The sequence below is a fragment of the Acanthopagrus latus genome, chromosome 11, assembly GCF_904848185.1.
Source record: "Acanthopagrus latus isolate v.2019 chromosome 11, fAcaLat1.1, whole genome shotgun sequence".
NCBI classification, from domain to species: domain Eukaryota; kingdom Metazoa; phylum Chordata; class Actinopteri; order Spariformes; family Sparidae; genus Acanthopagrus; species Acanthopagrus latus.
The window spans coordinates 8,518,679-8,637,781 of NC_051049.1; the positions used below are offsets into that span (position 1 = coordinate 8,518,679).

Consider the following 119,103-nt stretch of genomic DNA (forward strand, 5'->3'; position numbering starts at 1 on the left):
TGACTGTATAAACTAATATCAAACTGCTGTTATATTCTTATATTATACTGTTATATATTGTATATTATGGCATTGTGCAGATTCGGCAGTTATTGGAGTTTTTAGTTTCAACACAGTCAGCAGCATTGAATGTAAAACCTACCGACGTCCAAAGGTCCCCACAGATGATTTTAGAGGCTTTCTCAGCTCCTTTCTTATTTTGGGGTAAATGAGGACTATATACTCCAACTGCATGGCATTCCTATAAGGTGGAGCTGTAATAAAAGAGAGCCATGCACTTGATCCTGCACTTTGACTTTTAATTATTACATCAATCTCACATCAGTGACCTCATTTGAGGTGTTTTCTTATCACAAGTCTCCATTACATAGGGTTAAGGTCATGACATACATTAGTGTAAGCAGAAAATATAAAAGCATCATACATATGTTGCCCAAAGTACTGCACCACAAATCACCATTTTCATTATTTGTAGCCGACAAATGTCATTTTTCAGATTTTCTGAGCACCATACAAGGCAAGAGACAGAGCAGGTAGTGGAATGATTGTGATATACTCTGAAAATAGAGCCTACAGAGATGTCAGAGACATATTCTTGCAATTATAATCCCAAGACTATTCAGTGAAAAACAGCAATACATATTTGGAGATTGCACAAGCATGAACGAACAAACAGAGAATAGAAGAATGTAGATTAAGAGCTATTCAATAACTAGTATGATCTAAGAAATAAGGGTCCTCGTTTTCACACAATGTGATATGTTGAATAACAATTTATGCCATAATGTAATATCAGTTGGTTTTTGGAGCCAGCATGAGGAGGCACAAGTAACTCGAATGTATAAAGTTCACTTCAGGAGTTGGGATAGTACAGTATACATATAGTAAGTGCTATATGGTAAATCTGTTATAAATGCAGTTACAGCTGAAATGAAGCAAAGCTGATTAGCACATCACTGTCCAGGCAGGAAGACTTTTATCTTGTCCAACAGTGCAGTGGGATCTTGCAGGAAGGCAGGAAGGCTGTTCCTGTTAACGTAGGCAGCCAAGCCCACAGCAGCGGTCGACAGCATCAGAGGCCACATTAATGATCTCTTGCATTTGGGCTCATCACAGGGCCTGGTCTGCATGGGGCGAGCCATTCTCTCCCACTGGGTGAGGATGGCCTGACGGGCTCCGGCCCACTTTCCCGGCCCTCTGAGACGGAACTGGTATGGCGTGCAGGGACCAAGCATCACATTCAGTCCCAGCCTGGGATCAGTCAGCAGCATTCCCAGGATGTTTGGTCGAACTCCCACCAGCTTTGCTATCTCATCCATGTAGCTTACATAGTCAACCTGGATGGTGTGTCTCTGACTGGGGACATACCTGAAAAAGAGATCTGAGTTGAACATTGTGGATATGAAGATTTGTTTCTTTTCAGTACAGTTCAGTGCAGTACCTTGCTGCCATTGCTTGCTGCTTGCATTGGACATCTTTTTGCATGGCAGCCACGGAGGGAAGCTTGATGCAGCCTGTTTGGGAGGTGACAACGTAACACAGTGCTTTAGTCCCTTAAACGTAACATACATCTATAACTGGGCAGAGTGAAACCTGTCTTACCTTTAAAGACCCGTGTGGCCCATCTGGCCTGCATTTCAGAGATGGGCATAATGGCCCCCAGTGGCTGCACTAGACCAATGATGGCCAGAGTGGGGCGGTCCAGCTCAGGAGGAAACACATACTTGTACAGAGAGGCTTTGTTCTCAGATGCTGAGACCACATGTGAGGCCAGGAAAGGAAAGGAAAACCTGTAACCTGTGGCAAACACCTGCAAGACAGGAGACTCATCTCAGTGACACACTACTGACCAACAAGACTATGACAGTGAAAGGACAGAAATCAGCGTGTCTACAAAAATAACGTACCACCAGGTCAACATCCTCCACCACACTTCCATCATCAAACTCCACACTGGACCCCTGAAATCTGCGGATGTTGGGTTTCACCTGAACAGTTCCAGACAGGATGCGGTTGGGAAGCTCGTCGTTCACTGTGGGATGTTGGCTGAACAACCTGAGATTTATATTCACACCGTTTAGTTACGTTTCCGTTTAATTATTACTCCTACTCAGGTGCATGCCTAGATGCCTAGACTAGAGCTGAGAGCTGGAGTCTGCTCTCTGCAGGGCAAAAATACACCCTAGCTCTTTTGTGCAATCAGTGCTGTAGCTTCAACTGTTAAAAAGACAAATACAAAAAAATACCAGATACAAATACAGTACCTGTGCTTTGGCTTAAGATTGTACAGAGTGTGATCGAATCTTTGGTTGAGGTGTCTCTCTCCCACACCACAGAAAAAACTAAAGGGAAGGATTGTCCTCAGAAAATCCGTCACCCTGTTAAAAATCAAATCGAGGGGCAGCCCGTTGTCCCCGACGCGGTTCAGAATCCAGGCTCCCCTTCGAGTGCTCAAGTAGAGCTGGGAAGAGAACAGATCATACCAGCATGTTAGAACATCTTTAATCATTAGTTTCATCACATTTTTATCAACTCTTTGTAAACCCATATTGATTTCATTCTAATTTTGACACAGTCCGATTGTCTGACTGTGTTTATTTAATCTTCTGGATGCTACTGTAAATCTGCTGTCACAAAGTACACTTTCTGTATATGACACATATATTACTATATGTAACTACTTATCCAAACCTGCTTGGTGACTCTGCTGAGCTCCACAGCGATGTCCCCTCCAGAGTTTCCTATTCCAATCACTATAGCCTTTTTATTCCTCCACTCCTCAGGAGTCTTGTAGTCTCGGCTGTGGAAGTACTTTCCCGTGAAAGTGTCAATGCCTGAAAAAAACCAAAACAGAACTTGACAATGTGCCGCCCTGCTCTTACTGGAATATGGCTTTAATCTTTATTTGAAATAGACATTACAGCCTTGACGTAAAAGCATAATTCAAGCAAAGGTTGCGGACGTTATACTGACACGTTATTCCCTGTTGTTACTGCTGCTTTCTGAGGAGAGTGTTACATAACATTGGGCAGGGTTGCTGGAACAGGCTCGTTCATACTGTGTCAAAGGTTGATTCTGTGTATTTAGACTTTATCAGTAGTCCTGCAGAAACATCACATCAATCAAAGGTTAAACTGTTCAGTGAGTGAAATTTTATAAATATCTGGGGATGATTATAGACTCAAAACTCACATTTGAAACTAACTGTGAGGCTGTGTGTAAAAAAGGGCATCAGCATCTGTTCTGTTTGCGGGAACTGATTCGCTACCACACTGACAAATCCATCATGACCTTCTTTTACCATACTTTTATTGAATCAGTTTTATTATTTACACTAGCAGCCTGGTTTGGGAAGAAAACTCACTTAACCAAATAGTAAAGTGGTCCAGCAGGCTGACTGGTGAGCCACAGCTCAACCTGGAGACCTTGTACACAGAACAGCTACAGCGAATAGAATACAAATAGACACAAAAACAGCTTCGTCCCTGCAGCCATTACACTGAGGAATAAGTAATAGCTATATTTTGCACAAGTGATTCATTAATTATTGCTGCTTTTACTTATTAACTCATTGCTGTATTCATTTTATTTTACTTATCTATTTATATGTTACCCATTATGCATGTTTTTTACAACCTAAATATTTTTTATTGATTCATTTTGTATATTTTCTTCATACTATTAGTAGTTCAGTTCAATTTCACAATCTTAGAATGATCTGGACCTGTAAGAACTACCTCTGGGTACTAATAGAGTAACTTGATCTTGAACTACAACTTGGACTTACTGTATATTTTATATTTTCTCACTGTACATTTTATTGTATATATTTCCAGACTGTCTACTTTAATATTTTATTTATGTCTTTATCTTTATCTCTTGTCTCCATTCACGCTGTATTTCTATTTCTACTTTGCACGGAGCACCTGTAACAAAAACAATCTCCCCCCGGGGATCAATAAAGTATTCTGATTCTGATTCTGAACTTGTTCATACTGTGTCAAAGGTTGATTCTATGTATTTAAACATTATCAGTAGTACCTGGGAAGTCCTGCAGTGGCATGTTGGGGTGGCAGTGATGTCCAATACAGATCATCACGGCATCAAAAATGTGTTTCTCCTTTTTGCCATCCTTGTTCTCTGTCTCAACATCCCACTGGCCTGAGTGAGAAAAATCTGATCTCTGCTTCATCTGCAAGACTTTGGTCTGAACAACAGAGACAGAAACAGATAGCAGTTTGCTGATAAGAGTACAACAGCTGAGGTGAGGAGAACAATCTATTATTGAACAGAACAACATTTTAAATTAAACTAAGGTGAGAATGTTGCATCTTCAGGCTCAGAAATACGTCGCAGGCAGGGAGTTAGCGAAACACCTCTTACATTGAAGCGTATGTACTTGATGAGCTGGAAGTGGTCGGCGTACATTCGGAAGTAGTCCATGATGAGGGAGTTGTGCATGAAGTTGGGGAAATGTGCAGGAATGGGGAAGTCGCTGAAACACATCATCTCCTTGGATGTGTTGATGATGACGGAGTGGTAGATGCTGGCCCTGTCTGGCTCTGGATTCTCCTGCAAGAAGAGCCAGGAGGTGAGAAAATAATCAACCCTAAATCTCAAAAAAGAAATAAATAAATAAAAAGCCTAGCCTGCACACGGTGTGACCCACCTTAAACCTCCACAGACCACCAATGTCATCGCTGCTTTCGAAGCAGACCGGCTCCAGCCCCTCATCCAGACAGCACTTGATACAGGCCAGACCTGAACTACCTCCTCCAACTATTGCCACTCGACGAGTCATACTTCAGCTCTGTGGGGGGAGGAAACAGATCACTCTGATTTGATGTGTCTTAACAAGACGATGACCATCTCAGGAAGTGCTGGCATGCAGCAAAAAAAGGGAGATCATTCTGTCTCTAGTTTAGTTTTGAGTGGTGGTTTGGACATTTCTCTACATGTTTGATCTGAGCCACACTCACAAAGCACCATCAAGGTTCAGCACGAGTTAGTATATAGCTAAACATACTGTAGCCATATATGAGTGTAACGTCAAAGATGCGCTCCTGAAGTGACGCAATACGGCCTACATGTCATATCAATATCGTTACGTCACTTGCCAGCCACAACCTCTGTAACAGGTTGACTTTAATCTTGAAATGTCAAGTTCAATGTCGACATTTCGACTTTTTTTCAAAAAGTCCATGATGAAAAAAATAAATAAATAAAAGAAACTTCCTCCTCTATTTTTTTTTTTTTTTTTTAGTTCTCCCTGGCCGCAATATTCTTCAGTACCTCATCACTACGAGATATTGTCGAATAATCAATGCGCATCTGAGCTCTTGTTCGCCTGGAAGTTATAGTTCAGGGTTCCTGGGCAGCGCCTACGTTTTTAAGTAAAGTGCTCCAACAACCGAACCTGCTGTCGCAACCAAACTTGTTGTCCACAATCGCTTTTCCTACATTTTACATACATGGACTCCATGCAGGCGTTAACAGCAACTTCCAAGTTCAACAGGCATGCATTTCGCGGACATTTTTTGTATTATTTTCTCTCACCTTGACTCACGCAAATGTCACGCTCGAGTTTCCTGCACATGTACTGTATTTTTCTTACCTTTCGCGATATGCAGAAGGAGAAGACGAAGTTTTTCCGGAGCGGGTCACCGTGCAGCTCAGCAGCAGTGGGCGGGCGGACTGACAGTGAGTCGGGATTGTGTAAATCTATCAGTTAACACTGTCCTAAAGTGACCCTTAACTCACTGCATGGTCACAGAGAACTGCCCGGTGCAAAAGCAAACAGGAAACGCCCCCACAGCATGGAGCATTCAACGCTCAGGGATGGAGATCATTTACAATTAATAAACCAACTCTTGACTTTATTTTGAAATCCAGTCCATGGAGACAGCGTTAAAGACTTCCCACCAGTGACCAGACAAATGACATATTATTACATTTTTATCAGAAGAGAAAGAGCTTCATCAACTGTTTTTTTTTTTTCAACTCTAAACAAACTAAATAAAAATAAATACTCTTTGTTTTCATGACCGAATAAACACACTGACCTTAAAAGGACAACACAAGTTCATGCTGTTTTATTTTGTGTATATGTGGCGGACCCTGCCACCCTTCCAGCTTCAGGAGACATTATTTTGCTCTGAGAACAGCTTGTTCAGTCAGTTATGGGAAAGTAAATGTTGTGGATAATAACATTTGCTTTGAAGTTCTTTCCAAAATTACATAGTATCCCTTTAAAAGTACAAGAATCAGAAGTTTTCTATTTCCTAACAAGCTATTATGAAGTATTAAAAAGCTAAATAGAAACAGGAAGTTATGATAGAGGTCAGCACAATCCAATTTAAAAGACATTTCAAGCCCATTCGTGGTTTACTGGTGTAAAGGGTTAGGGAGCTTACAGTGTATCTGCTCTGACCCTGTGTCTCCATCTGCTGGTTAAAAAGTGAAAAGATTAATAACAGTCTTTAAGTTCAGTTTATGTATAAGTTGATAAATGAGGACGTTTCTCATCCCCCAGGCCATAGGTCCTCTCTGACAATTGAAATGATGCAGCATAATGAAACCCTGTCTTATTTTTAATCTTTATATTCAATAGTTTGATCAAGCAATGGAGGAATAATGGTTTTGAGCTCCTTTTTATGGTGTTGTATCAGGCTGTGTATTTATAGTTTGTCACAGCATACGGTAACATTGACAAATTTTAGTCAAGTTTGTGGAACCCTCATCTTTTAGCTTGGCGAAGAAAGTAACATTATTGTAAAATGGAGACAACAACAGTCTCAACTAGTTTGTCTTTGTGCACTCGAGCCATTTTGTCTAAACTCGTCTGCACTCACATGGAAGTCTTGGTACAGACATCAGGTGTATCAGGTACGATTACAATAACAGCAACAGGGAAGGCTCAAAGGTATTTTATCACATATGCTGTCATGCACTGCTGGAGGACAGTTTGATCATGCAGGATAATGTCAGATGTACTGCAGTGAACATTACAAAGTGGTATGTGCAGGCCTGAGTGAGTGTCAAGAAAAGGTATGAGAGACAGCAGGAAGCAAAGGCATTCAGTATGTTGAGAACACTGCACAGACTTTACCAAAATGTTTATTTATAAAATCCATTTCTAATAGTCCAATTTCTAATAGTCTAATTTCAGATAGGTACAGTCTAAAACATACATCATGCTGACAAATAGAATGTGCTGAGGTGTGCTCCTTTACTGCTTCTCCCATCATCATGTTGTCACTAATGTATATAATCAAGCTGCTCACTGAGGAGATCTGAGCAGTGACTGCAGGGATAACAAAGAGGGGAGAGGGTGTTTATTGTAGCAGAAGCAGCACAGCACGGCTGCACCTGAGACCATTACTACGATGCTCCATCTAGACAAAGGTCTTCTCTCTGGTTCTGGTACCACTCTGGTCCTGAAAGGCTGAAGCACCCGCTCCCACTGAGTGAGGATGGCCTGACGGGCTCCGGCCCACTTGCCGGGCCCAGTCAGACGGTACTGATAAGGAGTGCAGGGACCCGTTAAAACCTGCAGTGCCAGTCTGGCGTCCGTCAGGAAGAGCCATGGTATGTTAGGTCGAACCCCGACCTGCTCTGCCACAGAGTCCAGGTAAGGGATGTAGTCCACCTGGATGGGGTTACGATCATTGCAGGCAAACCTGACAAGAGAAGCAAACAGAACACAACCGTGTACCAGCGTTTAAGAATAATGGTTAGTTGCAGCCTGAGTGGAGTTTACACACGTTAACAGCTCTGCAATTGAGCTCTTACCGCTGATGCATGATTACTGTGTCTTTCTCAAGTTCCTTTATCATGGTCTCTTCTGAAGGGAGGGTCGCCAAGCCTGCAGGATAAAAAGAAGTCTGTCAACTTAAAATGTACAGAAAAAAACATATTTCTAACAGTTACCTTAACCCTAATGTTCTGTTTCTCTGTAACAGCTCAAAAAACACAATTCATATAGTTTTATATGCTTGTTAGTTCATGACTCTTACAATTGTAGAATTCTAAATACAATTTTCACATTTTACATTTGAACTATTATGCCTTTTGTTTTGTTTTTTCTTTGTGTCAGTGTTTTTTATAGGTTGATTTGTAAAAGGTATTAAAGTTAAAAAGGCCAAAGTCTGCACCAACAGAACCTCCTGTCTCCCACAGAAAAACACTGCTCCTGAAACGCCTCGTTAGTAGTCCCACCTTTGATTGTGTGACTTTGCGACATCTTATTTTGTCACTATGGCTGAGCAGACCAGTTTTAAGCATAGCAGTGGGGCCCATCATGTGCCCTTAGTATGTCTGTGAATAACAAAAATGACAATGCCTGTGTGTGCATACATGAGAGCATAAAATTGTTTCATGTTTGTACTGAATGACTGTAGTTATTTGTTTCAATAAAGGCATTTTGAATCTTTTATTGGACACTACCTTGCTTTCCATTGCAGCATTTATTGGTCACATCCTTGGTCTGCTGCTTTCACTTAATCATTACATTTAGCTTATTAATTTATCTCGTTCTGTAAATGTACATTGACGGCAAACAAATTCAACAGTGAGAGCCCTAGGTATTAAACTATGAACTAAGATTCAAGTTTACCTTTAAATACTCTTGTAGCCCAGCGGGCCTGCATCTCTGCCAGGGGGTTGACGGCCCCAAAGCCATGAATGAAGCCCACCACCGCCAGCGTAGGCTTGGTCAGTGCAGGAGGGAACACGTGTTTGTAGAGACGCAGCCTGTAACCACATTTAGCCTGCAGAGCTGAGGGCAGGAAGGGGAAGCTGTAGTTGTACCCTGTAGCAAACACCACAACATCCACCTGCACAGCACACAAAGGTTAAAGATTAGATGACTGCAAACATTTAGTTACATTGTGATGACCTATCCATGATGAATAGTGTGTGCAGAAAGAAAAAAAGGAGTCCTAAAATGGATGTTGCCATATTTTATTACATGACAGAAAAATGTTGATCCGCACTCTAAGAGTAGCACTAATACACACCTTCTCTATAACGCTCCCATCGACAAACACCACACTGGACCCACGGAACTCCTTCACATTTGGTTTCATCTGAACACGACCTGAGATGATTCGATTTGGCAGGTCGTCATTCACGAGAGGAATCTGTGCAAAAAAACTGCAAAAAGGACAACAGAGCTGTTAGAAACACTGTCTCAGAGGCACAGAAACACTCTCAGTGCACACTTACAATAACTTAGTAACTACAAAGACATGGCTAATATGTGAAGAGACTCTGTGTGAAGAGTCTGCACACGGAGACTGAAAATCAAGCAATATTTTCTGCCATGTTGCATATAGACTTTTTAACACCTTCCTCTGCCACCACCTGCAGGACAAACTACACATCTCAACCCCGCCAATGAGGCTCCACACATTATAAAGTCCTCAGTATGTTGCACATTCTGCCTTACTCATATTGTTGGATGTCATGATCATTGCAATCTGAGGCACTACTAGATAAGATTTAGACTTTTAAGTCACAATCACTGAGATGAATACTGTCCACGCAATGATGTAAAGATGCTTCTCTAAATGATCTTGTTACCCATGTTTTGGTTTCAGGCCATATAGTTTGTGGTCAAATGCTTTGTTAAGGTTCTTCTCCAACATCATGTTGCTCCAAGAGGGGAAGAGCCTCCCTATCATCAGATCCATCCGAGAAGTCCCAATGAGGTCAGCTGGGATCCCGCCCTGTCCTACACGGCTGACAACCCACGCTCCGCTCCTGCTGCTGAGGTACACCTGCAGGTCCGATCAGAGCAGAGAGGGTTAAGAATCAAGTGCTTCTGCTTTAAGATCACACTGAACACAGCTGAAGGCAGCAGATTTTTTAATATCAAGCAACACTGAAAGTACAGACATGTAGTTTAGTCGCGTACCTTCTCAGCAACTCTACTGATCTCCACAGCAATATCACCTCCAGAGTTCCCAATCCCAACCACCACCACTCGTTTCCCCTGCAGACCCTCAGAGTTGCGGTAATGCCAGCTGTGGAAATATCTGCCTTCAAAGCTCTCTATACCTGAGGAAGGAGAAATTAAAGAATAATCAGTCAGTCATTGTGCTTGAGTTAGGGAACCTGGACATTCTGTATCACCTTTGTAAGTATTAATTTTCTTTATTCTTCAATAGATCTTTGAAATACCTGTTTAGTTATGTTGTAAGACCTATATTTAATCAGAAGATCTCACTGTTGCAGGACAGTCCTGACCCTTATTTCTTTGTGGGGCCAGTGAAAAAAGGACAAAAATGTGTCTGGTACCTGGGAAGTCTTTGAGAGGCAGGTGAGGCTGGGTGAAGTGTCCGGTACAGACTATCACTGCATCAAAAACACGAGTCTCCCTCTGACCGTCACTGCTCTCCGTCTCCACCTCCCACTGGCCTGTTGATGCAAAATCCAGGGTCTGCCTCACACTGACCACGGTAGTCTGACACACACACACACGTACACACAAATAATGCTGAATATCGTCCATTGTTATTGACATTTATCTGTCACATTCATTGGTAATACTGTTCGTTCCCCTGCTGCATGTATAAACAGTAACACAGTTTGTAATGTACAGTGGCAGATTCAGGATGTTTGAGGGGCAACAAAAACAGAAAGGGCACCTCCTATACCCCCACTGGCAGAAAGTATATTTATAGTGAATAGACGGACACTGACCTGGAGCTGTATGTGCTGCAGCAGTTTGAAGGCCTCAGCATAGAGGCGCATGTACAGCAGCACTTCAGAGTGATGCATGTTGTTGGGGAGCTCAGCCGGTGGAGGGAAGTCACTGAAGGCCATCATCTCTTTGGAGCTGTTGATGACCACCGACTGATAGATGTTGGTGCGTCCAGGCTCGGGCTCCTCCTAGAGAAGGACAAGATAAAGACAGACAGTGACAGGCAGTTTTCTTTGATTATTTTATTATTTATTTCACTTTGCTACTGTGTCTGCACTAAAGTGTCACAACTAATAAATGATAATACTGGTGCCACATCAGGAATAGTATCACACATCTCCTGGGTGCTTTTGTAAAAAAAAAAAAAAAAATCATCCCTCACCTTGAATCTCCATAGACCTCCAATGTCATGGCTGCTCTCAAAGCAGGTGGGCTCCAGACCTTCAGCCAAACAGGCCTTAATGCTGGTCAGTCCAGAAATCCCTGCACCGATCACTGCCACCTTCTGAACCATCCTGGAGAGGCTGTCAGTCTGACAACAGAGGGGACTGTGGTCTGATATAGAGGCTGGAACTGGAGGTAAAAGATTAAATGTGTGTTGTTTTGTCGTGTGATGTGATGCGACTGCCTTTCACACCCATTGTTTGAAAGTCATTGATTTGCATGTAAATGATGGCTCTTCAGTGCTTGAATCAATCAAGGATAATTATATTAATTTAGATTTGAGACATATGAGCACTTAACTTCTACAATTCCATCCACGCCCCTTTTTTCAGAACCTAATGTGGAGTGAAATAAAGTTCTACAGACAGGGGAGGTTTTGCACAGCTATAAATAATTACAGCAATTTCCAAAGTGCATTGCATTATTATTATCAACCCCTCCCCTTGATAAGTCAAAATGTTTTAGTGAAATAGTTCTGTAAACACTGGATCATCTGGGAGCAACAAGGAAATGAAAGTGCTCTCATGCTGGCAGAGCTATCGAGATCCAGATTAACAAGTGTTATTCAGGAAGGGAAATTAAAAGTGCGGGAGTTGAACTTTGAAATCACTGTTCTTTCAACTTCTGGGTTTGAGTGGAAGTTGCAGTTTTTAATCAGAAAAGTTTGTTTTAATGACAAAGTGATAATTCTGTTGTCATGAGTCATGTTTCCTGCATCAAAACATGAAATATGGATATGAATACAGATTCAGTCAGATCCTGTCTCAGCGTTGTTCATCTTCATTTCATTACATACAGTACAATCCTGTTTGGATTAGTACCTAGTTCGTAGGTGTGTAGCTGTACATGTAAAGTAGCAAGCAGCTAAATTAGTCAGATAAACGTTGTAAAATAAAAAAGAATAATATTTCACTCAGTAGTTAAGAAAATGGCATGAAAAGAAAAAGTACAAGTATCTCAAATTTGTACTTGAGTATTGTACTTAAGCAAATGTAAGTCACATCTCACCACAGTCTGTCTCACTAACAGAGGAACATGCAGAGAAACACACCCTTCAAGTGCCAGCTACAAAAAAAAAGAACATTAAATTGAATCAGCCTTACCTCTTTTTCACGGGCAGAGATGAGCAATGGACTAAAACACCAGCACTCCAACACTCTTTAAACAGGTTTTAACACTCAGCCAGGCCCGATTGATCATTAATCCACTGTGAGTCCTCAAAACTGGTGAGGAGATAAATAACCATGATCGATCGATCTATCTATCTATCTATCTATCTATCTATCTATCTATCTATCTATCTATCTATCTATCTATCTATCTATCTAAATGAATTTACACTCTTTACTTATATGACTGAAAAAACTGAATAAACAAACTGACGTTAAAGGAAAATATTATTTCACTCTTTATATTACTTTATATCACTGTTTATATTTGGCGGACCCTGCCACCTGTCTAGCTTCAAACAGAGCTTGTTCATTCACTTACATAGTTCTGACTTTGCATTTTTACCTCATTAACATACTTTTTTTTTTTTTTGTAGATCAAAATCATTACCAAATCGAACAAGTTTGAATTTCTTCCCCAAAACAGTGTCTCTGTTGCTCTGCAAGCCTTCCCTAGTTTTTTAGGGAAAGGTTTTTATTTTAGCCAGTTTCATTGGCTTGATTCTTCAGATTATCACATGATTGTACCATGTCATCTTTAGAGAAAAAACTACTGACTCTGACTACAATGACATTCAATGAGAGCCCCATATGATGCAGTGAGTCACAAAGCTCACAAAGTTTTTTCAAGTCAAACTTAAGCTTGATCCTAAAGCTGCCAACAGGTGGAGTCATTGATCAATGATCCAGCTAGGAGATATTATGTTTCCATTCCACTCGGTCCAAAAAGCCTTTCCCCCACAGAGCATCATGAAAGTCCATGATGAGGGAGTTGTGCATGTAGTTGAGGAAGTGTGCAGGAATGGGGAAGTCGCTGAAACACATCATCTCCTTGGATGTGTTGATGATGACGGAGTGGTAGATGCTGGCCCTGTCTGGCTCTGGATTCTCCTGCAAGAACAGCCAGGAGGTGAGAAAATAATCATTGTGATGTGATGGTGTGACCCACCTTAAACCTCCACAGACCACCAATGTCATCGCTGCTTTTGAAGCAGATGGGCTCCAGCCCCTCATCCAGAAAGCACTTGATACAGGCCAGACCTGAACTACCTCCTCCTACTATTGCCACTCGACGAGTCATACTTCAGCTCTGTGAGGTCACTGATCACTGACCAGATCACTGACACACTTAATGTGTCTTAACAACACATGATGATGGAGTTGCACATCTCAGGAAGTGTTGGCATGCAGCGAAAAAAGGGTGATCATTCTGTCTCTAGTTTAGTTTTAACTGGTGGTTTGGACATTTCTCTGAATGTTTGATCTGAGCCACACTCACAAAGCACAATCAAAGTTCAGCGCGAGTTAATTAGTAGCTCAAGTGCGTATTAAAGGACACATAATGTAGCCATTTATGGTGATAGCAAAGGTATGTTCGCACCATTCTTGTAACGGAACAATCACAATTGTTTGCAGATTATATTGTTATCAGGGAATGACATTTATGTGATCACAGGTTATATTATTGTTTACAGTGATATTATGTGTTTGTATGTCTAATATCCTTGATTAGGACTATATTTGGAAACTAGACTAGTTAGTCTAGTTATTAACACGATTCACGGATGGCATATGTATGAAATAAAGAATTGATCTCAATTGCGATTATCCTTATGACTGTCCATTATTTTACCTGCTCTGTGTCCTAGATTATAACCAATCCAGTCATTTTTACCTGTTTGAAGTACCTTCAAAGGTCCAATACAACTCATAAAAGGAAGTATTTCACCTGCCAAAAAGTGATTACAGCTTCTATCTTGTGACTGAAAGATAAAAAATATATATGTATATATTCAGGTTTTATGACATTTTTGTATGGTTTCCATTTCAAACTATGTGCTTCAATCTGAGGACACAATTGTTTCTCTCTGTATATATATATTTATTCAACAGCACCAACGTCATGCCCTGCATGCATGCAGTGCATCACGTGCATGCGTGCACTGCAGCAGCCTATAGGTTAATTGATTAATTCTGTCTAATTCTGTGCAGGTCTCCCGGTCAAAACCTGTCAATGTAGAGTTTCCTTGGAGAAAGCTTTTTTCATGATGGCTCCAACTCTGTTTGAGAAGATATTTTGAATGAGGTTGTTGCATGGTTTTATTATTAATTGGTTTGTCTGCAACTCCCCCTTACCTCACTTGATTGGTTGATGACCTGTACCTGGAGAGCTGCCTCTGCATGTTACAGGCACTGGCAACCACCTATTGGGCTTCAGTGAATGGCACAAAGGACCAATGGCGTGGGCCGACAGGAGGGACCAAGCACCTGGCAGAAAAGTTAAAAGATGAGGAGACTGGTGCAGAACAGCAGAGAGAAGAAATGGAGGAAGAAGAAAAAGAAGGGAACGATGCAGAAGCGTGATGAGATCTGTAGACCAAAGATGTCAGTGAACCAAGTGGAAAAGAAGATAAAGCGTTGTGCAGCACCAGGACAGTGGTGTACCAGCTTAACACCTTTTCTGCTACATGGGACTGCAGGTTTTTAGACTCTTTAATATGGATTTTAATGATTCTTTGGGACTCTTTTAATCTGGATTCTTATATTTTTGGTGCCATTTCCACTGTAATTTTGAACAGAAATTTGAACAGTTTTTACTCTCAACTCTTTCCCCTTTACATTACAAAGACTTCATACACAGGGACACTGACGAGGGGATCAGGTGAGGTGAGTGAGCACTGAGGAGGGAAAAGGACAGGTGAGCTAATGAAGGGGGAAGAACACATGGGGGAAACTGAAAAGAAAACGTTAAGACATACCTTTACTATTACCATGGACTTAAAGTTATTTGTATGTGTATTTATGACTATTAGACATGTATGAACTGGGTGAAACAGCTTTAACAGGCTGCGCCCACTCCCATGGACGGAAATCAGTTTCTGACTGACAATCACTTTTTTTGCACCACATCAAAGCAGGTTTCTGTGCAGCTCAGCAGCAGTGGGCAGGCGGACTGGCAATGACTGGGATTGTGTAACTGCTTAAGTTAATACTGTCTTAAAGTGACCCTTGATTCACTGCATGGCCACAGAGAACAGCCTGGTGGAAAAGCAAACATGCAACGCCCACAGAATGACTTACTGCATGCAGCATTTAACACTCCGGGACGAGCGCTTCCTCCGATCCTTCATCCCCACAGCAATCACACTGTTTGACTCAAGCACTGCCTGAACAATCACTTTCCACTCACTTTATTTTTATTTTTTGGAAATATCCTATTTATTTTCTATTTAACTTCATGCATTTTTGATTCTTTTTCCTTGTACTTGTTACAACACTCGAGACGCAATAAGTGAATTTCCCCGTTGTGGGACAAATAAAGCCAGTCTAATCTGATGAGTGCCAGTTGCAGCAATCCTGCACTGTGCTTAAACCAGCTGCATCACATCTGCAATGATACTGGACACTTTAAATTAAACTTCCTCTCACAGTGAACTATCAATCTCGAATGTGCAGCCATTTGGCTGTAACTGAATATCACAGCAGCATTTTATCCATTTGTCTGTACATATACAATATTAACATTTCTCTACAAAGTAAAACTGTAAAGCATCTGTTTTGACAATTACACGTCTATCATATATTAAAGGTGCACTTTGTAGTTAGGGGAAATACACTTTAATCAGAAGAGAAAGATCTTGATCCTGACTTTTTTTTTTAATGTCTAAACTAAATTACCAAACTCTTTATTTTCACAACTGAATAACCTAAACTGACCTGTTTTTGTGCACTCGAGCCATTTTGTCTAAACTCGTCTGTACTCACGTGGAAGTCTTGGTACAGAAATCAGGAGTGGCTCAACAGGTATGATTACAATAACAGCAACAGGGAAGGCTCAAAGGTATTTTATCACACATGCTGTCATGCACAGCTGGAGGACAGTTTTATCATGCAGAACTACATCAAATGTACTGCAGTGAACATTACAAAGTGGTATGTGCAGGCCTGAGTGAGTGTCAAGAAAAGGTATGAGAGACAGCAGGAAGCAAAGGCATTCAGTATGTTGAGAACACTGCACAGACTTTGACTAAATGTTTATTTTGAAATCCAGTTTTCATTCAGATCAGGTTCAGTCTAAAACATACATCATGCTGACAAATAGAATGTGCTGAGGTGTGCTCCTTTACTGCTTCTTCCATCATCATGTTGTCACTAATGTATATAATCAAGCTGCTCACTGAGGAGATCTGAGCAGTGACTGCAGGGATAACAAAGAGGGGAGAGGGTGTTTATTGTAGCAGAAGCAGCACAGCAGGGCTGCACCTGAGACCATTACTACGATGCTCCATCTAGACAAAGGTCTTCTCTCTGGTTCTGGTACCACTCTGGTCCTGAAAGGCTGAAGCACCCGCTCCCACTGAGTGAGGATGGCCTGACGGGCTCCGGCCCACTTGCCGGGCCCAGTCAGACGGTACTGATAAGGAGTGCAGGGACCCGTTATAAGCTGCAGTGCCAGTCTGGGGTCCGTCAGTAAGAGCCATGGTATGTTAGGTCGAACCCCGACCTGCTCTGCCAGAGAGTCCAGGTAAGGGATGTAGTCCACCTGGATGGGGTTAAGCTCAGTGCAGGCAAACCTGACAAGATAAGCAAACAAAACACAACTGTTTACCATCGTCTGAAAATAATGGTTGGTTGCAGCCTGAGTGACGTGGATCATTAGTGATCTTCACCGTGGCTCTTGCACACTTCAACAGCCCTGCAACTGAGCTCTTACTTCTGATGCATGATTTCTGTGTCTTTCTCAAGTTCCTTTATCATGGTCTCTTCTGAAGGGAGGGTCGCCAAGCCTGCAGGATAAGAAAATGTAAGAAAAAACATTTTTAGCCGTTATCTTAACCACAATGTTCTGTTTCCCTTTACCAGCTTTATGTAATTCACATCGTTTTAGCTGCTTGTTAGTTCATGACTCTTACCACTTGTAGAATTATGAATACACAGTTGACATTTTAAAATGCCTATTATGCTTTAGTTTTTTTTCCTTCGTTTCAATGTTTTATATATAAAAGGTCTCGAAAGTTAAAAAGACCAAAGTCTGCACCAACAGAAGCTCCTCTCTCCCACAGAAAACACTGCTCCTGAAACGCCTCGTCAGTAGTCTCACTTATAAGTGTGTGACTTTACGACATCTCAATACGCTGCTATGGCCGAGTAGTCCAGAGACACAGTGAGTGGTGCTGGTGTTTCAGACTGGAGGATTACAGTGCTGCAGCACTGGACAGAAAGGGAGAACTGGTGTGTTTTTTTTGAGCATCAAACCATTTAAACCTGTTCATTGTTGTCTCCTTTTAACATGATCAAAAGTCTGCTGCAGAATATGACTCATTACTCCTGTTTGGGATCTCGGTTGTAAAACATGGTTAAAGGTGTTAGGCCCATCATGTGCCCTTAGTGTGTCTGGTAATAACAAAAATGAAAATAGATTCTGTTTGTGCATACATGAGAGGTTAAAAATTGTTTTGGTGTTCAAGTTTACCTTTAAATACTCTTGTAGCCCAGCGGGCCTGCATCTCGGACAGAGGGTTGACGGCCCCAAAGCCGCGGATGAAGCCCACCACTGCCAGCGTAGGCTTGGTCAGTGCAGGAGGGAACACGTGCTTGTAGAGACGCAGCCTGTAACCACATTTAGCCTGCAGAGCTGAGGGCAGGAAGGGGAAGCTGTAGTTGTACCCTGTAGCAAACACCACAACATCCACCTGCACAGCACACAAAGGTTAAAGATTAGATGACTGCAAACATTTAGTTACATTGTGATTATTTGTCCATGATGAATAGTGTGTGCAGAAAGCAAAAAAGGAGTCCTAAAATGGATGTTGCCATATTTTATTACATGACAGAAAAATGTTGATCCTCACTCTAAGAGTAGCACTAATACACACCTTCTCTATAACGCTCCCATCGACAAACACCGCACTGGACCCACGGAACTCCTTCACATTTGGTTTCATCTGAACACGACCTGAGATGATTCGATTTGGCAGGTCGTCATTCACGAGAGGCATCTGTGCAAAAAAACTGCAAAAAGGACAACAGAGCTGTTATGGACAGTGTCTCAGAAACACACTCAGTGCACAGTTACAGTAACTACAAAGAAATGCCTAATATTTGAAGAGACTCTTAAGTGGTAAAATTGGCGAAAATGGATACACGAAAAAAAAAAGGTCTGCACACTGATTTAAAATCAAGCAATATTCTCTGCATAAGCCATGTTGTATTTAGAATTTAACACTTTCCTCTGCCGCCACCTGCAGGACAAACTTTAATTTTCAACCCAAAGTCCTCAGTATGTTGCACATTCTACCTTACTCATATTATTGGATGTCATGATCATTGCAATCTGAGGCACTACTAGATAAGATTTAGACTTTTAAGTCACAAACACTGAGATGAATACTGTCCACGCAATGATGTAAAGATGCTTCTCTAAATGATCTTGTTACCCATGTTTTGGTTTCAGGCCATATAGTTTGTGGTCAAATGCTTTGTTAAGTTTCTTCTCCAGCATCGTGTTGCTCCACGAGGGGAAGAGCCTCTCCATGAACAGATTCATCCGAGAAGTCCCAATGAGGTCAGATGGGATCCCGCCCTGTCCTACACGGCTGACAACCCACGCTCCACTCCTGCTGCTGAGGTACACCTGCAGGTCCGATCAGAGCAGAGAGGGTTAAGAATCAAGTGCTTCTGCTTTAGGATCACACTGAACACAGCTGAAGGCAGCAGATTTTTTAATATCAAGCAGCACTGAAAGTACAGACATGTAGTTTAGTCGCGTACCTTCTCAGCAACTCTACTGATCTCCACAGCAATATCACCTCCAGAGTTCCCAATCCCAACCACCACCACTCGTTTCCCCTGCAGACCCTCAGAGTTGCGGTAATGCCAGCTGTGGAAATATCTGCCTTCAAAGCTCTCTATACCTGAGGAAGGAGAAATTAAAGAATAATCAGTCAGTCATTGTGCTGAATTGAGTCAGGGAACCTGCACATTCTGTATCACCTTTGCAAGTATTAATTTTCTTTATTCTTTAATATGTTGGTGGTTCATTATATTTACATAGAAAGTTGCTGTCTCTTTGAAATATCTGTATAGTTACGTTTTCAGACTAAACAGCAACCTGTATTTGATAAGGAGATCTCATTGAGATCTGTCGCATGACAGTTCCTGAAGCTTATTTCATTTTGAAGCCAATGAAAAAAAGAACAAAAATTGTTTCTGGTACCTGGGAAGTCTTTGAGAGGCATGTGAGGATGGGTGAAGTGTCCGGTACAGACTATCACTGCATCAAAAACACGAGTCTCCCTCTGACCGTCACTGCTCTCCGTCTCCACCTCCCACTGGCCTGTTGATGCAAAATCCAGGGTCTGCCTCACACTGACCACGGTAGTCTGACATACACACACACACACACACACACACACACACACACACACACACACACACACACACACACACACACACACACACACACACACACACACACACACACACACACACACACAATAGTGCTGAATATCCTCAGGATGATTGAGGGGAAACAAAAATAGAAAAGGCACCAGCTGTATGTGGGAGGGCATCAGCTTCCAGAAAGTATGTTTATAACGAAGAGATGACAATGATAATGCTTTGTTCACTGGAAAGGCAACCCTGTAGGACACTTTATCCTGTTTTATCTACCATCAAGACATCAAGGAGCGTTTTTTTCCCCCCAACATGGGTGCACCCTCAGTGTACTTGTAGGCAGTTATGTGGATGATGGGATGATGCTGTGATACGCATGTAAACATTTAAACACCAAAACATTAATTACAGAAAACACTGATTAATTAGTCATGTACATTTTCTTTAAGTTTGGGTGACACCGTCCTCAAAAGCAACCAGAGACATTGGTACATTCAAATAAATAAGTACAGGACTCAAATTTAATGTCAATACTGTTAACCAGAATACCGTTATATCTACCTTGCAGAGTTGCATCACTTTGGGCAGTTTATAATTGTGGTGAATGTAGGTAGAGACCTGTTTGGGCTTATTGTTACCTCTTCAATTAAACCCTCACCTGGAGATGTATGTGCTGCAGCAGATTGAAGGCCTCAGCATAGAGGCGCATGTACAGCAGCACTTCAGAGTGATGCATGTTGTTGGGGAGCTCAGCTGGTGGAGGGAAGTCACTGAAGGCCATGATCTCTTTGGAGCTGTTGATGACCACCGACTGATAGATGTTGGTACGTCCAGGCTCGGGCTCCTCCTAGAGAAGGACAAGATAAAGACAGACAGTTTTATTTGTTTCACTTTGCTACTGTGTGTGCAATAAAGTGTCACAACTAATAAATGATAATATTGGGTGTGTTTGTAAAAAAAGCATCATCCCTCACCTTCAGTCTCCATAGACCTCCAATGTCATGGCTGCTCTCGAAGCAGATGGGCTCCAGACCTTCATCCAAACAGGCCTTGATGCTGGTCAGTCCAGAAATCCCTGCACCGATCACTGCCACCTTCTGAACCATCCTGGAGACAAACAGTTGGGGACTCAACAGCTGGTCTGATATAGAGGCTGGAACTGGAGCAAGAAGAGATGAAATGTGTGTGTGTTGTTTAGTTGTGTGATGTGATGCATTTTAAACTTGACTGTGTGACCATCACACCCATTGTTTGTAAGTCATTGATTTGCATGTAAATGATGGCTTTTCAATGCTTGAATCAATCAAGGATAATTATATTAATTTTGATTTGAGACACATGAGAACTTAACGTCTACAATTCCATCCACACTCTTTTTCTGAAGCTAATGTGGAGCAAAATACAGTTTTAGAGACCTTTTTGCAGGAGAGGTTTTGCACAGCTGTAAAGCATACCAGCAATTCTTAAAGTGCATTGCATTAATTAATAACCATCAACCCCTCCGGAGCTTTCACTGCTAATGATAAGTAGAAATGTCTTCAGTGAATTAAGTCTGTAATCTCTGGATCATCTGGTAACAATAAGGGAAGTGCTCTCATGCTGGCAGAGCTATTGAGATTCAAGATTCAAGATTCAAGAAAACTTTATTTATCCCGAGGGAAATTGTCGTGCAACAGTAGTAAAACAAAGTGGGAAAGGAATACAAAAGTAATAAATAATAGTAAAGTAATAGATCCAGGTTAAGCGAGAGTTATTCAGGAAGGGAAATTAAGTACAGGAATTGAACTTTAAATATTGTTCTTGCAACTTCTGGGTTTGAGTGGAAGTTAATTTAAAAAATAACCAGCAAAAGTCTGTGTAATGACCGAGTGATATTTATTGTAAATCAAGTTGCCTGTATCAGCAAAAAGTACTACGGTAAAAAATCTGTGTGGCTCGGTCCTCAATTGAGCCTCAACTCTACTTAACAGGTGTGTGCCCGCTCAAGAGACCTACTCTCTTAAAGTGACAGTAACATAAGATGACTCTCCTAACGGGAACCTTAAAATACTGTTTTCCTATACAAAAACATCATTCTTACCTAAACATGAATTAAAGCAAATGAATTTAGCTGTCCTTTTAATTCCATTGGAAATAATTGATTAAATTGAATAACAAGTTAATTATAAATATGCAAAAGTCAGCTAAATTCATTTGCTTTAATTCATGTTTAGGTAAGAATGATGTTTTGTATAGGAAAACAGTATATTAATCTTTCCGTTAGAGTCATCTTATGTTACTGTCACTTTAAGAGAGTAGGTCTCTTGAGCGGCCCGCACACGTGTTAAGTGGAATTGAGGCTCAATTGAGGACTGAACCACAAAGACTTCTTACAGTAGTACTTTTTGCTGATTAGGAAAGCTTAATTTTGATCACTCCTGTAATAAGACACTGCAAAACCTTGGAATAAATATCTTTAGTTTTAACTTTTCGGAGTCCTGAGGACGTTTTTTCCTGCACAAGTCAAGGTAACACTGTTGAGGAGCTTCAACTGCCACCATGGATATAACTACTGATCTTCATATCACTATATACAGTACAAAACCTAATTTGTATGTGAGCGGGGAGGGAATGACAGAGTCTTTAGGGAGAAGAAACCCACCTGAGTTTTAGCTGGTTGCTCAGCTGAGGTGGAAACAGGCAAAAATTGTGGTCAGGAACAGGAGGCGAAGATCTTTACCAGGGCAGAGACAAGGCAGGAAAGTCAGGACAAAGTTGGGTCCAAGCCGGGAAATCCGTTTGAGGAAAAAAGCTGGAAAGTCTGTCATGAAGGCAAAGAAAAAACTTGCACTGAATGAGTGACCCATTGGGGTCTTTATATAGGCTCATTGGAGCTGAGTGTCCAGTTGAGGCAAGTCAGGCAACAAGGTGGGTGTGGCTGGCTGGCTGGCTGGTAGGAGCAGAGATTAGGTGAGGTGAGTGGAAAAGTACTGGAGTTGCAGACTGTGACAGAAATACCAAAATGAAATGCATGTATTATATATTAACATGGATTTATGCAATAAAGAATACTGAAAAGTTTGGTTTCTTCAACACAGAAAAGTGAAGACTCACATGGCTTCATTTGCATAAATATCTGGAAACTAGATTTTACACCAGCTTTTATGAAGCCAAACACAAGCATGTGATCACTGATGGTTTCTGTGTTAAAACAGCACTAAAGAGGCCACCAAATGGTGCTGTTTCCCCAGCGTACTCACACTGTCTCTGGACCTGTGGTCTCCTCTAACAGATTCACTTCCTTAGGAGCATTTTCTTCAAAGTTAACCAACCTACACTGAGTTTTTAAGCCAAATCATAATGAGAAAAAGACAAGAGTTTGTTCCATTATAAAAAGTTTGTTTTCTACAGTTGTGTTACAGTCCACTCTTCACTCCTTCACTCCACATGAGTACGGTCAGACTGCTGGTTGGTTGATTACAGCTTTGATTTGGTGCTTAGTATGGAGGAATTTGTAATTTCCTCATTGTAGCTATATTTAACATTTTTGCGTGTTCAGTTGCCTTAATAAACTGATTAACTGGTCGATGGAGGGAAACAGAATGAAACTCAAGTCTTGAGCAACTCAAGATGAAGATTTTGATCATGTTCCCAGCACATGGTGCAACATACAGGACTACAGTATCAAAAAGTGATAGAACTATAGCATTTGGAGTGAATAAGGATGACTTCAGTTTTCTTGGACTTAAATTGCAGGAACGCCAGAGATTTTGATAGTCCAGCCATGTTGGTTGAACACTAAACATTTACAATTAGATTTACAGAATGTGAGCGGAAAGAAGGAAGAGAGGCAGTGTTTGATGAAGAAAAAGCAGCACAATATTGCTGCACCTGAGAAATAAACTATGAAGCTCTCATGAAGCACCCACTCCCATCCACCCGGCCCATTCAGATGGTACTGATAAGGTGTACAGGGAGTCCAGGTAAGGGATGTAGTCCACCTGGATCGGGGTGCGTTCTGAGCAGGCATATCTAAGAGACAAGAGATGCAAAAAGATGGACAGGGGAGTTTTAAAAGTTTCCATATGCCACTTTCAAGAGTCAGTGCTTTATACTGTAGCTATTATGTTTAAAGAGGCATCTTTTGAGAAATGTTTGTGATTGATTGTCTCAGCTCGTTCTTTCTTGCATCCTCTCGGGGTTCATTCCTTATTTCTCAAATTTAAATCTTATGGCTCCAGTATCTGACGAATGAGTTGATGTGGAGCATTGAACCCAATTTCTCAGAAACTTACTGATGTTACATGATTGTTCCCCCACAGTTATCTGGTAGGGGGCTTTTAGGGTATGTTGCAATGTATGACGTAGACACCATTTTACTGGAATGTAGGAAATTAATTTTAAAAAATCGATGTCATGACAAATTTAACATATTATTACATTTTATGGATGTTTTGTGTCTTACCTTTGATGCATGATTGCTGTGTCCTTCTCAATTTTGCATTCGAGCATTGTTTCCTCTGAGGGTAAATGATTTAAATCTTGGGATTTAAACACACACAGCTTTACTTTCTCCAATGTAGTTTCTCACCACCTGACCTCCCCCACCCACTCACTCGCTGGCCTAACATTACCTTAATCATCCCAATTTTACAACTTCTACAAATACTCCACCAAGTTGTCTAGTGTGCATCTGCCCTAGCTTTCTAGCTGTCTTTGATTCTGACTGCCTGTTTTCTGGTTCGATGAGTTTGCATCTTCCTCATGATCTACTGCTTTCGACCCTCATCATTCTTTCAATCAAATCTCCAAAGAACTTCTAATCTCCTCTGACTGCCTCTGTGTCACCATGTTTCAAGTCTGTTCTGAGCCACAGTGTGTACCTATATGGTAATTTAAGCACTATGCCACCTCCGTTCTGGACTGTATAAACTCCAACATCAAGAGTGTTGCCACTCTCAAACGGATCACCACAGTCCCTAATCAGAAGCCATGGATGAACAAAAAGGTCAGACTCCTGCTGAAAGCATGTGACACTGCCTTCAGATCAGGCGAACTTCATGTGGCCTCCGGATTAACTCAAGAACAATGCGTAGAGAACTTCATGGAATGGGTTTCCATGGCCAAGCAGCTGCATCCAAGCCATACATCAGCAAGTGCAATGCAAAGTGTCGGATGCAGTGGTGTAAAGCACTCTGCCACTGGACTCTAGAGCAGTGGAGACGTGTTCTCTGGAGTGATGAATCATGCTTCTCCATCTGGCAATCTGATGGATGAGTCTGGGTTTGGCGGTTGCCAGGAAAACAGTACTTGTCTGACTGCATTGTACCAGGGATAAAGTTTGGTGGAGGGAGGATTATGGTGTGGGGTTGTTTTTCAGGAGCTTGGATTGGCCCCTCAGTTCCAGTGAAAGGAACTCTGAATGCTTCAGCATACCAAGAAATGTTGGACAATTCCATCCTTCCAACTTTGTGGGTACAGTTTGGGGACGACTCCTTCCTGTTCCAACATGACTGTGCACCATTGCACAAAGCAAGGCCCATAACGACATGGATGAGAGAGTCTGGTGTGTATGAACTTGACTGGCCTGCACAGAGTCCTGACCTCAACCCGATAGAGCCTTTGGGATGAATTAGAGTGGAGACTGAGAGCCAGGCCTTCCCATCCAACATCAGTGTGTGACCTCACAAATGTGATTCTGGAAGAATGGCCAAGAATTCCCATGAAGAGTTGAAGCTGTTATAGCTGCAAAGGGTGGACCAAATATTAAACCCTACGGATTAAGCATGGGATTTTACTTAAGTTCATATGCGAGTCAAGCCTTAGCGAATACTTTTGGCAACATAGTGTTTGTAACACTTGACTGAGACACTATTTCAGTACCATTACACATGACCTTTAGTGCATTGATTTTTAACACCTTCCTTTTTGTTCCAAGAAGAATGGATTCAGTTTTACTCAGATGTATTGAGAGCTTGTTGTCTATAAGCAACTGGCTGACAGTCTTAAGCTCTTTGCCAAGAGTATTCTCTATTTCATGCACATCACTCTCCTCGGAATGAGTAAGGCAGAGTCATCAGCATATAAAAGAAGCTTACAAAAATAAAAGGGGGGCCAGGATAGAACCCTGGGGCACCCCACATGTTATATGCTCAGGATCAGATGTGGCCCCTTCCACATCACAAACCTTCCTGTGAGGTATGAAGTGAACCATTTAACTGTAGAACCACTAAACCCCATGCACTGCAGTTTAGAAAGCAGTATTTCATGGTTTACTGTATCGAATGCATTTCGCAAATCGAGAAGAACCATCCCAACATAGTTTCTTTTATCAAAATTCTGGAAAATGTAATCAAAAAGATTAATAAGACGGTTTTCTGTAGAGTATGCTGCTCTGAAGCCAGACTGAAGCTCATATAGCACATTTTGTCTGACAAAATACTCCTCCACCTGCTCCACTCCATCCAGCGACGCCTTCTTACCTGATGAGCTCAACCTCTTCTATGGCTGCTTTGACAGGGACAACAAGGAGATGGCCAACAAGGCTGAACTCCCTGCAGACCACCAACCCCTCACACTCTCGTCCACCGATGTGCATGCGGCACTGAGCAGGGTTAATGCTGCTGGTCCTGATGGTGTCCATGGACGCGTCTTCAGGGCCTGCGCTGTGCAGCTGACTGAGGTCTGAACTGACATATTCAACCTGTCACTAGCCCAAGCAGGTGTCCCTGTGTGCTTCAAAACCACCTCCATCGTGCCAGTGCCAAAACATTCCACTGCAGCAAGCCTTAATGAATTCTGCGTAGTTGCATTCACTTCCATCGTCACAAAGTGCTTCGAGAGGCTGGTCCTGGCTCACCTCAAAACCAGTTTACCGCCCACACTGGACCCCTACCAATTCACCCACCACCAGAACAGCAATACAGAAGATGCCATCTCTACAGTGCTTCACTCTGCCCTCTCCCACCTCGACAACGGTAACACCTACATGAGAACGCTATTCATTGACTTCAGTTCAGCATTCAACACCATGACACCCTCCAAACTGATCATCAAACTTGACCTCGGCATCAATACCTCCCTCTGCAGCTAGATTCTGGACTTCCTAACCAACAGATCACAGTCTGTCAGGTTAGATCACCACACCTCCTCAACCCTCGTTCTGAACACTGGCGTTCCACAAGGATGCGTGCTGAGCTCCCCCTTTACTCCCTCTTCACCTACGACTGCACACCTACACATGGTTCAAACATCACTGTCAAGTTTGCAGACGACACAACGGTGATTGGTCTCATCAGCAACAATGATGAATCAGCCTACAGGGAGGAGGTCCAGCACCTAACAGTGTGGTGTGCCAACAACAACTTGGCTCTCAACACCAAGAAGACCAAAGAGCTCATTGTGGACAACAGAAAGTCACACGATGGCACACACACCCCCATCCGTATCAACAGAACAGAGCGCGTCACCAGCTTCAAACTTCTGGGTGTCCACATCTCTGATGACCTCTCTTGCACACTCAACACCTCCACCCTGATCAAGAAGGCTCACCAGCATCTCTTCTTCCTGAAGAGACTAAAGAAGGTCCATCTGTCTCCTCCGATTCTGGTGAACTTCTACTGCTTCACCAATGAGAGCATCCCTACCATCACAGTATGGTACCCCCAGGGACTGATTCCCAACCCACCTGCACTATCCTTGACTATTTTACTCTTCATCTGTATCCCACCTGTAGTACTGCTAATAACACTTACACTGTACATACTGTATCTCCATTTAGTACTGCCAGAAGTTTTTTTATGCTGTACATACTGTACCTAGACCAACTTGCGCTATATTTATGTACTGTAAATGCTGTAAATCTGTCTATAATCTCCTGCACTATTTGTACTGAGCACACTTGCACTTTACTGCCTCTTTTTGCACTTCACTAGATGTTAACGGAATTTTGTTGTCACTGTACTTGTACGGTGCACAATGACAATAAATTTGAATCTAATCTAATCTAATCTAACATGTGACAAAGTCCAAAACAGAATGCCATCATATCACAGGCTCAAGTGAAACATTATCATCCTCGTTATAAGATAAAGACCTTATATATCCACTACCAGTCAAAAGTTTGGACACACCTTCTCATTTAATGTTTTTTCTTTATTTTCATGACTATTTACATTGTAGATTTTCACTGAGGGCATCAAAACTATGAATGAACACCTGCTACCATCTGCTAAGTAAAGAGAAACAACAGTCCATCATTACTTTAAGAACTGAAGGTCAGTCAGTCTGGAAAATTGCAAAAACTTTGAATGTGTCCCCAAATTAAAAGAGTCAGGCTGAGGGGCAAGGTTAAAGCACAACACACAGACAGATTGACAAGGAACGAGAGGGAATGGGCCAGACACGGCAGTGTGTAAACAACTGGGGACAACTGGGTAGAAAACAAATCTGGAAATATTTGACTAGAGTTTCATTTTAGGAGGAAGTGCATGTTCAATCTAAACTTGAGGCTCTCTGAAGGACACACCACTGTAAGCAGCACAACCTACTATTACTCATAGTGACCAATAACCTTGAAGGGTATGTACTGCAGCAGTTTGAAGGCCTGAGCATAGAGGCGCATATACAGCAGCATCTCAGAGTGGTGCATGTTGTTGGGGAGCTCAGCTGGTGGAGGGAAGTCACTGAAGGCCATCCTCTCTTTGGAGCTGTTGATGATCACAGAGGAGTAGATGTTGGCCCGTTCAGGCTCTGGATCGTCCTGTGAGGCAGATAAAAACATGGTCATGCGCTTCATTAAGTCTGTATGTTGCTGTCATGACTTTGGGGCCACCGTATGCAACTAAAAATGGGATTCAAGCTTGGTATTCATTGTACTGCGAGGAAATACTGTATGTGGCTTACCTTAAATCTCCATATACCTCCATTGTCATTGCTGCTCTCAAAGCACTCAGGCTGCAGACCTTCTTCCAAACAGGCTTTGATGCTGGTCAGTCCAGAAATCCCTGCACTGATCACTGCCACCTTCTGAAGCATGCTGGAATAAAAATAAAGCAGATTAAGAGAGTCAGTTTTTTAATAAGCACAATAAAACCAACTGACTTCTGCTGGAATAATGAGCGGGAGAGAAAAGCTGTGCGTTGTGTTGCAGCCAGTTATTGACTTTCTATTTTTTTTTCTGTGTTTTTTTTTAGAGGTTCCCTGTATTAAATGACTTAACCTGAAATTAAAGCTTCAAATGCATTAAAATTCTCAAATGACCTATATATTATCGTGGGAGCCATACTCTTCCATTACCTTTATACTTCAAACTGCTACATATAAAAATGTGTTTGGCACCGTGATTGGTTATGTAGTCATACAATCCATCTATAGTCTTTTTATTGATGCACACGTGGCATAAAAAGAAAATGCGGTACTGTCCTTGTTGATAGCGGTTATCATGGCTTGTCTCCCTCTTAGTTTAAATATTACTCAATTACACATTTAATTGACATAGACGTGACTTACCGCCTATCATAACTCATAAAATAACGCTGTAATAAATCACTAGACTGCGTGACCTAAAGGCCAGTAATCAACAACATGAGTCAGCCATTCTGAGATTGTGTCTTAAGAGGTATCTGTGTCTTTCCAAGATTTTATTACGGCTCACAACTGATTAGACGGAACAAAGGAGCTACCAAGAAACCTGCTGGTGTAAATGGATGATGATCTGACTGGCTTCTGAACTTTTAAGTTAGTTTTAACAAAGATGTAACCTGTTTTTGCCTATTGGTATGGGTAGCCCATATAAATATACTGTATATGGAATCAACTGATCAATTCTCTTTTAGAGAAAAGCATTGTATAACAGTATACTTACACATAACCTTCAAGTCACTATGTAAATACAACGTCCTATTTAGACTACTATTGAAGCCATGATCTATGACTTCAGGACTTTAAAGTAAACTGTATAGATACATTTTGGGAAAAAAAAAACCCTGAATGCTGAAGCAACAGGAGCATTTCTCTGCTGTTTCTACATTATCAGTTGACTTTTATAAACAACCAAAGAAAACTTTAGTAAAACTGTCTCTTTGAAAACTTTCTTTTCAAAGGTTTTGTAGAGTAAAATATCAAATACTAAAACTAAGAGCAACACATCACCAATATCATTTGCATATGGTGAAGATTAAATGTATAAGTCTTCGGAGCACATAGGAAAGCTCTTTCTCCGAGACCAGTCAATCACGGTACCTTGTTAGTGCTGCATCAGAGGTTACGCAATCTAAACCTGATGACCTTTCTCATCTGTGTAAATGATCCCCGTCCTCTCTTGAGCTTCCCTTCATTTTATACCCAAGCGCAGATCCTGGGCGGGTTGGATGGTTAAACATTATAGAGCTTGTCAGCCTGTATACGTATTGACGAGACGATGATGGGACTTGGATCAAAGTATTGTCTTCTTGAATATACTTTGTGTCTTTGAGTCGGTGTGCAGTATGTACAGTAGGAAAACTGTAGGAAAAACATGAAAAATATTTTTTTAGTGTGAGGCACATTTTCTTTATGATCAGTGGAAAAATGACTTATCAGAGTTTAAGTAAAAATAAACTTCAGACTTGTAATTTCAAACTCAGAATCTAATTTCAGTATGGTAAAGAAAATGTACTTTATTTAGTGGTTAGGAGAAAGTGCTTTCAACCTCATGGAGTTTGGTTAATCACCATGTCGGCGTTGTTCCTAGAACATCATCAGTGATGTTGTCCAAGGCCATCTTTGCAACCGACCAATAACTGGCACAGTTAACATCTAAAGTGGGGTGTTGTGGCTGAATGTGTATGTGCATCAGCTGGTCACTGCCCTGTCTCTGGTGTCACAGAAGGCAATGTTTGCTCTGGAGTCACTTCTGGCCTTGTTTTGGAGGTGACTGCAGGCTGTGGCTCTTTGGGAGCTACAACAGGTTGTCATACTTTGGGAGTCACAGCAGGCTCTGGTTCTGTCACACAGGCTCCTTCAAGACCTGTTATCAAGTACCACCTGTCTGCGATTGATGTAAGTGGAATTAAAATCTAATACTCTGCTAGGTGCCACAGTCTCAAACGATATTTGCTATTAGATAGACATTTTATCTTTTTAAAGTCTTGCGAAAGTTTTTGATGAAAAACACTGAAGCATAAGTCACGTAAACTAACCGCATCCACTCACTTAATGGACAGAATAGTTGTTTGTTGATTTGTTTTTCGGTACGTTCACTGCTAAAGGACTTTTACTGAGCGGTGATATATCATACATCTTTTCATCCTAAAAAAAAACACAGCAGATGGAGACATTTGTTTAAAGTGTCCTGCTGTTTTGTCACAGTAACCCAGTAGCCGGGATTCTGATCGCACGACCCGCCCTACCCCCTGAGCTAAAGCTGCTCCGTTATTGATTTACATTAATTTGTGACTGCCTTTATGCCTCAGACTGAGCAGCATGTGCCTCCATAACTTTTCACTGACTCAACTTTGCCGAGGACAGAGGTTCATTTATTTTACTCTCCGCCTGTTTCTGCAGCAATTCAAGGGTCAGTTTAGGAAAACCCCTATATAAACTGACACAACCCCATTCAGCATCACTCCGCTCACTGTGTTGAGCCGCATGCAGCATGGAAAAGTATTTTCTGGTTCAAAACGAGAAAAGGTAAGACATTTACACTAAAGTAAATGTAACTTATCAGTATGTGTAAGCTGAGAAAATAAGCTGCCTTTTGAACTTTGATTATAGTAAATGTTTGTGCTTGGCACAGAACAGAGAAATGTCCATACAAACAATGAAATCAAGAGTGGACGGACTACTGTCCATAACATAGAAAATTAATCTGAGACTCCATGTATGCCAGCCATCACAAAAACCTGGAAAACTCTTTGCCAGCTATTCTGTGCACCTCCATGGATGCATCGTCTTGTTAATAAAAAACTATTCAAAGTGATCTGTTTCATGATTCACAGAGCTGAAGTATGACTCGTCGAGTGGCAATAGTTGGAGGAGGTAGTTCAGGTCTGGCCTGTATCAAGTGCTGTCTGGATGAGGGGCTGGAGCCGGTCTGCTTTGAAAGCAGCGATGACATTGGTGGTCTCTGGAGGTTTAAGGTGGGTCACACTGTGTGCAGGCTAGGCTTTTTATTTATTTATTTATTTTGAGATTTAGGGTTGATTATTTTTCTCACCTCCTGGCTCTTCTTGCAGGAGAATCCAGAGCCAGACAGGGCCAGCATCTACCACTCCGTCATCATCAACTCCTCCAAGGAGATGATGTGTTTCAGTGACTTCCCCATTCCTGCACATTTCCCCAACTACATGCACAACTCCCTCATCATGGACTACTTCCGAATGTACGCTGACCACTTCCAGCTCATCAAGTACATACGCTTGAATGTAAGAATGCTTCAAATGTAAAATGTTGTTTAGTTCAATACAACCGAAGTAAAAGAAATATTCTCCTCACCTCAGCAAACTGCTATCTGTTTCTGTCTCTCTGTTGTTCAGACCAAAGTTTTGCAGCTGAAGCAGAGATCAGATTTTTCTCACTCAGGCCAGTGGGATGTTGAGACGGAGAACAAGGATGGCAAAAAGGAGAAACACATTTTTGATGCTGTGATGATCTGTATTGGACATCACTGCCACCCCAACATGCCACTGCAGGACTTCCCAGGTACTAATAATAAAGTTTAAATACACAGAATCAACCTTTGACACAGTATGAACAAGACTGTCCCAGCAACCCTGAGCGATGTGGTTACATAATGCTGTATCAACAGAGAGCTGCACCACCAAAGATAATTGTGTTGTCAACTTAAATTACAGATCTTGCAGTAAGAATATACGGGTGCTTTGTCCAACAGTCACAGTCAAGTCTTTTTTTTTTTCAGGCATTGACACTTTCAAAGGAGAGTACTTCCACAGCCGAGACTACAAGAGTCCTGGTGAGTGGAGGAATAAAAAGGCTATAGTGGTTGGAATAGGAAACTCGGGAGCAGACATTGCTGTGGAGCTGAGCAGAGTCACCAAGCAGGTTTGTGCAAACAGCTTTGGTCACCAGTCCAAAGCTTCAGATTATGACACATGAAAAGCACTTTGCAGTGTGTTCTGCAGTTGAGTTAGCAGTAATTGTTATTTAACGTCTGGTTAGAACGATGTGAAACATGCGCTGTTTGGTTTTACTTGGCTAGGTTTAGGAAAATATTATGGTTTTGGTTAAAAGAAGTACATGACGTAAAAAAGAAAACCATTGTTGTTTCATCAACAATCATCTGCCCCCCCCAGGTGGTTGCAAGTTTACATTAGCAAATATTGCTAATGCTAGCTATCATTTTTATGTCACCCCCCCTTCCCCAAAAAAACCCAAAACAAATTGCAACTACCAACACATTGCTTTTGACAAAAAACAGACACCACATGATATCATTGACGTTATGCTGTTGGCTGACTTGTTAGAAGCTGGAACCAAGATAGTTAATTACTTATTTTTTTAATGTATTCACTTCTGTTTCCAGCTTTACCTGAGCACTCGAAGGGGTTCCTGGATTCTGGACCGACTCGGATACAATGGGTTTCCCCTCGATTTGTTTTTCAACAGGGTGATGACTTTTCTGCAGAGTGTCCTTCCGTTTGGTGTTTTCTGTGGTCTGGCAGAGAGACAACTCAACCAAAGATTTGACCACGCCCTGTACAATCTTAAGCCAAAGCACAGGTACTGTATTTATATAGCTTGGTCAGAAGAATTTGATTGTGCACTGCACTGACTCAGTCCACACCTTAATCCAGATATTACCACAAGCTGCAACATTTGCTGTAGATATTCATAGTCCCCAGACACTGAGTCTAAACAACACTGCTGCCCCCTTGGCATCTCCTTTGTGCTGCCGTCAGGATAAGCAGAGGTTTTCAAAAACTGATGATCACTTTTCATGGTCCTATCAATACAAGGGTGTTGGAGGGGTGCAGTTTCATTAAATTTATTGACCACATTCATGCTCATCAGAAGATGAACCCTCCTCATTTCGTCAAAATCAGTGAGCTTCTCTCCTCCTTGAACCGGCACCTAATCGTGGTGGAGGAGTTTGAGCACCTGAATGATCCTAGGAGCTATGTTGTCCGGGGCTTAATGCCCCTGGTAGGGTCTCCCAAGGCAAACAGGTCCTAGGTGACAGGTCAGACTAAGATCGGTTCAAAAGCCCCTAATGATGGAGATAAAATCGAGGACGCGTACGTCACCCGGATTGGCGTTACCGGGCCCCACCCTGGAGCCAGGCCTGGGGTTGGGGCTCGCAGGCGAGCGTCTGGTGGCTGGGTCTTAGCCCACGGGACCCGGCCGGGCGCAGCCCGAAGGAGCGACATGGCCCCGCCCTCCTGTGGGCTCACCACTCGCAGGAGGGTTCAGAAGGGGCGGGTGTGGTGTGATTTGGGTGGCGGTCGTGGGCGGGGGCCCCGGCGATCCAATCCCCGGATGGTGACTCTAGCCATGGGGACATGGACCTGGTGGTTTGCTAAGTTGCCTGCCTTTCTGTCCGGGGAGCTGGGTTCAGCTTCCACTACAAGCTTATGTTTTGGATTTTTTTTTGTTGTTGTTTTTAATTGTAGGGTTTATCTAAAGTGGTATCTGTGAGTGCATCTGTGCAGCAGCCAGTTGATCATCACACTTTTGTTCAGTTAAACCGTTTTTACAGCCCCTTTCACTTATCAGCAACTTAAGGCTAATTTATGCTCCCCTTGCTTACATAAGAACATAGACACGTGCCTTTCAAAACGGTTAAACCATCACTGCCCACATACTTTCATGTGTCCTTAACGATGGCATGGATTTTATGTAATACAACCACTAGAGGTCGCCACCATGCTGCTCAGAGGTCTCCACTTTCAACACCGTCCAACTCACATTTGCTTCCCTTCTAATCTCATCCCAGCTGTTCTGTAGTGTTTGTCTCTGTGCCCAGGTGAAGTCACACAGGGACGTAATTAATGTAATGTATGTGTGTATCTTCATCTTATCAATGAAAATCAAATTAATCTGCATAGTAACACAAAGTCTGAAGACATTGTTCTGCTTTGTTGCAGGAATTGAGACATCTGAAGGGAAACACCACGCCCCAAATAACAGTTATAACATGTTTTATAATAATAATAATAATAATAATTACTCAAACAGGCAGGGACTGGAACTGCTGAAGAAAAAAGGAATGTTAATGAGCAAATACAATATAATAAAATGATTATTTTATTTCAACTCATGAAAGAAGGCCTCAATATCATATTTAAAAAAATCAGTGTATAAAAATTTAGTCCAACTTAAACTTAACTAAAGAAAGAAAAACTGAGCTGAGGTGACGTGCGGAGAGGCACACTACACTGAGTAATGTCAAGGTGCAACACAGCAAAGCTCACAGCAGATGATATTGAGCAGTCTGTAGTGCATCACCAGGGGTGTGCCTAGCCTCCCACCATCATGGCACTCTGCTTCTGAAAGAAAATAACTCAATACAAACAGGATCAGAAACAAGTAACCAAGTAAAAAGTATCTTACAACCATGAGCTTACTCACTAGCTTTAGTATGGGGCATTAATACCAGAGATCATTCAAGTGCACAAGACTGCTCATGAGTTCATCCAGTGCTTTAAACAAATAGATTAACAAACTATTGACCCATAAGAACCCACCCTGACACAGGTGTCACACGTCCCTTAAAGGTTCTGGAAAATTCCATGAGCAGCTTTATCCTTGACTTTAACTCATGAAGTCCCAGAGTGACATATACTAAACATCACCTCTACCTATTCTGGCAAACCATAATGCCAGGCCTTGTTAACGCATGGCTGATCTACGCCAAGACTGTAAACTACTTGGTGTTTCCTTGATGGAGAAATTATCCAGGTTCTGAGCGTCCGATGTGACATATATGTAACATTACAGATATCTGACAGTGGGGGGTGCTATTTTGAATAAAATAAAAAGTCAGAATGTGTTCTATGTGATCTTTTTAGTCTGTTTTATCCCCCCCATAATTTTCCTTTAAGGAGAAATGTGTCTGGGTTCTTATTTAAATGAAGTTTAAGGTGGGAAAAGCATGGAAAATGGCCTTTTTTCCACTCAGGCAGTAGCACTCTTAAAGGGCTGTTAACAGGAGTACAGCAGTGAACAAACTCAACACTGTGCACGTGTTTGTCTGGGAATGATTACAAGTGGAGCAGGTTTTGCGAAATGTTTAGCTTGAACGTGTTGAGGGTGGTTTGTTATGGAAGTCAGAAGTTGACATGACTTACTTAAAACTTTGCACCCTTTCTTTCTCCTCCCTCGCGATTCAAGTATGAGCATTCCCCTGTTTGGATACATTACACGTCCAGACAGGTTCAGAGTCCTGTACCCGTGTTACTGTTTATTGGAATAAGTGATAAGCGCGGGTGAGTTCATGTGAGCACAGAGGCGGTTTAACATTCAACCGCAGCTGCACTGGATTTGCAATCAGCCTGCTGGAGAAGGTGAGAGCAGTTTTACCAACCTCAACAATGAGAGCATTGTTTTTCAGCATAATAATGATAATAATCGGTCCTGTTTTGGTGCCAGACAAAAACGGGTTTTGTGGCCATGCAGTGACACTTCCTCCAAAGTGATTTACTTCAGCAATATTACAATGAGTTTCAAACAGCTTCATGAGATACTTGACATTGCTGTGCTTCATTGTTCCCTCTCTGGTTCATCACTTACATTCTGATGCATGTTGTTGTGTTATTCTGTCAAATACTATTGACTATTGACTGTTTACTGAAAAAATAACTTACCAAAGTCAGGTCTGGGTGTCTACACTAATAAACTCACAGACTTTGAGGTGCACTGTTGTTAAATCCACAAAGGCACATGGCTGCTCTGAACTCATAAGCCCTCCTTCAAAATCCACATCTGACATTTATGGGGAGGAAATTATCCACAGTTCATAGTGATGTAACGTAAAACAAATGGGTTCCAAGGGGAAGCCCAAAATGGTTTTAAGAAATAAATGACACTTCTCTTCTTTGAATTACCCCTGAAGAAGAGATGTTTTCAGCAAAGCCTGTGAAGGTTCAGGGCGAAGGCCTCGTGGTGGGTTGGGTTTTGATTTCAAGCATGATGCATTTCTGATTCTCTGCTTCCCTCACTAGTGCTCGGCAATGGCTCGACGTGTAGCGGTGGTCGGAGGAGGCAGCGCTGGTCTGATCGCAATCAAGATCTGCATTGATGAAGGCCTGGAGCCGGTCTGCTTTGAAAGCAGCGATGACATTGGCGGCCTGTGGAAATTTAAGGTGAACATCGTGTATCCCACACGTTAATCTTGTTACCAGTTCAAGATTTGTCTTATGATGCTGCATTTAGGATACAAAAACAATGATAAACATATCACTGTCAATCTAACAGTATAATCATCTATCAGCTCTATTTTTCCTCTCTGTCGACAGGACTCCCCTGAGCCGGAGCGAACCAGCATTTATCGCTCCTTGGTGGTCAACACCTCCAAAGAGATGATGTGTTTCAGTGATTTTCCCATGCCCGCTGATTATCCGAATTACATGCGCAGCTCCCAGCTGCTGCAGTACTTCAGACTCTATGCTAAGCACTTTGACTTGCTCAGACACATCCATTTCCAGGTGATTCCAGGTCAAGTAGCCAGGAGAAATCATTCTCTGTTCTCTACAAGTCGAAGTTACTAATGTGTGTGTATGTCTGCGTGAATGTGGGCACGCATGCTTCAGACCACAGTCAGGAGTGTCACACCAAGGGCGGATTTCTGTCAGTCCGGACAGTGGGATATAGTGACAGTTAACAGGGACGGAGAGGAAGAGAGGCGGGTCTTTGACGCTGTTCTGGTGTGTTCGGGCCACTACACCCAACCGATCTTTCCCCTGTCAGAGTTTCCAGGTCTGTAAACAAATACATTGCTTTTCAGATTATCAAGTTCACATCTATGCATTCTTGCCAGAGGCTCTCCTTCTCATTTTGATCTGTAGCATCATCTGTATTTTTTTTTCCAGGACATGAGACGTTTTCCGGCAGGTGTTTTCACAGCTGGGACTATAAAGATGCGGATGCATTCAGAGGAAAGAGGGTTGTGGTGGTTGGAATTGGCAATTCTGGAGGAGACATTGCAGTAGAGATAAGTAGAGCTGCAGAGAAGGTAAGACAGAAGAAGAATAGATAAGCTTTACTGTCTGACAGAGAACAGAGGGACAGACCTAAGACAGAAAGCTAAAATATATGAATTCATGCATGTATCAGTTGTTGTTCTTACAGGATGAGTTCAAGCCAAAATGAAATTTCAGGCCTTATCTCCCCTTATGTTGCTTGACAGACGTTTCTCAGCACTCGTCAGGGGGCCTGGGTGGTCAGCAGGATGTCCAACAATGGTCTTCCCTTGGACATGACCTCGATCACCAGGCTGAACAGCATCCTCATGAAGCTTTTTCCCAGCAGTTTGGTCAACTGGGTGGCAGAGAGATCGCTGAACCAAAAATACGACCACAGACTGTACGGCCTGTGGCCCAGACACAGGTTGGACATCATTTGACCTGGATGACTGTCTGTTCTGCTCTGCCTTGATGATCCCAGGCCACAACCAGCATTCACACACCAGTTTTTATTTCCCTGTTTGTTTAATCTATTCTACCATGTGATTCACCTTTAAAGCCCCAGTTCATATTTTATAACCACTTAGATCAAAGTTGCAGCATAGTCATCTGTAAATGATTAGTCCGATGTTGGGCAGCAGAGGGATAAACACTGTCAACTGTCCTCCATGTTTACAGTATAACAGACTTTCTCCACGTATGTTGCTCCTTAATCAAAGCCTTGGCAACTGCTCTCAAATGAAAACGTAAATCCTGTTCTTATGTAAGAGTCTGTGGCAATGCTGGCAGCTGTGCAAGGTTACATACAGTGTGGCTTTAAATGAGACCTATTATGCTTTATTGTTTTTGCTCTACCTTCAGTGTTTAATGTAAGTTATTTTGCATGTAAAGGGTCTTGAAAGTTAAGAAGCCCAAAGTTCGTGCCGACCTAAGAGAGAACTAAAACAGTGAGAGTGTTTCAGTCAGAGGGGGAACGCCTGAAAGTGAGCATGAGGTGTCTCCTGAGGTTGTATTCTCCTTACTTGCAGATAATGTCTGTATTTCAAATGTAATGTTGTGATGTTCATAACTTAAAACTGCAAGCATAATTGATGTTTGCTCTTCCGGCTAATACGCTGGTGTCATTTTGAATGTGAAGAATCTTCGTAGCGCACCAGGTCTGGCTGACTGCTGTCATTTCCTGTCTTTCCCCAGACTTTTGGACAGGAGGCCTTTGGTCAACTGTGACCTGCCTGATCAAATCCTTCAAGGAGCGCTGGTGATGAAACCCAATCTGAGAGCCTTCAGGGACTCCGGGGTCGTCTTTGAAGATGGCACCGCAGAGGAGAACATTGACGCTGTGGTCTTCTGTACAGGTTATAAAGCAAACTTCCCATTCCTGCCTCCAGGTCTGTCTGAAGGGCCTGACCAAGAGTTGACATTGTATAAGTAAGTATATAAAAGGTGGTTAGAGTTTTGTTTGGCCTATTATTATGAAACAATCAATCTTTAACCTTGAATGGTGTGTTTATAAAGAGCACCCAATTGACAAGTCCTGCATGTTGTGCCTTTGTTAAGTCGTGGTGCATGGAAGACATGTTAAGTGTGTTTGTTTCCTTAAATTTCAGGAGACTGTTTCCTCCTTCTCTATCCAAACCCACACTGGCAGTCATGGGTCTCTTCCAGACGAAAGGACCCATCCAGCCAATTATGGAAATGCAGGCGCGGTGGGCTGTGAGAGTCTTTTCAGGTAAATCATTTTCGAGCTGTACATGAACTGTATATGCACAGACGCACACAGCATTAAGTAGCTGGATGCTTCGGCTGGTGTGTTTTTATCTTTAAGGTATGAGCTATCTTCCGTCTGAGAAGAAAATGATGGAGGTTATCGAGTGTGACACAAAGAGAAACAGCAAAAGGTAAAAATTAACCTCACACTGAGAGCAGATTTAAAAAAAAAAATGAATATGTCTTGTTGAAAATGATCCATATCTCATTTTTTGTTTTCTCAGCTATCCGTGCCCACGGCAGGCCGCTCTCTATGTAGATTACATCTCTTACCTAGATTTCATGGCAGGAGAGGTGAGTTTAGCTCAGCTGTACATCAAACCGTGTTACTCCACTATGTATGAGACACAAGCATCATGACAGACTTCCACTCACAGATCGGGGTCCGACCAAACCTCCTGAGGCTAATGCTGCGAGATCCTGTGCTCTGGGTGAAGGTCGCCTTTGGTCCCTGCACTCCTTATCAGTACCGTCTGACTGGGCCTGGACAGTGGGCCGGAGCCCGACGGGCCATCCTCACTCAGTGGGATCGGGTGGCTCAGCCTTTCAGAACCAGAGCAGTACCAGAACCAGAGAGCCGGTCGTCCGTCCTCTTCTCTCCATTGCTGCTAGTATTGGGTGGGACTGTGATAACAGCGGTGCTCATGTCGAAAAATGAGACTGTTCCAGCTCAGATTCTGGACAGGTGCAAGATTTTCCTCAAGGACTCCTGGTTTACAGGTTATCCACAGTAACACAATGAAATCTGGATGTAGCTTCTGCAATATAGGGTCCAAAATGATGTCCATATGTTATAATATAGACATCGCAATAGACACAGATTACAGACCTTTAATGTCCAAAAATACAATTGAAGCAAAAGACCAAAAAGTCTGAGAATGTTTTAAAGTCATGACTTCTACTTTAGCCCTTTTACTTTGGTGAACAAATACTTTATATGTAATAAAGGGGGTTTGTACAGTGTTTTAAGTAGCTTGCACTCTTCTCACAGGTGAGCAGGAAAACTTTTAATCAAAATATGTGTGTCTTTTTGTCTTGTGTGTCATTCAGACACCAGACATAAAACGTGTGCCTAATATTTTCAAAATAAGAGGAATGCCTCAGTATAGGTTGGTTAACTTTGAAGAAAATGCTCCTGAATAATTGAATTTAGGAGAGTAAACCACAAAGTCCAGAGAGAGTGAATAAGCTGGTGAACAGCTCCATCTGGTGGCGTTGTAGTGTTGTTTAAACCATCAGCAATTACAAGCTTGTGTTCAGCTTTATATAAACTAGTGTAAAATCTGGCATCCAGATGTTTATGCAAATTAAGCCATCTGAGCCTTTGAGTGTTTTATTTTGTGTGTGTGTGTGTGTGTGTGTGTGTGTGTGTGTGTGTGTGTGTGTGTTTGAGAAACCAATCTTTCTTGTTATGGCACTGAATTTATTAAGGTTGCAATAAAATAAATTAGTTTCATTTTGGTATTTCTGTGTGTATACTGAACCTATGTTGATTACTGGGGAAGACATAATGTGAGACAGAATGTACACCAGTATTGTACAGCTGAACTTACTAATAAACCTTTTATTAACTCAAAAGTTAAAGGTAATTAAAGGTGTAAAGGTGTGTCATGTCTTGCAGGCCCTGCACAACCTCAAAGGGGTTTTCAGCCTGTCGTAATGTGCAAATAGATATAATAAAGTTATACTTTATATACTATACTTTTTTTAATTTTTTTTTTTATCTCGTGTATGGCCACTTCCCAGCTATTCTAGTATATTGTTAAAGTTTCAAAAAAGCTGAACGCAAAATGACATTCAGGTGAGACGTCAAACACATTGGTTTATTGAGGCAGGAAAAACACTGTGCTTGTGGTGACTGCAAATACACCTGGTAATCTTAGTTGTCCTTGACCCTAACAATCCACAAATATCACTCCACCTGCTGTTTCAGCTCGGCTTTAATTTGATTTCTAGAAACAGTAGATGTGGTATTTGTTTAGCTTGTTGGTGGAGCTTGTTTAGATCGTTTGTGGGCGGAGCTTGGACAGAAGGGTTGGGATGGTGGTTGGGTTGCGCACATGGACGTAGTAGATGGAAGCTGCTCCAGCCATGACTGCTAGGCTCAACTTAAACAGGCGGCCAGTGATGGAGGCCTCTTGTTCCTTCAGCTGGAGGAGACAGGAGGTCAGACAGTCTTACTTCAAACATTCAGTTCTTCACTGTACATTAAACATTACATCATGTGTTCATCTTAGACCTGTCTGGTTTTTAGGGGCTGGTTCACACGGTCAAACTGGGTGAAGATTGCTCTGCGGGCTCCCTCCCACTTCCCTCGTCCCATCAACCGGTACTGGTAAGATGTGGCAGGCTCCCACAGAACCCTCTTGAACAGTGGGTAGTCTGTGAAGAGGAGCCAGAGGAGACTTGGACGCACCCCGATCTCTCCTGCAACGTCATCCATGTAGGTAAGAAAGTCCACCTGCAGGGGTGTCAACTTTGACGTAACAAAGCTGTGGAGAGGATTAATCAAAACTGAATGTCGGAATCAAAGAAGCCCCTCTTTCTCACTGTATGCTACAAACCAGCTGGTGAACATTGTGGAGGTGTCAGCAGCTAAAGAGCCAGTTCTTACACAGGTCGCGCCCTCTACTGGACTCTATAGGTAGAGCACTCCACCAGTCACATGCATACATTTCCCCCACTGAAAATTTTAATATGCAAAGCAACAGTGTGGGTCACAGCACATAAGGACGTGTGCCGGTTACCTGTTGTACCGCTGTCTAATTTTGACCGCTGACCCACATAGTCTCTTTCTGAGTGGTGGTTGAAGACTACAGAGTGCTCCACCAGATCAGGCACAAGTAGAGGTGGGTGCAATTTTTAATGCTTTGCTGTGATGCTCCTGTCCGCAAACCTCCTGGTCCCCAAGAAGATGGGAACTTTGACACAATTTGCATCGCTGCATTTTAAACCAGCACATCACCATGAATATTGTCTGCATGTTAACTGCCAAGCAGTTGCTGGAACTGGTTAAACCGGGTGATTGGTTAACCACCATTGACCTGAATTATGCATATCATTGAATGTCATGTGGGTGCAGGGGCTCGCTGAGCAGCCCATCCATTGGTCCCATCGGGTCAACAGGGCATGCAATGATCCAATTCTAGCATGCGCTATCAAAGGAGATGGGTTTTGACACTGACCACGCTCAGCTGATCTCCAGGCTTTGCTTTGAGATCAAATGCAAAATTTCAGCAGATGAATCCTGCATGGGTTTGTGTGATTGAGTTCTGTACCCACAGTATTCAGCAGAGGGCCTCACCTGTGCCTATAACTCTTGGGTTATAGAACCGTGACCCAGACATTTCCCTCAGATGCTGAATAAACCACAAGTTAAGGAGAGTGAATATAGGACCTACATTTATGAAGTGATGACAAACACAACTATAGCTATGTTTTAATGTCCACCTGATGGGTAATAAGCAACTGTTTGCTAACATAGTACTCTGCATTAATAGGTGCATAGTACTCTGCACCTATTAATGGCCCAAAACATATTAATACAGCTGAAAAAGATTGACGATCAACGACAAATGCCATCATCCATTCACTTTAGAGGGATAAAGTAAAATAAAAAGTGGTAAATAACAGCAAAAATCAGACAAGGGAAAATTAGAAGCTTTACGATTTCTCCATGTCCTTGGTGTCCTTCGCAATCGCCTTCATCATTGCCTTTTTTGAGGGTAATTTTTTGATTCCTGAAGAGCAAAAAGACAGACTGACATGACTGGAAAGTATCCAAACTGGCAGAAGGTCGTAAAGTCAGCATCAAGTCAAGTATTATATAGCTCATTTGGAAACAACCAGGGGTGACTAGTGTTGAATGAATTAGTCAGAAGCCAAACGACACAACAGCAACAATATAATACACAGTAAAAATAAAAATAAAATAAAAATAAAAAATGTAGTGTGTAAGAATAACTTATAAAATGATAAAATATTACCAATAAAATGCAGCATGCAGCATCACCTTTGAAGACACGTGTGACCCAGCGTGCCTGCATCTCCGCCAGGATATTGATGGCTCCAAACCCATGGATGAAACCCACGACAGCCAGAGTGGGATGCTCCATGTTGGGAGGAAAGACGTGCTTGTACAGACCAACACGGTGTCCAGACTCGTATGTGGCATTGCTCGGCAAGTACGGAAAACCATAGTTGTAACCTGTGGCGAACACAATTGTATCCACCTGCAAGAGGAAAGAGATAATTTAGGGATTAACCTAACCCTTGAAGGTATCCTTGGGAACAATGTCCTCTGACCTTCTCCACAGTGCTGCCATCATCAAACACCACGGTGGAGCCACGGATCTCCTTCACATTTGGTTTGATAATGACCGACCCAGACAGAATCCTGAGAGGCAAATCATCGTTCAGCACTGGCATCTGACTGAAGAATCTGATGAGGAGGCAGAACAAGTTAGAGATTAAGACCGTTTGATGGAGAGAGAGAGAGTGAATAACACATCAACAGATTGGAAACACTTTCCTTATTTTGGAAGTTGTAAATCTTTAATTTAATGGACTCCATTACCTCCACAGATAGGTAAAAATATGAGGTCAGACTTCATGCAAAAAGAGAAATTATCTCTGTATTCCTAGAAGCACCTACCCATGTTTGGGTTTGAGGGCATACATGGTGTGGTCGTACATGCTGTTGATTTTCCTCTCGCCTATCCAGTTGAGGATGCTAAGTGGCAACCACTGCCACAACATGTGGACGAAGCGCGTGTTATAGTTAATGTCCACTGGCAGGCCGTTGTCAGACACCTGACGGATCACCCAGGCACCACGACGAGTGCTCATATACACCTGCAGAAGGAGAGCAAGAGGCAGACAATCAACATACATGAATGATCTTCAATCAATGTCTTATATCAACGGAGGACAAGAGCAATCAGACAAGACGCAACCTGCTCTGCCACTCTGCTGCTCTCCACCGCGATGTCACCTCCAGAGTTACCGATACCGATGACCACCACTCTCTTCCCGTGCATGTCCTCGGGCCCCTTGTAGTCCCAGCTGTGGAGGTACTTCCCTTCAAATGTCTCAATTCCTGCAACACAGCAGAACGATGTGTCTTCAGACTTTGAAGACAGACAATGTGATCCATTAATGTCACTAATCAGCTTTAAAAGTCGAACTCGTTTGAATGCAAGCCTGGGCAACATTCACACTGAGCGTGTCTGTACCTGGGAAGTCTTTGAGCGGCAGGTTAGGGTAGGTGTAGTGACCAGAGCAGCAGATCACTGCATCAAAGACATGCCTCTCCTCCTGTCCGTCTCTGTTCTCAGTCACCACTTCCCATTGACCAGTGCGAGAATAGTCTGGTCTCTGTCTGACACTCTTCACTGAGGTCTAAAACACATAATACAGCAGATTAGTTAGTAGATATTGTTTTTAAAATGCTGTGAATAAACAATTTGCCTCTTTCTGTTCACTTGATTTCATTACCTTGAAGCGAATGTGTTGCAGCACTTTAAAGTGCTCTGCATACAGCTTTAGGTATTTCAGGATTTTCGAGTGATGCATGTAGTTGGGATAATCGGCAGGGATGGGGAAGTCGCTGTAGCACATCATCTCCTTGGATGCGTTAATTGTGAGCGAACGGTAGATACTGGCCCTGTTGGGCTCTGACACTTCCTGCAAAAAATGTTTGAAATGGCAGAAAACAGGAGAGAAGAAACAGAGTGACTTGAACAGCTTTGAGGATTAAAAACGAAATTGTTGTCTTCACCTTTTCTGGAGCGATGACCTGCCTTGAACCTCCACAGTCCGCCCAAGTCATCACTGCTTTCAAAACAGGTTGGCACCATGCCCTCATCCAGACAGGCCTTGCTGCTGGCCAGACCAGAGGGGCCTGCCCCGATCACTGCTACTCTGTGCACCATGGTGGAGCTGCACGAAATAAAAAGACATTTGCTTATTTATTTTTTTCTCGCAATCATCAGATTGAAGCACAGAATTTTCAGTCCCTGCAAACATAGATTAATATGGAGGCACATAGCATTGTGCCCCCAAATGCCTGCTGTGCTAATAAGCCTTTTCTTTTACTGTAGAAAAAGAAAGGTAGCTCAGATATGTAAACATATTTGCAATAGCTCCGGATTGCTTTGAAGATATTTGCGATTGCATGCAGCAGAAAGCAGTTACTGGTTTGAACCTCATTTATGTCACTTAATACATATAACATTTATCAGCCCCTAACGTCAGACTCTGTCATAAAACCTTCTCAGTTTATACATAAAAAGATGATCTCACATTTTTTGAGAGCATTAAAACTTTAGAATGACTCAGTGAAAGTCCAAGGCTGTGCAAACTATTCAGACTCTGCTGAGAACCTTTATAATTATCAGCGTTTGGACAGTATCAGTGTAGAATGTGCAGATCAGCCTAAAATTAGCCATTCACAAACTTCTTTGATAGCTGTCTTCGGTATTCTGGGTTTGATTCAGTCATGTTGCAGTTTAATTCCTTGTACCGATAGGCCACACACATCAAGAAATTACCAGCTGCTGTAAATGATATCAGAACTACAGGTCTTCTTACCTTGATCCTTGCTAGTTACTGTTTTATGCCTCCCAATTGGTATGTGCGTCCCCAGAGCACAGCCTTTTTTATGTCAGGCGGTAACTGACGAGATGCATTCTTTTTTTCTTTTTTCCTCTCTTTTGCTGCTCCCAAAAAAGGCGAGGTTGAAGTTAAATGGTGTTTACCAAAATCCAAATGGGTGTGATTGTGACTAAAGTTCAACTTGTGTTCTAGGAGTTTTATCAAGTTGATTAATTTTTTGAAGTAGTGCTGATGAATAATTGACTAACAGTGTCTGCATCAATGTTTTCTGTCGGCCACTTTGTCTTTCTTTCTGTGGGTCTTTCATGACGAAACAGTTTCAGATTTAGTCCCCATTACATGACCCCCACTCTCTATTCAAAGCCATAAGATTAAATGATCTTATGGCTATATATAAATGACTATTTCCTTATGCTGGCTCAACAGCTTTGAATGTACTTTGGGCTAGACTAGGATAGGCATTTTAGAATAATTTTATTTACATTTCCAGGAGTAAGAAGCGGTCAACATGTTCTCCTTTTGTCTGGCAGTACAAAGATGTGTGTATGAGCAAGACAGAGCCAGCTGTTGCACAACTTGATAGGGAGGTCACGTTCTCCCCAGCAACACATCAGCAACAGTCACTCAACAAGCACAACTGTGTGCATGTAGTAAATTAGTGGACTCTGTACAATAATACACAGGCACAACACTTCTTTTACTTTAAGTCTCTTAAGTCCCAGCTCATCATCCCTTTTTTGAAAAATATGAGCATATTTGCTAAACAGTTATATGTTTTTTAGATTACAAAATTTCAGATGGTAAAATGCCCTTCAGCCTCCACTTCGAAGCTCCATCCTAAAAAATGGCCAGTAGAGTAAATCTGATTTCATGCTTTCATGCTATCCAAAATATCCATTAAATCCATAATATGTAACATTTCTGCATTAAATTGACGAGACGTTTTTTACATATTTTGTTGAGTTTTGCAATTGTGTTAACTCAGAAGTTTCCAACAGTGTTCAGTCCCAGTCTAAAGAAATCTGTCGTTTTATTTGAGCTAATGGTGTGCTTTATTTAGTGGTCTGTCGCTATGACTGCCAGGAAAACATTTGGATAGTGAGGAAGGAAGTCAGAGAACGTGACCAGACAGAGTTAATAAAACCTCATTACATCACCTCAACAGTGAATATTTCTGCCTAAGTCATATTGATACATTTTCATTATCAATGGTGGTTAACACTGACGACAGCAACTCCCATGATCCTAAGATACTTATGCCCTTAGCAGCAGAAATGACATATCATCCATCACACAAAAGTCACATTCACCACAGATGTGGGACGGTCGGTTAACCACAGCTTTTCACATGCTGCATCCTTCATGACAGAGCCAAGGGGCCATTTAAAGTTAATTATTAAATCAGTGTGTCAGTGCCTGGAAATGGATTAATCGTCAACCATCAACTACAAGGAAAGAGTGGGTGCACGTAAATTGACACACAATATGAAGTATTCCCACCCAAAAAAAAAACAAAAACAGGATACATCAGTTATATTAGCATCTGTAAAGGTCACATTAAGGGTCGTTCCCACTTCAGTCACCTACCTCAAACTGAGATACCAGACTACGTTGCATTGTGCACCTTTCTGTGGTTGTGTCATTCAGAACGTGGCTGCTTGATGTTCAATGGAATACATCAGGTCTCTTGAAACAAGTTGAATGGTTCTTAAGAATCCCTTCAACAAATTGGCATCACACACACGATCCCCAGAGAACTACTGGTGAGTGCAAAATATCTTAATTTCTGCCTTTCCACATCTTTGTTGGACAGAAGAACTTGTGTGATTGTTGCAATACTCCCGTGAGCATCAGTACCTGGGCCAGAGCTCATCCCCACTATTCTTTTATATTGTTATAGTTTGAATAAAATTAGACACAAGATAACACTCGGCTGAGACGTCTAAAATATTGGTTTATTCACACAGGAAAAAACTCCACATTCATGGTGACTTTTGGTTGGATATGGTGTGAATACATCCAATAAGCTTGGCAGTTCTTGACCTCAACAATCCGGAAAACGTATTTCCTCTAAAACATATTTTGTAAAGGGGGTTACATTTGGATATATTTTAGGATAAACAGTTGCCATATTATAAGATTAAGCATGTAAATAAAACTAAATAAATATGTAGATACTGAAATATCCCTAGCAAATAAATCAGCAGGTCAGACAGCTAGAGATCCATTTAATCATTCCCATTATCACGACCCGGAGAGGAGTTTATTGAAATAGATGTGTTTTGTTGTGTGTGTTGGAGCTTGTTTAGATTGTTTGTGGGCGGAGCTTGGACAGGAGGGTTGGGATGGTGGTTGGGTTGCGCACATGGATGGAGTAGACGGAAGCTGCTCCAGCCATGATGGTCAGGCTCAACTTAAACAGGCGGCCAGTGATGGAGGCCTCTTGCTCTTGCAGCTGGAGGAGACAGGAGGGAAAAGGTTAAATGTTAAAGTTTTGCCAAATTGTCAGTTTGTCACGTAAGAATATGCATTTAGCATTTCAGTGTCGTTGACAGACCTGTCTGGTTTTTAGGGGCTGGTACATGCGGTCGAACTGGGTGAAGATTGCTCTGCGGGCTCCCTCCCACTTCCCTGGTCCCATCAACCGGTACTGGTAAGCCGTGACGGGTCCCCACAGAACCCTCTTAAACAGTGGGTAGTCTGTGAAGAGGAGCCAGAGGAGACTTGGACGCACACCGATCTCTCCTGCAATGTTATCCATGTAGGTGACAAAGTCCACCTGCAGGGGTGTCAACTTTGACGTAATGTAGCTGTGGAGAAAATATATCAGACATGAAAGTAGGAATCTCATACTAAAGCTAATGCAACGACTCAATGAAATAAAAGGTTAATATGAATACAAAATATAAAATTTGTCTGCACTCAGACCAGTGAGTTTACTTACAATGAAATAACTGCAGGAAATAATTTGCTTCAAAAAAGGTCAGTCGAAGCTGATGAGAATAAATTTACTTAAGTCAAAGGAAAATTGTATTGGACTTCCATTCATCAAGTGACCACTAGCAACATAGATGTAGACGTTGGATGTAACATCTTTAAATCCTTAAAACCAAAAGTATTAACACAGCTTTAACAAACAAACAAACAAACACATCTGCAAATGTTACCAATAACAACAATCAGGCAAATTAATGATGAACTTCACCTTTTCTCCATGTCCTTGGTGTCCTGCTCTACAGCCTTTATCATTGCCCGGTTTGAAGGTAATTTGTTCAGTCCTGAGGAGCAAATAGACTGAGGTGAATACAAGTGACTGCAAAGTGACAAGACTAATGGCTTGTGTTAAACTGGACATGCAGCATCACCTTTGAAGACTCGGGTTACCCAGCGGGCCTGCATCTCAGCCTGGGGCATGATGGCGCCCAGGGCGTGGATGAAACCCACGACAGCCAGAGTGGGATGCTCCAAGTTGGGAGGAAAAATGTGCTTGTACAGACCAACACGGTGTCCAGACTTGTACATGGTGTTGCTCGGCAAGAATGGGAAATCATAGCTGTAACCTGTGGCGAACACAATGGTGTCCACCTGTCAGAAAGAAGAGACACGTGGGAGATTAACGTACATTGTGTTTGAAATAAACCAATATTCTTGAGGGTATTCTCGGAAATAATGCCCTCTGACCTTCTCCACAATGCTGCCATCGTCAAACACCACGGTGGAGCCACGGATCTCCTTCACATTTGGTTTGAGAATTACCGAGCCAGACAGAATCCTGAGAGGCAGATCGTCGTTGATCACTGGGATCTGACTGAAGAGTCTGATGAGGTGGGAGAAGAAATCAGAGCAGACAGCAAAAAGGTTAAAGGGATAAGTAGTGAAAACAATGAAAGCAAGACATTCACAGACTTCCAACATCAAATGCACTTTAACTGATCATGTAAATTGTAAAGCTGTAAATGTGACTGACTTCATTGCCTGTACATTGCAGCAACAAGATGAGGCAGTTGGAACCTACCTGTGTTTGGGTTTGAGGGCATACATGGTGTGGTCGTACATGGCGTTGAGCTTCTGCTCGCCAATCCAGTTGAGGATGTTCATTGGCAACAGCTGGAACAAGATGTGGACAAAGCGCGTGTTGTACTTCATGTCCACTGGCAGGCCGTTGTCAGACACCTGACGGATCACCCAGGCACCACGACGAGTGCTCATATACACCTGCAGGAGATCAGGAGAAAGCCGTTACTAGGCATGAATTATCTTTAATCCAACTCTTGTATTAAAAAGTACTAGAGCCATCAGACGAGGCTTCCAAACCTGCTCTGCCACTCTGCTGCTCTCCACGGCGATGTCACCTCCAGAGTTACCGATACCGATGACCACCACTCTCTTCCCGTGCATGTCCTCGGGCCCCTTGTAGTCCCAGCTGTGGAGGTACTTCCCTTCAAACGTCTCAATTCCTGCAACACAGCAGAACAATGTCTTCAGACTTTGTGTTACTAAAATAAGGCGATTCAGTTACGTCACTATCCAGCTCAGGATTTAAAAGTGAGACTCGTTTGAATGCAAGCCTGGGCAACATTCACACTGAGCGTGTCTGTACCTGGGAAGTCTTTGAGCGGCAGGTTAGGGTAGGTGTAGTGACCAGCGCAGCAGATCACTGCATCAAAGACATGCCTCTCCTCCTGTCCATCTCTGTTCTCAGTCACCACTTCCCATTGACCAGTGCGAGAATAGTCTGGTCTCTGTCTGACACTCTTCACTGAGGTCTAAAACACATAATACAGCAGATTAGTTAGTAGATATTGTTTTAAAACTGCTGTGAATGAACCATTTGCTTCTTACATTTCACATGGATTTTGTTGTTACCTGGAAGCGAATGTGTTGCAGCACTTTAAAGTGCTCTGCATACATCCTGAAATACTTCAGGATTTTCGAGTGATGCATGTAGTTGGGATAATCGGCAGGGATGGGGAAGTCGCTGTAGCACATCATCTCCTTGGAGATGTTGATGGTGAGTGAACGGTAGATACTGGCCCTGTTGGGCTCTGACACTTCCTGCAAAAGATGTTTCAAATGGAAGAATACAGAGAAAATAAGCAGATTGACAAGAGTAGCACAGTTCATAAAAACTAAACTTGTCAGCGCTTTCTGTGGCGATGACCTGCCTTGAACTTCCACAGTCCACCCATGTCGTCGCTGCTTTCAAAACAGGTTGGCACCATGCCCTCATCCAGACAGGCCTTGACGCTGGTCAGACCAGAGGGGCCTGCCCCGATCACTGCTACTCTGTGCACCATGGTGGAGCTGCACAGTGGAAAAAGGGAAAAATATATTTTTATGTCATCATTGTTATCGGATTTAAGTATATAACCTTCAGTCCCAAGAAATAAACATGGTTTGTGCCAAGAGGTGAGTCTCATTCAAAATACAGTGAGGCTTTTACCTACTGTTGAATGAATGAATGAATGAATGAATGAATGTTCTATTGATAAAACACTACTTGGAACTTTCATTTTCTATTTTGCAACTTCAGTGATTAGTGTTGTGAGAGCAACACTGGAACATCTGGAAACCATTCTACATCTTTCTCACATGTCTCTGAAGACCATCTTCAATATTCTTGTTTTGTTCAGTTGCATTGCAGCTTAATTCATTTGCACGTAAATGGGGTACACCACGCATCTCACTATAATATTCCAAAACTATCCGCAGTAGGAGTAAACGTGACACATCCCTAATGCTCACACAAGTGCGTTAACACACGGCCTCAACAGTGAAGTACGCAGATGGTTTTGGCTCTGGTAGCCCTCTGATCAACGTTCAGTCTTTAAACACACGCTCTTTAAACACAGGTGGACTATGTTGCTTAACCGAGTTGTTTAATCAAAGCAATCTATAAAGACCACCATGTCCCACTCACTGTCAAAGCCACTACAGATTTATTATAAAGAATTCAGGACAGAACCCAGTTTGAAATGCCTTGGCGGTAAAGTAGACCAGACAGCCTTTTTCCCCCCCATTTCTGTCGCAAAGAGAGATCCTGTGCAGTGTCCACCGAGCTCTGATTGTATCATCCTTCAACATTGTGTCCTGGTTTGGTCTCTTGTCTGTTTGATTCTAACAGAGGAGTCAAGCATGAAACCAGAATCACAGGCTGCGCTGCCAGCTCATAGAATCTGATGCAAAATGAATAAATAGGCTGGCACAACAAAATCCATGATGATGCATCCTCATCCATTCTTTCCCCTTTCTGAGCTAATGCCTGTGCAGGGAAGTTGTTAAAAAAGAAAAAAAAGAAAAAAGAAAATCATAAAAATCATATATCCCCAAAGCCACTGCAAAACTCCACAACTACTGAGGAAGAACAACGTACTGCACTTTTTTACTTTTCGACTCTTGATGTTACAAAGCCATTTTCTTTTTTAATACATGTCATGTTATTCCATGTAATATTTTGTATTTCACTGTAGATTTGATGTCCTTGTATCTTTCATGAGCTTATATAATCTTGAATTAAAAAATGCACCAGAACTGCAGCAGTATCAACTCTTCTTACCTTGATCCTTGATTGTGTGTTGGTTTTTGGCGCCTGAGTTGTGGGACGAGCACCACTAGAGGACAGACTTTTATACTGTGGCATTCTCCAAGGAGATGCACCCCTCTATCCCTCCCCTCCAAAAAAGGCAGTTAAAATTTAAAGATTTGACTGTGACTAAAGTTCAATTGTGTCCTCTGAGTTCAATCGAGCAGCTGCAGAGGGCTGACGATCAGCCCTCTGCAGCTGCTCGATTGGACTCAGCTGCTGATGAGTAATCGAGTAACAAATGATTGTGCGCTGCCACCGAATCCATCAAGACTCGTCTGTCAGTCACGACATGACACGTGTCAGATTTGAACCCCATTTATTTAAAAATCATTACAATCAAATCATTCAGATGGAACAACACATTCAAATCCACTGAACATGACACAGTGTTATCACATGACTATACAGGCATATGTATATACATTGAGAATAATGTCTATACAGGAAACACACAATATAATTTATAGTATTCAGCAGGCAAAAAACTCAGTGCAGTGACATATGTTGGAGCTGGCTTCATGTTTGACAATGTGCAAGAACACGTGACATTTGCGGACAACCTCTGAGAACTGAACAAAAAAAGCATCTTTCTATATGGTGGCGTTTCTCAACCTGGAAGTAAACAGGTGACCAAGTGGAATGTGCAAAATCTGTTTCGTATCATTGTGAAGAACATCTGAATCTTAGGCTTCTGCATGATCTCAATTGCAACAAGTAAAACACAAAAATCGAATCATAAAAATCATTTGGTCACAGAGTTCACAGTCCAGCATATTTAGATTTGCGACAGAAGGGTAATGCAATTAAAAAAAGATGGAAGCTACCACCTCGCTCACGGGTCGTCTTATTGCTCACACCGGAATGATCAGTGCACAGCATGAAAGAGTCTATAATGGTGCACAGTGTACCAGGGACCAGTCTGTTAAACGATACTGGTTCATACCAGATATATTGGACCTGCTTTGGACCAAGTGGCATGGGCCAAATCCAGTGGCTCACAGTCAGTAAAAATCCCAAAGACACATAAACTAAACATTCTTTCTGTCAAAAAAAAAAAAAAGAAAAAAAAAAGGTTCTGTAGCTGTTACAAGTTTACACATAAATCATATACCCACATATCTGATTATAATCCTAATTACCTGACAAATTAAAACAGACCAAAAGACAGAATTTTTTTTAGATGCACCTGTAGATTAACAAGCTCTGTTTTTCATCTGGCAGTGCCAACTTGTGTGTATGTGTCCCTGTGTAGAAGTAGTTATTGACTGGGTTCAGTACAAAAACACATGCACAACACTTCCTTTACCTTTCAATTTAACATGTTTCTGTTTTACAAAATCTAAAGAAAGGAAAATGCCTGTCAGCTTCTACTTAGCTTGAGCTGAAAAAAGGCTAATGATGTGAATGCAGGCTAATGATCCTCTGATTTCAAGATTTGTGGAAAATAAACACAATTATTGCCAAATGATGCATCACCCACCCCCAAAAAGTGACATTTGCTCTTCAGATTTGGCACAGGCGTGTGGCAGCCAACACGTGTAAGGGCATAAATCAGGTAACCAGAACTTTTCACACGCTGTGTCCCTGATTGATTTACGTACGAATCTAGACCACTGACGTCATTTAAAGTTCAATATTAATGTAGGATCTCAGCTTGGCACAACCCCAATCAGGGCCAGTGCGTAGAGTCAGATTAACAATCAACCATGCTGCTTCTGAGAAAAAGTGCGTTCGCCTAAATTGACCCCGAGACATATGTTCCAATGTACTACCCAAACAAACAAGGCCACGCTTAATGTTAAGATTGTCACCAAATGGACATGTTGCTGTCGATCCTTTTACAGATTATTGCCTTTGTGAATCTGTAAATCAGAATTAGTGTGAATTTAAAAACACCATGAAAACAAAACTAAAGTCAAGAGTGTGTTTTCCTACCATTATGTGATATAGAAAAAAAGTGCCACTTGATCACATTAGAGTTGTTAGACTAGGACTGTCTTTATATTATCACACATTTTCAAAAAAAAGCCAAGTTGAGACATGAAAGTGTGCGGCAGGTAGTTAGTTACAAAACTTTGCCTTCATACTGAGTGATCAGAGATCAGTGATCCATGAACCGTGGCAGAGCACTGAACATAAATGCACGCCTGCACTCACCCCGACTTGGTGCCAGTATAAAACTGCATGTTGCCATGGTGAAAATGGGAAATGACGTCCGTAGTAACTTATTCTGGTGCAATATTTTTGAACTGTTTATTAATGAATAAACCTAGCACATCTTTGTGAGACTAGAAACCAGACTGCAAAAAAGTTGGGACGCTGTGTAAAACAGAATGCGATTATTTGCTCACCCTCAACATTTTTACCTCGTCAACTTCACTGATTTTTGGAAATATATGCTTATTCTGAATTTGATGCCAGCAACAAAAGACTGGGAAAGTTATGGAATGTTATAAAACACGGATATTACTCTATGAGCTCAAGAACACTTGATAAAGTTGTAAAACAAATGATTGCATTCTGGTTTTATATACACTTTACACAGCATCCTAACTCTCATCTGGGTTGGAGTATTATTTTAGAGCTTGCAAACATAGTTGGACAAAAACGTTTAAAACAGTACAATGCCGGTGTCTTTAGGAATATTTTCACAGTGCAGAATTCTAGTAAGCTGTAACTTATGAGCACGACTGCAGATGAGAGAAAATGATGTTTTTCTTTTTCTTTTTTTAAAATCGGGTGCATCCTGATTTTGCTATCAAAATGAAGTTAATGTTAATCTAAATGTCAAGATTTAGTGTATGGGGTCATGACGGTAACTTGTCATCAGCCACAGCCAGTGAGCAAGTATGAAGTTGTCGTGCACCTGAATACATTTCAGGTGTTTAAACATGCGTCCATCCTCTGAGCTGCAGTGGAGCTCAGCCACGCCCTGTTCCAGACTTTATAGATCATTTGTCAATAAGTGGCAAGCTGCCCGCAAACTCTTCAAAAATGGGAATAGCGTGAGTTCTATTAAATCAGAGCAAGATATTAAATGAAAAATGAGCTGCAATTAGTTTTAAATTTCCCATGTCTTGCCTAGAAGGGCTCAGTTTTATACAACATAAGAGATGGAAAAGAAATTTTACAACAGTTGTGTGAATCATTCAATAGGTAATAAATTCTTAACTGTCGCTGATCTGATTCTGTTGCCAGACAATAGGCCATGAACCGGTCAATGAAACCACGGCTGATAATATTCGATCATGTAAACAAAAACAGTTTGGTCAGATTATAGAGGTGCTGTTGTCTGAGACTATGATTCCTCTTTTTGCCCTTTTGAATAAAGTGTTTGTAAAGTGACTGTACAGACCTGTCCATGTACTGTGTTTTAAATCAATGAAACAGTGAATCTGTGACTCCTTTACCATCAGTGGAACCAAACAGCTATTGTTACTTCAAAATGTAAAGATACAGTATCTACCACTCAGCTACTGGCTAAGACTCAAGCCAGTTCAATATGCAGCTTTCCTTCCTCCTTCCTTACAAATGTGATAGAAGTATTGTACAGTATGACAGTCTTAGGCCTCATTACACTATTTGAAAGTGTCGGTGCCTAGAGAAGAGGATTCTGCAAACGTCTTCTGACTTTGGATAAATTGTGTTGGAAACAACATTTCTTTCCTTACACCTACCGATCAATTAAATATCCTTTTTCCTGTTTAAGTTAAAACACACTCTCATCATTAAAAGAGTCATTTCATATTGAATACTGCAGTGCTATTCAACACTTTTACAGCCTAAACTAAGAATTTCATCAGGGTTTGTTAGTAGAAAATCTAAGGTTACAGTCGCCCCAAGAATAGCAAAATATACTCCCTTGTCAGCAAAAGTAGTTAGTAGTGGTGTAAATAATTTGGGTCGAAAACACCTGTTAAGACTTAAAAGGGAGTTGACTTCTTATGATTCAGGACAGTGCAGGGAGTGAAATGGCTTCAGGAGATAATCTGGAACATTATGTTCTCATTAAAAATCCTGCACTTTTTTTGGTGGGGTCACTGTTATCCTAAAGCGAGGGCTGATGAGGGCTTTTGAATGTCAGATAACAGCAGAACAAAACTCTGTTTGAGCTCTCTTCTCTAGTCAGAAGGCATTTTCTCTTATATATCACTCTAGAGGACAAAAGGTGTGCAGATGCTCTTACAGTCAAGACTTAAACCACCGTGTCTCCTCTCCCTTTTCAGTCTGTCATGTTAAACTAACTGTCCCAGCAGCCCTTGCAGGGTTTGAGGTGAGAGCCACAGCATCTCCACCAGGTTATATTGGCAGTAGCCCATCCAGAACCCGAACATTACGTCAGTCACGTTGTGTCTGCCCAGCAGCACTCGGCTTAGCCCCACCAGGCCGGCCCACAGCAGGACGAGGACCCTCAGCGGGGCAGCCAGCACGAGGTGAGCCAGCAGGAACCGCCCACACATGGCGGCGCGGGTGGCGTGGCCTGAAGGGAAGGAGTAGCGGTCCACAGAAAAGGTGGCAAACATGTCCATACGGTTGTGCGCAGGCCGACGCCGTCGCACCACTGCCTTAACAATGGTAACCAGGACCAGGTCCAACAGCAGGCCTGCAGGGGATGAAGGGAGAGATGAAGAGGAAGATGAGTTAGGCTATTTGTAATGTAAACACATTAACGCAGAAGCCAGTGGCAAACGGCCATGAGACAACAGACCCTTAGGATGATGCACGCACATCAAATTGAACTACATGATAAGTAATTTGTGGTAAAGGAAAGTGACTCACAACCACAGGAGTAAATGGTAATTGATCCTGTCTGTCCTCTGGTGCAGTACATTTACACAGCCTGATGCTTTCTGTGGTATTTAAAGTGGATTATCCTGACCAGAATGGGTCTAGAGAGGAGTACACATCCATCTGACTGTTAGGTCAAAGATTTTTTAAAAATATTTGCTTTGGTACCATCTGGTGGTTGTATCAAGACTAAAGTAACTAAAGCAGACACCAAAGCACACTGTTAGTCATGTATCGCTCTGGGCAAATGTTCATTAGTCAGTTTCAATGACTGCACTTACACACTCACTAGTCAAGCAAACAGCATATAACAAATAGTGCCATATACTAAATGCAGCATTTTCAAATGAAGACATCTAGCACATGCTTACAATATTCAGGTTTTAGAAGTATCTTTGGACTTTGGATTATTTGGATGCATAAAGCTCATTTGGAAAATGCCTTTCAGTCGGCCTCTTGTCTGTGTATGGCCGGCTCTGTTCATTATCTATCCAACAGCTGGAGTTGAAGTAAAGACGCATGCAAAGAAGAAAAGCCCAAAAGCCCATGTAACTGTTCAGAGGGAGAAACACATCTTCTTTCATCAAGAAAGACTTGGATATCAACTGCTTTATGGATATGCACAAATATTAAATATGGCAACAAATGTATGGCTGTTTGCAGACAGGAACATTAGTGGAATATTCATTTTCATTAGCCATGTAAACAACTTGGTGGTTATGTTGTCTTTTTCAGAATTGGGGCAGAAACAAGGATATTTTGAATGTGTATGTGGTCACTGTTAGCTCCGTTAGTTGAGCAGAATCTTAAGTCATCAATGCTTTTATTTGAAAACATTGTACTACAAGACATTTATGTTGTTTTACTGCATTGGTATTATTTAATATTTTTTATAAACAGTTTCTTCCAGAGCTGCAGTGCTGAAAGATTTACGCCCCAGTCAGGTGGCACTGAGCCATCGCTGCTGGGAGTTCAGTGAAAGGACTGGAGCAAAATGAATATGCAACAGTAAATTTTGTTCATTATTGATCGCAACTACTCAATAGTAAAAAACTGCTGGAAACTGGCTGTGAAATGTAAGAGCAGCCTGCAGTGCTTTTGAATTAAGTATTTTGTTCATGTCAGATCGCTGAAGAAATGGTGACTTTTTTTTCCAGACTTTGTCAATATGACCTGGTTTACACGCACAAACACACCATAAAACATCGCTGAGCATCGATTTTCTGGCCCATCTTCATGCAGATCAAAACCGTCTCTGCAGAGGACCAGTGGCTGTCGCTAACTGACATCAGACATTCAGGAGGTTTAACTGGTGAGTATGAGATGAACACTGACTCAGGATTGGTGGCAAAGTTAAGTCTTTATCCAATACTATTAACCTTCAAAGCACCCTTGGAGCAGTCCTCCCTACTGCAGCAGTATCTCCTGGAAACGATGCGATGAGATCTCTCCAGGAGTCACTATTGTACATTAACACTCCCTTTAATGCCTTTTATAGTCGGGCTCTTCTGTCTCATCAGCAGTCAGAAGAAAGGCACTGAAGTTAATCCTTCAATACATTCACGACTTGACAATACAGACCACATACTGCTGTGTCAATATTTCAGTTCCTGACATGACATTCTGATGAATGACGATACGTAAAGATTCCCACTACTGGTCACTTCAAAATAGAAGGTCAGAAATAAGTGGAGGTTTGAAGGATCCATAGGCTGCATCTTTAAAATGATTGTTTTTACAAAACAACGACCACACACAAATATTTCATTAAGAATGACATACAACAGAGAACAACAACAAATCCTCACATCTGAGAGGGTGAATAACTTTCAACTTTCATCAGTGACCACTCAATTAACTTAAGAATTACAGTGCTGGCTAATGCTGCCAAGCAGTCGAACTGTCAACGAAGCACAGACAGATCCTGAATGTGTTCTCTGTAGCCTCTCTACCCTGAGAGACATACACCTGTAGAGACAGCCCTGCCTCCACCTGCCTAATAATTAATGACCTGCCACCTGTCTCTCCAGTTATCCTACAGTAGAGGGAAGAAAAAAAAAATGCATTCACCCACACACAAGAACGAGTCAGAAAAACAAAAGCGTAGCATACACAGCTGCCGTTATGGGTTCGTGTGACTCGGCAAAGCAAATAACCAGGCGCGCAGCAGATCCTCTTCCGCTTGTCATGAGGCAATTTTTGATGGACAAACTGGAGGCACTGGTGCTCTGATGGGTTTCAGTGATAAAAGTTAAAAGCCTATTGGCATGCCCAATTAACTGATGCAATCCAAATTACATCTGCATTACCACTCGTAAATCAAACCGAAGTCTAAAAGCCTTTTTGTTATAATTGCAGACCTGTGTGAGCTTCACTTCGAGCCCATCAAATGTGAGTCTGTCTCACTGCACTTCCTCGGTGTCGGACAGTCCTAATGAGGACAAGATCCGGTGAATAAAGCATGGTGTGCAGGAGAAGACTTGTATGATGCTGCAATACATCTCACTTTTAAAACAAAATATTGAAACCAAGCTTATCCGTTAATCATCATCATTTTTATTTCCTTCATGTGTCTTCAGCAAGCATCAGTCAGACAGACTCAGGGTGACGTGGAGCAGACTGGACTCCATCCACAAAGCACAACACAGGAGGTGATTCATTCAACATTTCACACAGCTTAACAACAAGCAACATTTCACCGAGTCATGCGCATTCACCTGTCTGCCAAGGTAACGTGTATGGAAAGAGATGTAGGAGACAACATATGTATGTTAAAATTCGAGCTGAGGAGTGGAGGCAGAGAAGGATCAAGGCCAGAATGAACACCAGATCTACAGGTGAGAACCTGCCAGCACTGATGGAAAGAAAAGTAAAATAGGTCAGAGACATAATAACATAAATAGTCATGGGAGGTGGGACCACCTGTGAGATCTGACACACAGGAGCTGCGCATGCCAGATGAGGACAGAGGAGGAGGAGGAGAAGGAGGGGGAGAAGGAGGGGGACCGTGACACAAATACTGCAGCTCAGCCAGCCCCAGTGGTACCCTCAGACATGTCTGCATGGGGTCTGAGTAAAGATTTCAGTGAGAAGAATAGCAGAGTGTTTTACCCATGAGAAGGTTGAGCATCACTTCTTGTCCTGCGGCACTGTCACTCTTGTACAGACAGTAGGCGGTCCCGGCCAGCCAGGGGATGCCATGTCCCGATATCTCTATCAGCTTCATCAGGGGGCGCACGCTGCCCCAGGACGAGTCCTCGCAGGCGCACACCCCGAGCCGCTTGGACAGCCACAGGTCGATGGCGAGGAGGGAGCTGAGCGCTACGCGGACGAACGACGGGTTGAGCCGTATACCGTCCTCCTCTGACAGCCCCTGGCCGCTCGCCGAGCCCGTGGACGAGCTGGAGCCCCGGCGCCGAGTGGGGCTCTCCGAGGCTCGGAGGCGGGCGGTGGTGGGGTCGGAGCCCTGCCGCTGGAGCAGGTGCGGCGGGGGAGACCGGTTCAGCGGCTTCGTCAGTGACATGAAGTCGTAGCGGCCGTTGGAGCTGCCGAACACCGGGCTTCCTCCGCTGCGACCGGGGTTTTTAGCTTTGGGAGAAGGCATGGCGTCTGTTTATCTTTCGACGCGGACAGATATCAGAGCTGTAGATGAGCCGCAGTGGTGATTTATCTGCAGTGCTGTGCGGTCGGTCGCTTCTTTAGTTCATCTGTTGTACGCTTCACGATTCTTCTCACGTCCAGTAGCCCCGAGCCGAATCGCCATCTTTGTTGTTCTCGTCGCAAAGCACCCTGGGAAACGGTGTTTTTTTTTTTTTTTTTTAATCTAGGGAACATATACGTGACTGTTATTATCTGCGTTTATTTGGCCCAAATGCAATAACAGAGCATCGCACTGATCGAAAGATAAGATACCAATAAGATATCAATTCAGTCGGTTGTGTTTTATCTGGTTTGTCTCTTCTGTTGCGTAAATTGCACCTTGGTGAAATATGTTTGATTGTTGTAATAATTCTGTTATCTGAAATGTTATTTCACGTCTTTCTTATTTCCAGCCAACACCCATTCTTTCTCTTACTGAGCCCCACTTGATCTACCTGATCATGCTTATGGGTTATTTTACAGATTACAGGCTGCATCAGAGCCAAAATAGTAAAAATTATTCATTTAATTGGCTTAATTGGTTAAAAAAATGATTGGATATGAAACTGAATCTGATACAATGCTTTAGGTTCCTTATCATAGAAAACATGGCCTTGTGTTTGAAAAGACAGACTATTATTGTGTCTCTTGGGCAAAACACCATATTCACAAAGTCAGAGTTTCTATATTTTGACCATAAATATCCGTGTTCAGACTGTCCAATGCTAAACTAAACCTAAAACCCCAAACACACTACTTATTTTATGAAACACGTGGACAGTATTATTTATCATTTGTATTATATTGTAAGTATAATGATTTAGTATTTTATATGTTTTTTTTTTCAGTTTGTAACGTTTTTATTCGTTTAATAAAGTTAAAGATGAAAAAAAAAATCACAATATCTGCTACTCGTCTCTGATTGGTCGATGACCAACGTAACGGCAGCGAGCCCCGCCCCCATCCGGGTTCATTGATGAGTTGCCGATAACTACAGGCCTGTCAGGGAAGAGGTCCCCCCCCCTTTCCTGCCTCCCTTCTTTCTCTCGTGTCTGAGCTGCAGAGAGGAGCCCACCATGCCTGGAATCCTGCTGGGAGACGAGTTCCCCAACTTCGAGGCCGACACCACCGTCGGCAGGATCAAGTTCCACGACTTCCTGGGAGGCTCGTAAGTGTGCAGGCTCCTCGCGCAGGCATCACGTAGTGACGCGTGTGTTTCACTCGTGAGTTTTGTATTGTGCCACTGTTTGGTAGTCAGGGGCTCCGTCGAAGTTGCGTGCTGCCTTGTTGTCAGAGCGACGAGGAAGCTCCCTGATCTGATTAAGGATTATCCCTGAATTTAGATAAGCAGCTTGATTTTTACTCAGATCTGCACCCCAGACCAGTCCAGACGAGTATCAGCTCTTGATCTCAGTGTGTGTTACAGTGTGTTGTCATGCGACACCTGCTGAGCTGACACGATGTGAGTTACACAAGCATGACTCGGCTGGATTAGATAAAATTTTGTTGATGTGCCATACATGTAATATATAACACACACGTGAAAGGGGAGCGGTTGCAGCATGGCTTTGTGTCTGGATCAGTCATGCTGTGCTTTTATTATTTTCTAACGAGGTCATTAGTGAGGTGGGAGCAGGACAAAGCCTGTATTGTGTGTGTGCCTGTGTGAACTTGGAACTGAGCTTCAGTGCTTGTGTCTCCTCTTGGCACCTGCTCTCATGTGGACCCCGTGAGGCCCTGCAGTCTGTTGTATAACAGCAGCACACATGCAGCCTGTGGGCCCAGAGTATAACGCTCCAACAACTTCATGCAAGTGCTGTTTGAATGGTTTTCACATGCATGATTACCTCCTCTGAACAATATGAGAATAACGTTTTTCTGAGAAGCTTTTTATCTAATAATCTCTTTCTATATAATTATCTTTTTTTTTTCTCATTCTTGCACACAATGAATAAAGGGTGTGACTGTCCCTCGCTTTCACACAGGCAAAACCTGCTTTGCAAATCAGGGAAACTACCCAGTTGAAGTTACTCCACAATAAATTTGTACTTTCTTTAGTGGGAAATTATTTTCAGTTATGTGGGAGGTCATCATGTGTTGCTATTGTGATCTAGTTATGAGGTCCACTCTGTTTTTCAGCAATGCTTGACTGAGGTTTTTTTGTGCGAGTGGAATCTGAGTGTAAAAGTTGCAAGCTAATCCAAGCAGACTAAAAAAAAAAAAAAAAAAAGTTTACACTTCCCACTTTTTGAAGTGTACAGGTAAAGAGAATGGAACAGCCCATGTGTGAACTCAGCATAAAGGGTTAGGGTTTGTTTGTTTTTATTTATTTATCTATTTATTTGTTTTTACTTCCTCTCAATGAAGGAATTGAAAACATGCCTCTTCCAAACTGCATCAGTGTTCAGGGTTGGTTCTGCTTGATAAAATTGGGACTTTCACAATCTAATCTGAGCTTCTGGTCACTCTATAATCAGCTGATCTCAATGCCTGTGAATAACAAAGCTTTGTTATTAACTCTAGCACCTCATGTGATGGTACACTATAACATGGTGAAGAATAAATCCGCACATGTGATGTGATTCCCTTTTTATGAAGTAGTCAATCAACAATTTCAAGGGTTAACACGCTTGCCAAGTCATGCTTTTGCAGGAAAACTCACGCATGCACACTGTTTCCCTTCACCCCTGTCCTCAACACAGCTGGATTCAAGCCGGAATTTAAGACTTGAGCTTGAGCCAGATGCACAGACACCTGTTCCTTCAATCTGTGGCTGGAATTTCCTCTACTGGGACTTAATGTTCTTGGTCTGTTCGCTTTTTTTTTTATCAGCATTTCTTCCTCTTCTGCTGTCTTAACTCCCATTGCTTGTCCTCTTACTCATTTCAGTCTTTTTGCTTCTTGGACTTGCATTAGGTTGGATTCAGCCCAACAGCTGTTCCGAGCAAAAAACGATTAATTTTGATGAAAATGAACGCATAAAACACTTTTTATGCAGTTTTAATTTTGGGTGGTACAATCTCTAATTATTGGGTTAGCCAGACTGACACTTTGTGCAGGAAGAAGGCACGTTTTTAGTTTTCCTCCAAGTACTGGCTCTTTCCTTTCAGAAGCCAGGGATACATCAAGATGAAGACGCACAACTACAGCAGACACAAATGCACAAGATGCCTGAATTGTTGACATCAAAGCTCCTCAAACTAATTTTGTAATGTGCTTTAAATACTCAATAACATGGAAGGTTAGTCTTAAAAAGGTGCCGTGTGTGTGATTGTGTTTTCCTATGTAGATGGGGAATCCTGTTCTCCCACCCAAGGGACTTCACTCCCGTCTGCACCACTGAGCTCGCCTGTGCCGCAAAGCTCACCGATGAGTTTAAGAAACGAGGAGTGAAGATGATCGCTTTGTCTATTGACAGTGTTGAGGATCACAAAGCCTGGAGCAAGGTGCACACACACACACACACACACACACACACACACACACACACACACACACACACACACACACACACACACACACACACTTGATGACTGTGTAAATGAGGTGAAAGGATGACTTTGTGGGTGGAGTGACATTTGACCAGAGTAATTAACGCTCACATGCAATGTTTTGGAACTTTGAGTTGGTTTACTGTCTACAGACACGACAGGAGTGTCAATGTCCAGCTCCACCAGGTTCACTGCTGTCCAGTGAGCTGAAATCAGTCAGTCTCAGCTGTCTGAGACTGACTCATGAAACCAGAAATGCATCTTTCAGATCCACATTTGTTTGACAATTCATTACTTGTATATAAAATATTAATCATCCTTACAGTGTGTCCATTTCCATTTAGGTAATTTTTAAAAACTGTTTTTTCTTTTCATGTTTCCAACTGTTTATCTATCTATCTATCTATCTATCTATCTATCTATCTATCTATCTATCTATCTATCTATCTATCTATCTATCTATCTATCTATCTATCTATTTTAATCTTTTTGTTTTTACTTTCTTCACCATTTTCAATTAACAACAAACAGGCGATATCAATGTTTAAACATACCTCATAGTATTTCCAAGCAGCACACTTGAATGAGGAAATAAAAAAACTAATGGCAGCAAACAGACAAAAATGACAGTAAATAAAGTAAAATCAATTAAAATTAGGGGGATTAAATCAATAGGTAACTCAAATTGGAGCAACTTGTCAATATAGAATTTACCTGTATTCAAATATTATCACACAAGCTATCACACAAGACGTGGATTCACTGTGACTGGCTTTTAGCTGGGCTGCCACATTACAACATGCCTCCTCTGACAGGCTCGTGATTGGCCAAAGAGAAAATGTTCACTGGTTGAGTGTCAGATGAACTGTGAGGTTTGGATTTTTACAGCAGAGACACCACCTGCCTGCCAAAAACATTTAAACTATCATCTATTAGATCCTGGTGTTTTCTCTCTTGGCTCCCTCCACCGACTATAACATGTTATTGAGCCAACCTGGTTGTGGCCTTCGCAAGAGTTAAAGATTAAATGTCTCTGGTCAGTCATCAAACCTGCAGCTATCGAGATGTCTGCCGGGATGGAGAGAATGATTATGACATGCAAACACGTTAACAAAGGTGTCCAGAGTGAATGTCTTTGCTCTGTGCAGGATGTGATGTCAGTCAGTAGTGCGGCCGACAACGATCTGCCCTTCCCCATCATCGCGGATGACAAGAGAGAGCTGTCCGTCAAGCTGGGCATGCTGGACCCTGATGAGAGAGACAAGGATGGAATGCCCCTCACCGCTCGCTGTGTAAGAAACCGGTCCTCCATAGACCATGAGCTAAGATTATGGACAAAAATCTGTCCAGCCAAGTTTGTCTTGCATGTTGTCATTTTCTTTGTTCAGCTGACATTTTGATTGTTTGGTTGGGAGCCAATCAAATCAGAGCAAAATTCTAGCTTTGTGCCAAACAGTTATATTTTTCCAACACATCAGTTTTCTCATACTACAAAAAAAACATGTCTCCTTAATGTTGATCTTGTGTTGTCCCAACCCACTTCAGGTCTTTGTGATTGGCCCTGACAAGAGGCTGAAGCTGTCCATCCTCTACCCCGCCACCACAGGAAGGAACTTCAATGAGTTGCTCCGAGTTATCGACTCCCTGCAGCTCACCGCGCAGAAGAAGGTCGCCACACCTGTCGACTGGAAGGTACGCAGTGTGACAGTCAGTGGCCTGCGGGGTCGTAGTCGCTTTAGCTTTTGACTTTTAGTATTATTTGGCTACTGTAGGGTGAAAATACATGTGACAGCATCTGATCAACAGATCTATTGATGCGCATTTATTTCCTTCTTGCTGAGACTTGTATGAAAAAATTAATATTACTGACATATCTGTCCACTAAATGGGAATCTACCAAGTCCAAACCCCCTCTAGGAGCACCTATACAGCTCACTAATTATGTTTGCACTGTTTGATGAAGTGAAAATGATTGACAGCAAAACCAACACTGGTGCTTTTCATTAATTTGGTCACCTTTTGGATAGACGGTATAGAAATCACTGTCGGTGTGAAGTTTCAACATAACAGTTCAGGACTTTCACTTCTCCCCTAGCGAAATGGGCAACGCTCTTAAAAATACTTGGAAAACAGTTTTGTCTTTTGAGGAACAGAGGAACGCAAGATGACATCAATGACATTATTTTAATGGGAACTCAATTATAACACATTAAAGTGTGTTTACAGGTGTGGGGGAGTACTAATGCATAATGTGAAAAGCCTTCCGTGGCTCCAGAGGTAACTGCATGTAATTTAATACTCTGCCTCCAGTGATGTCACTCAGTGGCCAAGTTGCATTGTGGGTAATGTTGGCACCAGTGGCACCAAGGTGTCAGTTTTCATAACTAGAACAGGAGTGCGATGCCAGGCCAGTGGACTGAATTTCAAAACCTGGGGCCTACATTACCCACAATACAACTCAGCCACTGGGTGACACCGTTGGAGGCAGTTTATCAGCTTACATGCAGCCTCCTCTGTTTTTAATACTTTTTTCACATATGCAGTAGACCTGTAAACACACTTTAATGTGCATAGTTGGCGGAGTTGCACTTCAAGAGACTATAACAAAAACATTTTACATATCTTCTTTTACATCACATCCATTTAGGGCAAACATTTGTGCAAAGTGATTAACAACAAGCGCCTTGAGCCAACTAGACGTTGGTAAAAGTCTCATTTTTAATGGGAACACAGAAGAAGGTGACCAAAATGATTATCATCACAGTGAAGGCTTCCTCGAGTACCTCAATCAAAACTAGACCAACCCTTCCTGTTTCTGTTTGTCTTTCTTTCAGCCTGGTGATAAGGTCATGGTCATTCCCTCACTCTCTGAGGCTGAGGCTGCTAGTCTCTTCCCCAACGGTGTGACCACTAAAGAGGTGCCTTCTGGGAAGAAATACCTGCGCTACACCCAGCCCTGAAAACACAATAGAGACTACATCCTCCTGTAGTTTACTGATCTTTGACCTGGAACACTTTGGATGATAACTCGCATATAACTGACCAAAGGCCTACATGCACCTATCTGCTTTAGTGACTATTTTCCTTTTAGTCATGCAATGTGTTCATCAATCACCCAGTAGCATTTCAGGAGTAGGTGTACAGTGCCTTTTTGCCTTCCTTCAATAAAACAGACTTTTCACACACGTCCTCTGATTCTTTTTATCTTTTCACACTGTTCACAGCTTCTTTTGGTCTGATCTTCTGTACCACTAGGTGTCCTTCTACACCCTAAATTGGAAAAAGATCACTGTTCAGCTTTTGCTGCAGTTCTTTCTGTATATCAGTAGGTGGCAGTATGTGCACTGTGATTGACTCAGTGGTCCTCTGACAGCACCAGTCTGTTCCCAACAGTTGCAGAGATGGGAGTGGCACCACATGGACTGAAATGACTTGTTTATTTACATTTTCATTCATTTTAAAAGACAATTCACAAGGTTACTTTTAGATGAACTTTAGCTCTATGTTGTTTTGTCAACACAGACACTTACAAAACCTTTACTCTGCATTTTTAATCATTTTGCCAACTCAGCAGAACAGGCTAATGCCCTCTCTGTCTAAATGTCTTAATGTACCATTGATTAGTCTTCTAAATTGATAGGTCTGTTTGTTCTCTGCTTCATGTCAAGGCCTTTTAAATGCCATTATCCCAGATGAGGCTTAACAGCTGCAAGAAGATGTTGTACTATGAGGACAGTGCATCAATGTTACAGTACATTTAACTTGTATATCTCGTCTCAGAGGGAAATATATATTTTAAATCTACACATTTTTTCTGACAGCTATAGTTACTAGTTACCTTGCAGTTTAAGATATGAAATCAAAAATAAAAACACAAGAGTATAAAATTCAACGTCTTAATTCAGATGAAACCAGTTTTCAACGATTTTGGCTTGTAATCTGTTTACGCTGTTTGTAATTGTGGCCCTGATCTCAGATGTTTCATTTAAAAACTGCCTTGGCAGGCAGCTGGAGTCACAAGATCACACGACTTTGCAACATCTGGAACATCAGGCAATACAAGAAGTTAGAGAACAGAACATTTTGAGGCCTAAAAAGATAAAATGATCCAATACAACATGAAAAATGATACATGATGATGATACATGGAGAAACACACTAAAACGCAACATATCTAAGTTGTATGACTACTGATGAAGAAATGCCTCCAGAATATAAAAGGCTGCACATCAGAGAGTAGGTTAATGACTGATTTGTTTTCCTAATGATTAACAGGGCTGATGATATTCAAATCAAACGGGGCAGGTCTGACTAAATATTGCTGCTTTGCCTTGAATAAAATTGCAAACAGGAGCCTTTCCTAGACAAAGAAGAGTAATGAACAACGTGTTGATGAGAAAAAAAAAGTGTTTTGGTGTGTTTCCTCTCACTGACTTCAATACAGCTGTCACCCACAGTCTGGCACCAAAGCAAGACAGAAGTGATGTGATGACTCTTCCTTCTTTTTTTGACTGTATATGAAACAAAGGTACACATTGATGCGCCAGTCTTCAAAATCGCTTTAAGCCAGTCATTTAAAAACAGGTAATGTGCAGACGAGAATAATCTCCTCAAGCAGGGAATGTATGATTAATTACACGGGCCGTAACAGAGATTTGATAATGTCAGACATAGATTTGGGAGAAAAACCTATTCATCCTATTTAATTTCAGTTCAGTTGATTAAAAACATTACCTCAATTGTAATACACAAAAGCATGTACATAACACTATAAGCATCACAACACCGCATGGCAGACAGAAAAGACGCCACTCTGAACTCATCTCAGCAGGTCGGCCTCAACTGTAGCTGAGACGCTGCAGCCAGCATGGAGGTGTAAGTTTTCCTCTTTGAGTTATTCAAACCTCAAGCCCTGCACGACCGAGGCGCGTATTAATTACTGTAAGTAGTCTGAAGTCGAACACCGATCTCACGCACACATTCTCTGGCCTCGCATTCACTCCGAGTCAGAGGAATGCTGGGGTCAAAGAGAAAAGGAGAAAAAAAATGGGATTCCCTTTGAGTGAGGAGGGAGGCAGAGAGTGTGCAGAGCCAGATAAAATGTCTCGGGGCCCTCCTCCTTTTCACTCCTGTCATCCACACAATGTGAACTGGAATGTTATTCTTCTTTTCTTCTCTCATTTTTTTTTATCAGTTGCTCACTTAACAGTATCACCTCATAACAGTTCAAGGAACAGAGCGATCCTCTGTTTTTATAGCGGTCTACATTTCTTCTTCAGAACTGTTGGATGCTTGTCAAATGTGCGATGAAAGTCCTTGCATTCATCAGGTAACCCTTGCCCTCTGCCTCCTCTGCCTCTTCTCTCCTTTCCCTTCTCTGGTGGCTGTTTTGTCCCCAGGAGCCGTTCAAAATAACACCCACACAGAAACACCGAACCGATCAAATGCATTTCTCGAATTCCAGATTACAATAGCCTGTGCCAGAGCATGAGAAGCGCTCTGGGTGTCAGACGCTGGCTTAATTGCCCAGTGCCAACCCCACCCCCCACCCCTCGTGTTCATCTGTCACCCCTCACTTCTTGGCTATCGAGCCGACTCACCCCACCTCACCTCGGCAACGCTAGTGCATGTAACACAACACCAGCCCGGGCCAGGTCTCACAGGGCAAAATACAACACACCAGCTGCTGGTCTCTCCCTCTTTCTCTTTCTCCTCCTTGATAACACACACACACACACACACACTGCTGATCAAAGACATAAACACTGGTCTGAAAAGAGAGGCCTCCCACCAAACTTGTCTTATCTCAGAGAAGATGCAGACTTTTTCGCCCAATTTTCCTGACGAGTGGTAACCACAAGAGGATTCCTACCAACTAAACAAGTTCTATGCTAGGAGCTCCTACGCAAACATTATCGCTAACATTGATCTACATTAATCCTACTACTGACTCATGTGTGCATTAAACAAAATTTAAAATGTTGCGGATTTTATAAGTTTTGGAGAAAGCCAGCAGTTTCTCCTACTGACGTTAAAAGATGGACAACGTGACAAGCGTCCCAAAAGTGAAGCCAAGACATCTGGACAGCCCCCATGTCATGGATCTTAAGGCTGATCTGTGGATGCATGTAAGCTCTATGCAGTGCCAGCGCTGTTACCTACGCATGCCATAGTAAGCATTTTTTACATGTGCGCTGGTGGGTTTGCATTTATGGCGGTGCCCCTCCGTAAAACCACGCTTGCTTTCCGCAAGCTGGCATTTACCACCAGCCTGCTCGTGGAGAGGCAGCCCGCCCTCGGGAATTACGTAACTCTGCTCACCAGCAGCGAAGAGCACAACCCAAGAAGAGCGGCATCCAGCTGTTCAGGTGGCACTGCGACAGCCGAAGAGGCAAGCGTGTTTACTGGGGAAACTACAGGTCGCATTCCCTGGTATTAGCACCACCACTAAGCACAGGACAAGTCGCAAAATGCGACACAGAGACATGCAGGTACGTCAGGCTACAGTGTAGGACATGCACCTGGCTGTACGCAATTGAGCGGGTGGTTGAATTTGCAAGAATTCAACCCTGAGCAGTACTGTGCAGATCCAAACCGTGCAGCACAATATGGCGTGTTTGTATCCTGGATATGTTTGTTTCACTTTTGTACAGTGTTTCCATTCCTTATGCTAAGCTAAGCTATCCAGCTGCTTGCTGTTATGGAGCAGACACATATGCGATTGGTGTCGATCTTCTCATATCAACTCTCAGCGTATTTGTCAAACTTTCACGCTATTCTTTCAAAGGTGTTGCAGGGCTTTGACGTAGAGAAGTAGCAACATTAAAAAAAGCCATGAACACGCTCACTATGTACATTTCTGTGTATGCGTGTTTATTCATGAGCTTTGCTATGGAAGAGGTCATTATTCCCGTGCTGTGTGCCAGGCATTGAAGCTGCCCGTGACCTGCAGGTTAACAAGCCAGAGACCAGAGGAGCAGCAAAACACACACACGTACTTGCACATATGTCGAGCTATGGGGTTGATGCTTTCCAGACGCGCCCTCTCTTTTCTCTCCCTCCTACATCGCCTGGCACTCTCACCCTCTGCGCTCTTCACGTCTCCCCCACACACACTCACACACACACACACTCACACACAACCACATTACACCTCCCCCATCTCACTCAACCCCGCTTATCAGAGTTTTTGCTTCTTCAGCTTCCCTTTCCCATGCACAGACAAAAAAACAACTCAGTCAAGTTCATTCTCATTCATGGTGCCGTTTAATCCTGCTTGTGTGAAACTCCTGCAAAACCTGTGGCATTTCTAGGTAGCAACCTACAATGTGTGACTACGACATACATACCGAAAGACAGACAAAGGAAGTGAAGGCGAGACAGACACAGAAACATGCAAGCTGACTTCAGGATCTAGCTGAACTTTACGGAGCGTCAACCGCCCTGGCAGTCGACGATGCTCACCCTGAAGCTTCCCTCGCTCCTGCTAAAGCATGGGTCAGTGAGCCTTTCAGCAGACTCTCTCTCTCACACACACACCTGCACACACAGGCAAAGACATAATGATAAAAGTGATGAAAGTGTATGATCCGAGTGCCTAGAGAAATGCCATTGTTTTGATGGCACCTCGTAAATACAGCACCCAGACAGGCTATTACTGCGGAGCAGGTTAGGGCCAGTTAGTGCTCCGCGAACAGGGTGATGAATGAGAAGGTAAAAGTGCAATCACTCTCCGTGCTTATCTTTATCTCTCTCTATCAATATCGCTGTCTTTTTCTCGCTTTTTGCTCCCCCCGCTCTCTCTATTAGAGACACATTGATCACCAGCCACTGGCATATCACCTGAGTAATGGCTAAGGGTGTCTGGGCTTTAAAACAACCTCAGTCGAGCGCCAGGAGCTTTGTCACAGCGACAAGGCAAATGGCTACTCTCATAATAAAGTGTGTGTGTGTGTGTGTGTGTGTGTGTGTGAACGAGCGTGTGTGTGCGCGATCATAACGCAGGGGACTTTGCCATTAAGAGGAGACATCAAACACAAGCCAATAAGGATCACAGACCACCAGACCTGCCACCGAGCGCAGCGCTACTAGACCACTTTAAGTCATTAATAACGTCTGCGGTGTGTGTGTGTGTGTGCGCGCGCCTGTGTGTGTTTGAGGTTCCACAAGCCACAGTCTCAGTGTTCTCAAGGGGTATGTATACTTAAATATTACTTACAGCATCTCCCATTCTCTATCTTAAGTAACTCTGAAATATAGACACTTTTGAAAATCTGTTTGGTGTCTTTCTTGCTCTAGTCAGATGAAAAGATTGATACCACTCTCGTGTCTGCATGTTATATACAGATATATACAGTGTGCAGATGATTCGCTACAGCTCCAGCCAGCAGATGTTTTCTTAACGTGGCATCAGGACCGAACACAACTAACTCTTGGCTTTGTCTAAAAGTTATAAAAGTCCACCTACTGTCACCTCTAAAACAAACTGATTAATACACAATATATTGTTTATTTATGACTCCAAGACATCATTGCGCTTGGGCCCAAAAAAACCATTAATCATCATCATCATCATTAACGTTTTACTACAAGATGGAACGTAGGCCCATCATTTGCTCATTTCCATCAGACGTGATTCTGGGCCACTGTCTTGTAACTCTCTGGTCTCAAATCTGCCACCACCTCTCTTCTTTACATTTGATTCAGTGTCTGTTTTGTGACGCTGTCCTTCGGCTTTCTTCTTCTACCTTCCTCTGAGAAACAACTGTTGTTGTTTATGGTTCTTTTTCAGCCACCAGATTCGTTGATCGAAACTCAGACTTTCCTTAACTCTTTGTAGCGTGCAACGTTTCATCTCCGTAAAGCAAGACAGTTCTGACGTTGGTCTTGAAGATCTGCAGTTTAGTCGATGTTGTTATGCATGGCCTTCCGTATTTTCTGTATACGTTAAATATAAAAGTCCAAATATCACCTAGTGTTGTATCCGTATACCATATTTACATGCTGCATGCCAGAAATGTATTATATACTTGCCAAACACACATACTTCAATATATGGCATGAGGCATATTTATTTTGTGTGCACGTAACATGAAATGTATCTAGATATGCTCCTGTCGTAAAACATATGAAAATATTAGCTCCAGATATAATCCTGATTCATGCAACTATGTCAAAAATGATATTTCTGGATTCCTGGGGTTTGGCGCAGTGCAGATGTAAAGTTAGACACACTTCAAGGCCGTACAAGTCACCTCGTCTCTCACACTGTCTGATGGTGTCACACAGTCTGTGCTTGTTCCAACTCCTCATTGAAGCCACATGATGTTTACGCACTATTCAGTCAATCAGATGGATTCTACTGTGGCTGCCCTGTGCATCATTTCACATGCAAAATTTCAGTCATTGGAAAGAAGTTATGCAGGGGTGGAGCACAGTTGGACCTGACACCATGAGTTTGCAACAGTGGGTTGAAAAGGAGAAGAGAAGAAGACTACAAGTGACCTCTGTTCAAATGTAGGGAAAACTATTTCCAGCATTAAAGTTATATTAATAGTAATAACAGTCATGTTGAAACTGACCACAGACAGGATCAGATTCAGTTACTCTTCTCGCTGTTGCCTCTCGTACAGAAACCTGACTCGGACTTTAAAGAAAAGGAAGTGGACCGGCCGAAAAATTGTATCGAAAACAAGAAAGGCTGAACAAAATACAGCAGAGAGGAAAACGATAGAGGCCGGGCCGTTCCAACAACAACAACAAAAAAAAACTCTGTTGCTGTTTTCTACCCTCTGTGTTCTTTTTCCACTGGTTTATTTTTCTTCGAGCAGGGGGCAGACGGTGTTAGAGGGCGTTTGGGGGGGGGGGGCGTTTGCAGCTCGGAGAGAGCGAACGCCACGTTTGCGCGTGCATGTGCGGTTCTGCGCCTTTCGTGCGCGTTGAGTGTGATGTGGTGGGGAGAGAAGAGGAGGAGGGGGAGAGGAACGGGTGGAGGAGGCCGATCAGAGGAGCGAGGAGAAACTGGAAGAGAGTTGAGAAGAAAAAAAAAAGAGAGAGAGGTGACATTGCGTTGCTATAGCGACTGTTTAGGGTTTGGATGATTTTCCCTAACCATAATGGGCTACTTTGGAGCATAATGAAACCAGTCTGGCTTTCCTGGCTCTCACAGCCCGGGTCATGTGCGCACACACACTCTCACACACACTCTTTCACACACACACACACACTCACAGAGCCGAGAGAGTAACACATGTTTTGCTTTAGCACTTGTTTATGTTCATCCAACAGTGGGAGAGCAGAGCCATGGTTAACTATCAATTAAAGCGATGATCATAAAACAAGCACTTGTAAATAAACACTGCCAAGCTAACGGAGGCGAGAGAGGCAGGGGAAGGCAGAAAGAACACCGTGATGTTATTAAGAAAGCACAAACAGAACAAAACAAAAAAAGATTCGAAAAAAAGGTTTCTTAATGAAGAAGAGCATCCGAGTGCTTTAAGATGTGAGGACGCTCTTAAATGTCAGACAAACCTTTAAAAGACAGACATCAGATACCGAGTCTTGCTGCACGCACTTTAATATCCTGTAGAACACACGTGTGTTTCTCTCTCATGTTCCAACGTAGCTCGCGGGCTTCACCCCACCAGGAACCAGTGAGTTTTCTGGGTAACTGCTTTCAATAAGTACACTTATAAAACTCTGTGTGTTAATGGGGCTTTAAGCCAGCATATGTTACACATGGAGAGTAATAAGTCTCTGTGTGTGTGTTAAAGAAAGTTTGGAGGTGTGTGTGTGTAAGTTAATGTCTCCTCTGTCTGAGTATAATGAGCTCCCCTGGGCCTCCCTCACCTTCACCCCTCCTTCCAATGCCTCGCTCGCTCCCTCCCTTCTCCTCCTTTCCCCTAAACTTGGCCCTATTAACCCCTCGCTTCCACCCGCTTGTTTATTTAAGTAGAGAGCGGTGGGGAGGAAAGGTGAGTCGCCCGCCTGTACACATGTTTATTTATACATAGGTGGGGGCAAAGGATTGGAGGAGGAGGAAATGGGGGGTGAGAATAAGTCGTGCGACTTAGATTTACGTTGTTTGGGTTCCAACAAATGGTCACATTTGTCTGCTGGGCGCAACGAGACAAGGAGACAACAGGTTAGATGTCGGGTCAGTGGCTTCACACCTCGGACTGACCCACTGGCCATGACGCTGGGATCAAATCCGTCGATAACATGGTGAAGGTGGTGCTGCTGTGGCTGCTCACCACCTCCAGTCAGACGCAAAGTTTTAGGGGATCAAGGATCAGGAGCTGCCCTTTTCTGAAAACTGTGTGGGAGTGGGTGTATCCCACCTGAGGGTGCAGCCGAACATGACCTGACAAAGGTCTTCACTCCCACTGCTGGTCAGCTTTTCACTCCAGCGGACATTTGATTCTATTTCTCTTTCCTTTTTAATTATTTTGTCTATTTTACCTTTGCTCCGTTCTTGTAATATTCTGCTGTTGTGACAAACAAATTTCCCCGTCTACGGGACATTAAAGGATTTCTGATTTTGATTCTGATGGATTGTTAATTATTATTATTATTATATATTTTTAAAGCCGTGTCAGGTTTTGAATTAATACACCCATGTTACTCACTCACTTTTTAGTATTTAGGCTGCTCATTAAAATATCTCTTTATGTTTATATGATTCTTCTTCATGTGGGAAAGGTGGGACAGTTATGTTGATAAAGGTCATCCAGGTCATGGTAATTTTAAGTGATGTCAGTTTCTTTAAGACATTTCACCTCTAATCCAATAGTCTTCTTCAGTTCTAACTAACCGGAGGGGAGTCGCAGGCTTTTTAAACCCTGTGTGGGAGAGTTTTTACAGAGTTGTTAAGGTCATGTGTGAACTCTGAGTTTCAGAGTCCATTCTTGTGATTTGTTCTTGTTGTAAGACAGAGCTAGTTAGCTGCTTCCTGCTGTTTCCAGTGTTTACGCTAAGCTAAGCGAACCAAGCTGCAGGGAGAGCAATATGGATCTACTCACCGGACCCTCACCAAAAGATCACGATCACGTGTACGTCCCAAAGTGCTTTAACATATAACCATATAACAACAGGAAGGCTTATGAACAATCATTCTGATACCAACGCTTTGTGGTTGGGAGTCACCTGACGTGTGGCATCTGAGCTTATCTGTGACACTGAAAAACAAACTGAAAGTCAAATATTTGCTGTGTGTTCTTGGATTAAGTGATTCAGTGAGTGTAGGTACAAGAATGGTCCAAAGGGAAAAAAAAGGGACCTGTTTGAGTAACCCTGGATTATTTATAGCTCTCTCAAAAGGCCTCGGTTGCATTAATTCATGTTGCGATACAGTATTAGCAAAAGGGTGTTTGGGACAGTAATGACGCGGTCTCAAGCAGGGATAAAGTGATTAGACCAGAGGCTCAGTCCAAGACATTCTTTGGCTCTGTGTCTTTACGCCTGATTTACTACACTGAAACAGAGTATCACAAATCCAGCTAAATGTCACAGATATCCCACAGGGTCACACGTTTTTTTTTGTTTTTTTTTTTTCACCAAAAATGAAATGTGACTTGGTACCGATTAAAAAAAAAAAAAAAAGCAGCGTTGAATCCTCTGATTTCTGCTCCTGTGTTGTGATAGAGAGACGGAGGCTGCAGTTGTATAGAGTGGGATGGTGGAGGTAGGTTGCATTGGGTGAGGTGTGTTGGCGCTCTGACAGCTTTTTTGGTGGGGATTTTTTTTTTTAATAATTATTTTTTAGTTGGGCACAGATCTGAGGGGGCTCAGGCCTCAGAATAGGAGTGTGACCTCAGCAGGGATTTCCCCGCCGCCTGACTCTCTCCGTCTGCCCTCTTATCGCCTGCGCCCAATACTTTATCCCTCCTCCCTGCTGCTTGTTAGTGGGTGCCATTTAGGCCTCTTATAGTGGGATTAGTGCCACGCTTCCACCTCGGTGCACCTGATCTCAGTCCAGCCGTCTCGCGATGATGACATCACGACCGTGTGGTCGGGGGATTTCAAGCGAAAAAACATGTTACAAACAGGGGCTGAAAAGTTGTCTATAAGACTCTTTTTCCGTCGTCGCCAATGGATTTCTGCGTGAAAAAGGGCAAGCTTTTTGGAAATCACAAGTTGATTGCACAGTCAGATACTGAGGGAGAGGGAGAGGCAAATGGAAAAAGAAAGAGAGAGATAACAAACAGAAAGAGAAAGCCAGGTTGAGTCATTCACCTATGAGCGTGCTTTTTATAGACGAATGGGGACAGAGATGGAGACAGACAACAAAGCTAAGACAGGGCGACGCCAGTGGGAAGCGGGGCGAGGTGGATGGAGGTGAACGGTGGACAGAAAAATCTCGGGTCTTTTCAAGTGTTGCCCAGCGTTGGTGCAGTCTCAGAGCGGCTGCCAGGGTGCAGCGCTCGGTGCCACTCCGGCACAGTGAGCCTTTGTCAGTGCGGTTCTCAGAGGAGCTCAGGGCCGCTCCAGCTGGCCCGCGCTCAGCCAGGTTTTCTCATGTCAGGGCGCTGACAATCAGGCACAGTGGGGTAGAGTGGATGCTGGGGAATTTTGAGCACTTTTTTTTTTTTTCCCTCCCCTCTTTCTACTTTCCAAAATAGCAACTAGAATCTACTTGATACCCTTTTGCAGAACACACTGGGCTGAAGCTACAGATCACTGCTCCAGCATTTTAACAGCAAACAGAGCCCCCTTTTTTTAAACAGAGGTCTTTGTTTTATTGCATTGACTGTGGTTACTGCTCTGCTGGGAGCTCTAAATACAGCAGAAACAATACGTATACTGTACCACACTGAATAGTGTTATATATACCAATACTACCATGCCATTGAAGGACTCTTGTTTGGCAGCTTGAAGCGCTTAACATGGAAGGAAAGTTGCAATCTAATCACAAGCACCCTCATTAATGTGATTGAATGGCTTTTTTATTGTACTTTCCGACATCTGTTATACTACTTGCTTATTTTTTGATGAATGATCACATACCAGAGTGCCATCTTTGAGTCAAGCAACTATAATCAAGTCTGTCAGCAGCAGACAGGAAAAGATAGCGACTCACATTCGGTGCACAGTGCGATGAATCGTTTAGAAGCTAAAAAGCCACGTTTCCCTTACTGGAGAGCACAGTAAAGATGAATCTCAGACTGAAAGATGTTGTCAGAAACATTACTTCCCGTGTTGATAAGCTGGTTAGTCTGCCATATCAACTATCAAACATCAGGTAAAACATATCAGTGTTGTGTTTGCAGCTTTTTTGGCACACATTCTGCGAGATATTCTGTTCGATATTCTGCTAGATATAAACGTTACGTGAACACGGACCCCTTAGCTGGTAAGTTGATGCCGAAATCCCTCTTAAATCTTCCATGGGTTGTTCAGTGTGGATGAGATCTGATGACTCTGGAGTTCCTTGCGAGTGATTCACGTCATTTTCATGCCTGTCAAGCTAGTCACTGACTCGACGCGCCCTGTATGGAAGCAACTGCGCTCATTGCGTTTCTCCAGTCATTTCCTTTTCCTTTAATTTGTCACCTGCGGTTCAAAGCCGCCCTGGAGAAAAGCGGATTTGTGTTAAAAAGCCTGAGATGACCCCGGCTTCCCTATCAATAGCGGCATTCATCATCCAGTAATATGCGGCCTGTCTGTCCTTGTCAGAGTTGAAAGGTGAATATAAATCACAGCTTAAAAGCAGGGAGGCAACAGGAGGTTGAACAACAACCTTGCAGCTCCTCCTTTCCTTCTTCGGCACAGATGCGCAGATAAGAGCGGACAATACACGTCTTTGAATGCAGACGGGGAGGAGAGGAGTCTGACGGATGAGCATGCACGCACATATCGGGCTTGTCGAGAGGTTTTTGACAGGCGCATCTCCATGAGGGTGTTATCATCTCTCTTTATGAGCCTCTGACAGGAAGTTAGGCTCTAAATTACATGTCTCCGTGTCCCCTGTCCCGTCTGCTGAGCGAGCTAGTTGCTTCTTAATGTCCCTCTGTGAAAAAAAACAAAACAAAACAAGAGGCCTTTTGCATTTTATGGTCAGAGGAACAAGTTATTGCAGGTACACACAAACACACACGTTCACTGAAGCTTGTCCTCTGCAATGAGATGTTTGTGATGGAGGAGTGTGTGTAAAACAAGCAGACAGCTGAAAGGGCACTTTGCCACTTGGCACGCGGCCATTTTCCATTTAACTTCCCCGCCTTTCTCCTCCATTTCACCCTGCGAGAATCAACTCCGAGCTATTTCCACCTTGCCTCTCTCTTTCTTTGGAATGCACACTTTAAGAATTCGCGACATATCAATCCATCATAGGTTTCGGAATAGAGGCACCCCTATGTTGGTCCCTCATGTTAGTGTGTGGCCAGATTTTTTTAGGCCTAAGAAAGCTTTGGAGATCAGATCGGCATCAGTGGAGGACCGAGGACAGATGTGGAGGGGGGATCGAGCGGTGGGAAAGATTACCAGGACAGCTGCAGGCGGAGCAGCTACTCTTACAATAGTTTGGCAGGAGTTCAGATTTCGGCTTTGTACCACCCTTCTTTTCAGCTGCTCTCCTTCCTCGCCGCTCCGCCACACTTTTTCCCTGCCTGACTCCATCTGCATGGACGCTGTCGACTCAAGTATTTTTAACCATCTCCTCTCTCAGTTGAAGTCCTGCCTTTCTTTCTCTGTCTCCCTCCCACGTATCCCCTCTTTGCCATTTTGCCAAAGCCACAACACACACTCGGAGCGAGCCTGCAGTCAGTTTCTGAAGGTCAGGTTTGATGTGACAGCGAGTGGGAGGGGGGGAGGGTGGGAAGAGAGGGCGAGCTGTTTAAGCTGGCCGTGATCCACGAGGCCTCCACAGCACAGCGTCATGATGAAAGAGAGATAAAGAGAGAGGGAGAGTTGGAGCGAGGCAGTGTGGTGAGTTGAGACTCTGTTATCATGATGTAAACATGAACACAGGCCCCACAGATGTGGTTACCTGGCACACGGATAAACAAGCACTTTTCTCAATCACCTCCGCAGCCAGAATGTGCGTCAGTTTCACTTTGAACTCGAAGCACGTGTATGAGGCCGGTCGATTGGTGGACGTAGAGACCTGTAGGACAGTTTAAAGACTCTAAGTCCTGAGTTTTCCTGTAAATTGTGCGCCCCTGGCTTCACACTTGATACAATTCCCCAAAGAAACATTTCAGGTTTCTTCTGCAGGTCAGTGTGAAAGTAACCGGAATAGATTGCTGGTGGTGCCATTCCTCCAGTCATGTGCCATTAAACCACTGCAGAGGATAAGGGCACAGTGAGATGACATAAAAGAGCACCAGTCAAACCTCAAATGGTGGAAATCATGTGGAAAATGTGATGGAAATCTGGCATTTAGGATGGTGCAGTCTTCCCATATCTGCTCCATACAGATCGGATTTTATGTATCTTCTGTGACAACTGACGTAATGTCATGATTTTTTTTTTTTTGAAGAAGAAGAAGAAGTCTGCTTTGCAGTTTGCTGCATTTTGTCTCTAACAATAGGCCTGCACCATGAAACTTTTCCACATCAGCCAAGCATAAGACGTTGACTTTTAATGGTCCAGCAATTTCTCTTGTAGTTTATATGCTTCTAAAGTTAATGGAAACACATAAACACATGAATTTGTGTCTGCGCAAGTAAAACATTTTTCTAAAAACATACTTGTCCCAGGCATCTAAATCTACTTCATAAATGAGAAGGAATATCAGAGGGACTGGAGGGAATATAACAGAAAGTTTTGGAGTTTCTGGTGAGTTCTGAGTTCAGTCAGAGGCTGAACCGAACAAAACACTCCCAACCATGAGACGGTAGCAGGGATGTATAAGGAGAATGTGGATACGGTGTCGGGGGCAGGGCTCTGTTCTCTCCTTTAAAAGCTGCCTGGTGTTGCACAAAAGCCAGAAGTTCAACATTGTGAGTATAAAATGACCTGGAGCTCCCATAATGTGCAGCCTAGAGCGTGCACACTAGAGGCTTCAGCCAGAGGAACCGGCTAACTTTCAGACTGACCCTCCACCGACTCAAATTGTGATACAGTGATTTAATTGTACAGCTCTTGTACATTTTCCAAAAGTTAGTGACCCCTTTCCTTCAGGATTTCCTTCAGAGCCACTCTGACGCTAACACATAGTGCCGTGTAGCTCTCGCTGGCCAGCAGGGAGATGTCTTACCGGCTTGTTTGCTACATTCATCGCCCTCAAGCTCTCATTACCTTCTTTACTGAAATGCCAAAATGCCACAATGATATAAACACAAGCAAAATAGCCGTCACGAATGTACACCAGTCCAGATGAACGTTGCTAAAGAAGGCTCAGGGGCTGTGTGCTTTGTGCTTTGTGCTAAGCTGTCTTAGCTTTAATGTTCAGTTGTTGTTTTTCTTTCCAAACATTTCTCCTGCCCTTTATGTTTTAGAGTTATTGTTATAATCTTCACGTCAAAATCCTGCTGAAAACTCTTGAGTGCAAAATCTCAGCCTGGCAACTCCGTGCCTCACCCTGTGTATGTGAAGCATCTGTCTGTCCACAGAAGAGTCTCACAAAGGACGAGAAACCTCCATTTAGCCACACACACACACACGCACGCACGCACGCACGCACGCACGCACGCACACACTCAGTGGAAACCTGATCCTCTTCATATTTCCAGTTCAAACGCGGAGAGAAATGCCTGAGAAATGCAATTTGGTGGAGAGGCTTGGCAACTCCAACAACAACGGCAGCAAAACCTAATGAACTTTGTGGGAAAAGATGAAAAGAAATTAGCTGCATGGCGGATATAATGTATGTGTGTGAGCATAAATGGAGACAGGTTCCCATAGGGGGGGTTTTCCCTGTGAAGGAGCCATGCTTATTCTACTATTTAAGGAAGAATAAACAGTGTGGAAATACTAATATTGTGTGTGTGTGTGTGTGTGTGTGTGTGTGTGTGTGCATTCTCAAGCATGTGCTTATCTTAAAAAATGCTATCGTTCATCTTATTATAATGGCTAAGTAATGGTGTACATGTGATGGAAAACCGCTGGATACCAAAACACTTACCTTGAGCGTTCGTGAAAACTAAAGTGTGATTTGTTCTCACTCGGCGGAGGCTCGTGACCACTGCGAGGGCCTTGAGTGCGCGGCTATTGTCGTGTCACGCCGTTATCCGTCATGGTGAGGAAAGACATGGCTGAAATCAACAGTGTTTGTTTTCATTCCAAATGGACACAGTTCACAGTGAACCTTTAATAGTCCAGAAAGGCCTGGAGGAAGGGATGATGGGAGAGGGAGCAGGGGACAAAGAAACGCAGCAAGGGAAAGGAAAAGACAAAAGGCGAAGGACAGGCGAGCAGCCCCCACCCAACGCCCCGACTAATCTCTTCTCAAGGCGCGGGATCTTGGTTTCTTTTTAATATTCCAAATGTAGAATAAAGTTCAGGACATTATTCATGTTTATTCCTCTCCATCAGCTGAATGGCCGTGCACTGGCAGGTAGGAAGGCACTCTCTCATTGGAGCAGTGCGAGCTTGCCAAGTCATAAAAGCGGCTGTAAAAATCACCTCCAGAACCAGCTCAGATGCCGGCCATATGGCTGCGAGTTTAACAAGGACAAACTGCACCTCCTCGCAGCTGCCTGCTCTCTCGGGTTCAATCCTTCCTTGTTTCTGCCTTTTTTCTTCTTTAATTCCCCTCTCAATGTATTCCAGGTCTTTGTCCCCATTTCCTGACTAGTCCGCAGTATCTGCTTAACCACTTAGGGCTTTTTTTTTCCTCCCCTCTGCATTCAGCGGTCAATAAATTAACTCAATCTGTTGCCATTGTCTCCCGGTGTGTTGCAGAGCCCAAAGTGCAATGACACAGGGTTTATCTAAGCTGCTACATTCCTGAAAACCACAAAAGCTCGGACTCTTTCTTTGGAGATCTGGAATTTCTTGAGGTTATTGGGGCCACATTGAGCTGGTGATGCCAGTTCAAGTATTTTCTAAATGTTGTTCCGTTTATTCAGCTCACATCTGGCGGCTCCAGTCTTTGTTCTCCTTCACTCTCTCAGTCAGATTTGAGGAATAGCTTGACCGGAAACAACAACACATACGGCAGTGATCCAAATTCATGTTAAAATACTGCTTAAAGATGACGGTCACTCAAAAGTATCTGATATTAACTGTGTTTTAGTATGCCAAGTACAAATCAAAGTGAATTATATATATATATATATATATATATATATATATATATATATATATATATATATATATATATATATATATATATATACGTATATGTAAATACTTATATGTAAATACTGTATACTAGTAGTTGACCAATCAGCTGCATGGCCAATTATCAGATCCAATATTTAGCATTTTTCTGATTATATGGATAAGCGTTTTATTTACGTGATTGTTGAAAATACGTTAATTTAGAAATACTCTCATTCTCTATGATGCTTCGTGTCATCAGAAAAGCTTCATCAACTTAATGTAGTGAGTAAAAATGTGCAAAATGTGTAACTAGGTACTAAATGAACTTAGTTACACTCCATCACTGCAGATATACGTGGACATCTGTCATTTATTGCAATGAATCCTAATATATTACATTACATTTTTCAGAATGTCAATATATGCCTGCTCCATAAGAGATTTAACTTAATTTTGTTTTGTTTTAGTCAGTTGAAAACAAACTGAAATTGAATTTAAGATGGAAAAAAACAGCATCAAGCGCTCCCTTTCCTTTAACGAATTAGTCATTTGTCAACAAGGAGGATTTCAGTCTGCAAGTACTCTCGTGCCCGCGCTTCTCCATCCCCGGGGCCCCTTTTCTTTTCAGCCGGGCTTCAGGTCTGCCGCCCTGTCATTAGCTCTGAGCTTTAATTAACGGACACACCTGTCACCACGCTGCACACACACACACACACACACACACAGCAGGTCACACCGGGGACGCTCGGGGAATTCCCGCTAAAACCGTGCTGCACGTTGGATTACTGAGCCTGCGTGTAGTTGTTGACCTCCTGCTCCGAAGAAAGCAGCGCTGTCGAGACTCTTCTCCCACAGGTGTTGCGGTTGAGGTAGCGCTCGTCTCATCCTGCGTGTCTGTGTGTTTGGACATGAAGCGCACAGACCTGGATGAGCGGGTGGGTGGAGAGCAATGCTAATGGGGACATCTGTGGGATTGGGGCAGCGGGTTTGTTGGTTGTCTGCCATGCTAACAAGCAGAGTTAAAAGCCCAGAGTGACAGCCCTATTAGAGACTAATGGAGGCTGAGACAGCTGAGACCCTGACACACACACACACACACACACACACACACACACACATAATAAAGGATCACCACGCCCTAGCGCAACCAAGTGACTCCCCCCTGAGCTCCACTGCCTGTCTTTACCTTCCTCCCTCCCTGTAGTTAAAGATCTTTATGGGTGAGGGAGTGGCACATGGATGGGGTGATTGGATGGGCTCTCATGCTATCAGCCATCCCCGAAGGTAACAAAAGGTCAAGGACTCTCATTTTTCATCTCAGCCAATTACCCTCCCATTCCAACCCGGCTTTCCTCTGTCTCTCCATCTCGCCCTCTTACCCTGCTGTGCTCGATCCAGTCCTCTAATCGCATCCATTCTGCTTCCTAGGAGCACACACACACACACACACACATATGCAGATACATGTCACTCCTCACACACATGCACACACTGTCCACACTGTCCTTCCAATGAAAAGCTGACTGCAACCGTTCAACAAAATAAGAGTCAAGGCTGATAAGAAAAAAGGAAAAAATTCCTCTCCGATTAACATTCCTATTGCGGCAGATATCCTCCCAATAGCAGGCATCATTTGTGCGTGCTGAGCTGTAGCAGTCTGCACCGGGTCCCTACTGAATTCACACCCGCGAGGGTGTCCGAATGTCTGAGACTATGGTCTGCTTGTGTGTCGGGGTGACCCAGGGGTACAGTCCCCATCAAGTCCCATGGGGGAGAGGCTCTGACCAGGCCTGACCCTCTTGCGCTCTGTGGTATGCTAAATATGTAGCAGGAAACAAGCTGAGCATCTATCTGTCCACACAGAAAGAGGGACTGTTTGCCTGCAGGCCAGGATATGAAGCAGGGGACAGAGAGCCGGAGCGCTGTTGTAGCTGTCAAATGTGTGAGTGTGTGTGCTGGGAGGCAGTAGGCGTGGGTGATGTTGGCGATTACTTCTAAGAGGGACTACAATTAACCCTTAGCTTCTCTGTGACCCTCTCATTCCCATACTTAACCCCTCCCGGAGGTCAGAGGGCAACAGGCTCTAAGTGGCCTGTGGGTCTCTAACAGGGCGATTCACAAATTAATCTGTGACAGTGAGAAGACAACAGAAGCCTACAGAGGAGAATGAACAGAGCAACATCCACATAGATTGGCTCACATTGTTAACGTTCATTGTTCATGGTGTCAGTCACTGATATCTCACCAGGTACCATGTAACATACATGTTGTACTGTAAGTCGTCGAGTCAGGTTAGGCAACAATTAAAAAAATAGAGAGATGTGGACCCAAGTCACTGTTTAGATTACTTGCATCTTGACTTGACAAAAAATGAATCACTTGAGATTCGACCTGATGGGGAGGGAATCATTTTTGAAACAAGAACAAGTTTTTCCAAATTGGCCAATCATATTATTATTTGACAGGCGTCAATACCTTGTAATTTCCCTTTATGAAGACTGGATCTTGGAGGTTGACAGAATGTCTTGGGACTCGAGACATGAGACTTACCAGTTCACAAGCTTGAGTTGCCCAGAAGAACCTTTCCAATGAAGAGGAATACGTTTTCTACATGTCTAGAGCTGAACATTTTCAATCTGAGAAGACAAAAAAAAAAAATCTACTTAAGGAGCAAAGAAGCACTCTGATCATGACCGGCTCCTGAGAATGAGTGACCCTGCAGGAGCAGCAGAGGACCAGAAGAGAGGGCGAAGAGGCCGGTGAGTTTACCAGCAAAGCTACATGTCAAAATCCACTGAAATCAAACGGTACCAGAGCCACCGTGTGTGTGTGAGATAACATTTAGAGTCAAGCATAGAGAACGCAACCAACCAAGCCAGGGCAGGTCATGAGAGAGAGAGAGAGATTTACTCTGGCAACTGGGCTGGCTTGTTGCACAAGAGGAAAAGTCAGGGGATCACCAACATCATTAGGATTCATCCCCTGGATGGACCGTGGCTATCTGTATAAGCTTTCACAGCAATCCATCAAACAGTTGTTGAGATATATCTGTCTGGATCAAAGTAGTGGACTGAACCGCTGACGGCCTGACACAGCCATCTCTAAGCACCGCGGCATTAACGTGGCTAAAAATAGGTGAGATTTCAATTGCAAGTGCGCTGTAAGATTTGAAATCAGGTAACTACAAACTGTTGTAAGACATAAAGAAAAAAAAATGTAATGTAACATTGCTGGAGGAGATTAATAAAAGGCAGGGGGAGTGCACATAGATAATGAGTGAGTCAAGCAGCGAGCGGAGAGACCTTTTCCTCCCACTCGCCACAATAGCTCTGCTGCCTAAATTTCCACCAAACATCACAGAATGTCAGCCAAGATCAGGGATTTACTGTGACTCATTAACTGTGCTCATACCGTGTTTATGACCACACGTGACCCTCCTCCACTGTGATTCCAGGGCGATGAGTGTACCTGTGCCCCCAGGAGGGACCCTCCAATGGAGGCCCCCCCCGAGTTCTCACTGGAGAACAGTGGAGCCAGGCTGCCTGAAGTGGCTCCCAAGAGATCCCGGCGGGGCTGCACAGAGAAGTCTAGAGTTTAGATGATTTGTCAAGCAGATATGTGCCCATTGTCGGCACGTTTTGATCCAGTGAGTGGACACATCTGCACAGTACATTTCACTCACTTAGTCACCCAACGTTGTTTATTTTACATGCTGCGAATGCGCAGAGCAAAGAATGGAGTGTGGCTCGACTCTTTAACTGTACTTAGAGTCTTAAATATGGTCCACGCATGCATTGTCTTGGACATAAAGGCTTTGACAGTTCAACTCCAAGTGAACAATAGTCAGAGAGTCCGGAGAAAGAGGAGTTCTTGCAGTGTTTGAAATACCCTGTCAGCACTTCTTCTGAAATGAAAAGAGAGACAGAAAATGAGGCAAAGACAACAAAAACACAGCTGGTAGTGTGAGATGAGAGGAAACAGTCTCAGCTTTGAGTTGTGAAAACACACTCTCGGCCTACTTTGAATACAACAGTCCCCACTTGTGAGGGGAACTACGGTCAGCGACTGCTTCAGTGCATTTTACACAAGCACTTTGATTCCCACTTTGGAGGTAATGTAATGGTAAAGGTAGGCTTTAATGTTGTACTTTTACATTCAGTTCAATTAGTTTGTACTGGATCAACTTATTTATGCTGCAGCTTACACACTGAATAATTTGAATGGGCGCCTACACTGGTTTTGGTGTGTGAGGCGGTCGGACCCACACACACGCTTCCAGTAAGCAGAAGCAAGTGACAGGGATTTTTCACCAGAACTTAAACACCTGGGTTGAAGAAATTACACATTCTTTCAGGAGAAATTGTCTCTCTCTTTTTTTTTTTCACGCCACCTCTGCACAATTTTCCCATGATTCGGTTTCTCTGCCACTTTCATTTGCAGGACAAAAATAGCTCACTAAAACAACCGTTTTCGTTCACTGCCCCTGCCAGCTAAAATCTGTAGACTTGGGTCAGTTTTTAAGCACGTTTGGTTTCCTGGATTGTTATTCCACGGGTTCTGATCTTCGCTGGCGCTGAAAGGCTGCTGACAGAGACAAATACACTGCAGACCACAGAGGCTGACACTCACATTCGTGTGTCAGAGGACGACTCGAAACTTACACACTCCGTACTTGTGGAGATGACTCTGTCAGTTTATATGGAAAATACAGCCTGGTCTCAGTTTGGGCCTGTTTGACTCGAGTTTGACTCAGATTTGTCGGCTATTCAAAGACTAAGAACGCTTGTTATAAAGGGCTTCATGTGTTATTAATGGAGGATATAAAAGGCCTGGTGGAAGACAGGAATTGTTGCTCTTGTCTTCAGTCCAAACGTGAGGAGTGTGATTACAGAGAAGATGCTGCCCAGTTTGGCAGGATCAGCGAGTCCACAGCAGATTACTGTTTGAATTACATGAGCGTAAGAACAGTCTTTATCCCTGCAGGTCTGTCATTTGCCTGACGTGCAATTCTGCTGGTGGGTCATTATGTTGTACACAACCACATGCACATGTTCGCACATGCGCACAGGAGGACGGATGCATGTGCAGGATGCGACCACAGACATTCACACGGTGTCTGTGTCTCTCTAGATACAAGTCAATCTCATGCCATGTCTTTGTGACAGCCCAGAGTTTAAAATGACTGTGACTTCTCATTGTCATGCGTATTTTAAAAAATGTCTGTCCCTCTGCATTCGTTTCCTCTCTTCTGCAGCATCTGTGTATCAAATATGTAGGTGTCATAAGCACTATGTCAGCTTTTCTACACTACATGTCAAAGCACATTCACAGTACATGTGTGCGAGGTGACTCGAGGTGGCGGCCCTTCCAGCTGGGCAAGACAGTTTATTAATATTCGCGTGTAAAACTCCCAGGTTATTTTTAACGAGACCTCGGGACAAATTACAGCCTGCCAACATGTAGCTCAGGTCCAACTGGCGATACGTTTTTGTCATCCGCATTGTCCTAATTTCACAACATTGGTCCATTCTGTAAAGGAGCGCTGTGAGGATTTTCAGATTTTCACTACCAAAACAAATTCAAGTTACTAATATTATTGTGATATCTAGAGAAATGTTAAAGAAGGAGAAGAAAATGCCAGCAATCAAATATATCTTCACCTTTACTGACTGTTGTTTCTTTTTTGGCAAATAAAGTGTAGGGAGGCTGAGAGAGTCTGCCTACTGTAAACACCTACTGTATGACATGTTTGTCCCTCCCTCTGTTGCTTTGAGGTTTCTTGAACTTTTTCCTTCCTGTTAAAGTGGTTTAGTAGGGAGTTTTTATTCATTCGTGTGAAGAACAGAAGGTGTTGCAATGTTGTAGAGAATACAGAAGAGGGATGGCAGTATTAACTGTCTTGCAAATGACCGGACTACCAAAACCACACAGCAATAAATATTCCTGTCACTATCAGCCCTCTGTGCATCACTTCCTGAATCGACCCCAGTGAGTAACTAGCGTGTGATGTCACAGAATAACTGCTTAAATCATAGAGAGTGCAACGTAACACTCCCAAGCTGGTCAACTCCATGTGGCCATCGATTTCATGTGCCCACCCGCAGAACTAGGCAGAGGGATCTTACTAAAATTAGCTGTAAACGTGCAGAAACGCTCACCACATACGGACCCACCACAGTCAGACCTGCAGAAAAAGTGATTTAGCAGATTCACCTCTGCTCATCTAAGTGTCCCCCCCCCCCCCAGCTGTCCACCTTTCATCCCTCTCTCGGCGCGGTGGGGCTGAGCTCCAGTTTCACGGGCTTAAATTGAATCAGGAAAATCAACCTCGTCTTTATCCTCATCTTTAATGAGAGAAGTGGAAGGGATTTCCAAGGTGCTGCTCTGCCCTGTTTTCATTAGAAAGGTCTCGCTGTTCTGGGAAGGAAGCCTAGAGAAGTGGATTAGCTAAAACCCAGAGGAAGGAAGAAACAGATACGCCGGACCACATCACACCACGCACACACATGGTGCAGGAACAGACCTAAAACTGCGGGACAGAGAGCTCTTAGGAGGTTACTCCCTTCCAGCTCGGAATCAAACGGGACCAGGGAGGAGAGGGAAGGAGGGAAAATCTAAAACACATTTTCACCCTTCGCCCCGACATGTGGAACCTGTACAGGGAGTGTTTTCTTTTCATCTGGCTGTGATGGGGGCTGAGGGCTTTCTACAGTGTCCCCTCTGCCCTCTACTCCCAGGAGGGCTGTGCTGACCTAATTATCTGCCAGGACACCCGCTCGCCGAGAACAACGGCACCTTCACAGCTCCATGCGAAGGCTCCCAGATCCTTCGCCGGCTAAAGTACGGCACCATATCACCACCTCGCTAAGTGGGGTTGTATCCTATTGTGCGAGCCTGAACTCATGGTCATTCATAGGAAGCTGTGACTTCCAGCCGGGTTATCTTGTCGCGTAAGAGTGAGATCCCGCTTTTGTTTTAATTAACCGGAATATTCGACAGTGCATCTGGAGTGGCACGGTTGGCTTTGTGTGCTAGTGAGAAGCCAGCGAGTGGATCACATTCATATTGTAATCATTCTTTACATTGAAGATCGTGTTTGATGGATGGATAGCATCTTCAGATGAGCTTAAGGAGTGTGTCAGAGGCAGGGGGGGGGGAGATCAAGAGTGTGTGACATTACAGAGACGGAGATGAGGCCTGTGGGGAGAGGATGCGTGGGTGTAATACAGACCACCAACCGGTAACCCGCTCCGGTGTGCCGTGTACCTGCAACCTCAGCCCTGTCGTCTGTTGCTGCTCACTCACTCACTCACACACACACACACACACACACTCTTGCAGTTTCAGAATCCCCCCACAGCTGAGACGGTGATGAGCAGCAGGCCGCCCACACGCTGCGTGGGGTCCATGTTAGCACTTTGCTGTGCGCCCGGTGACGCTCTGCTGGTTTGCGTCTCAGCTAAGGGATCCCCTCTCCCACACGGCCCATGACCTTAAGAGAGAAGTTAATGCTGCACGTCATGACATTCAAATACAACCTGTGGTCTCATGAAAAGAAGTTAGAAGGGGTTTCGATCAAATCTTTCCCGCAGTGAGCTCTCAGCTGTCGAAGAACAGTGGACCTTATCGAAGTATAAAACTAGGCCAAATCAACATTTCGATCTGATGAAAAGAGGAAACACTCTCACCAAATACCAGATCCTTTATCAGCTTTAATTGCTGAGGTCTGACAGCAGTGGGTAGAAAGGGAAGCAAACACAAGCTGTCGCGCGATCAGAGTTTGATCTTGGGTGGACTGCCATGAAACTGGAACAGATACTCATCTTTTTCTCAGGATGAACTGTGACTAGATAACTTTCCATACAGAACCATCATGAAGTCAGATTTTAAATTTGCACAATATTTTCTTTTCTCTTTTTATGACCCTGTGCCTACAAAACTATCTACAATCAGCCTCTGCTTTACTTTGCTTATCGCTATGATGCTAAGATGGAGAACATGGTCAACATTATTCCTCTGTGACATCAGCATGTTTTTTAGTGTCATTGTGAGCATGTTAGCATTAAGACTGAAGCACCATCTATAATAGGTGTGCTTGTGTTGCAACAGATTCCTTCCTGTTATACAAATCTCCAAACTGTCCATTATAAACACATAAACAGTTCACAGAACAATCTGTGGGTTCAACTTTGACCGACCTTACATGAGCACAAACAACATGACTTTACATTTTCAGTATTGCGCAGTGCATACGCCAAAGTCTAATTTTGCGCCAGTGCCAGTCCCTCTCCTTAATTTATGTTTGGGTGACTTTCGCTGTTGTGGTAATAAAAAGGTTAGGTTTAGGAAATAAAACCACAAACCTTCAGCTTTAATGAAATACAGTCAAATAAAACACATTTAAATCCACAAGAGCCAGATTATCAGACGGACCTGCAACAAATTTTACTCCCTCAATGATACCAGCCACCTGAATATGAGATTTTTTTTTTTTTTTTTTTTCCATAAAGATACACTATTTATATTATAAATTTTATCTGGACCCTCACCAAAAGTTAATAGGCTCCATTCTGGACACAGACCCATCCTCCGTCCAGGGTCTGTGGAAATCATTCCAGTTGTTTTTGAGTAATCCTGCTGATAAACTGACAAACGGACACAGGTGAAAACTCCACACAGCTACACTTTGCTCAGGTTCAGCGACATAACTTCTTGGTTAGGTTTAGAAAAAGATGACATTACATTCCTGACATAACTTCTTTATGTTTGTTAATTTAGGAGCGTAATATTTACAGTGCGACTGCATTTAGAAGCATCTGTCTCTAACCTGGCTGGTTAGTTGTGCTCTCTTGTGCTGCGTGCAGTTTGTATTGCGTGTGTTATTTGTACGCAGTTTGAAGCCGCTGGGCTCTGACTAAGCTGTTGACTTGTTTACAGTCTGTACAACTGCAGACATTCTTGCCCTGTAACGCCACGTTTGCAAGTTCCCAGATGTCAGCAATTTTGGTGAGGTCAATATTATCATCACTTCTTATTGAAAATGCAATTTTTTACTTTGGGCTCAGTGACTGACAACAAAATGAATCAGTCATTTCACTGAGTTTCATTTCTGCATAAATGGGAGCACGCACACACACACACACACACACACACACACACACACACACACATTTTGCATTGATTAGTGTGTCCCTGCGTGGTTACCGGTGCGGCATCATGGGGGTCTCCTTCTCATGGATTCTCATCAGGTAGACAATAAAGATCAGTTAACCACAGCATGTCTCTTCCATGAGGCAGAGCTGACTCACCACCAGTGACAGGCTCACCACAGTGTAGGCAGGAGACACCACAGGGGAGGTGGGAGGTGACAGCGAAGCAGAAAGGGGGGGGTAAACTAACCGTGAACAGGCCGGGAATCCCTCTCAGACTGAACTGAAGAGGTGTGGTGAGTTCGAGGGGATACAGATGAGTGCACAAGGTGAGCTTCGGCAGAACAGAGATCAAGAGCTCCACAGCTGGTGCAGAGGTAGACAGAAAGTGCGAACCCAAAGGTCAAAGGTTTCTCCACATGTTTACACTTTCTCAGAGGTAAAACTACAGCAAAATTCCCAGCAAGAAAAGCGTTGGTGGAATTTTTCTTTTTTTAAATACAGCGATTCCTGTAATCATTCAGGTAAACCAGTCGCCATAACCGCCCCAAGATACTTTAAATTAATAAGTGTTTGTCGATGTGTGTTGATACATACATGATATTAAAATAAAGATGTACTGTGTAGTTTTGGGGAAAACATTTTAATCAGAAGATAAAGCTCTTCATTGACTGATACTTTTAATGCCCAAACAAAATAATCAGCTCTCTCAGTTTCATGACTGAATAAACAAACTGACGGCACAGTTTCATACCGTTTTACTTTGTTTGTATGTGGCGGACCCTGCCACCTTTCTAGCCTCAAACAGTGTTGTTGGGGACCCTATGTTCGTCTGAGAACAGCTTGTTTATTCAACTATGAATAAACTACTCAACTACTCTGCAACCTGATATATATAATCATATTTCTCGATAATCAGTTTCACAATGAGGCAAATAAAAACAAACGCCATGTAAACAACACCTTTTACGGTGGGCTTGGCAGTCTTAATAAGAGGAGTCATACTGAAAATACAAATCTGCCCCTTTAACTTCCAGTAAAACTCCACCGAGCTAACGAGCCCCTCCCGCCTTTTTGACTGTTTGCTGTCTTCTGGGAACACAGAGCTCTTCCCTTACTGAATGCGTAGGCAGTAACTCACGACATTATCTTTAGCAGATTTGTAAATGACACCGCAATTGTTTGTGTTAACTCAGAATGAAAAACCCGCACATCCGGAAAACACATAGCCGTCCATCCGCTTCAAACGGATATTTCAATCATCTTGATATTGCACGTATTGCTAAAGATATGCATGCTAAATACGATGTCCTGCTGTATATTGTGGGATCTTTGTATATTGCGTGATATTTTCCAACATATCAGATTTTCTGTTCACTCTGCAGAGGTTAGCTGGTGGGGGAGTTTGCTTTTTCTCCCAGCATGAGTGGTGACAGGCAGGTTATTGGTGTCGTATGTCTCAGTGTTATGGCCTCGGGGAACTTCAGACCCTCTAAAATGAGGTGAAATGACTTAAAGACAGGTTGGGGGTGAACCTCATATTCCAAGGTGAGAGGGCAGATTGGTGCAGCAGTGTGAGTGCTAATGTGTTTGGGTAGAAAGAGACTGGATGGTTATCTGAAACCTACCTTCTGAAAACAGAGCTCCCTGCTGACATGTGAAACCTCAAGTGCAGATTCGATTATGGGCCAGACAGACGGAGAGAAAGAAAGAAAAAAGAAAGGAGAGTTTACCAGGCTGTTTACATTTCCACATCTGCAACTTCCTCCAATTAAAGGGGCACTATGTGTTTTTGGAGAATAAAGTCAAACTCTGAATTTTAATATTTAAAATATGAATCAAAGGTAATGGTAATAGAACAAATTCGGAAACAAGCTGTTCTCAGAGGAAAATAAGGTCAGCTAGAAAGGTGGCAGGGTCCGCCACATATAAATAAAGTTAAACAGTATGAAATTGTGTTGCCCTTTAAGGTCAGATTGTTCATTCAATTTACTCAGCCATGAAAACAAAGAGAGTCTGATTATTTAGTTTGTTTAGGCATTAAAATAATCAGCCAATGAAGATCTTCCTCTTCTGATTAAAATGTTTTCCCCAAAACTACACAGGGCACCTTTAAATATCCAAGTGTGTATCAACACACATCGACAAACGCTCATTATCTGAAAGTGTCTAAGGGTGGTGATGGTGACTGGTCTACCTGAAAATTACAGGAAGCTAGGAAGGTGGCGGGGTCCGCCAAATATGAACAGAGTAAAACAGTTTGAAATTGTGTTTGTCTGTTAAGGTCACTTTGTTTATTCAGTGATGAATTGAATGAGTTTACTCAGTTTGTTTAGACGTGAAATTATCTGTCAATGAAGATCTTTCTTTTCATCCCTCAAAACCACAGAGTGCACTTTTAATATTCCGCGTGTTGTTGCACAGCATGTCCATTTGGAGCGGACTCCTTCCTGATAAAGCTTGCTCAGACGTCTGGGTTGTGGCGTTCCGATGGAAAATCCTGAAGCCCTTCCTCTGCCACAGGCTCTCTTTCTTCCCCGGACCTCCGAGCTCCTCCCAGCTGCGCTCTACCTGACGGGTTTTCCTTCTCCTCAGCGTCCAGACGGACCACGCCGAGAGCCAGACTGGAGCACAAACACAGGCAGGGAGAGTAACGGTTGGCAGGTGTATAGAGAGACGGCGGGGTGAGGGGAAAGTTGGGGCCGACTTGAATTGTACTTAAGTGTGGGCCGGGGCGAGACAGGTAGCGAGAGAGGAGAGGAAAAGATGGAGAGAGGGAGGGGTGTGGTGAAGAAGCTGAAGCTGCTTGCTGTTGTGGGTAGAGATGGAAACCCAGACACAAACATAAACACTGGCTCGCACTTCAATGATTCCTCTCTCTGCCCCCCCCTCCCCCCACTTCACTAGCCAAGCATAAACAAATATAACATGGAAAGCATCAGACGGGCCCCAATACGGCTCAGAGGAACGGCAGTCTGAAGCGAATGAGAAAAGGGAAAATCGTCATGGCGCGTTTTTGTCGTTTCCATCCTATAAAAAGACCAATTGGATGAGACCGGCAGACTGACACTGCCTCTCCTCCGACATCCAAATCACATCAGCAGCAAACTCGAGCGGTGAGCAAGAAATGTCATCCTGTCAGACGTCTATCAGTCCCTATAAAGTCATGAAACTAAAATAGAATAGAGGAAAAAACACAAGCGCTCAGACATGCCGAAGAAAAAGGTCCTCCGAGGGGTCGTCGTTTGATAACCAGAGGGAGAGGAGTATGAAGGAGGAGTGTGACTGACAGACACCAGGCAGCAAACTGACAATAACCATGTCCTATACCGCACACACACATAAACCCTTCAAAAACGATGTTAACAACAACACACACACACACGCGTGGTGGGAGCACGGCTCTCCCTTTCGAAGACACAGTGTCACAGATTACTGCGGCTCCTTGGTCTGGCTGGTAATGACATCATGCCTGGGTCTGCTCCCAGAGATCCCTGCTGCTGGCGCCCGGCCAGCCCTACATCTGCAGAGAGAGCCCCACACTCACAGACGCACAGATGCGTGCACAGCGGCCAATCACTTTTTCACACACTCTCTTGCATTGTGAGAATAAACCGGAGATGGTTCCAGCCGCAGAAAACAAGTGGATGCTCAGCCGGGGCTTTGTGAAAAGAAGTGAAGGCCTTCGGGCCTCAAATAAAGTTATTATCTCACTCAACACGCTCACGAGGACCCAACCGCAGCCTCATTACGAGCAACAAGCTCACTACACTGTGCAACTGGGAGAGAAACATTTTTTTTGTTCTTCGTTTGCCTACAAGCATGACTTTGATGACCTGCCTCTGCTTGCCTCCCGGTGTGGTGAGCCCATGGTGAGCAGGAGATGACAACAACACATGTCAACAAAGGAAAGGTATGAATCCATGTGATCTTTAACTTTCTCTTGTCGCTTATGCTCTGCTTAGCTTTACACACAAAAGAACATTGGGTTATGGTTAGGACAAGACTGTAGCCTGGCTTGAAATGATGCATCCTGGCAACTGGGCTGCAGCTATTTACTGGACTTGTGTTGAACGCGTCCTGAAAACGGACCTCAAAAAGAAGACTGTGCTTCTCCATGTCCATTTGAGAGCGTAACTCATTAGCCAGCCTTGCTCTGTCCTGAGAGAACAACATCAACCTACCTGCACCTCTGAAGTACACCATTTAACACATCATATATCACATTTTTAACCTGAACAAAAAAAACAAACAAAAAAAACAAGACAAGCTGTGGTTTAAAGAGGGTGTTGTCGTCACCGTCACCAAAAGAAACTGCTTCAGGCTAAGAAAAAGGCCAGCATAACATTTACAAGCTAGATATAACATGTTAATAATCTAATTAACATTAACATGTAATTAAACAGCATTAAAAAGTTGTTAATTCTGACTCCATCTGAACAACAGACGAGAACAATAGAGCTCCGGGGCCAAAGTGACGATGGGGTTTGTTGCCATAATCCAGTCCGAGGTGTTAAAATGTGACGTGCTTCCAAAAATCAGTTTTAGATTCTGTCTTAAAGTCCGGCAGCACTCACAACAGTGATCAGTAAGGCCTTAAACATTCAGCAAAACTAAAGTTCCAGTCAGTTTCCAGCGTTGTGGAATAGAACGGTCTGGTCTGATGCTGACAGTTCACACTCTGTCCTGATGTTTTACAGGCGCGTGTCTCCCGCTCATTTTAAGAAGTCTTCCCAGTTCCCACGCAGTCACTTGGTGTTCATGTGTTCTTCATCTACAAAACGGAGCCGTGAACCATTTAAGGTTCACACACACAGTGGAAGTGTATCAGACGCTCGGCATGGGGCCTGATTTGCACAATACCGCACACCCAGACATAACAAACATTAAGGCAGAGTGTGTGTGTGTGTGTGTGTGTGTCTCGTGTGTGTTTTCTGTTTTAAACTGTTGCTGCTAAACGTGCACCTTTGTCTAACTGTATGTCGGTTTGTTCACGCATGTGCGCGAGTGTGTTACTGCTGGTGTGAGCTGACCATACCAGCGGGGTCGACCTGTGCCAGCTGCCCAGAGCTGATGGACTGAGCCACACACATGCTCTGATCCTTGACCTTAAGAGAGAGGAGACGAGGCGAGACGGCACGAGGAGCGAGGAGAAGGAGGAGCGCGGCAGCTCTAAAGGTCAGCGTGATCTTACACTGATGCAGAGGCTGAAACACATCAAACTGCCCACAACGTTTCAGACTGAGCGCTACTATAGTCCATCTGAGGCTCACTGTTCAGTTGTTTGGTTTTTTTTACAGACTTTCACCAAATATCATTTGTTTTAAAGGTTGATCACCTTTTGGCCTGAAGTTTCTGTTTGTTTCCCACTGGAAGAGGATATCGATCACCACGTAAACAAACACACGCGCTTAAAAATAATCACCATCGCTGCTGAACATACGTGACATTTCTTACCTCTCACTGTCACTGCAGCCTTTAACATTACCTGCACGATCTTTAAAGTTATAATTGTGATATTTATCATTGGCATTGCATTAAACATGTCAGTAATTATCTCGCTATATGGTAGAATCCATCACTCTTGCGCTGATTTAGATTTCCTTCCACATGCATGACGTATTTTTGGAGGCTAATCCAGACGTTAGCATCGCCCTGGTCCCCTTCGGCTAAAAGCTTCTGGGATATAATCAAGATAACAAGATTAACAACACTTGACACGTGATTTTTGAAGTGTAAATGCAATTGCCAGAAGTAAAAAATCGAAAAAGATAAATGTCAGGCTATAAACAAACTACACTGCGGTTGCGTGACTTACACATCTTACTACGCTACAGCACACACCCTTTGCTATAAATTGCTAGAATATTTAGAATAGGTTGCAACTAAATTCTTTATGTAAATGCTTTATAATTCAAACGTGGGGTATCGCATGTCATAGAATGAAACGTGAAAGTATCTTGGGCTTGTGGTAACCACAGACCTTATTTCATTTAACCTTCTGCAGATGGCTGCCTGCCTCTGAGGCCGGTTCTGCTCCGAGGTTTCTGCTTGTTAAAAGGAAGTTTTCTCCCGCCACTGTTGCCAAGCGCTTGCTCACTGGGGGAAAAGTCAGAACTCTTTAGATTAATTAAAGATTATGGACCCAGATTTGCTCAGTTTGGAAAGTGTCACGAGATGGCTTGTGTTGTGACCTGGCGCTGTACAAACGAAAACTGACTGATGCCCATTCAAAAAAACAAAAAAAAATAGGCTTCAAGAGGATGGAACCAGAAGTACAAAAATCATATTAGATATTAAGACAAGATATTGATCTTTTTCTTCTTCATGATTTTTTTTTTTTTTTTTTTTTTACAGTGACTCATGGAACCAGGAGGACGAAACACCTCGAGTGGTAGCGAGGAAAGTATGAAGTCAGATTCCCGTCTGTCATTGCATGATGAGAAAAAGTCCAATAACTGACCATATTCTGTATCAAAATGACACGATTTGCTTGACGGAGCGATGCTGATGCCTCCATTGTTCCTCTTCAGCTGTTCACGTTGTTCCATGTAGCATGAAGATGGACTGTGTCCTCTGTTGTGCACTCGGAAGGTAATTGGGCTTGAATCTCTTGACTGTCTGCGTATAGAGAGCGTAAGTCTATACAGTCTATTTTTACATCAAGAGGACTGTGGTGTTCCAGCTCCTAAAGCCCATAAAGGCCTCACACAGAGAAAGACACCATCTCCCTCCACACACACACACACACACACACACACTCGGTCTCACCACCCACTGCTTGGTGTTTGTTTAATATGGCATTTCAGTATGAGAACAGTATATCCTGCTCCCGTCTTTATAAGGGCACAGCTAATGCAGTACTGAGACAACCTCCCCCCCCCCCATTTGCAATTACACTCACACTTCACACACACACACATAAACACACACGTACACACACCAGTCCCGTGCTAGCGGCTGCTGCCTGCTGGCACAGCCCAGACTTAACGTTGCCCCAACTGAGAAATGGCATCTGCTTCATCTCTCTTTTCAACCGACCGCACCGCTCCTCCAAACTCTCCAGCACCCTCCACGTCTTGTCCAAAATACACACATGCTGACACAGACGCTCACACACATGCACGTGCACACGGCCATAAACACACACTCGCACGCACGCACACACACACACACACACACACACACACACACTCGTTATTGGGGCTGGCACCAGTGCTGGAATCTTGTCTGTCTGAGATGGTGAGAAGCGCACAGAGAAGCGCTGAAAGAACAGATTTAGACTTTTGTGTTCTTGGCAGAAGTAGGCCAACTCTTCGAAAGACAAATCCCTGCTTACCGTTGGCCTGGAGTTGTCACCGTGGAGCGAATAAATGCCGGAAAACAGAGCCTGGGAAGGAGGGGTTCTGACTATCTTCTGCTTGGAACCCCTTGTATGGCCAGTCCACTTGTCCTGCTGTCTCCACAGAGCGCCGCGGGTCGTTTTTCAAATAATCCTGAGCGCCTGCTAAATTCAACCCAAACAAATTGTGTCAAACATTGATATATACGGCTGAGACTCTAAACAGACATTAAGATGTGACTGTTGGCAGCAGATGTGTGCTATATTTGGTCGAGTCTGTAATTTAAAAGCAGGGAGACAGAAGTTTATCTCGCTTTTTACAGTCACGCTACTGTCATGGAGGGGAATTTAATCTTCCTCCTTTTAGAAATGCCAGCAGGCAGAGCTCTCTGACTGGCTGTTCGTCGGCCATTTCGAAAAATATCAGAGGATGAATCCTAACGATTCTGGCGATCCCCTGACTTTTTCTTTTCCTTTGTTGTCACCACAGAGCATATTGAACAGCAGCCATTTTCTTCTGACAGGCTGGGATAGTGTTATGCTGCAGTGTTCTAGGTTTGAAATCGTATAAACGTATATAAGCCGATGAGTAATTATCATTTCACAGTATTAATAATGAATTATAATTATTCCTAAATAATTTGCAACTGAAAAGTCGATGGATACCGAAAAGTCTGGATGGACATCAGGACATATTTCAAGGTAAAACAAGCCTAAATCCACTGTGTTTTTCTAACTAGGCTTGAATGAATGTTTCCAAGATATACAGCATAACGTCGTCCTTGCATATCACCCTCAGCGTGATGTCACAGGAAACCCATGTGAATCTGTTGTATCGGGTCAAACCTTGAACTCTGGCATGAGCAAACAGCTGCTGAGCTAATTACATTTCTATTAGCCTCAGCTGTTTTGTGTGAGTACAGCTCATTTTCAACTTTTGGCATGCTTACAAGCTAATCCAAGCTGGTGTTAACATCAGCATGTTAACATTCACCGTGAGTGTGTTAGCATGCTGATGTTAGCATTTAGTGGCTACCAGTACAGTCTCAGCCAGAGCCCCTCGCATAGCTTTTTTTTTTTTTACGAATGCAATACTTAAATCAGATATAGCGAGAGTAACTTGTCCAGCTGGAAAAAAAAACAACAAAAAAAACAATGAAAAAATCTCATACAAAAAGTGCGATAGCGCTGGAACAATATTGGCCCGAGAGCAGAACACTTTTGTTTTTCATGTGTCGGGGCTGCTGCCTTTGGCTGCTCTCCCGTTGCATCCTACACAGGGCAAACAGTGTGCGCACAGAAAAAAAGAAAAAGAAAGAAAATAGAGAAATCCCAGCACATTCAGACGGAGACAGGCCGGGGCGGAGGGGACGTCTGAGGCTGAATAAAGCAACGGCTGCTTTGAGGAAGAGAGAGTGAATGGAGGAGAAACTTTTTTTTTTTTTTTTTACAGCGAGAGGAGCCAGGCAGAAAGCAAATGTCCAGTGAAGCGTTCAAAACAGAGACGAGTGTGGCTGATTTTTACATATGGAAGTGAAAAAAAACTCAAACGCTGAGGAACCGGAAGATGCTGCATATAGAGCTGCAGGCGCCACTGCTCCTTCCTTTTTGTAGAGCTCACTGTATTTATGAGCAGATGAAGATAGACAGAAGGGGGTAACCCTGTCTGAAAGATAGAAACAGTGTGGAGAGGGGAGATAACGCTGCTGCTGCTGCTGCTTCTTCTGGTTTCTGCTGCAGAGACCACAGACATGCAACCCCTGACAGATGACCGGTTCTCACACAGATTCCTGTAGAAGCCCACGAGGGAAATGGCACGCAGATTTCTGAGAAGAACACACATTCAGCTGAGATTTACTGGCATAACAGTCGCATGAAAAGGCCTCATTGTAACATCAGCAACATCCAAAACTGTACAAAATGCCAAAACTGAAAGGGCACATCCCGACAGCTTAGCGATTATAACGCCGTGCTTAGTTTCTCTGACAATTCGTGAACAATCTGGGCTTACGGCTGACTGGTCTAATGCTAAAGGCACTCCGTGCTAGGCTAACATCCCACAAAATGCTGGCAAGGCGATTACCGTTCTCTGAGGGGGACAAGCAGCCTCACAATGGGGACACGTCACAGGCCTAAGCAGAGCTAAGCCACATGGCATTTTCTCAGATATTTCATGTCAAATTTAATGCAAATTCCTGTTGGCAAGTTGTTTGTTCAGTCTATTTTTACCAGCACTGATCTTTGTTTACGTCACTCTGCATAATCCCCCCTCCCTGCTTTCGGGGGGCTTTCTTGTGGACAAAAGCTCTCCTGCCACAACTGTCGTCTGTAAAACCTCCCAGTTATACAGAACATGTCGGCAGAACGGCTGTAGATCTTTCAGTTCCTCTGACGCTTCAGCCACATCAATCCAAATGTGTTTATTTTACAGGGTAGCCTGTTTTTTTTTTAATGTTACCCAGCACAGTGTAATTCCCTGTTTCATTTCTAAACGATGTGAGGTATACGGCCACAATAATATACTATCCCAAGAGCTTATATCTACAGGAGCAGACAAGCAAACTCAGAGCCCAGGCTGCCTCTGATATCTGAGTTGTGCGTTTCACTTTTGAGGGGCTCATGGAGCTCTGAGGAAGAAAGTCAAACTAAGTTCCCCGGAACACTGTTTGAAGCTAGAAAGGTGGCAGGGTCCGCCAAATATAAACACAGTTAAACAGTATGAAATTGTGATCTTCTTCAGGGTCAGTTTGTTTATTCCCTTTATTTAGTCAATGATGATTTTCCTCTCCCCCAAAGCCACACAGTGCACCTTTAAAGCTGCCATTTGAAAGCAAAATAGATTATTGAGTCGACCCGTCCTGCCATCCCAGCGCGTCAGTTTTTGATGAATTGGGAATGAGCCTAAAAAAAAATCAACTTTTCTTATAAATGGCACCTTTAAAAGTTTCTAAATTAAAATCCGGGATTAAGAGGCCACATAGTAGAACATGTAAATACTGCGCTGAGATCCGAGACACACAAAGTATATCTAAAGTGGATTACTTGCTCTGCAATTACAATACGTCTGATAATCCAAACAGCCGTGTTCAGCTCTGTTCCGTTAAGCCTTTTTGGTCCAGATTGTTGGTCAAACAAAAATACAGGAGGTTCTGGTGGAGGGCCTCCGTACGTCACGATAAGGATCACGTTCGTCGACTCTAACCTCCTATTTGTTTATAGTCATCCGTCCATGTGATGTGTCCAGGCCGCTAAACCCTTCAGCTCCGTGTCTTTGGGGCTAAATGGAGTAATTTGTTTTGTTTTAATAAAGCAGGTGTTTTTCTTGGGTCAGATTGTCAAGGAGCAAATTGCTCTCTAATCACATCACACATCGAAGGCCCAGATGACGGCGGACAGAGCTCGGCGCTGCATCACGGCTGACCCAGTGCACTGCACGAGCCTCCCCGCTCCGACGCTCACACAACTGCACATGCAAGTATTAACACAGCTCTGTTTTCATTGCAAAGCAAAACATGTCACTTCATTTGGCCCCAGTTTAAGCTGTAATCACAGTGACGGGCAGGAGAGAGGGAGGCTCTGTGACGGCGAGCTGCACGAAAACTAAACTCCCTGCACCCCCTTATTTTCCCTGGGTTTGGGATCCTGAATCAACTGGTTTGCATCCAACACACACAGATAGAAGCACACATAATTTATTGGGTATTATGAGGAGTTCAGAGTCAATTTCCGCAGAATTCTACCGCACAGTGGAGCAAAACGTTGCCAAAATAAAGACGGAGAATAACATTAAGAGAGAACAAGCTGTGCCCGCTCTGTTGAACAATGCACCACAAATGTGCGCTCACCACCACGCAGCACAAACAGTAAAAGCAGTCTTCAGGAAAGAGGCGTGCAGCAGAAGGGGGCCTGCGTGGCCATTCAAACAAGCAGCATGTGGCTGTGGGCCTAGAACAGCCAGCGCTACATTTCCATAACAGGAAAGGTCAGTGTTGTGGCTCCAGGGGCTTTGGAGACGCTAACACAATCCATTCTGGGAGCGCCTCGGCTCGGCTTCTCTACCTGTTGACTGGACTCCATTTGGTGCTGAAGTCTAATATTACACACTGGAGGTGGGAGTCACTTCTGATGGATTAAATATAGCGCAAAGTGTTCTTTGGGGATTTTGTCTTCCACGAGTTCTGTTCTCAAGTTGGACTTCAGAATTAAATGAAGGATTAAATGGTTTATGAGTTTATAAATCAGTGACCTCACTAGAATTTACATAAGTGAGGAACTAACACAACTTCTTACAGCTGTACTTGAGTATGTGTACTTTAGTTACTTACACATTTTGATTGTAAATTAAGATTGTAAATTGTTTTTACAACCTTTATTATTCACTACACTGCCCTGTCCAGTTACTTCTCACTTTGCAGATGAAAAAAAGATAGAGCTGAAGTAGATGGAGACAAAACTACACACAAAAAACAAGTAAAATGGCTTCATGTGGCTCATCTCGTTTAATCTACAGAAGCCTTGAAATCCCAGATTGATTTTTTACACCCCTGATGTGTGGCTGAGCTTGTGCACCCAATTCAGACAGGATGCATGCTAATACTTTTAGCTTAGCATGAAGTGAAGATTTGGTCTTTTTCACATTTCAAGAAGCTGCTTCAGTTGATAAGCAGAATGCTTAATAATCCAGTAACACATAATAGTAATGAAATGCTCTTGAAAGGCCCTGTCTGCATCATGAATACATTTACTTGGTACACCTGCATACACTGTATATGTTTCTAAAGATTTACAGACATATTCAAGCCTCTCTAGAAAATACAGCCTTTTACTTCGCGGTCCAGTTTGTGTAATTAAAAAAAAGAGATACATACTGTGCATGTGTGTGTGTGTGTGTGTGTGTGCTGTCGCTGTGGTTGGCTGTGTGCTCTGACGTACAGTGTTTGAAGTTGTGTTCCATACAAAACAACAGCGGAGGAAGTCGAAGCAGCTTCTGGTCTTTCTCTTGGACCAGGCCTCGGGGGCCTCAGGGGGCCGATAGGAATAAAACACTCCTTAGCACGGCCTCATATACCTCAACACCTGCAGCACACAAAAGCCCTCTGTGAGAAGAACAGTCCCTCAAAAGTCAGAAACGCTCATGTACGACAAGGAAACGGGGCATGTTGGGTAACAGTGTGTCGGCGGTAATAAGAAAAACACAGATGTGATTTTCTTTTATGCTGCGGTGGATTAAAGCCTAAAGACTGGCATAGAACTTAAGTCTGTCATGGCTTTACTGGTGTACTTTTCTGACAATTAATTGATACTAATTATTGTTTTTTTACCTCCTTGCTTTAAACTAGACTAGTCTTCTTTTATGTTCCTCAAAAACCTTACATTTATTGCACATATACAATAGTTGTGTTTCTAATTAGTATTTTTAGAGCTTTATCACAGAAAATGATCAAATCCATACTCCTCACTCGCCCTCTTTACCCGACCCTCAGTATTTTCCTATGTGGCCCGGCGCTCTCAGGACTTTGAATAAAAACAATATTGACACTGGAGTTGCTGAAAAGGCACAACACAGCTAAATAGATATAATTATCCGACATAATTATCTCCAATAATAATAGCAGATAATACCCCTCCGTCTGAGCGCTTGTTTTTGTTGTCGTGTCTGAAAGGATCCTCCCTGGAAAAGACGGGGCGGTGCCACTCCTCCAACCGCCGAGCCCAGCCGGGCCTCACCTTTCTGTGGGGGAGTCGAGTTGCAGACGGTTAGGGCCAGGTAAAGGCTGAGGTTTTGAGGTCTCCTGCTGTGAATTCCCCCTTTTCGGCGTGTCGAGTCTGCTGTCTGGAAACTGTGGAGCGTGTTCGCCGTGTCAGAACCCGACTGCAAACCTAGGAAACCCCGAAAAACGAAGGAGGTGTGCACAACCCTCTGCATGGCACGATTTTTAATAACATTTAGTCGGGCTCGTTCATTTTAAGAAACCCTTATGACAGCGCTGGAGTCCAGAGAGTGATTTCTTTTCTGTCTGGTCCAGCAGACTCGAGTGCATTTACCTAATTAAAAACAACAAACCAGCACCGGCCTCTGTGACTCTTGTGTTTACTGCGGTGCGATGGAGGGCATAAAACACGAGCAGCAGGGGGAATTCAAATAGAAGGCAGGATGACACAGAGACGCTGGAGGAGCAGAGGACAAACGTGGATGGATGACAGAGGAGCCGGCTATTGATGAAGAAACCAAACCAAAGATTCTCTACGACAAAGATCCACAGTCTAAGTGGGTGCGGTTGCCTCCCACTCCCACTGAGCATTTCTACACATTACTGAGAGCTATTGCTTGTCCATGTCCAAACAATAAAACACACTAGAAAGTAAAAAATGTTATGTTTGTGTGGCGCCCTGGTTGCTCATTTGGTTGCGCACGTGCCTCGTGTACAGATTCCCAGGATTCAGATCCCTCTCTGTCTCATCCTGTCTTCTGTCTCTGTTCGGCTGTTCTACTCAAATGAAGGAATATTGATTTAACGCTCTTGTCTGAAAGGTAAATCCAAAGCTGGAGGTGGCAGTATGGTTCCTTAGCTTAGCATTAAATAGGTCACAAAATATGGCTACGAGCAACTCTGAAGCCAGCACATGATATCTTGGCTGTCTAATTAAGTGTAAAAGCACATTTAAGTTTCGTTGGGTTTTTTTTTTCCCACCTGTTATGTGTCTTTATGCTAAGTTGAGCTCACTGCCTGCTGGTACCAGCTCAGTGATATTGATCTTATCATCTAAAACTCAGCAAAAAATGAGTGGGTGTATTTCCCAAAAAGCCGATATTCTTTTAATGCATTCAAATTTGATTCTATCAGTAAAAACTTAGACTGACTCACGAAAATCACATGATCACAACCTTGTCTTTAATCAAAGGACATCTTGCTCGCGTGTCAGTGAGTCATGAAGACATTTTTTTGTGTGTGTGTTCATTAAATGCTCTTATCTAAGTGCAAGTGCGCTTATTTTCTCAATATATGACTCATATCGCGACGCGACAGCCACCGTCGTAAAAGGCTAGAAAGATGCAGAAGGGGACCGTGGTGTGGATGGAGAACAGAAACAACTTATGCAACATTGGGAACTGAAAAAGAGACGAGAGACCGAGAGGAACGTAGTGAGAGTGAGGGAGGAAAGTGAGACGAGGCTGTGCGATGAGGTGGAGGCAGAGAGGGGAGGGAGGGAGGATGGGGTGATGATGATGCAGCAGTAAGTAGAGCAGTAGATGAAAGCTGCAGGGGAGATGATCTGAGCGCGTCTTTGTTCCCGTAAGAGGCTCACAGCATCGCCCGGTGACTCACCTGCCGTAAGACTGCATCACCCACAGTATGAGATCATCAGGTTAATCTCACCGCCGACAGGCGCAGCAGCAGCACGAGCAGGACGGACAGACAGAGTGAAAACAACACACACACTCTCAGGAAAAGCATTATCGTCTTAACATGCTGATCCACTTGGGCAGCATCAACCCATTATCATATTATCAGCCACACTAAACATCACCTGCATCAATTATTAACGATCAGTTATTGATGTTGATAGCTAACACCAGCCTCACCTTAAGATTCACTCCAGTGTGTTGACATCCATTATTATATATTTCGACCAGAGGGAAGGAGAGGGAGAAGATGTTCGTGTTTGTCTTGGCTTTGAGAGAATCTGCTCTGCCAAACTCCACACTGTTTTCCACCATTTTTTACATACATGACTGTCAATATTATGGATATAAGACACGCACGCCCATGTTTGTATAAATCTCGCCGTTCCGCTGTTCCAGATGTGCTCGCTTCTCCTCGAGTCCTCAAAAGGAGTAACGAAGCGTGGTCAACCTGATTTGGACCGAAAGATCAACCTCAAACGGGAAGGTGGGAGACGGGGGTAAGAAATGAAAAGCAGAGGCGAGCGACCGGCTCTCAGGCATCATGTTGGTCACAGCAGGAACCTCGGGTCATAACAGCGAAACGAACAGGGTCAGAAGTCTAATAGGATTTATGGCCGTCTTTTTTACCACAAACTGCATTTAAGGCAATAAGCTGAATAATTCATTCGCCTAATCTGGGTTTCTGCTGATCTGTAAGAGTGAGAGCGCAGCGCAGAGCACGCCGAGTACTTAAGCTGCGGCCCGAACGACACTTTAGTGCTGTGGGACGAGCATTGGGTTACATAGGAGAGGAGAAGCTCCCTTCAATTATGTTAGAGGGGAGAAGAAAGAGGGATAGAGATGAAGGAAGATGGAGAAGGAGACAGAGGGAGGCAAGAAGAAAACTGAAATGCGCTGCAGTTTAATAAAATGAATCGCAGCCAGATGTCTGTCTGATTGATGGCGCGGCCACGACAGAGCTGCTCTGGTTTCTATTATGCTCATTGCAGCGATGTTGGCCCACATTTGTTCACAGCAGGCCAGTGTTTAGTTTTGTCTGTCTGTGGAGTGACTCTTTATTATTGATGCTCTGAAACAAGAGTGGGTGCTCTGAAACCAACTCTGGTTACGTGTATTTCAGTAAGCTTTACTATTTACTCTTTATCACCTACATCTACCTAGAAGCAGGGGATATTTTTTTTTTCTTTTCATAATGCGCAAAATACTTTTCAGAGATGAGAGCAACAACAGCTTCATGGCTTCCTTTTGTAAACACAGCAGTCCTGCCCGGCCCCCGTCTCTGCAGCTCCTGGCCCAGAAAGCACGACCCACAAACCCAGAGCGCAACCCACCCGGAACTAAAGCAAACACCAGATTCCCACCAGGGACGCATAAACCAACGTGCGGACGTCCTCCAGGGAACACAAACCGACGTGTGCGCCTGGAAAGTATTTAACGTCTCTTCATGCCGAGTGCATTTTTCATTCCAGCTACAAAGCCTGAAGGCGCTGCGCTCAGACAAGGGCCATAAAGTCCATCAATGAACTGTGCAGTTATGGTTGCAATGTGTTTATTTAGTCACACTCCCAGAATGCACAGGGCTTTGAATGCTGCTCGACCAGCCTTGGCCACGAACTGTGTCGGCTTGGTTATGAGCACGAAAAGTCCCACGAAGCGTGAGTAGAGTTTACATCTGTACAACCTCCGTCCCCTATTACTAACACATTACTCATCATTAATGTGAAGAAGTGCTACTATGAAAAGGTTTCAGAACTGTGATTTTATTCATCAAGGTGTTTTGAAAAAGTCTGATCAAGCCTGGCAATTAGACCAGATCCTGTGAGGTTGTAGCTTTAGATATAGAAATTACATTTTCAAAAAGATTCTTGGGCCAAAATATCAATTTTGATTTCCCCATTATCAATCCATATAGTAATGTAGTGGCACTTCAACAAGGGTGTCAGACAGTGGATTTTTCTCTGGGTGTCCACGGACACCTGTCATTATTGAATATCGATACTTTGGTCACTTGAGGACAGATAAACAAACTCCACCTGCTGAGGAAGATCAGGAGATTTGCTTGAAAGCACCTGATAAAACCTTTGGAATTAGAAGAAGAATAAATTGTTTTAAACCTCTGGTCTTTTGATGCTACTTGCAATCGCTCGTAAAAGCCCTGTCTCTCCTTTACATTTACATTTACAATACATAAAGATATTCTAATCTCACTGTGAGTCTTATTTATGTTCTAATTTAGGATGATTTGAGTTTTTTTTCCTTTTTTTAAATTCAAATATTGGAATGAAATGAGCCTGAACTCTCAAACCATCAAATTCAAAAGCCAGAACATCCTACACTAACTCTTGAACTTAAACTAACACTTCAACTATTACCTAATTCAATTTTTAAATCAGCAAGAAATCACAAACAAGGTTTACTAAAATTGAAAAATGATCAAATCCCCCTGACTTTCTGAATGATGAACACGCTGAACTGTAAGTGACGTTGTGGATGTTTTGGTGTGTGCATTTGTGTGTGACTGAGTGGGCGTGTGACAGCTGGCCCAAAAGTCCAGCGGCAGCAGCGGGAGAAGAAAGAGAATTACCCTGGTTTAGACTGTGATCAGTCACACAAACTCAACGCTCCCTGCACCTCTGACGTTTAAACACACTGTTTTGTTTCAGCAAAATCCTCTTTTAATCCCAGCTGCTGACACTTAAACAACAGAAAGACATCTGAAGGGCACCTTGCTCTTTGTTTCTGCTATCGTGGTTGGATGAATGTATTTATTTTCCACTTTAATTCTGTGTATAAAATTGATTTTTTTTTTTTTTTTTTTTTTAATGCAAAAACTGCACAATGTGATGTATTCCTGTTGCCCACGTCTCAGCTGATATACCGTAATCTGTATTAAGGACAAGGACAGGATGGTTTCACACTCGCGGACGTAACTTCTGGGAATCGTTCTCAGGCAGCAGGCTGCGTTTCCAGTCAGTCATGTGACCGGCTCTGCTCAGGGATCTCCCGATGGTCACGTGATGTGCTGCCCGCTCACTCGCTCCCTCTCCTCCCCCCACCCCCACCCCTCTCTTTTTTCACTTCTGACAGCATCCCTGCTGATTTAACACTGCTGCCCGCCCCGCTGCCTGGTCGATGAATTCCCCCTCAGCTCCTCGTGTCTAATGGGGCAAAATCCCCCTCTGTCCACCCTCTTCATCCCTCTCCCTTCTCCTCCTCCTCTTTTGGGACTTAATCCACTGTCTGTCCCTGCTGTCTCTTTGAATTATTCAGTGGAGCGCTGCTGCTCGCCCACAAAGAGCCATCTCTTAGACAGAAAGAGAGCGAATAAGCAGATAGACGGCGTGGTGGCAGAGCGGGATGGAGGGAGAGAGGGAGGCTGATGGAGTGATGGCAGCAGATGTCTGACTGGGAGCTTCCCAGGAAACCCCACACTCATCTTCCTCATCCTCCTCTCCCTCAGCTCTGGCAGCCCTAATCGCATAACCCGGGTATATAACTAGCTGTCACGGCAGGTCAACTGGAAATAGACGGCATTCTTGGCGGCGAGCGTGACCTGATACAGAAACCAGCAGGGTGCATGCTGTGAGGAGGATCGTGTGTCCAGGGCAGCCATCATGACATAGCAAAAAAAAAAAAAAACTGCCCACGGCCTTGTGCTGAACTGAACGTCAGCCTGGGCTGAAAATAAACGGGACACACCACTCATGTCATCGAAGTTATACTCTGGGCCGGGAACGTTCTGTGACGTGTGAGCATTCACGTTCTCGCTGAAGGTAGACGAGAGCTTAGCTCAGCATGAAGACTGAAAAAAAAGGGGAAACAGCGGCTCTGTAAAGCTCACTGTCTAACATCTAAAGGCCTTTATGTCTTTGGTTTAAAGATCCAGTGTGTAGAATTTAGTTGCAGCTTACACTATGGCTGCAGATTGCAGCCAACCGAACACTCCTCGCCTAAAAACACGAAAACCAAGAAAGGCCCTCTCTAGAGTCAGTGTTAGGTTTGACTCGGAAGTGGCCCCACTCCCTCTATAGCTATAAAAGGCAAATAAAGAAAACATCTTCATCAATTTGACAACCAAGACGCAGCATTTGGGATATGCACTTCAAATATACACACCGCGATCGAATTCGTGAATGCACCGTACTGTCCCAGGAAGCTCCCCCTAGAGGCCTGGAGAACTTCTCTTGCGACGACTAAATATGCAGCTCCTTGTGGGGTTTGTGTGTTTTTTGATCCAGTTAAGCACGATCCTGTATTTGGATGTGTTGCATGTAATTTCAGCACATTTCCTAAACGACACGCCCGTGTTGTCCAACTGATGAAGATGTTTTCTTTATTTTTGCACGTGTTTTGTCTCTTTGCGTGTGTTTCCTTAAGTTGCAGTGCCTTTGCCCGGGCCTACACACTGGACCTTTAACCAAATTTACACCAAAACCAAAGTGTGAAAACGACAATCGGCTGTTTCATAAGTGAAGTCGTGCTACCAGCCAAGAAATAATCTGGCACATATCCTTGCGTAAAAGAGCAAACTTTCCTTTTCACACTTGAACAAACGACAATGTATTAATTATTGAGCTTTAGAGGTGCTGGGAGGCTGATTTTGTGACCTTTGGAGAGAGCCAGGCTAGCTGTTTCTCCTTGTTTCCAGTGTTTATGTAACCAGCCGCTGGCTCCAGCACTTATCATACAAACATGTGAGTGGAGCTGATCTCCTCATTTAACGCTCAGCAAGAAAGGAAAAGAGCGTGTTTCCAAAATGTCACACCAAAGCTTTAAATCGACCCGTTTTTTTAATCTTTTCTGCGTCTCTGATGAAACCACCAAGTGTTTCGTTAGTGCCATCCAGTATCTCCTCGACACAGCAGTTTCACTGCTGCAGACATAATACTGCTCTTTAGTGCTTGAGTAACCGCGTACTGATCGAAACCACTGAATCATCCTCAAGTGACGACGTTTCAGCTTGCTGTGGAGGCATGAGATGACTTTACACGATACTGAATGCTGCAGAACTAGAAGCAGATATTCAGATTAGATTGAGTTGATATTCTGGTCCAAACAAGATCTTTAGCCAATTTACTGTAAATTAAAGCCAAAATCTGAAATGTTTTCAAGAATTCAGTAGAACATCTCAACAGGACTTGTTAAAACATGACATAAAAGAGCACCGGGTGGGATAATGATGGCAGCAGGGGGCCACTCGGATGCAGCAGAGTTGTGAATTATCAGGGGGATTATTAGGGAACTTGGGTACCTTCTTGTCATCCTCATTCTGCTGAAGTGTCGATCCTAAACCAGGAAATTCACAAAGGTGTTTTCCCACATGACCTTCACCACCTCCCCCCTGCTCGGCGTCCGTGAAGGGCTTCATCATCTTTGACAGTCAAGGTGTATCACTCCCATCTCTGGCTTTGAGAGGCCATGCATTTCATTTGTGTCAGTGCATGTAGTGTTCTGTGTTTGAGGGAAAACCCTACAAGTGAGGGCCATGCAAATGTTGAGGGGAAGGGGTGGAAGAAAGCCCCTCCTTGCTGCTGCGGCGCCTCACCGAGCACCGAGGGGGAACCTTAAAGCCCACTGGCGATGCTGTGGGAGGTGGTGCAGTGTCAGGAACTCGAGGCTGAGGAACTCCTGACCTTTCCTCTCATCTGCGCTTTCTGGCACATCTGTGTATCACCCGCCGTCGGCGTGAAATGTGGGAGGGCTGGGAAAGCGTACACTATACCAAACAGTCAGAGAAGTGCTTTCAGGAAACACAGATTACCGTATTGATTTGTATGTAAATGTACGTGTGTGTGTGAGAGAGAGAGAGAGAGAGAGAGAGTGAAAGAGAAATTAAAAACTAAGGAAGAGGGGGGTAAAGGAAATCAAAGAAAAGGAGAGAAGGTTTCAGGCGAGAGCAACGTGTCAAGGTCGAATAAGTTGAAATGAAGATAACGGTGGTAAATATACCAGAGGGAAAAGTCAGAGAGAAGCAACAAGCGCTCATCTTTCTTTATAAATGACTGCATGTGAAAAAGCCATACAGTGCTGCAGCAGTGTGATATAAGTGGATGACATAGTGTGTGGTAATACCCCAGACGGGGGCTATTTCTGTACTGTCTGTAAACCTGCGTGTGAATGCATGTGTGTATTTGAGTGTTGAGTGTGTGTGTGTGTGTGTGTGTGTGTGTGTGTGTGTGTTTGCGTGTGTGATACAGACCATGCAGTCAGTCAGTCTGCAGCGAGGCTATGGGGGATTCCTGTTTAGTCCTTCAGTGACTGTCTGGGGGGCTCTCTGCAGGGAGTGGGCGGGGTTGCTGGGGGATCCGGGAGGGGGGTTGGGCGCACAATCAGCTGCCCTCGATGATGTGTCCAATTTCTGTTGTTTACAGGTCGCGTCTGCACTTCTGTCCTCCACTCTCATCTCTCATTGAGACTCTCGTGTTTAAAGTTAAATGACATAATTCACACCACGGTTTCACCAAATACGAGCTCACACTGAACAGTCTGTCACCGCGTCAGTGGGAGCTGCCGCTGCCTAAACGACAAGGGTTAAATCATTCTCTCAGATGTTTACAGAATATTATTTTTTCAGACTTATTTCCGTACTTTCTCCTGTTGCCCGATGATTAAAAAAGACTTGCACGCAGGCCAACCCCTGACTCACATTAAGTAAATTTAGCAGCTATGCAGCGTGATCCTTTGACACACGGCCACGAGGCCATTAACAGCAATCATTCTTAAATAGTTTTGTGTCCTCTGTTATCCTCATGTCCTACCGACTGATCCTACCTACTGACACCAATGAGTTTTCTCAACAAATGTCAAACCATTCGGCTCAAAGATTCTGTCCAGTTTGGAAATCCAAGGATAATTGTTTAATGGGATACAAAACGTGTGACTATTTATCGATTTGTCCATAGTTTTAGTGGCTATATTTTTGATGTGATAATAGATACATAAATGATGCACAGGGTCAATGATCAGCTATCTCTCCAAAATCGTTGAAGCCAAGAAACTTCCCGAACACGGCAAAATAATGGGACAGTACAGGCCGAGGAGGTAAAGACTCTGTCAGACACTTATAGTGGGTCGCAAGTGATGATTGAGAGGGATTGTTTTCAGACAAAATCCTGCACAGTGCATCTTACCTACCAGTGTAAGCCAGAAATGTGTTTTATTGACTCATTTATCCCTGATTCTGCCAGTGTGTCATTGTTTTGCAGTCTAACCCATCTAACCTGTGGATGAACCTTGGGTCAAGGGTCATGAGTGGGATTCTGCGGCCCTCCCTCTTAGATGATTCGTCATGGATCTAGAGACGCAATCCACCATCTAAAACCGACAAACCTGATTTGTAACTGTTTAATAATAAAACTACTGAATGCTGATTTATAACCTCTTTATATCGTTAAGTTTGCTGTAAGGCACATGTCACATTCTTGACTTAGTAGCAGGGTTTATGATGGCACCAACATATTTGATGTCACCGCCCCAGATTTCAACAATCACAGGTGCAATGTAAAGATGTGAGGCAGTGTTGTGCACAGTGGCCTGACATAGCAAGTTACTAATTACATGCGTTCAAATCTGTGCTTTGGCCATCAATGTAGCCAAATTTCTGGGTCTTGTTTCAGTTTGCCAACACGTATTGGTTCTTCTGTAGTTATGAGTCAACCAGTGCATCAATAATAGATTGAAATCAAAGACTGGATTTCTTCTTTTGTGAGTGAATTACCAATCACCGATCACAGCCATCGGTACTTCTGCCATTCCTCAGCCACATCCTCTACCCCTGCCCTTCCTTCCTGCAAGCAAACATCTGTTTTTCATCCTTATCTGCTCTGTATCTCCTCTGTGGACACGTTGACCTCCACCAACACACTCTAACCCAACCAACATTGATCTCTGCCTTCCTCCTTCTGAACGCTGAAATCCCAGATAGGCATGTTGCACGTCTACGGTCCTCGCAAACTCGAGGGACCGCGCCGAGGTCAGAGGTGAAGCGGCTACTCCTGCTCTTCACAACCTGACACTCCAGAAACATGACAGCTGAGAACCGGCGCTGTGTGTTTCGTGCACGTACGCCCGTGTGTGTGTGTGAGTGTTCATGTGTGCGATCTGACACCGTGAACAAATAAACCACAGCGCGTTCCGTGGAGAAGTTGTTTGTCCGAAAACGGTTTGTGAGAACGTACGTGGCAGACGTGTGCACGCGTTCCTCGGCGTTCGTGTGTGCGAACAAAAAAAAAGGACGAGATGAACAGAGTGTTAAACAAGTGACAATTTGACAGGCGCGGGGTGTTTTTGTCCCCGCGGGGATGGCAACTTCTTTACATCCCCTTCATGCGATGTGTGTTGGTGTTTTTCTGTCAATCTGTCAGTTTGATACTCACACACGCAGAAACAGAGAAGTCACGCATACACATACATTCACACACACACACACACACACACACAAAGAAGCCCTGCTGTCAATCAGCGTGCAGTTAGAGGCAGGAAACAGACAGGCTATTCTGTCCCTTGGCAAAAGTCCCTTAAACTGTGGCCTGGCTGCTGCAGAGAGAGCACTGTGTGTCACACGCTACAGATACAGGCTCCCCTCTGTCACACACAAATAACCTCTCTCTCTCTCTCTCTCTCTCTCTCTCTCTCTCTCTCTCTTTCTCTTGTGTATCTCTCTATTTCTTTCTGCCACAAACCCGGCGTTCACATCTGCATGCACAGCACCCATTCATACACACTGCACAGAATAAGGCTGGGAGAGGGAAAAAAAAGAAAAAAAGTCTCGAGGTAAACAAAGCCGGTGATCCATCCAGGATTCTGACACGCGGCCTTCACGGAGAATCCCCTTCTCTCCGCATGCTCATCCTGACCGTGTGTGTGTACACAAGGGCTTACATAGCTGTGTCTCTGAGCATTACACCCCTGTGTAATTGTTGTAATCTATGTAATCTTACGGGCTTTACTGTAATATGCTATTATAGCAGCTTTCACTGGAAACCTGGAGAGACTACAAAATAAAAACAAAAGGCTCTCTTTCTGACAAGTTAGTAAAAGAGCCTCAGAGATTACCGTCAAGCCGATAATAAGCAAGACAGACAGACAGATACAAAAAAAAACCAAGATTGAATAAACTAAAAGGGCAAAACAAAAATAGAAATCATGACAATTATGAATAATAAAACATTTTAACGCTCCAATAATGACAAATTAGATTAAATTGTTAGCTCGAAGCGATACAAAACAATGGATGAGGCACATTTAAAGGAGACACATTATGCCAATTTTCAGGCTCATCACTATAATGAACCCCCCTCCTGAATACCCAGTCTGCTCTGATTGGTCAGCTCACGTACGTCTGAGCCAGCACCGCTCATCGTGTGCCTGGATGGCTCGATGTCATGTTTCATCTTCCAATTAGCTTAACTTCTACCTTCAATATAGGAAAAATTATGTAAATGTAGCCAAAGCAGCCACAAGGAATACATTATTGAATATGTGACATTGTGATGTAGTGTGATGTCACAAAGTCACAGAATTAGAGGCAGGACTACTGATGAGAAGAGTCTTTCAAGAACTTTTACATGCATGAGACAAGGAAAACACTGAAAAGCGCAATAGGTCTCCTTTAAAAAGACAAAACAAGAATAAAATCATCACCATCTTGTTTCTGTTACTTAAATAAACTCTGATGCAGATTCAAAAGATGCACTGACTGTATATAGGTTTTGTAATTTTACAGAGTTTACAAACTTTATTTTGTTTTGCAACCCTTTGTTGTGTAACGAAAGATGCATGACCTTGTACTGTGAAAAAACCATGAATAAGTCAATTAGAACGATGTGTCCACATACTTTTGGCCACATAGTGCACCTTCAGGTTACTCTCCCTCCCCCCTCCTCTCTCACACTCTCTCGGTCTCTTCTCCTCACTCTGCTCCAGTTCCTTGATTCACACTGTCCATGAATTGAGCATCAGTTGAGGTCATGCCGGTTGTATTTCTGGAGCGGTGTAGCTCTGGCAGCGAGCAGAGTGCTCATTCAGACGTTACATCACACACAAAACCACACATTTACACATACGAGCTCAGAGACAGACACATGCATGTGTGTGTTTGCAGAAGGACACTGGAGAATTCATCCCAAGGTGATGTGAGTGATTTTATGTATACGACTGAGTCTGTATGATTTCAAGAGCATAATCACCCGCGGTGCCAGGGAGGTTGATGCCGACAGGGTCAGTCAGGAGGTAAATTACTGTTCCACTCCTCTTGATGAATGTTGAACTCCATCAGAGCTGCCCAAAAAAATATTCATTTCAGAAACAAAAAGTTTATTTCTGCATGCTCTGGAGAGTTTCCTCTGTCCTGTCACGTTTGTGACAACAGCTTTTACTTCTGCCGGTTAAATGTGTGAATGTCAAAATTTGAAACTACTGTGCGTTCGGAAACCTTCAAAGTGACTGAAAGCAGCACATATTAGTAGCGTATGTAGGCTCAACACATCTTTTCACATAGTCGCTTTCTGCTGTCTGAAGATGATGAGCCGTCAGTGCCTCTGACCACAGCTCATTTTAAGACCACCTGGCTCAGGAATGCACAGATGGGCGCAAGCATAAAATGAGTGCGCTGGGCATGAAACTGGCAACTGCGTCAGTCTGAAAACTGGAACTCACACTTTGTACCATAACTTCCTCATAGCCCACATATACAAAATTGGCAATATTTGGTTAGTTAGTTATTTTGTTTGTTCATTTGTTGAATTGTTTATTGGTTTAGTTTGTTAGTTAGTCTAGTTGGTGTCACCTCCCCATGTCGGACTCACTGTGCATGCAGAGCAGTGGAAAACTAAAGCAGGACCGGCCAGCAGGGCGAGGCCGGGGATTAGAAAATAACTTGGAAAAGGACGACACATGGAAGGAGCAGGAAGATGCCAAAACAGGTGTCTTTATTCATTTATACTACAGTTAACAGACATTTTGATTTAGTGGGGGTGGGGGGAGGGGTGGGGGGGGTGGGGTGGGGGGGGACACTAAATCATCAGTTAATGACAAATCATTCCCACAACCAGACAGCTTGTGCTGACAAGCGAGGCCTGAAGGAGCCTCTCAACAGGTTGTGTTTCATCCACAACTCACGCTCCGTTCTCCTTCTTATCTGAGCTGCTCACCTTCCCATCCACCCTTCAGCCTAGCACAGGGAAACTGCAGCGGTGAGGCTGGCACTGACCTTCAAGTCGAGTCTTCCAACTCGCGCTGAAACCATAATGAGGCTTTTCCTTCCAGAGGCTTCTCTGCAGTCACTCCCCAAACGACCGCAGG

The 119,103-nt window shown here is 43.3% G+C and overlaps 9 protein-coding genes and 1 long non-coding RNA gene across 18 annotated transcripts; 3 read left to right on the forward strand and 7 right to left on the reverse strand.

Annotated features, from left to right (window-relative positions):
- Nucleotides 1–278: 278 nt before the first annotated feature.
- Nucleotides 279–5,773, reverse strand: LOC119029343 (flavin-containing monooxygenase 5-like). Its single transcript, XM_037116130.1, has 10 exons — nt 5,615–5,773; nt 4,670–4,810; nt 4,384–4,572; nt 4,042–4,207; nt 2,692–2,834; nt 2,265–2,461; nt 1,908–2,055; nt 1,603–1,810; nt 1,442–1,514; nt 279–1,368 (listed from the first exon to the last, which is right to left on the reverse strand). Exons 2-10 carry the CDS (start codon nt 4,799–4,801, stop codon nt 954–956), a joined length of 1,671 nt encoding a protein of 556 aa, XP_036972025.1. The 5' UTR covers nt 4,802–4,810; nt 5,615–5,773; the 3' UTR covers nt 279–953.
- A 1,327-nt stretch (nt 5,774–7,100) lies between these two features.
- LOC119029348 (flavin-containing monooxygenase 5-like) lies at nt 7,101–13,399 on the reverse strand. Of its 3 annotated transcripts, none has more exons than XM_037116139.1 (10): nt 13,268–13,399; nt 13,099–13,209; nt 10,705–10,782; nt 10,300–10,465; nt 9,917–10,059; nt 9,583–9,779; nt 9,018–9,153; nt 8,615–8,834; nt 7,792–7,864; nt 7,101–7,679 (listed from the first exon to the last, which is right to left on the reverse strand). In XM_037116139.1, exons 1-10 carry the CDS (start codon nt 13,397–13,399, stop codon nt 7,280–7,282), a joined length of 1,656 nt encoding a protein of 551 aa, XP_036972034.1. In that variant the 3' UTR covers nt 7,101–7,279. The 3 variants fall into 3 exon arrangements, with proteins under 3 accessions (XP_036972034.1, XP_036972032.1, XP_036972031.1); XM_037116137.1 differs by lacking the exons at nt 13,099–13,209; nt 13,268–13,399 and adding exons at nt 11,088–11,278; nt 12,253–12,659 and having other exon boundaries at nt 10,705–10,893; XM_037116136.1 differs by lacking the exons at nt 13,099–13,209; nt 13,268–13,399 and adding an exon at nt 11,088–12,239 and having other exon boundaries at nt 10,705–10,893.
- Nucleotides 13,400–14,607: 1,208 nt separating this feature from the next.
- Nucleotides 14,608–15,654, forward strand: LOC119029350. 2 transcript variants are annotated; one of them, XR_005077964.1, is made up of 3 exons: nt 14,608–14,798; nt 14,947–14,985; nt 15,234–15,654. It is a non-coding gene; the product is annotated as an uncharacterized LOC119029350 (long non-coding RNA). The 2 variants fall into 2 exon arrangements; XR_005077963.1 differs by having other exon boundaries at nt 14,947–15,654.
- A 686-nt stretch (nt 15,655–16,340) lies between these two features.
- On the reverse strand, nt 16,341–22,650 carry LOC119029347 (flavin-containing monooxygenase 5-like). Of its 2 annotated transcripts, none has more exons than XM_037116135.1 (10): nt 22,355–22,650; nt 20,688–20,820; nt 20,372–20,560; nt 19,535–19,700; nt 19,090–19,232; nt 18,756–18,952; nt 18,195–18,330; nt 17,792–18,011; nt 17,033–17,105; nt 16,341–16,892 (listed from the first exon to the last, which is right to left on the reverse strand). In XM_037116135.1, exons 2-10 carry the CDS (start codon nt 20,817–20,819, stop codon nt 16,493–16,495), a joined length of 1,656 nt encoding a protein of 551 aa, XP_036972030.1. In that variant the 5' UTR covers nt 20,820; nt 22,355–22,650; the 3' UTR covers nt 16,341–16,492. The 2 variants fall into 2 exon arrangements, with proteins under 2 accessions (XP_036972030.1, XP_036972029.1); XM_037116134.1 differs by having other exon boundaries at nt 20,688–20,872.
- A 5,247-nt stretch (nt 22,651–27,897) lies between these two features.
- On the reverse strand, nt 27,898–33,349 carry LOC119029349 (flavin-containing monooxygenase 5-like). Of its 3 annotated transcripts, none has more exons than XM_037116141.1 (3): nt 33,221–33,349; nt 28,597–28,729; nt 27,898–28,453 (listed from the first exon to the last, which is right to left on the reverse strand). In XM_037116141.1, exons 2-3 carry the CDS (start codon nt 28,726–28,728, stop codon nt 28,244–28,246), a joined length of 342 nt encoding a protein of 113 aa, XP_036972036.1. In that variant the 5' UTR covers nt 28,729; nt 33,221–33,349; the 3' UTR covers nt 27,898–28,243. The 3 variants fall into 3 exon arrangements, with proteins under 3 accessions (XP_036972036.1, XP_036972035.1, XP_036972037.1); XM_037116140.1 differs by lacking the exon at nt 33,221–33,349 and adding an exon at nt 32,167–32,326; XM_037116142.1 differs by lacking the exon at nt 33,221–33,349 and adding an exon at nt 29,935–29,998.
- On the forward strand, nt 31,671–41,034 carry LOC119029342 (flavin-containing monooxygenase 5-like). 2 transcript variants are annotated; one of them, XM_037116128.1, is made up of 11 exons: nt 36,038–36,194; nt 36,852–36,992; nt 37,146–37,334; nt 37,440–37,605; nt 37,719–37,861; nt 38,036–38,235; nt 39,006–39,239; nt 39,419–39,540; nt 39,637–39,709; nt 39,803–39,872; nt 39,956–41,034. In XM_037116128.1, exons 2-11 carry the CDS (start codon nt 36,861–36,863, stop codon nt 40,310–40,312), a joined length of 1,686 nt encoding a protein of 561 aa, XP_036972023.1. In that variant the 5' UTR covers nt 36,038–36,194; nt 36,852–36,860; the 3' UTR covers nt 40,313–41,034. The 2 variants fall into 2 exon arrangements, with proteins under 2 accessions (XP_036972024.1, XP_036972023.1); XM_037116129.1 differs by lacking the exons at nt 36,038–36,194; nt 36,852–36,992; nt 37,146–37,334; ... (1 more) ...; nt 37,719–37,861; nt 38,036–38,235 and adding exons at nt 31,671–31,811; nt 31,908–32,096; nt 32,208–32,373; nt 32,591–32,733; nt 33,215–33,411.
- Nucleotides 41,035–41,374: 340 nt separating this feature from the next.
- LOC119029345 (flavin-containing monooxygenase 5-like) lies at nt 41,375–46,321 on the reverse strand. Its single transcript, XM_037116133.1, has 11 exons — nt 46,170–46,321; nt 45,380–45,518; nt 45,075–45,263; nt 44,813–44,978; nt 44,534–44,676; nt 44,233–44,432; nt 43,884–44,019; nt 43,591–43,810; nt 43,246–43,318; nt 41,818–42,070; nt 41,375–41,728 (listed from the first exon to the last, which is right to left on the reverse strand). The coding sequence occupies exons 2-11, from the start codon at nt 45,509–45,511 to the stop codon at nt 41,579–41,581; spliced, it is 1,662 nt and encodes a 553-aa protein (XP_036972028.1). The 5' UTR covers nt 45,512–45,518; nt 46,170–46,321; the 3' UTR covers nt 41,375–41,578.
- Nucleotides 46,322–48,127: 1,806 nt separating this feature from the next.
- On the reverse strand, nt 48,128–52,935 carry LOC119029344 (flavin-containing monooxygenase 5-like). Of its 2 annotated transcripts, XM_037116131.1 has the most exons (11): nt 52,750–52,933; nt 51,359–51,497; nt 51,060–51,248; nt 50,794–50,959; nt 50,508–50,650; nt 50,209–50,408; nt 49,875–50,010; nt 49,559–49,778; nt 49,399–49,471; nt 48,751–49,003; nt 48,128–48,648 (listed from the first exon to the last, which is right to left on the reverse strand). In XM_037116131.1, exons 2-11 carry the CDS (start codon nt 51,488–51,490, stop codon nt 48,499–48,501), a joined length of 1,662 nt encoding a protein of 553 aa, XP_036972026.1. In that variant the 5' UTR covers nt 51,491–51,497; nt 52,750–52,933; the 3' UTR covers nt 48,128–48,498. The 2 variants fall into 2 exon arrangements, with proteins under 2 accessions (XP_036972026.1, XP_036972027.1); XM_037116132.1 differs by lacking the exons at nt 48,128–48,648; nt 48,751–49,003 and adding an exon at nt 49,162–49,186 and having other exon boundaries at nt 52,750–52,935.
- Nucleotides 52,936–53,078: 143 nt separating this feature from the next.
- On the reverse strand, nt 53,079–62,065 carry plpp6 (phospholipid phosphatase 6). Its single transcript, XM_037114450.1, has 2 exons — nt 60,679–62,065; nt 53,079–57,382 (listed from the first exon to the last, which is right to left on the reverse strand). Exons 1-2 carry the CDS (start codon nt 61,169–61,171, stop codon nt 57,015–57,017), a joined length of 861 nt encoding a protein of 286 aa, XP_036970345.1. The 5' UTR covers nt 61,172–62,065; the 3' UTR covers nt 53,079–57,014.
- A 136-nt stretch (nt 62,066–62,201) lies between these two features.
- Nucleotides 62,202–67,883, forward strand: prdx6 (peroxiredoxin 6). Its single transcript, XM_037114451.1, has 5 exons — nt 62,202–62,374; nt 64,496–64,652; nt 65,846–65,989; nt 66,243–66,389; nt 67,532–67,883. The coding sequence occupies exons 1-5, from the start codon at nt 62,283–62,285 to the stop codon at nt 67,655–67,657; spliced, it is 666 nt and encodes a 221-aa protein (XP_036970346.1). The 5' UTR covers nt 62,202–62,282; the 3' UTR covers nt 67,658–67,883.
- The last annotated feature ends 51,220 nt before the right edge of the window (nt 67,884–119,103 follow it).

What these genes read in the sequence shown, in the direction of transcription:
- LOC119029343 (XM_037116130.1), bottom strand. Translation starts at nt 4,801, where the DNA reads ATGACTCGTCGAGTGGCAATAGTTGGAGGAGGTAGTTCAGGTCTGGCC. An exon ending in GCCACTGCAGGACTTCCCAG is followed by an intron (nt 2,835 to 4,041) that starts GTACTACTGATA and finishes GGTTTTTTTCAG; the next exon opens with GCATTGACACTTTCACGGGA. An exon ending in TGGAGGATGTTGACCTGGTG is followed by an intron (nt 1,811 to 1,907) that starts GTACGTTATTTT and finishes CCTGTCTTGCAG; the next exon opens with GTGTTTGCCACAGGTTACAG.
- LOC119029348 (XM_037116139.1), bottom strand. Translation starts at nt 13,399, where the DNA reads ATGACTCGTCGAGTGGCAATAGTAGGAGGAGGTAGTTCAGGTCTGGCC. An exon ending in GGCTACAAGAGTATTTAAAG is followed by an intron (nt 7,865 to 8,614) that starts GTAAACTTGAAT and finishes TTTATCCTGCAG; the next exon opens with GCTTGGCGACCCTCCCTTCA. An exon ending in ACAGTAATCATGCATCAGCG is followed by an intron (nt 7,680 to 7,791) that starts GTAAGAGCTCAA and finishes TTCTCTTGTCAG; the next exon opens with GTTTGCCTGCAATGATCGTA.
- LOC119029347 (XM_037116135.1), bottom strand. Translation starts at nt 20,819, where the DNA reads ATGGTTCAGAAGGTGGCAGTGATCGGTGCAGGGATTTCTGGACTGACC. An exon ending in TCAGTAGAGTTGCTGAGAAG is followed by an intron (nt 18,953 to 19,089) that starts GTACGCGACTAA and finishes TCGGACCTGCAG; the next exon opens with GTGTACCTCAGCAGCAGGAG. An exon ending in ATGGGAGCGTTATAGAGAAG is followed by an intron (nt 18,012 to 18,194) that starts GTGTGTATTAGT and finishes TGTGCTGTGCAG; the next exon opens with GTGGATGTTGTGGTGTTTGC.
- LOC119029349 (XM_037116141.1), bottom strand. Translation starts at nt 28,728, where the DNA reads ATGCTTCAGAAGGTGGCAGTGATCAGTGCAGGGATTTCTGGACTGACC. An exon ending in GAGGTATATGGAGATTTAAG is followed by an intron (nt 28,454 to 28,596) that starts GTAAGCCACATA and finishes TCTGCCTCACAG; the next exon opens with GACGATCCAGAGCCTGAACG.
- LOC119029342 (XM_037116128.1), top strand. Translation starts at nt 36,861, where the DNA reads ATGGCTCGACGTGTAGCGGTGGTCGGAGGAGGCAGCGCTGGTCTGATC. An exon ending in CAAGAGTTGACATTGTATAA is followed by an intron (nt 39,240 to 39,418) that starts GTAAGTATATAA and finishes CTTAAATTTCAG; the next exon opens with GAGACTGTTTCCTCCTTCTC. An exon ending in ACAAAGAGAAACAGCAAAAG is followed by an intron (nt 39,710 to 39,802) that starts GTAAAAATTAAC and finishes TTGTTTTCTCAG; the next exon opens with CTATCCGTGCCCACGGCAGG.
- LOC119029345 (XM_037116133.1), bottom strand. Translation starts at nt 45,511, where the DNA reads ATGGTGCACAGAGTAGCAGTGATCGGGGCAGGCCCCTCTGGTCTGGCC. An exon ending in GCAGCAGAGTGGCAGAGCAG is followed by an intron (nt 44,433 to 44,533) that starts GTTGCGTCTTGT and finishes CTCCTTCTGCAG; the next exon opens with GTGTATATGAGCACTCGTCG. An exon ending in GCCCTCAAACCCAAACATGG is followed by an intron (nt 44,020 to 44,232) that starts GTAGGTGCTTCT and finishes CCTCCTCATCAG; the next exon opens with ATTCTTCAGTCAGATGCCAG.
- LOC119029344 (XM_037116131.1), bottom strand. Translation starts at nt 51,490, where the DNA reads ATGGTGCACAGAGTAGCAGTGATCGGGGCAGGCCCCTCTGGTCTGACC. An exon ending in GTGGACTGTGGAAGTTCAAG is followed by an intron (nt 51,249 to 51,358) that starts GCAGGTCATCGC and finishes CATCTTTTGCAG; the next exon opens with GAAGTGTCAGAGCCCAACAG. An exon ending in GGTAACCCGAGTCTTCAAAG is followed by an intron (nt 49,472 to 49,558) that starts GTGATGCTGCAT and finishes TTTGCTCCTCAG; the next exon opens with GACTGAACAAATTACCTTCA.
- plpp6 (XM_037114450.1), bottom strand. Translation starts at nt 61,171, where the DNA reads ATGCCTTCTCCCAAAGCTAAAAACCCCGGTCGCAGCGGAGGAAGCCCG. An exon ending in GATGCTCAACCTTCTCATGG is followed by an intron (nt 57,383 to 60,678) that starts GTAAAACACTCT and finishes CATCCCCTGCAG; the next exon opens with GCCTGCTGTTGGACCTGGTC.
- prdx6 (XM_037114451.1), top strand. Translation starts at nt 62,283, where the DNA reads ATGCCTGGAATCCTGCTGGGAGACGAGTTCCCCAACTTCGAGGCCGAC. An exon ending in CACGACTTCCTGGGAGGCTC is followed by an intron (nt 62,375 to 64,495) that starts GTAAGTGTGCAG and finishes TTTCCTATGTAG; the next exon opens with ATGGGGAATCCTGTTCTCCC. An exon ending in TGCCCCTCACCGCTCGCTGT is followed by an intron (nt 65,990 to 66,242) that starts GTAAGAAACCGG and finishes AACCCACTTCAG; the next exon opens with GTCTTTGTGATTGGCCCTGA.